The following is a 124810-nucleotide window of genomic DNA, read 5'->3' as shown; positions in this document are numbered from 1 at the left end:
GCCTGGAAGGGACCTAATGATTGTACAGACATGCTATAAGTTTTCTTCTATTCTCATATGCTTGAATTGGGTCTAGGAACAGTAGTACTGGCTCCCACCTATCCTTCCTCTCAACCCATCACTTGGGATCTACTTTATATTCAAATAAAACCACTCAGTTCCAAGGGCACTTAAAACATCACTTCTTACCACCAGCCTAGTCATTTTCTTTTGTTTCTAAACATAATTTGTTTTTTTTTTGTTTTTTGGGTCCAGTTGCGGGGCCTGAACTCTGGGCCTGGGCGCTGTCCCTCAGCTCTTCAGCTCAAGGCTAGCACCCTACCACTTGAGCCACAGTGCCACTTCTGGCTTTTTTCTTTTTGCTTATGTGGTGCTGAGGAATTGAACCCAGGGCCTCATGCATACAAGGCAAGCGCTCTACCACTGAGCCACCTTCCCAGCCCCCATAATTTGTTCTTTAAAAATAACTCCAGCTGGAAGTGGTCTCTGCTATTCATAGTAGGCAGGATTGGAACTGAACTTGCACTGCAGCCCTGTACATCTACCTCTGCCTACCAACTCTGCCACAGATCCCTGCCTGCCTGAGATTTAGCACTTACACAGCTCACATAGCCTTAGATATCCTTGGAGAATTCCAGGGGTGTGTTTGGGAATTCCTGGAGAGAAAAGAAATCCTATTTGTTCCCAAATAGTACTAGTTACCTCAGTTATGTGCCTAATCCCACAACTTTGGTATTGGAGTAACAGAGCTCACACAGCTTTTGAGGAACTGCGCCCATTTTTTTCTCATTTTATTATTATTTTTGTTGTTGTTGGCCATGGGGCCAGAACTTTGGACCTGACCACTGTCCCTGAGCTCTTCAGCTCAAGGCTAGTGCTCTACCACTTGAGCCACAGCACCACTTCTAGCTTTTTCTGCTTATGTTGTGCTGAGGAATCGAACTCATGGCATCATGCATGCAAGGCAAGCACTCTACTACTGAGTCACCACCCTGCCCCTCTCATTTAAATAAGGATTGGTGCTTTTTAGATGCCAGTATGTTTTGCAATTAAGAAAGGATATTATGGTGAAATAAATCTGGAAAGTGACTAAAATAAACATTCAACCCATTTCTTTACGTCTTAGAGATGTAAGTTTTTCCAGATTATTTGGCTAAGACTTTTTAGAGATCAGAATTAAAATCCCACACATGGAGCCATTTCAGAAAGGCTGTTCTAAGTCATTACAAGGAACTAATCTTTTTCTTTTTTTAGGGTAAGAAAGTTCTCTGTACACATTTTAAAAATATATTTATCGAGGGCTGGGAAGGTGGCTCAGTGGTAGAGCGTTTGCCTTACATGCCTGAGGCCCTGGGTTCAATTCCTCAGCACCACATAAACAGAAAAAAGCCAGAAGTGGCGCTGTGGCTCAAGTGGTAGAGTGCTAGCCTTGAGCTGAAGGACAGCGCCCAGGCCCAGAGTTCAGGCCCCATGACCAGACCCAAAAAGAAAATACGTATATTTATCGAGTGATGCCAGTAAAATGGTATAAGAATCAGTCCAAACACCCTCCCTCCAAAGAAACCTGGAAACTATTAGAAAATTAAGTTTTGTAGCATCCAAGCAGATAAGAAAGAAGCTGCACCTGTAATACATCACCGGAGTGTAGAAAAATTGCTGAGTAGGAGTTCAAGACCTGACTGCACTATAAGATATGCTATCTCAAGAAAAAATCATTTTTTTGGGTTGGTTTTAGGGCTTGAATGCAGCCTGGGCACTGTCCCTCAGCTCTTCAGCTCAAGGCCAGCACTCTGCCACTTGAGCCACAGCACCACTTCCGGCTGTTTTCTTTTTGCTTATGTGGTGCTGAGGAATCAAACCCAGGGCCTCAGGCACGCAAGGCAAGCACTCTACCACTGAGCCATCTTCCCAGCCCTGAAGAAAGAATTAATTTTAAGTGGTAGGAAAGCTGTGTGACATTTTTACTTGCCTATTACTTCTTCCCAGCTTGACAGCTCGAAGATAGTTCAGATTCTCAGTGTGGGACCCTGGCCTCCAGTGAAATCTGAAAGAATAAAATAGACCTCACAAATTACTGTTTGTTTGTCCTAACTACTATCTGGGGAATTAACACAAGGTGCTCATCTGTGTTTGCCTAACTTGGTAGAAAAGTAGTACACATTGCTTAAAAATATTGTAAAGCTATTAAAAAAAAATGTTCCTCCCCTGGTACCAGTGAGATTTGAGGATTGCAGTTCAAAGTCAACCCAAACAGAAAAGTCCCTGTGAGACTTATCTCCAATTAACCACTCAAAAACTGGAAGTGGTGCTGTGGCTCAAAGTGGCAAGAGTGCTAGCCTTGAGCACAGAGAGGCTCAGGGACAGCACCCAGGCCCTGAGTTCAAGCCTCACAACCGAGAAAAAAAAAAGTGTCTCTGCCTGAGGGGAAAGTATAGTTGAAACATATTGTTTAAAAACTGAAAGAAAAGCTGGGGCAATAAGCCATGGACAATAAAATACAAGAAACCAGAGAAACACTATGAACAAAGTATGAAATATTGAAAGTTATAAAATGGACCCACATAGAAACTCTAGAGCTGAAAATTACAGTGATATCAACAAAAAGATACATGAGGATTCAGGAACAGCTTTGTGAAGGCAGAAGAAAAAAAGAGAACTGAAGCTGTCAGAGAAACAATTCAGAAAATTGACAGACTAAAAGGTGTAGGAAACTATGAAACTCACCAATATGGCAGTCCCAGAAAGAGAAGATAGAAAGGAATATATTATTTGAAAACATGCTTGAAATCCTCTGAAGCAACTCAGTAAATTCATGGCCTGAACTCAAAGGGATCCATAGAGACAAGTGACCATCAAGCCATTGGAAAAGAAAATACAAAGAGATCTCTAAAGCACCAGACAAGAAGTAACTCCTGTATAAGTGTCTTCAATGAAATTAACAATACTTTCTAATCAGAGGCCATAGTAGTTAGAAAGCAGTAACATATTTAAGGTACTAAAAGGAGGGGAGGGAACAAACATGGATGACAAATTCTATACCCACCAAAACTATCCAAGATGAAGGAAAAACAAAAAGTAAAGGTATCTGGTACCAACAGATCTGCTCTACAATGAACAATAGGAGTCCTTCAGGCTGAAGTGAAAGGACCCTAGATGGTAACTTAGAACCATAGCAGACCAGGAGTTAGAGGAGGGAAACATATTTCAGACTGGAAAGGGAAAGGGAGGTCATAAGTATGGAGTTTCTGTTTGGGGTGATGAAAAATTTTGAAATACATACTGGTGATGTGTGCTCAAAGTTGTAAATATATAATGTGACACTTCTATATATTTTAGTACAAAATATATAAGCCTATTTAATTTCACTATGCTTTTTTTGTACATTTAAGTGATAGGAGCTGTTTTCAATGTGACATGAAAATACTCAATACTAGTCAAGGTCATTAGCTTAAGTATTTGTTACTAGTTTTATACATTGTTGCTTTTGAACTTTTACAAATGTGTTTATAAATAGTTAACCTGTCATTTCTTTCTTTGGTACTTGCCAGATTTGGGCATCAGGTTTACAGTGTACCCTTGGTATGCACAGGTATGTAGATCTAAGCAGACCTATAGTGAGGTGAGGAAAACTGATAAATGCTCAAATTATGCAAACTTATCTATACCATATGGAATCAGTAAGTTTGAGCATTGATAACTTCGAACCATAAAGCTTCTGTTGTACACATGAATACTGCTCACCAAACAGTAAATTTTATTTCATGCTCCTTATCTTGAATACTATGGAGGCTTGATTTATTTTCCTTGTGACACCACCCAACTTTTGCCAAGGAACTGCCTTTCAACAAATTTTCTGTGTTTGGCTTGAGAAGTTTATCCTAACGTTTACCTTGCTCTTTGGGAGGAATATTTCACAAAATTAAGGGCCAGGAGACAGCAGATCACAGAAAGATTAAACCACAACTGATGTAGGTGAGACTGAAACTGCTCCACATCCACTGACCTGTGTAACCATACATGGGAATTTAAAGGTTTTGTTTTTGAAATTTTAAAAATTATTTTAATCCTATTTGGTCAAAACTACATGTAATTTGCAAATAAGGCAGGCTTACTGCACTGGTATTATGCAATGGTTGTGTTATTTCCCATATTACAACAGCTAGATGATTTGCAGAAGGTAAAGATTGTTTTTAAAATATTCTACAAATGTGAATTGTGAAACTGCCTTTGGGCTTGGGGTGTAGCTCTACAAGTATATGAGGCCTTGGGTTCGATCCCCAGCACTGCCAAAATACCAACTCCACCTGTTCCTAGAACTCTTGGGGATTCTGGATGGTGACACTGTTTGCTATTTAATTAGCACAAATTAGTTATGTAAGGGAATTTTACTGTGATGATTCCATAGATGTGTACTTTGTACTGTGAACAAGTTTACACCCTCTGTGATGTTCCCTTCACTCCCCTTTGTCATTCCCCCCTTTTTAGTATTTGATTAGTTTCATTATACTATTATCATATATATAATGTAACACCCTTCCTTCCACCCCCTTCCCAGTACCCTTTCCTATACCCCTCCCTCCTGCTGATGCCTCCTACTTTGCCCTTTATACTTCTGTTCCCTTATCATTTTAGGCTTAGATTCCTCATATGAAGAGTGAAAAGATGCAATATTTTGCCTTTTGAATTTTGTTTTCCTTGCTCAATGTGATGGTTTCTATTTTCATTCATGATTAAATAACTTTAGTATGTGGTATGTGTGTATATGTACACAAATCACTTTTTTTTTCATCCATCAGTTGTTGGGCACCTAAGCCAATTTAGCTGCTTGGTTGCTGTGAGCTGGGCTACAGTAAACACAAGTGCACAGGTATCTCTTGTATGTTGATTTACACTCTCTGATCTATGACCAAGACTGCTATGGCATAGTCCTAAGGTGTGGAACCTCCATACTGATTTCCATATTGGTTGTACTAGTTTACATCCCCACCAAGCACATGACAAGTGTTTTTTCCTCCTATTCTTGCCAGCGATTTTGTGTTCTTGTTGGGTGTCTTGGGGTGAGATGGAATCTCAGTGTTTTGGCATTTCCTTTGTGAGTAAGGGTGCTGAACATGTCTTCATGTATTCATTAGTTCTTTTGAGAACTGTCAATTCATTTGCCCTTTATTAATTAAATTTAAATTTTGTGCTCGTTTGTATATTCTGGATACTAATCCTGGAATAGCTAGCTGGTAAGGAGTTTTTTCCCATTCTGTGACTTGACTCTTGGCTCTGGTTATTGTTTCCTCTGATGTGTAGCTTTTTAATGTGAGGAAATCCCATTTATCAATTATTCCCTGAGCAATTGGAATTCCAGTTTAAAAAATAATCGCCTGTTCTGTTTTTTTTTAAAAAATCATTATTATAAAGGTGATGTACAGAGGGGTTATAGTTACATACATCAAGTAAATTTCTTTTTGGGTGTCACCCCTTCCCTCATTTTTTTCCTTTCCTTCACCCACCAATTATGTAGCTCATTTTCAACATGTCTAATGAGTACCACTACTGCATTTGTTCCCCCAAAAGTTTTTATTTCCTGGAGTTCACTTTGATTTTTTTTTGGGGGGGCGTGGGTCGTGGGGCCTGAACTCAGGCCCTGGGCCCTTGTCCCTGAGCTCTTTTGCTCAAGGCTAGTGCTCTAGTGCTCTACCACTTGAGCCACGGTGCCACTTCCTGTTCTGGCATTTGAGATCTAGCTTCTACACATGGGAGAAAACATGTACCATTTCTCTTCTTGAGCTTGGCTTACCTCACTCAACATGATTTGTCCTAGTTCCATCCTTTTCCCTGCAAATGACTATTATTCTTTCTAATGGCTGTGTAAAATTCCATTGTGAATAGGCACCACATTTTTCAGGTCTACTCATCTATTAGGATATCCGGGCTTGTTACCACAACTTGGCTATTGTGAATAGTTCAGCAATGAACATGGATGGTATCCTGGCTTCCCTGTTTTTGTGTAGTAGTTTCAAAGATTCAGATCTTCCATTAAGATCTTTGGTCCATTCAGGGACCAGTGGCTTATGCTTGTAATCCTAGCTATTCATAGGAGGCTGAGATCATGGTTTGAAGCCAGCCCAGGCAGGAAAGTCTGTGAATCCTCTATCTACAATTAACCATCAAAAAGCTGGAGATGGAGGTATGTGGCTCAAGTAGTAGAGCATCAGCCTTCAGCAAAAAGAGCTTAAGGACAGTGTTCAGCCTGAGTTCAATTCCCAGGATCATCACAAGAAAAAAAGATTAACACTACTGGATTTCATTCATGGGTTGAAGTCTCTGTATTTGCATTTTCATTAATGTTTATTGACTATTAATATTTATATATGCCTTTTCTTTACAAGTCTTATGTTTTTCTTTTTTTTTTGGGTCCGGTTGTGGGGCCTGAACTCTGGGCCTGGGCGCTGTCCCTCAGCTCTTCAGCTCAAGGCTAGCGCTCTACCACTTGAGCCACAGCACCACTTCCGGCTTTTTTTCTTTTTTTTGCTTATGTGGTGCTGAGGAATCAAACCCAGGGCCTCATGCATGCAATGCAAGTGCTCTACCACTGAGCCACCTTCCCAGCCCCTCTTTACAAATCTTGTCCAAAAAAAATTTTTTTTTTTTGGTGGAGGGGTAAGGTCACTACTATGGTTTGTGGTTTGTCCTTCAGAGGTTCGTGTGGGAAGCTTGGGCTCCAGTACAGTGGGAGATTGAGAGTGGGGGTCCAGTGCCACATAATTAGGTCACGTGGGCAGTGCCGTTGGAAAGCATTAATGGTGCTCTAGCAGAGTGAGTTTTCTTGAGAGCTAGTCATTAAATAAACAAGCATGCCTAACCCCTGAACCTCTGCTTTCCCATCTCACTGTCTGATCTTGACCTCATGCACACGTCATACACTGATACCTTCTGCCGTGAAGACTTCACCAAAGGCCAAGTGGGGCTGCCCACTCTTGGGCTTTCAACCTCTAAACCTGTGAGCTAAATCTCTCTTCATAGAGTAGCCACCCCAGGTGTTTAACTTATAGATAACACCCATGATTTTTTGTTGTTGTTGGTTGTGGGGCCTGAACTCAGCCTGGGTGCTGTCCTTCAGCTCTTCAGCTCAAGGCCACTGCTCTACCACTTGAGCCACAGTGCCACTTCTGGCCTTTTGTTTATGTGGTGCTGAGGAATCAAACCCAGGGCCTCATGCATGCAAGGCAAGCGCTCTACCACTGAGCCACCTTCCCAGCCCCTTCCATCAGCTTTTGATTTCTATTTTGCCTTAGTTTTTCCATGTATAGTGGGACCACTTTTCTCAGCTTATTGTTTAAAAAGTTTAGCGCATTTCCTCCTCAGGCAGTTGTTTCTTAAATGCTTGTAATGGTTTATGTATAATTCTTGAATTGTATTCTATGAACATTGTACCCTACTTGCAAGTAACAAGTTAGCTTGCTACAGTTTTCTAAGATTCTGGTAGTCAAAGATGAATTTTTTTACTCATCACACTTTGCTGTATGAGTTTGGTACCAGTTCAAGTCCTAATTAGTCCTAAGTGATGGAAATGAAACTGAAAGATAGCCTCCACTACAGAGCTTATTACAAAAGGGATCCTGAGCTGAGTGATTTTAAAAAGGCATTTTGGTCATAGGGAAACCTTTTTTAGGATGTTCACCATCACACATCTTTGAAGTGATAGTTCAAAACAAGAACAAAAGCAAGGCTGGTGACATCACAGCTCAGGTGGTGAGACTATCTGGCCACAAGGTCCTTGTGTTCAAACCCAAGTACCACCTAAATAAGATTAAAAAAAAAAAATAGCTGAGCACCAGTGGCTCATACCTGTGATTTCTAGCTACTTAGGATTGTGATTTGAGGCCAGCAGAGGCAGAAAAGCTCAACTAACTCATAGTTTGGTGCAGTGGCACACTTGTCAAGCTATGTAGGAGGCTAACATTAGGAGGATCACAACTCCAGATTAGCCCAACCAGAAAAGTCCACAAGACTCTATGGTGATAGTAGTACATGATAGAAAGAAAAAAAAAAGCGGGGGGGAGGGGAGGACTGGAGGAAAGTCTTAATGCACCCAGAGTTCAATTCCCAATGCTGGCAATGAAGTGCCTCAAAAAAATTGTCTTCTAATCATCTGTAGATCCATGTTGGGGAGAACTGATCTCTGAAAAGTTTTGCAACCCAGGAATGAAGTATGTATCTTCATTTCAGCAGCCATATTTCTAGTTTTCATTGTAGAAGTCCTTCCTGCATTTTTCAGTTCCTATTGTTTTATTCAGGTATTCTTAAACATTTTATTGCTAACTTTGTATGCTGTTTTTTTCACATGCGTATTAGCTGCTTTACTAATGACATACTATGAAATGCCTAAATTTTATCAAAAGCCCTTTCTGCTCTTACTGCAATAAAAGTTTCTCCTGAATTCTATTAATGTAGTGAAGTATCTGAATTTGGTTTTCAAGTGAGAATTGGGGCGTGTATTCTCAGGATAAGTCTCACACAAATCATGTACAAGTATCACTTTTGTGTGTATGTGCATAAAATGAAAGCTTTTGATGTTATTTTGTCACGTTAATCATATTACATATTAACATACAACCGAAAAAAGTTGGGACTTATCCGTAGAAACTGCAGCAGTCTGAGAATGTTTTTGTCTAAAAAATATAAATGGGGCCAGTGATGGTGGCTCACACCTGTAATCCTAGCTATTCAGGAGGCTGAGATCTAAGGATTACAGTTCAAAACCAGCCTGGGCAGGAATATCTGTGAGATTCATCTCCAATAAACCAGCAGAAAACCAGAAGTGGCGCTGTGGCTCAAGTGGTAGAGTGCTTGCCTCGAGCTGAAGAACTGAGGGACCCAGGCCCAGAGTTCAAGCCCTATGACTGGGAAAAAGTTTTTTAAAAAATTTATATATATATATATGGGAAAGTAGTTTTGTTTTGCTCCAGACATTTTCAGTTGTGTTTTCCAGCATGTATTAAGAATAGCACCTGGGGCTGGGAAGGTGGCTCAGTGGTAGAGCGCTAGCCTTGAGCTTAAGAGCTGAGGGACAGTGCCCAAGCCCAGAGTTCAGGCCCCGCGACCGGACCCCCCCCCCAAAAAAAAAAAAAAAAAAAAAAAGAATAGCACCTGTTCCCTGACTCCCACAGTTGCTGCTGAGAAGTTGGGTGTGCATTCACTCCTTTGAAGACCATATGCCCCCCTCTTCAGTACACCCTAGCTGATTCTAAAAACCTACAGATGCTCAACATCGAGGATAACAACTTGTCACAATTGTAACTACTTAAGTATAAAATGTATTTATTAAGTACTACTACTACTAGATAGCCTTGTTGCTGCTCAGTACTGCAGACTGCCCTGTCTCTGCCACTCCTTTGAAGATGGCTTCCTCCCCGAGAGGATCTGGGCACTCCTATTCTTTTGTGTTAGTTTCTAAGCAAGAGTGCAAATTTAGATCCAAATCTGAATAAAGGAATTTCAGAGAAACTTCAGGGAATTAAAAAAAATTCATCTATTGAAAGTTCTGGCTTTCCAACCTGGGTTTAATTCCTCAGTACCACATAAACAAAGCTGGAAGTGGCACTGTGGCTCAAGTGGTAGAGTGCTAGCCTGGAGCAAAAGAGTAAGCCCCAAGACTGGTGAAAAAAGTAAATTCTGGCTTCAAAGTGGCTGGCAGTAAATGACTTCCCCTGGCCACCTAACTCAGCAGCCCAGGCTAAAGCTTCGGGCCTTACCTGCTACTTTCCTCAAAATTCCTGTCATTACCTCCGAAGTAGACTAGGAGAACCACAGCACTGGGTCTTTATAAATGTTTCTCCTTCACAGGAAGGGGTATTTTAAGTAAAAAAAAAAAAAAAAAGCAAAAAACAACAAAAAAAAACCCCTAAAATAATGTCTCACAATAAACTGAGCCAACATATTATATGAATATTTTAATGCAAAATGCTTAACACTTAAAATTAGCAAAGCTCCATTTAAATTAAAATTCCATTTAACTAAAGATGGTTAACCCCAAGAATCGTACAGTAGTTGACTTCTGTATAATGCCAGTCCTATGCAATACAATAAGAACTGCATCATTAGCTGTCACTTCCTCCTTGGCTGTTCTGGACCCTAACAGGTGGGGCAGGGTGCTCAGACAGACATGAAATAAAGTAAAACTCAAATTAACTGTGCAGTAATTCCTAAGTTAGAAACCCATTTGACTAAGCTGTCCACACAGCTGGGGAATAACTGCAGGTATTTGTTCAGAGCTGGTAAGAGGTTTTGTTTTACAACGTGGTAAAATCTGCACTAGGTGAGAAGTCACAGTATAAGGATGCATGGTCTGTAAATAGTTCCTACATATACACACTTAGTGTCTGTAAACACTAGAAATATACATTAGACAGAGGACCCTCACAAGTCGGGTACAGTTTAAAAAAGAAGATGAGGTAACATGAAATCTCAACGTCCACAGGAATCCTGCCTGAAGAGTTTGAACAGCTGCCAGTGATTCATTTCCAATGTGCAGGGACGGGTTACGGTTTGCTAAAACCAGATTCACTGGCTTTCAGCATAGCAACTGCATCTTTCACTGCATGGTAGATAACATTTTTCACCTAAAAATGGGAGAAAAGGTGATTGTTTACCATTAAATAAAAAACTCTTGTCACAAAAATATCCCTACCACCAATTATCCACACATCTCCACTTTTTGTCAAGAGCTATTATAAAGTAGTTGTACAAAGGTTGGAGGATAATGCATCTTGAGCAAAGTCTTTCTGCATTCCGTCCCTACCCTCAAGTAATATAGTTCAACTTTTACATAATGTACATTGAATATAATGACCATCTGTCAGAATTGAAAAGTCAATATTCATCAAGAAATGCCCGTATTGCTCAGGCTTCTTCAGATCAGTATTTCACTTAGTTTAATGCCATATGGCCTGACAAGTTCAGTGGGATGTTTACTATCACTTGAGCTATGCCTCTGGTCCTTTATACTAAACTTAGACTTGGCCGATTCTGCCTGGGATTTCCATGTAGCTGGGACTACAACGTACACTACCATGTCTGACCTCTTGAAAGTCTTTGTTCCCAGAGGTACCAGTTTTGCTCCATTTATAGTCCATGAGACCCTGCAGCACTAAAGTACAAGCATCCTGGTTCACAGCTCCTGATTGCTGGCTGAACTGGAGGTCAGAGGTGAGAACTAGGTAGGCTCGATGTTTAGTAGTAAAGCCTTTCTCTTTGTGCACAGGCCAGAAAGTAAATTTCAAGCCAGCGTGAATTTCTTCCTCTAGGTTTGCTCCTCTTTCACCTAAGTAGATAGCAGAACTAGGTATTTTGGGAGTAGGGCCTGGGGAGGGTAACATTAGGTCTCATTATGGAAACCAAACTGGTTTGGAACTTGGGATCCTCCTGCTTTGGCCTCCATATCCAGCTCTTGGGCCCTGATGTGCATGGGACTTACTGTTCCAAGTCCACTGGCCCTCTCTATAAGGTCCTAATAAATCGTTTCACTGTGAGTTCATCAGAATCTAAGGTTGGTTCAAAGGACTTTTATGGGCCATCAAGCCAGAGATGACAATGCTATTTTTACCTGCAATTTGTCTTCATGGTTGGTGTGAGTCTGTGACAGATAACGGAATTCCTGAGTAAGCCAGAAGCAGTGTTTAACATGCTCTGGAGACACAAAGTCTTCAGCCACTTTGATACAGCTATATAAGTTATGAACCTGAAAAACACCAACCCACATCTGTTCACAAACTCAAAAGATCACAGTAGAAAGATAATAAACAAAAATGAATGTGTGGAATAGTTTTTACCTGATGTGGAGCTCCTGCTGGGATAAAAACCACATCCCCGAGAAACTGTACAATAGCCCAGCCTTGAACTCCATATTCTTGATGAAGACGCTTTCTTAGCGACCGGTCTAAATACCAGCTCTGATCATGAATAGGATCATGGTCTGCTGGGTTTTCTTGACCTTGTTCTTCTGATACCTAAAAACACATTCAAAATAACAAGCAACTGAGCAATGTTCTAAGACTCAAGATAAGCATTTCCCCCACTGAATAGTGTTGGTATTCAGTAAATGTTGGGGTTTTGTCAACTGAAGTGTCCCTGTTAGCAGAGAAAAGTAGTACTGAAGAGATACTGACAAGGACCAGGAAGGTGGCTCCGTGGTAGAGTGTTTGCCTTGTATATTTGAGGCCCTGGGTTCGATTCCTCAGCACCACATAAGCAGAAAAAGCTGGAAGTGGTGCTGTGGCTCAAGTGGTAGAGCGCTAGCCTTGAGCTGAAGAGCTGAGGAACAGCGCCCAGGCCCAGAGTTCAGGCCCCATGACCGGACCCAAAAAAGAAAAAAAAAAAAAGAGATAATGACAAATGATAAACTCAGGCTCCTTAGGTAAATTAACTGCTTTACAGCTTTCATTGAATAATGGAGTTCTGAAAATTCCCAGGGTCTATACATAGTTAGCAGCAGATTTTCTGGAGTCAAGTGATCTTGATTCCATGTTAAAGACCTACTTCATTGTCATGCAGTGGGGGAGGAGTGTTCACAGCCATGCCTCAAGGAAGGAAAATGTTTGTCAGCTGATTGTAACCAGCAGCCTCAGTGCACAATGATGCAGAACTACTATATAATGCCCTTCCTGGACAGCCTGCCAACCAGACTGTTCCAAACTCTTTTACATTGGGGCCAAAGACTGATACTTCTGAAGTGTTCAGATTTCAAGGGAGTAAAAAACACATTAGGAGACACCACATGAACTAACTTGACAACAATAATCTCCCAATGCACTGTAATACAGAACAATCATAAAAGATAAAGCCTCTTTCTTTAGAATCACAGCCCTCATCTTCTTAAATCCTTATTTCTTAGCAACCACTGTCAGCCTACCCAATCTGACATTCCAGTTGGTTTACAGTATGTAAGTAGTAATTCTTAACAATGCTATTCTTTTCAAATGTCAAGAGTGAAGGATCACACCTTTTTAAGAAATTCTCTTATCTTCTCCGTGTCCTTAGCAGCATATATGTGCCAGAGGGCTCCTGGCTTCTCTTTTCCTTCTATAAATCGTTTTATTGTAAGTTCATCAGAATCTCCGTCTTGGATGGTTCTAAGGACTTCTAGAGCAAGAGAAAGCAAATATCAGAGCTCAGGCACCTAGCCTACTTTTTAGGGAGTGAGAGTAGGGGGTAAACTGGGTTTTGAGTTCAGGGCCTTCATGCCTGTTACGAAAGCACTTGACAACCTACCTTCTTCCTGCTCACACTGTCCTTTGGGAATTCCCACATAAACCATGACATTAGCTGCATCAGATACATCCAAGTGAAGATTGGTTGTTCCATATTTCCGATCTTCTGGAGTGATTAATCCTGCAAAAACAAAAATGTCTTAAAGTTACTGAAGACAACACTGCCTTAGGTCTTTCTACGTTAGATACTGGTCACAAAATTTCTATGATTATGCAAAAGTCAAAAAAACATTATTTTACCTTTTCAATTTTGAAACATACTTATCAAATATCTAACTACAAAAATAAAGAATTAAAACTTGCTTCTGGGGGCTAAGAAGGTGGCTCAGTGGTAGAGCACTTGCCTTGCATGCCTGAGGCCCTGGGTTCAATTCCTCAGCACCACATAAGCAAAAAAGAAAAAAGCCAGAAGTGGCGCTGTGGCTCAAGTGGTAGAGCACTAGCCTTGAGCTGAAGAGCTGAGGGACAGCGCCCAGGCTCAGAGTTCAGGCCCCACGACTGGACCCAAAAAAAAAAAAAAACAAAAAACTTGCTTCTGGCAGCAAAGTAGGTCTCTAACAGATTATTCTGCTGACAACAGCTAAAAATTCTGGGTAAAATTGTATTTTCTAAGTTTTTTGTCAGTATGCTGGCAAAAAAGAAAAAAAAAAAAAAAAACGGTATGTATGTACTTGGAACCAAAAACTCTATTAGTAAAAGCTGGCTCCTGAAGCTAGTATTTTCTGAAAGGACATTTGCTTACTTAATCAGGTGAGCTCAGGCTTTGGCCATGGTAGCTACAGAATGTTCCAGGGCAAGAGGCATCAGCCAAGGTCTGCTCAAGGGAGGAGTCCATTAGAATCCTCCTACTTCCATACAAGAAAAGCTGACACTGCAAATGGTGGAGAAGGAAGGAGGGATTGCTATCTAGCTCACTGAGCCATAGTGAGGTCCCTTTTTTTGTTTCTAATTCCTTACCTTTGGAAGACTCAGTTGTTAGCTCAGTTGTTACCCTGGTTGGCTCATTTCTAACCTAAGTAAGACTCTTCTCTTTACACTGGATGGCAGAAGAAGCATGTCTTAGAAGGGCAAGCAATGACAGTTTCTGGAAAGGGCCAATACAATCTGGGTGCTGGTGGCTCACCCTTTAATCCTACTCAGGAGGGTGATATCTGAGGATCGGTTCAAAGCCAGCCTGGGCAGGAAAGTCCGTGAGACTCTTATCGCCAATAAACTACTCAGAAAACCGGAAGTGGCGCTGTGGCTCAAGTGGTAGAGCACTAGCCTTGAGTTGAAGGGCTGAGGGACAGAGCCCAGGCCCAGAGTTCAAGACCCATGACCGACAAAAAAAAAAAAGGGCCAATACTGTTTGGAGGAGGGCTTGCATAGGGATGCCATTTGAGAGGCTATGCTTAGAAGAGGATGCTTTAGAAGCCTTAGAGCCTTATTACAAGTTCTTTCCAACTTGCAAAAATATCAGTCCCAAGAGAAGGAAAAGCATTGGGTAGGTATTAGGGTGAAATCACAGGATATATAATCTTTAAAATGGTGAAGATTAGGGGCTGGGAAGTTGGCTCAGTGGTAGAGCACTTGCCTTGCATGCTCCAGGCCCTGGGTTCGATTCCTCAGCACCACATAAGCAAAAAGAAAAAAGCCGGAAGTGGCGCTGTGGCTCAAGTGGTAGAGCGCTAGCCTTGAGCTGAAGAGCTGAGGGACAGCGCCCAGGCCCAAAGTTCAGGCCCCACGACCGACCAAAAAAAAAAAAAAAAAAAAAAAAAAGGCGAAGCTTAAGGGATAAAATAAAGTTGGTAATTATACTGGGTGATGAGTGTATGAGAGTCAATTTACTAAACTTTATTGAGAAAGTCTTCAGTGTATCTGGAAAATATTTCCATATAAAAACTTTAAAGTTCAGGGAAAGCAATTAACATACTAAAAATAAAATCAAAGTTGTATAAAACATCTGATCCTACTTATTAAGCTCAAAACAGAAGAGAAACAAAGTACTGGCCTAGTGCCATGGCTCAAGTAATATGCCTATCTGTTAAGGCCTGAGGTCTAAATCCCATTACCGCCAATAAACTCTCAAGTCTGAAAATGTTGTATAGGGAAACAAATATAAATGGTAAAATTGTAAATATTAGAGAAATGAACACAAATTTACGACAAGTGGTAAAGACTAAGACCAAGAGATACAGAATACAGCTGGGTTGCTTAGTCAATGCTCCCAAGAGAGTAAGAGTTGCGCATGAGAAGGAAGGAAAACAATGGCCCCAAGTCTATTTGATTATAGTCATAGGTTATTTGCATATGGATACATCAGACATTGAACTGAGGAAACAGTAATAGGAAAGAATTCCCAGGACAGTTTTGTCAGAGATTTTACAGAGTAACACTGCCATCTATCTGAGAGTATTCAGGAGAAAAAGACCTACTCTACTGCCAAGCTATTTAAATCATGCAGGTAATTTATCCTGAAAAATTTCTCAGATAATCTATTTCTATTCCAATTACCTTCTAAGTACAGATACTCATGATATGCTACTAATGGAAGAAATGTTTTGATGTGCCAAGAATTACTATAAAACCCTACTGTCAATAGCTGCTTTGGTTAGGACCTGAAGGGCCTGAGGGAAGGGAACACAAAGCCCTTGCAGAGAAAGAATGTGCAGGAGGATTTCCACCTTTCCTGCTCTGCTGTGCACATTATTTCTACTTTATCCTGAAAATCTCTCTTGAGAACCACTCATGCACTGGGAGTGTTCTAGAACTCCCAGTGGTGCCTAGGTAGACTCAAGTATAACTGTGTTTGTAAAGGGGGAAAAAGGAGTGTGGTATGTCAGTCTGTCTTTCCCCAACCATCCCAAGAGAATGAAGGTATCAAGATTCTCTCCTCTGAGCAAGGCTGTGGTCTAAGAGACCAGCTGTGGAAATTGACAGGGAAGTAATTATGGAAGGAACCAAGTTTCCATTAAGTAAGTAAATCATTATGTCGAAAAATGAACTTTACAACTTTGGTGGGGGGGGGTAGTGGGGAGGATTGGGTGGGAGGGGTGGGGGGAGGATGGGAAGGGGAAACAAAGGAGGAGGCTATAATGCTTGGTAAGTAATGTACTCATTATCTTGCCCATGTAATTGTAACCCCTCTGTACAGTATTTTCACAATAAAAAAAATTAAAATTTAAATTAAAAAAAAAAAGACTGGAAAAGTGACAGGCAAGCAGTAAGTGAACTTCACTGAAGAAATCAAACTAGAACTTCAACGAGAAGGAAATCCTCCAAACAGCCAACTTTAACCCAGTCCTACTTTAACGATTATCTTATATTGAAACTGGACAGGAGGCTATGACAGATGATCAAAAGTACAAGACCACCCTAAGGCTCCATTTAAGCAACATGAAGATTCTGCAATATAAAATCAGATGTAGAAAAGAGAAAAAAATTGCATACACTTTATACCTCCAGCTATGAAAAATACACATGGCCAAGGAACCAAAGGAGTTATACAAGCACAAAAATAGTCAATGTGTTAGCTATTAGCTATTTTCCATCTCTCCCTCCCTGAATATCAATTTTCCAAACATCTTGTTTTATTTCCATTATAATTTTTTTAAACCAGCTGTTTCTTCTTACCATAAGCATTGTACATCTTGGGACCCAGGTCTGGCCGAACAAAGTAGTTTGGCAGCCTAGAGGCCAAGTTCAGTTTGCCATCTCTCCTTGTGTACTCAGGCAGTGGAATGTTAGCCATCAGATCATCAAATCTAGGAGAAAGACAGAAATTTGCCAAATAAGCTTGCTTTTCTCAGTTATTGTATGATTTATTTTGCTCCATCTTCTATACCAAAAGAAACAAATATATCTGTGATCATTAAGTTGGATATAGCTATTGGTAATATTTAAGACTAGAATTACAGCAGCCATGAACAAAGACATTTTTCTCTCTCTTCTACATGTCACAAATGTGCCCAAATGTTTGGGAATATCTTAGACAAAATCTCTGAATAGCCAGGCACCAAAGATTCATACCTATAAAACCTAGCTAATTGGAGGCTTTGAGCTGAGGACTGCAGTTTGAAGTCAGGCCAGGCAGTAAGTCTCTGAGAGTTCTACCTCCAATTAACCACACAAAAGACAAAAGTGGTTGGGCTGGGAAGGTGGCTCAGTGGTAGAGCGCTTGCCTTGCATGCATGAGGCCCTGGGTTCGATTCCACAGCACCACATAAGCAAAAAGGAAAAAAAGACAAAAGTGGCGTTGTGGCTCAAGTGGTAGAGCGCTAGCCTTGAGCTGAAGAGCTGAGGGACAGTGCCCAGGCCCATGACTGGAACCCCCCCCCAAAAGAAAAACCAAAAAAAAAAAAAAAAAAAGACAAAAGTGGTATAGGTGCAGTGGTATAGGTAGAGGCTACTCTTGAGCAAAAAAAACCCTCAGGGACAGTACCCAGACACTGAGGTCAAGCCTGAGGACTGGCACAAGATCTGGGCAGCAACTTCCTGATTAAGAACACTCAAGGATAATGTATTATTAGTTAGTTGTGACGTTCCTTTTCATGATTTCATGCTCAACTCAGGAAAATGGAGCTACCAATTTAGAATACTGAGAAGTGACTGGCGTTTCCCCCATCTGACTGTAAACTGGCTGCAGGTCTACACCAACCTCTTCTGTGGTGGAGCACTTCCTCCATTAGTCAAGCCACATCTACAATTCATTAGCTTTACCTCATTTAAAAACACATCTCCTGAGCCGGGCGCTGGTGGCTCACGCCTGTAATCCTAGCTACTCAGGAGGCTGAGATCTGAGGATCGCGGTTCAAAGCCAGCCCGGGCAGGAGAGACCTTGAGACTCCTATCTCCAATAAACCACCAGAAAACCGGAAGTGGCGCTGTAGCTCAAGTGGTAGAGCGCTCACCTTGAGCTGAAGAGCTGAGGGACAGCGCCCAGGCCCAGAGTTCAAGCCCCACGACCGAAAAAAAAAAAAAAAAACAAAAAACAAAAAACAAAAAACAAAAAAAAAAACACATCTCCTGCACCAGTGGCTCATCACCTCTATAACTGTGGCTATTCAGGAGGTTGAGATCTAAGATTTCAGGGTGGACAAATCCTTCAGACTCTTTCATCTCTAGCAAACTAACTAGCAAAAACCTGGAACTAGACGTGTAGCTCAAGTGCTAAGAGTGCTGCCATAAGTGAAAAGCCAAGATCAAGTACCAGTACAGACATTAAAAAAGGAAAGCAAAAAAAAAAACCCAAACCTGTCTCCAAAAGTTATAGGTAAGAAATAAAAGTATCAGTAAAACCTTGGAAGTTCAATATCCCAAATGACTTTTTTTTTTACGGCCTCAAAGAAGAATTTAGCCTACCAAATCAAAACCTCTCTCTACCTTTAGAATCATACCTGGAAGGCATCATATCTCTAAAATCTTCTCCTGGTGGCCAGTCCTTAAGTTTCAACACCATTGGTTCTTTATCATTTTTCAAACGATCTGAAAGGTAACATCCAGATTACATTAACAATTTGTAACTCAGAAACACACACAACAAATTAGCATTATTTTTGTTTCAACAATGGAGACAACTTCTATATAAAAATTTCACAACCCATTTAGTATAGAAATTCTATTTTTAAAAATCCCCCACTTACCAATTGTAAACCCTTTTATTCCTATAGCATCAAATTACTGTGTACCCTTGAAGACAGAAAATTAAAGACCCCAAATTAAGGTGTATTAGGGTCATATCTTTATAGATGGTTCTTTAAATTGTTACTTGTTCCTTGAGGTCCAGCCATTCCTTTAAGGCCCATCTGCTTCTCTTGCTCAGTGTTCCAGAGGCACCATGCAGCTCCCAGCTAGCCAAAGCATCACACTTTAATAATCAAAACCCACAGGGGTTTAAATATAATTTTCTGAGGCAGCATGAAATAAAAATGACGTGGTTTTGCTCAGAGATGGAGACCACCTCATCTTCTTTGAGGGTTTTCTGGGCGATATCTCTCAGGTTTAAGTCAGAATTTTTTTTTTTTGGGGGGGGAGGGGTGTTGTCCTTGTAGGGCTTGAACTCTGGGCCTGGGCGCTGTTCCTGAGCTCTTCGGCTCAAGGTAAGTGCTCTACCATTTGAGCCACAGCACCACTTCAGGTTTTCTGGTGGTTAATTGGAGATGAGTCTCACAGACTTTCCTGCCCAGACTGGCTTTGAACCACGATCCTCAGATCTCAGCATCCTTAGTAGCTAGGATTACAGGCATGAGCCAACAGCAGCTAGGATTACAGGTGTGAGCCACTAGCACTCAGCTTAGTCAGAACTTTTTTTGCACTATGAACTTTATAACTTCGAAGACTTGTAAGATTAAAAGAGGAAAAGTAGACACTTTTTTACATCTCAACCCCCTTGAAACATCTTTCATACATACTGGGAACATCTTCAAATCCATCCCAGAAGTCTCCCACTGTGGCTCCGGTGATGATTTCATTGGTCCTACAATTAACTAGGTCCACTTCCTGCTCACCAAACTCTTTCCGAAAGGATTCAGGTTTCCAAAGTTCAGTGTTCAGTTTATGATGTACTCCTGACACCATCACTGGCTACAAGGGAAGAAAGAAAACTTTAGTTTGAATACCTCCAGCTCTGTGTAGGCCACAGACAGCTCACCTTCAAGCAGTTATGGTTTGTTTCCATGTGGCTGTTCTTCAGTCTCAGCTGACAACACAATGGCTTTTAAAGCAGCTCTAAATCTCACCATTCATCTATTACACATTCTGGTCTCAAACTACATTACTAAGCTTCTGCTAGGAAGGATCACCCTACTGACCTGGATCCTGTTCAGAATAAAAAGGCCCAGGGCCAAGCAGGGATGCCCTTCAAAAATGCACTGCTATGGGTCTACAGCCCACCACTGACAAGCAGCAATATGGATCTGAAGGTGCCAATACTTTGTTGTCCACCACTGACAAGCAGCAATATGGATCTGAAGGTGCCAATACTTTGTTGTCCAGGATACCTGGGATTTATGTTAAACAGCCTGCTTTTAACATACTAGCAAAGGACTATGGTGTGGCTAACTGGTATGAAGCATGAGGTCCTGAGCTTAAATCCTAGCACTGACAACAAAAACAATGCTGAAAATAACTTCAGTAATTTTTATGCAAGCAAGATTGTGTATTATATAGTGAAAAAAAACCCTGCTGGTTTGGTTAACTGTTCCTACAACCTCTGAATGTTAGCAAATCCTAGTAGTATACACAGAACTCAGAAAAACACCAAGTTGCTGTGCAACCCTTTTCTGACACTTCCCCCAAATTCTTGTCCAAGAACAATGTGTTCTTTTAGTGAGGATACTACTTGGCTAAAAAGAAAACCCAAAAATCCAGAAAGCAAAACAAACCAAAGAAGCACAGAAATGGGCCAATAAAGCTATGCTCTCCTAAACAAACCAACCACAACTCAAGACTTAACAATTCTGTTTTTAAAGAAGGTTCCTTGGGAGGGGGGGAGAGAGGACACTCTGACTGATATCACATGGCTCCAACCCTCCACCTGCAGTCAGCACAGGCTTTTATGAAGGGAAGTAGAAAGCATAATTTTTTTTTTGGGGGGGGGGGGGTCCGGTCGTGGGGCCTGAACTCGGGCCTGGGTGCTGTCCCTCAGCTCTTAAGCTCAAGGTGGGTTCTCTACCACTTGAGCCACAGCGCCACTTCCGACATTTTTTTTCTGCTTATGTGGTGCTGAGGAATTGAACCCAGGGCATCATGCATGCAAGGCAAGCACCCTAGCACTGAGCCACCTTCCCAGCCCGAAAGCATAATTTTTTTAAAAACTATTTTGTCTAATCCTCCAAGACCCACCTGCCTGCCTCTTAGTCACACTTCTATTTCCCCTGTTCATGTCCACTAAACATGATTCACTAAGCCTGTGCCTCATTGAGAAAACAAAAAACAAGAAAACAAGGCATGGTGGCCTGGAATCTGAGCTAGTTGTGGGGGCAGAAACAGGATTGTATTCTGGGACTAGCCCAGGGTCATGACTCAAGTGGTAAAAGCTTGCCTATGACAAATGAGGCCTGAGGTCAATCCCCAGCAGGGAAAATGGGAGGGGAAAACAAAATAACCACAAAACAAGGTTGGCCAACGGGAAGCACTCAAGACTCTTAACTGGGAAAGGCAAGTTAAGCATAAAGTGAGACACATAGCCACCCCCATCCTCCATTAGATCCACCCTCAACATAAAAGCAATACCACTTAAGGGGGTGAGGGTTAGCAGAACTATGTCAAAGGAACAAAGAAGATGGATTTGAATAGGGCCAGGGAAGCAGAGGCTGGAATTACCTGCCCTTGTTTCCAGCACTCTCTAAATACATTCCAGTTGCTCTTGTTATTGGGATCTTGTAAACACAGCAAGCGATTATCACACAGCCAGTAGTGAGGAGTGTCAAAGCCCAGAATGCTAGGCTTGATGGTCAGTCCTTGAGGCCTCTTTGGTAAATCTGAAGAAGTCTTGTTTTGCACCAAAGAAGCAAAGATGTCATCGAGGATTTTTGGTGTATTCTTGAGCCCATTCTCTGTCTGAATTTGGGAAAGAACACAACTATTACACTATTCCTTGGCACCAAAAAAAAAAAAAAAAAAACCCAAAAAACAAAAACCCAAAACAACCAAACCAAAAGAACCCCACGCTGATAGTGGTCGGATAGGGAGTCCAAGCCAGGGCCAATGAGGCGTTTCCCACCCTCCTTCTGGGTACAGAGAAGTGAGAGTAAGAAACAGTATAAAGGATATTGGGTCCCGGCCCATTGCTGTAAGCCAGGGAGACTTGTCCCCACAGAGGTTAACAGGTCCTTCCTCCTACACTTTTAACTTATTAAATCTTCTTTTCCTGCTTATCAACATCACAAGTACCTACCTTTCCTGTAGAGGAATTCAAGAGATTGCGGAGGAATCCAGAATTATTGTTGCTAACAGGTGTCAAAATTGTGTTGTTAAAGGTATGTAGGACAGTGCTGGATTTATTCAGAGGCGGAAGGGATGGAAGGCATTTGATTTCATTCTTTAAAATTGGCATTGTTGGTTGTTTTTCTAAAACAAAACCAAAAGCATCCACATTTAATAGCATGCTAGAATATATTCCTTAGTAACCTATTAGGCTCAGTGGTAGAGTACTTGCTTTGCATGCATGAGGCCCTGGGTTCGATTCCTCAGCACCACATAAGCAGAAGCTGTAGCTCAAGTGTTAGAATGCTAGCCTTGAGCTGAAGAGCTGAGGGACAGCGCCCAGACCCAGAGTTCAGACCCCATGACCAACCAAAAAAAAAAAAAAAAAAGCTCTCCTCCAACTTTTAGACATCCAACTACATTTACATTTCCAGAACAACACTGATTGGTCATGCATGTAATTTCTTTACAGTCAAATTTGACTCATTACAATTGAGTGTTTGCATGAAGGAAAATGACCTGTAGTTCTTCTCACTTGAAAGTAGAATTACCCAAGTTCTAATCTAAGTCTACCCAACACCAAAGTCCATGCCTGAGACAGCAGCAGCGGTAACAAAAGAGAAAGTGCTGGCAGCATATTCCAATTTAGACCAACAGAATGATGTACAAGGTAAGCAGACAGCAAGGTTGGCCAATAAGTAACTGTTAAGCACAGCACCCTCTTCCCAAACATCTAAAGTTCTATCAGCAGTGTAACTTCTCTTTGGTCTGTACGTCACACACACTTTCACTGATGGCAGATCGCAGAACAACTTCTGGGACGCTAACCACTGCTCCATAGCGGAGGCCACTAGGTCCCCTCCATGAGTGAACTCATGTTCTCAGGAACTAACAACAAGACAGCAACTGACCCTTGTTTTCCTTGTTAACATTGCCGCTGGTCAGGTCGGCCAGCCAGCTTAAAGGCGAGGTGCTGGCAGGACAGGTGGGTTTTATGCTGGTGGCCGGCTTGGAGGCTGCTTCTTCACCCACAGTTGCTGGCTCCAAAACCAAGGGATTCTGCTGGATCACAGTCCCAAGAGCAGGTTTCTCCCCAGCTAATGACGTCTGTGGTACATGTAAAAGGAGAATTACACAAAAGCTAAAGCCTGCTATCTTCTCTTTCTTATTTTCTCCTCTAAAAGCCATCTAGTAAGAGGTAAGTAACCAAAACAAAGCTACCAAATAAAGAGCCCTAGATACCACAATTGTAAATATCACAGAGAATAAGGAACTTCCTCAATCTGTTACTTCCAAGCATTATAGTGAAAACACAGGACATATAACACATACAATTCACAAGGTATTAATTCCTTCATTCCTCTACCACCCAGCCCAAGTCTGTACAAATCCTTTATTATTCCATATACCATGTGGCTTTAAAATGGCAAGTGTTCCCTGAAAAATAGGCCAGAAGAAGCGCTCAAAATACAACTGAATGAATAGATGAGGCATGCAGAAAAGAAAAGCTAGGGTTTCAGGAGAAATGGGAAAAAGGGAAAATGCACTTTTGGTTAAACTTCAAAATATGATGAGGTCTCCTGAAAGCTTTTAAAAGATAAACTGAGACAAATTGGAAAAGGCACACCACTTCTTCTGGTATTCAGTTGGTGAGTTGAAAAAACAGGAGGAGTAAAAGGAATATTCAAACTTGTGTGCTAAATGTGACATGCTTCTGTGTTGCCCAGGCATTAGTTCTGGTTACCATTCCTGTATCACTGGTGAGAAACTCATAGAGAAAGAATTTGAGTTCAGTTTTGGTCCCAAAGACTTCAAAAACTCTTCTATGACCTCATGCTACCTTCAACACCATAGCTTTAAGCAAACGTAAAAGAATTTTTGAGATTAAACACAACTGTAGGACAATGATGAGTGGGGTGGGGGCAGAGAGGGGAAAAGAGGGGCAGGTGTGATGGTAAGGATCAGAGATGCCATTAGGAAAGAGTAATGGACACAGAAGGGCTTATTTCACCCTTACTTCCTTCAACTCTTCATGTAGATTGTAGGTAAGAAAATATATTCATTAAAAAATCTTTCAAGCTTATCTGAAAAATTCTGCAGGACACATGAAAAACATTTAAATACATGTACAAATTAGCAACACACTAGGTAGATAAAATGCAGAGAGGTTTGGCTTTCTCAAGAGACAAAAATGTAAAGCCTGAAAGGGGTCACAGATGAGGTGCACAAAAGCAATGAAGTGTAAGAACAGGGCCGTGAGCTGTCTACCCCACTGACAGCTGTTTTATGTTCCTTTCAAACACTCTGCTAGAAATCCCTGGGTTACTTGAAAAAACAGGTAATAATCACAAGGACGGTGAACAGCACAAGCAACAATACCTGTTTGAGGTCTTCCTTTGAGACTGGCTTTGAAAAGAATTTGAACTGTCTGTTTGAACAGGGACAGTTTGCCTTTATTCCCCATTTTGCTCTGATAGAATGAACAATGTCTCCAACATCATAGAGGGCTAGGAAAAAAAAAAAGGTTCAGAGGCAAACATTTGAACAAGGGTGTTAAGATACTTTCAACCTCAAGCCAACAGAACAGCTGACATTTCCCACAGGATTGCTTTTCTCAGCAGCATGGTGTTCCATCCCTCTTTTTCATCCTGCCTTTCCTAAGTGTGCCATTTTCTTAACTTCTACAAAACTACCCACAAGATTTTAAAAAATGCTGGGGCATTATTTTATGTTCTTCTGGGCAATTCACAGAATACAGGAAAATAAGGTAAGTAATCACAACACTATACCAAGTCAAACCAAATTTGTCAGCCCCTGTGAGTTAACCTAGACACAAAAGGAAGGAAATCCCTGCCCCACATGAAATACCTTTGCCAGGAATGATCTGTGTGGGCATCAGATTCTCAGGTTCATGGATCTGACTCTTCACACATCTTAGCCAAGAGAAAGTCTTGTAGGTGGCACCTGTAAACAACAGACTTGTGGTGACTTTTCCATGGACCCTGCTGCCCCAGAGCATCAACCAGGGATGGTGACATGGCTCAAACTAATACATGCCTAATAAATGCCAGGCTGTAAAGTTCAAACTCCCAACACAAAGAAAACCCAGGAATTGATGTCAGGCTTCCATTTTCAATGTGACATGGGGTTAAGAGCAGAATTAAGAAGGCTCTCACCTTGTTGGCAATTCTTTCTTTTCATCCGGTAGCAATCCACACACACCCCAAACCCACACCGAGGACACACCCAATGCAGGTTGAAGATGGTGGTGTCACAGACATCACACATTTCTCGAACACCTTTGACAGCTCGCTTCCAGGCAACCTGTCCTGCAAGAATTAATAAATTGTTTAGTATTGGGAGAAGGCTTAAAAAATGAAGCATGGTATGTGTTGCGGGGGAGGGGATAGTATTCCTACCTATGACTACAGTTCCCTTCAACTGTTCAGCTGTCTCTCTGCAATGCTTACTTGGATTTCCTTAGCACCCCTACCAACTTCCACTGGTACTTCACACTCATGCCTGCCTGTGCTCCATATACTCAGAGCTATGCCTCCCCAAGAGACTAAGTTGTACTCAAGAAGAAACCCTACTCCAGCTATGAAGCACCACTATCCCATAGAACACTTCCTAACCTTTAACTCGAGTCCCTTAGAAGAACTAGAGGCAGCACACGCCAAGAGAGGGAAAAAAGGTCACTCAGATTAAAAAAAAAAACAAAACAACCATCAGCACAGGAGCTCTGAGCTCATCACAAATGCCCCAATCCACTCAGATAATCATTATAAGCCCCAAAGTGGCAGAGACTGCTGTTCACAGCAAGCTGAGACAAAAATATTCACAAACTCTATCTCAAGCCATAGCTGGGTATGGTGGGGCACACTTGTCATTCTTACTATGGTAAGAAGCATCAAACAGAAAGATTGTGATCTAGGAGGTACACCTGGGCAAAAACAGACAAAAAATAACCAGAGCAAAAGAGGGCTGGAGGCATGGCTTAGCATTAGAAACATCTGTGAAGTTTGAGGCCTTGAGTTCTAAGTCCAACACTGTCAAACAACAAAAAAAACTAGGATGCTCAGTTTTTGTTTTTTATTTCTTTTTATTGTGTCCAGCACAGTAACTTAATAACATGGGCACACAGTAACAAAGGTGAGTTCCTTCACCAACCAGGGAGAAACTTGATTTTACCAGATTCACACTAACCAAACATCCAGGAGACTGACACACAACCATCCAGGGCAGCTCTGCAAAAGTAGTCTTTGCCATTCTAGTAGCCAACACTTGACAAGTGGAAGAATGGGCCTTCCAGGACTGGACACACCACTGGATATCTCACTTCAACATGGACAGGCATCCAGTCAGCTGACCGCACCAGTTATCAAGGAGTAGGAGCAGAGTAACTGTGGGTACATGTCTACTTGCTTTTTCTATGGACACATCTTTTCTAATCCAGTGAGTGGTTCTTTCTTTCTTTCTTTACACTGAGCATGATCCAAATGACCCAACTTGTGCATTAACCTACCCCACCTGATGAATGAACTCATTTCACTACATTTCATGCAGTCTATGCACAATACACAAGAGCTTTTGGGCATTTTACAAATAAGGTATTGTGAATTTCATCTTGGTTGTTTGGCTTAGACTGTTTTATCAGAAAGTGTGCCTCAGATCTCTTAGCCACATACTTAAGGGTCATTTGCTACAGAGAATCCTACAAGTCTAAAGAAGGTCTCTGCTTCTTAATACCAGGATCAGAGGAGCAGCTCTCTAGGTATCATTGCATCTTTCTACATCATTCTTCAATATTCAAAATCAGTACAGTTTGTAATATAAAAAAGGATGGGCTGAGAAGGAGGCCCTGGGTTCGATTCCTCAGCATCACATAAGCAAAAAGAAAAAAGCCAGAAGTGGTGCTGTGGCTCAAGTGGTAGAGCGCTAGCCTTGAGCTGAAGAGCTGAGGGACAGCGCCCAGGCCCAGAGTTCAGGCCCCACAACCGGACCCAAAAATTAAAAAAAAAAAGAAAAGAAAAGGATAATCACAAAGGAAAGGAGGAAAGGTTAATGACATCTCAGAAACTAAGGAGGGGAGAATTCCTTAATTATGCCCCTCAAAAAGAACCACCTGTGGGCTGGGAAGTTGGCTCCGTGGTAGAGCACTTGCCTTGCATGCCTGAGGCCCTGGGTTCGATTCCTCAGCACCACATAAGCAAAAAGAAAAAAGCCAGAAGTGGCGCTGTGGCTCAAGTGGTAGAGCGCTAGCTTTGAGCTGAAGAGCTGAGGGACAGCGCTCAGACCCAGAGTTCAGGCCCCACAACCAGACTCCCCCCCCCAAAAAACAAAAAACAAAAAAAAAGAATCTCAAAAAAAAAAAACCCAACCACGTGTGCTTTTTTTCCTGTATGTAAAAATATAGTCTTTACAAAGAAAAAAGTATCACATGAAACATCTCTTTGAGTTTTAGGAAGGAAACAACTAATACATCCCAAAGAAGAATCTACATTGAAGTCCTGTATTAATGAACACTAGAGCAGTTACTGAAAAAATTTCTGTCAATCTACTACTTTTACCCAAATATTTTTAATAAGGAAGGCTTGCATCACTACTAAAAATGGAAAACCTGTATCACTTGTCCTGCAAAGATTAGGGATGGGGCCAGGTGCCAGTGGCTCATGCCTGTAATCCTAGCTACTCAGTAGGCTGAGATCTGAGGATCACAGTTCAAAGCCAGCCCAGGCAGGAAAGTCCGTGAGACTCTTATCTCCAATAAACCACCAGAAAACCAGAAGTGGTGCTGTGGTAGAGCGCTCACCTTGTGCTCAAGAGCTGAGGGACAGTGCCCAGGCACAGAGTTCAAGCCCCATCACTTAAAAAAAAAAAAAAAAAGATTAGGGATGGGAGATGTTTTAAAAGATCTTTAAATCGCCGGGCGCTGGTGGCTCACACCTGTAATCCTAGCTACTCAGGAGGCTGAGATCTGAGGATCGCGGTTCAAAGCCAGCCCGGGCAGGAGAGACCGTGAGACTCCTATCTCCAATAAACCACCAGAAAACCGGAAGTGGCGCTGTAGCTCAAGTGGTAGAGCGCTCGCCTTGAGCTGAAGAGCTGAGGGACAGCGCCCAGGCCCAGAGTTCAAGCCCCACGACTGACAAAAAAAAAAAAAAAAAGATCTTTAAGTCTTTGGCTTTTGTTTGGTATTAGGGTACTAGGGATAGAACGCAGGGCCATGCATATGCTAGGCATGTGCTCTATCATGGAGCTACAACTTCAATCCCCAGGATTCCTGAGTGGAGAAATAAAAGATCTCTATATTTAATATTTCTTGTGCTGAAACTCTTAAGAGTGGTGTAGATGCTTGTACTCAAACATACCTGAATTATGAAGTATATGTAAAAAGATACTACAGGAATGCAAAGGCTCACTATTAACTGTCAATTATGTACTTGGACAAAATAAATAATGAGACCTGTAAGACACAGGCCCTGTGGTGTGTCTGGCTCAGCATCTGGTTTCTAAGAACTCAGGAATAGACATCCTACCTTAACACGTCATCCTGGAGGTCTCATGCGCCCCACTGATACCTGTGTCTTACTGGGCTCAAGAGTGCTATTAAAGAATGGAGGACAAAAACACACACCCAGATAGTCCCCTCAAACTCTGCCTTGAATAGAATCATTTGCATCTGTGCCAGTTATCATTCTCATGTCGACTGGGACCAGGAAGGTCTAGGACATGGCCTGTCTAGTCTTATTTTCCTTGAAATGATTGGTTAAAGACCTTTCTCTTAAGCCAGTCTGAGGTTTCATCCTTTTGGTGAGCCTTACACTGCTGATATGGCTGTGCAAATATCACTGCTTCACTTTGGCCTTTCCCAATCAGAGAGAGCTCTATTCCTTCGATAATATTCCCAAATACATCCTTACAGATGAGTGGCCAACTCTGAGGAAAACTGTTGCAAAAGGAAAATTGCTATCTCCCCTCCTTCTATCAAAGTCATCTACATTTCTGGTGAAATTGAAACCCATGCAACTTTGGGACCCAGGGGTGTCAAAAAAAAAAAAAAATCAGGTTGGAGTCAAATATCCTGCCCCTTAAGAGATGCTCTTACTGTGTGGCTCAATAGTTGACATAGCTTCCTTTTCAGAAATCACCATTTGACAGAAGTGGTCTCCAATGTTGGCCAGGATATACTTTGCTGTGTCCAAGTCAGTTCCCACAACATTTTTGGTCAAAGGCAGCCACAAGCCAATTGCTTCACTATCATATTTGTTTGGTGTTAAGAAGCCTTCTACCCGCAACACACCATGCTTGTTGAATTGCAATCTATGGAGAAAACAAAAAAATGGATTTATATCTTGCAATTCCATGCAAATATGATTTCAATCAATAAAGTCATTCCCAGTTGTCTCTACTCTTCATGGATGCTGTAGCCAATTACTTCATAATATCTCTAGAGTGACTGTTTAAAAAAGCAGGCCCTCTTCCCAAAAGACAAGCTAGAGACTATCTCCAAAGACAATTATTCAATAAAGTGGATGTAGGCTTCAACAGCAAGAACAGTCCCTAAGTCACTACAAGAAAGCTGACAAATGAGGTGATGAATAATCTAATCAGATCTAAACACAACAACGGCTTCAAAAATAATGTTCCACAAGAAGAGACCTCTGGACAGTCACCAAAGCAATGATATTGATCCAGGAGGTATTCAGTGCCCACAGGGATCCTAGTGTAATGTAAGCTCCTAGGATGAGAAGCAGCATTGATATAGGATGCATTTCCTAAGTGAAACAAAATGCAATTCTCAGTATTTGCTTGCTTGCTTTTTCTCTTTTTTTGTGTGCGCTGGTACTGGGGCTTAAACTGTTGTTTAGTTTCTTGTTCAAGGCTGCTGCTCTACCACGTAAGCCACGGCTCCACTTCCAGCTTTTTGGTGGATAATTCGAGGTAAGACTCTTAGGGATTTTTCTGCCTCAGCTGGCTCTGAACCATGATTTTCCTATCTCAGCCTCCTTGACTTGCTAGGATTCCAGACATGAACTACCTGGTGCCTGGCTTCTCAGTATTTGCTTTCAATAGACAAATTCAACAGAAGATATTTTTATTCATGTAGGTAAGACCAGCAAGAAGTTGGAGAACTTGTAAGTTAGGTCAGCAATGGCTTAACTATGAAAACTCCATGAGTTTATGAGATACACAAAACAAGTTTTTGACAATTATTTGTCCAAAAGTTTAGGATGCACTGATAGGAAAAAACACGAAGCATTATTAAAACAACAACAAATTTATTTCAAGCAGTCCAAAAGGGAAGCAAGCTTTTAATTCAGAGTCCAAGATGAGACATAGTCATAATATTGAAAAACAAGTTTTAAAGCCATTTCAATGGGGGAGCTAATGGTAACACATGCCTATTTTATCTTAACCATGTTTAGAGGGCAAGGAATTTGATGAAGAAGCTAATGACAACCATACTACACCCTCTAAACATCAGGGGGAAAAGTTAAACTATGCTATTCTTTTTACTAAAGAAACAAATTCTTAGGATGAACACTAAGTAACAGCACTTTTTCCTTTAAAGTTATCAAAACTTTGAAGAACAGAAAGCCATAAAATGAATGATTTCTAAACAGCACAAAATAAAGCAAACCCTCATATTACAAAGAAAAAACCCCAATCTCTCTCTATCCCAGTTTCATATTTCACAGCACAGGAGCCACAATACCGTATGGTTAAGTCTGTAATGGGATCACACAGACTTGTATAAGCATATACCATTTTGTTCAAATTCCTATTCATCTTCACACACATTTGGGTAAAAAAAAAAATTCTCCTGAGAGGAAGTAGAATAGAGCTAACCTTTATATGAAACTATTCTGGGCCAGGCGTTATTCAGAATATATTTTAACATGTGAATATGTGAACAGATGTTGAAAGTATCACAGCTCTAAATGCTACCCACACTTTAAACAGTGTGCGTTAGCAATTCACTCAGGAATGAATGGGCCAAACTAGTATCTAAAGAATCTCTACCTCACCAAATAAGCCTGAATAAAAAAATTACTAACAGACTTGTCCAGTGAGTGTACTATACAAACGATTTCAAATCTCATTCTCCTAATACCCAAGAGGAATCTTTAATCTAAATTACCTGTGCAGTGATACCATTTTTTCATTTAAGATTTTAAGTTAGATTCTAAAGAACATGAAAAAAAAAGGAAGACACTTGTTTATAACCATTTGGGCCTGAAAATACCTCCAATTCTGAGAAAGCCCATTCTATCTAAAATTAACTACACCCAAAGAGGACTATTATGTTTCAACAAAAATGAAAGAATACACTTTTCTTCACTTAAGATAGAGGAATTTAAAGAAAGTGAATTTGCCAATTAAAAGAATATAATATGGAGCCGGGAGCCACTGGCTCACGCCTGTAATCCTACCCAGGAGGCTGAGATCTGAAGGTCATGGTTCAAAGCCAGCCTGGGCAGGAAAGTCCATGAGACTCTTATCTCCAATAAACCATTAGAAAACCAGAAGTGGCGCTGTGGCTCAAGTGGTAGAGCACTCGCCTTGAGCTGAAGAACACAGAGACAGCGCCCAAGCCCAGAGTTCAAGCCCCACGACTTGTCAAACATAATATGAACGTGAATGTTTATTTAAAAATGTAAGCAAATCTTTTAAGTTATCTCTCAGCTAGCAGAGACATGTGCTTGACCCAGCCAGCAGGCATGAAATTCTGGTGTAATACTCCTAGAGGACAATTTGGTCTTGACACACATACTTTCTAACCTACTAATACCACTTCTAGGAATCCTTCCAAAGTAAAAGTAAAACAGAGATGTGGACTGGAAGATAATACATTTTGTACTATTTTCTAGTAGCAAAAACGAACAACAAAAAAAAAAAGTAGGATGATCTATATACCTGTGAGGGAGCTAGCTGGTCAAAGTAATTTGTAATGGGTTCTTTATACATAATCAAAAGATTCTTAGTAAGGGTAAGATTTAGTGTCTGTAATAGCAACTAGGTATGACTGAACACACTTTAGGACCATGCAAACACTAAAAATGCTCTGAGAAGTTAACAGTAGTTATTTGTGGTGGTTTTTTTCAGATTCTTCAGCATTTTCCTATGATGTTACTTTTAGAAATACAAGTTTAGATATTTAATCTTCATTTAAAAAGAAGTCAAAAGAAAATATCCAGTAATATCTAACTTTTAAATACATTTAAAAATAACAATTTCTACATTCTACACTTGTTGTTGATATATGAAATACAGCCAAGACCGATTAAATGCATTTTTCCCAAATGCCTCACCTCCTGAAATGAAAGAAGCGACAGAATACAGGCGAGTCCTTCTGCTGCTCCTTATCCTTGCGCAGACTGTCCAAGCGACACTCCCGGCACTTAGGCAGCTGGGCCACAATGTTCACGCAGGAGTCATCCTGAACAAAGGCCTCCCCGCTCTGCTGCAGCTTCTTGAGTTTATCAGGGTCTGTCAAAACTGACTTCCTGGCTGGGGCTAAGACAAACGTTAAAAATCAGAGTTCCGCAGTTTCTGAATATCACATCAATAGTTGACTGAATTCTATCCAAAAAGCATATGTTCTCAAAGGGGGAAAAAAGAATCCCTTTCCATTCCTAGCTCAGTTGTAATTTCTAAAAACTAGCTTAAAACAATTATCAGAGAAACTGGGAATATCTGCTTCCCTTAAAAATTCTCCTTTGGTGAATCCATTTGGCAAGCTACAACCCTAAATTCAACAGCCTCTCACAATTCCAGGTTAGTGTATATATTGCTATTCCCAACTCTTGATGTAAGTAAGACATGTTAAGAAGACTTTTCCAAACTCCCCTCTACAGAGATCTGACTTTGTGAATATTGGTTTTTCCCATATTCATACTCAAAAAGACAGTTTAGATGTGTTCTATATAAATTACTCTAAATAAAAGCTTACCATTCTAAATGTAAAACCCTAAAAGGCTTCCTGTATAACCTCTTGGTCTATGAACTAAGAGTTATTATCTACATGCCTCCTGAAGATATAGACATGCTTCCATTTCCTCTACAGAAAGTTCCATTCAGGACTGGCTAAAGACAAGACTCTGAGTAAACTTGGGTTTTAAATTTTAACTTGCAATTTTGGTATGGGAACTAGAAAGGAAATGTTACCAGGGCTTCTAAAGAAAAAGAGTAAAAGGGCTGAGAAGGTGGCTCAGTGGTAGAGTGCTTGCCTTGCATGGCTGAGGCCCTGGGTTCGATTCCTCAGCACCACATAAGCAAAAAGAAAAAAGCCAGAAATGGCCCTGTGGTAGAGTGGTAGAGTGCTAGCCTTGAGCTGAAGAGATGAGGGACAGTGCCCAGGCCCAGAATTCAGGCCCCACAACCGGACCCCCCCCCCCAAAAAAAAAAGAAAAGAAAAAGAGTAAAGGTAGAGATATCACAGGAAAAAGTAATTGCTGTGTTAACTCAATACAGAATGGAATCCAGCCATAGCCAAGACCCTAAAAGAAATAGTTCACAGAAAATAGAAGACACCTTTCCTCTGAGTTCTAATGCAGCTGAGAGAAGTAGATTAGGCAAAAAGACAAGACAAGACAAGACAAGACTAGAACGAACAACAACAAAAAACCCAGGCAGGTGCCAATCTTACACCTGTAATCCTAGCTACTCAGGAGGCTGAAATCTGAGGTTCCAGGTTCCAAGCCTACTTGGGAAGAAAAGTCTGTGAAACTCTTATCTCCAATTATCCACCAGAAAACCTCAAGTGGCTCAAGATGGTAGAGAACTAGCTTTGAGCAGAAATGCTCAGGGCAACACCCAGGCCCTTGGCCTCCCTCCCTCCCCCCCCCGCCAAAAATAACCCCAAACTACTTCTGGGGAAACCAGCTGAGACATATGAGAAAGTCCAGTTTTAGAGAAAATTTGAAGCAAGATTCCACATGGAAGTAAGTTTTATATGAAATGAGTATTAGTAATTACCTTAGAGATGGCCTAATCTTTCCTTTCCTTTTTTTTTCTCAGTCATAGGACTTCAACCCTGGGTTTGGGCGCTGTCCCTGTGCTCTTCAGCTCAAGGGGAGCGCTCTACCACTTGAGCCACAGTGCCACTTCTGGTTTTCTAGTGGTTTATTGGAGATAGTCTCACCACCTTTCTTGCCCGGGCTGGCTTTGAACTGTGATCCTCAGATCTCAGCCTCCTGAGTAGCTAGGATTATAGGCTTTCCTCTTTGTCTTAAAGCAGGACTTCATCTCGTGGTAAAATGCTAAACTATGCTGTCAGTCCTTGATTTCTTATTAAATCATTTTTATTCAGTTAAGAGTGAAAGAAAGGATAAAGAAATCAGAACAAATATATTAGTTCAGAGAGGAATTTTAACTACTAATATTAAAAGACACCATTTTCTGGGTTGTAGGCATGACTTAGGTGGTAGAACAATAGCCAATGAGTAAAAGTCTCAGATACCAAGTTCAAGTCCTGATCATGTACAAAAAAAAAACCCAGACATCATTTTCAATAGGTAGGCCAGATTTCCACAGATTACAGTTAGAGTCTAAACTGTATGTTTTCCAATCCCCTTTAAAGAGGCAGTATCTAGTGATACACGTTGAACTGCCTAAATGTAGTGTTTTTAGTGATACATCAGGTTGAACTGCCTAAATGTACTAATTTTGGTGAGGAGAAAAACATTGATTCTATCAGTAAGTCTCTCGATTCAGAGTAGAGCCCACTTTGAGAAGCTACTCATATAATATGGAACAGAAAAAAGAAGACAGCTGTTTGACACTAACTGGCTTTTGCTTCCTAGCTCCAGGTAGAGCAAGAGAACAGAACCCTCTTGAATCAAGTCTTTCTGTACCAGCACAGACTCTGATGGGTCTCCAATTGTACTTTCATTCCTTAGCCAGTCATCACAGATGGCAGGATATGCTAGTCCCACATGTATGACTATGTTTTTCCTTTAAAATGATGGAAATCATGTAAAGCTAGGGAATGACTGCACATACTAAGACAAAGTTGGACTCTCGAACTCATTTGTATACCAGTCAAGTTTTTATCTTTTTGACTATTATTTCATATAAACTGATTTATGAGAAAATTAAAATGATTGAGAAATCTCATTTGTGAAAACAATCACTAGCTAATTTGAAGGCTGATGACTTAAAAAAATATAAAGAAATAGAAGTAATACTCGGTTATGAATACTCATTTTCTTTGGGAGAAACTCCTAAGGAACAATATGATTAATCATCTGATTCAGTTTATTTTATGCAAACTGAATAGCTATGTAAGGTAACAAGCCTCAAGAATGAAGATTCTGGGCTACAAGAACCTCTAGGCAAAGAAAGCTCGGCTTTCTATTCTTCCAACTAGTATGTAGTATAGCACAGACTAAAAAACACTCTAGTCAAATCCAATTTGTCCTTAAGTTTCAGCTAGTTTGGATATGCTCCTTTAGTAATCCAACAGAATGAGGTTTTGATTTTTGGTGGAGATTCCATTCCATTGTTTTTCACTTTAAAAAATTTCAAGCCCTGTGTCGGTGGCTCACACCTGTAATCCTAGCTACTCAGGAGACAGAGATCTGAGGATCATGGTTCAAAGTCAGCCCAGGCAGGAAAGTCTGTGAGACTCTTATCTCCAATAAACCACTAGAAAACTGGAAGTGGCGCTGTGGCTCAAGCAGTAAAGCGCTCGCCTTGAGCTGAAGAGCACAGGGACAGCGCCCAAGCCCAGAGTTCAAGCCCCACAATCAACAAAAATAAAAATAAAATAAAATAAAAAACTTCAAATCCAACCTGATTTTGCCACACAGCTGACACAATTCAGTTAACAAACAGTATCTTTCAACTGTAGCAGTTCTAAACCTGTATGACAAGCCAGGGCCATTCATCCTTCTTATTCTAGTAAGAGCTTCTAACAACTACAATCAGTATAATGCATCCTTTAAATAAAATGTATAGGTTGATTAACCCTTAGCCAAAATGCTTAGCATAAGAAACGTTGCAAATTTCTGACTTTGTATTAGATTGGGGTTATTATATATAAGGCATTATTTATTACATATACTGAGACCCAAATCTAAATACAAAATTCAACTATTATCATATGCATTTTAAAGACACAGCCTTTAAGGTTATTTCACACAATTTTTTTAGCATTACAACATTCTGACTACAAGCTACCAGGTAAGGTCAGGTGCAGAAGTTCATACTAGTTGTGAATGTGTGGGGCCCTGGAAAGAAACTATAGAGGATTTTACACTTTTGAATTAAGGTTGCTCAACAGGCAGTATGAAATATAATGTAGCAACTTCTTTAGAAGAAAATGGTTAGGAGGTTTAAATAGTTGAGTATAGCAAGATATCCCCTTAAGGAAGACTTGGCTTGGTTCTGCAGCTATTTCCTCAACATCACTAACCAAAGGTCCCCTTTTTCAGTGTTAAAGATGCAGATTCTTTTTACTGAGATATGAACTCCAGTTCAAAGTTCTCCTTGCCAGGCAAGGAGGCATTCAGTTGACCACCTTGCTCAGCTGGTACTCTACCATTTGAGCCACACCCCTTGCCCCCCTCTTCTCGTTTTTCTTAGAAGATTTACAATCTGAGCTGGGCGCCAGTGGCTCACACCTATAACCCTAGCTACTCAAGAGGCTGAGATCTGAGGATCACAATTCAAAGCCATCCCCCGGCAGGAAAGTCCATGAGACTCATCTCCAATTAATCATGGAAAAAGCAGAAGTAGCACCTTGGTTCAAGTGGTGGAGCACTAGCCTTGAGCAAAAAGGATTTCAGGGATAGCGCCCACACCCAGAGTTTGAGCCTGAGGACCATCAAACAAACAAACCCCTTTACCAGATCTGAGCTACTTGTGTAAACATGAGGTGCCATCTCCTCCAACATGGATGTTACAAAGAGACAGTGACAACTATAATGCAATCACCAGATCACTTCTGATTGTTTCAAAACATTTTCTTATAATGAACAATTAGAAACCTGGTTACCCACCTCACAAGAACCAAATCAAAAAGCAAATGCATATGCTGGAATCCTGTCAAACTTTAAAAAGTTAGTAGGCACTGTACAAATTCATAAGACATTATTTGTATAATACAACTTCTTTGAATTTCCTTCTACAGTCGTTTTCATATGTTCAATCACAAGATAAGAAATGTTAGCCAGGCATTACTGGCTCATGCTTATAATCCTAACGACTCAGGAGGCTGCAGTTGTGAAGGATCATGGCTCAAAGCAAGCCCAGGCAGAAAGCATAGCTCAAGTGGTAAAGCAGCAGCAGCAAGAAGGGCAAGCTGATGCAAAGTCCTGAGTTCCAATTCCAATGTCACACACACAATAAAACCTGTTGCGTGTATATCTTACCAATAAAGGTATTTAGAAACACTTACCATTCTGAAATTTATTGTTACTTCTTGTACAACAGCTTTCATTATCTACTTTTACTGATGTTTCCTTTAAGTTTTGTGACCGGCAACCTAAAGTTGAAGGTGCTATCTTTTTTTCTGCACAGCAATTAGGGCCATCACTCTTAACACCTGCTTTCAATTCTGGCTTATTTGAAAGGCCATCTGATGTGGAAGGTGCATGTTGTAGGTGCTTCTGAAGTTCCGGAGTACTGGCAATTTCCAACTCAGCTTTAGAAGAAGCCTTTGGAGGTAAGCATTCCTTAGGAAGGCCAGTCAATGGACGTGGAAGAGATTCCAATCTGTTCTCCCAATCAGAGTTTGTCTTAGGCTGAATAAAGCTACCTTTGGGCTCACTCAGAATTTTCGGCTCTGCAGTTTCAACCTGAGAAGACTTTGAAGAGAGCAATCCTGATTTGCAGATGACATCTGGTTTTGTTCTCAGTATCTCGGGCTTCGTATTGAGACACGAAGAAAGTTCTCCTGGTAAACTCTGCTTATGACATCTGAAAAACGTAAGGGAAAAACAGTATCTAAGTCTCATTTCTCTCTTATCGTCCAAAAGTAATTTGTTTCACTCTCCTTAAAGATAAAGCTTTAAGCCAGGCGCTGGGCTAATGCCTGTACTCCTAGCTACTCAGGGGCCAAGATCTGAGGATCGTGGTTCAAAGCCAGCCCAGGCAGGAAAAGTCCATGACACTCTTTCTCCCCAATTAACCACCAGACAACCAGAAGTGGAGCCATGACTCCAAGTGGTAGAGTGCTAACCTTGAGCAAGAGCTCAGGGACAGTACCTAGGCCCCTAGTACAAGCCCCACGACCAACCAAAAAAAAAAAAGAAGCCAGGTGCCCGAGGCTTATGCCTGTAATCCTAGCTACTCAGGAGGCTGAGATGTGAGGATCGCAGTTCAAAGCCAGCCTGGGCAAGAAAGTCCGTGAAACTCTTATCTCCAATAAACCAGAAAACCGGAAGTGGCACTGTAGCTCAAGAGGTAAAGTGCTAGCCTTGAGCTGAAGAGCTGAGGGACAGTGCTCAGGCCCAGAGTTCAAGCCCCACGACCGACAAAAAAAAAAGAAAAGAAAAGAAAAGAAAAAAGTTTTGGCAAGAACTTCTTTTAATGAGGAAGAGAGGGAAGGGGAAACAGAGACAGACAGACGAAGAGGAAGAGAGCCAGAGACAGAGAGAGAAAAGTACTTCCTTCTCATGTAGTAATAGCAGTTAGACTCCTTAGACTCAACCAGCATGAAAGAGAAAACTGCTTATGATAAAAAATGTAGGGTAAGCTGGGCGTTGGTGGCTCATGCCTGCAATCCTAGCTACACAGGAGGCTGAAATCTGAGGATCACCGTTCAAAGCCAGCCTGAGCAGGAAAGTCCGTGAGACTCTTATCTCCAATAAACCACTAGAAAAGCACAAGTGGCGCTATGGCTCAAGTGGTAGAGCGCTTGAGTTGAGCTGAAGAACAGAGATAGTGCCCAAGCCCAGAGTTCAAGCCCCACTATCAACAAAAAAAAAAGTAGGATAATCTCTGCAAACTGGAGTCAACACTCAGTTTAGCCAATGGCTCTGCACAAGTATGTGAACACTCAAAAAAGGGCATCTTTAACTCTAATTCAGGTTTTCATAAAGCCTCAACTGCTTTGCCTGTTCTTACAGCATAAGGAACCTTGGCTTTCCCACAAAAATAAACAATGTTATATGAAACAAAAAAATATACACTCAGCAATCAAGAAGCACATTGGTTTCAAAATGTCAAAATTAAAAGTCTAGGCTAATCATCCTAAGTTTCTTTTTTTTTTTTTTTTGCTGAATTTACTTTTCTTATATACCAAAAATTAGATTTTAAAAAACATAACTAGCATTCTTGCTCTTACCAAGCCTTGTTCAATCTCATGTTAGGAAAACATGTCAAGATGTATGTGTATTAAAATTTTGAGCTGATTACTGATGGCTCATGCCTGTAATCCTAGCTACTCACAAGGCTGGTATCAAAGGATTAAGGGTTGAAGCCAGTCCAGATAGGAAATACAGTGAGACTCTTATCTTCAATAAACTACTCAGAAAAAGCCAGAAGTGACTCTGTGGCTCAAGTGGTAGAGGGCTAGCCTTGAGCTAAAAGGAGCTCAGTGACAGTGCCCCAACCCAGAGTTCAAGCTCCATGACTGGCAGAAAAAAAAAACAAATCAAAACAAACTCTACAAATCAGCAGCAGCAAAAACCTTGTCCTTGGGGCTGGGAAGGTGACTCAGTGTTAGAGTGCTTGCCTTGCATGCCTGAGGTCCTGGGTTCGATTCCTCAGCACCACATAAGCAAAAAGAAAAAAGCCGAAAGTGGTGCTGTGGCTCAAGTGGTAGAGCGCTAGCCTTGAGCTGAAGAGCTGAGAGACAGCGCCCAGGCCCAGAGTTCAGGCCCCATGACTGGACCAAAAAAAAACCTTGTCCTTTTATGAATAACATACAACAAGGAGTGCAGGGCTCAAAGCAAGTAGAAGAACTTGTACACAGAGTATTTCTTCTCACATCTTATTAGGGATATATACAGAAAAACTTTTTTTTCTCTATAATTCATCCTAAAGCTTTTAATTCTATTACATTTCTTTTTACCTATTCTAACCCAGAATTTCATCCACAGAATTTCTTAAACATTCAGATTAACAATCTCTGCTTGGATATTAATAAACAGTCCTACTGTTCTCTCTTCTCTCGTCCACATCTGGACACTGTGTCCACTGTCACTATCCTCCACACTCCCTCACAGACTGCCCACGTTTTTCCTAGGGAACCACCGTGCTCAGCTCTCCAAACCCACATCTGATTCACCCCTCCATTAAGAGGTTCTTCCCTTTCTCAAACTTCAAAACTTCGTTAAACTTCCCATTTCTTGTTTTCACACCACCTGCAATAAGAGTACTTATTGCTTCTTTTATTCCTACAATCTCCTCTACTGCCACACTTCCTACCTGTACTTGGAGAGCCATCTCATCTATCAACCCTCTCTGTTGCCACTCTCCCTCTTCCCCCAATCGCACACCTATCTCAGTCTCCCTTTTCCTGAAACACTGACAACTAGGCTCCAAATTTTAAGAGTACTCAACAGTTCAGTCACTCCTCAGAGCAACAGCCAGTCAAAAAAGCATGTGCCCTTCACTTCTATCCTGTTTTCTACGTTGCTCTTTCCATGTCTTCCATGATTTTATCTCTAAAGGTACCTGATCTGTCTCTCCTCTTAGGAACGCCTACAAAAACAACCACTACCACCACCTCCCTGGCCATTCTGAAATAGAGACAATGAGCCAAGAGTAAAATGCATTTCATTATGATGATTTACTACGCTGATTGTGATGATTATGGATTAAGAAGCAAGACTCACCCTTGAGGAATTTTTGCTCCTAGGTTAGGAGGTGAGTTGGCAGCCTGGGGAGTGCTGTGCTGCCTTGGGTCCTTACTAGGTGGAGTTGCTGCAGTGCAGCCAAGCAGGATCTCCTTAAACACTGGTGTAGGCACAGACTGTACAGGACACACATTAGGAGAGGCCTAAAAGATAGCAAACCAACAGACATTAAAAGCAAAGTCCCTTGTTGGGAAATTATACAGTGCTAATGAAATTCAAGATCATGTCCTTGATTTACTACTACACAAGCATCATATAAAGACTAGCATCATTAAGCAAGCGATAAATCTTATAAAATTAAGGACTCATATATTGAAGTTTAGAAATAATTCACTCTACTTTTTCACAAAATGTAAAATGTTTCTAATCAAAGATCACAAGTTGATCTTTTTATAGACCCATCATTATGCTGGGAAGAACATAAGACATGGGACAATTACTCTAATAATGCAATGCACAGACGTGAACTTGTTAGGGACAGTTTCAATGGTGGCAGCTTCACATGCATTCATTCTGACATAGCTTGATTACCCAGCACGCACTTACTGCGTAGACTGGCAGGCGACCAGACCAGATAGGACTCTTGTAGGCAGTGATACCTACTGTGTACCACAGTAAGCGTTTGCAATGCAATAAAGATTAAGGACACGGCTCCTGCTCTTGCATGCCTCACCAAGTCATAAGGGTCATCCCACACTGTAAAAATATTAAGTCATGACAGGACTATGGGACAAAGATGAACATCTTTCTCTTCCCTTTTCAAAAAAATTAAGTATCAGATCCACTTCTTTACCAGTTCATACTCTCCACAAAAGTAAAACTTTCCACCATGAAGAAAGAGTTGATCTCTTCTACATAGCTGAGCATGTGGAATCAATCTACCTATCTTTATCGGACTCTTCACAAATGCTTAAGATAATATACCTTGCTTAGGCATTTCACCTCACAACTGACCTTTGCAAATCTAAACTGAAAAGAATCATCAGTTTTCCCATCTTTAAGTAATTAACTTCAAAAATGTTACATAGAAATTTTCATAGAAAATTTACATAGAAAGTTACATAGGAAGTTTTTAAAACCTGACAATTTGGAATATAGTTTTACATGTTGGTCCTTTTTTAAAATTTTTTTTTTTTTTGTCCATTGTGGGGCTTGAACTCTGGGCCCGAGGGCTGTCCCTCAGCTCTTCAGCTCTTCTACCACATGAGCTACAGCGCCACTTCTGGTTTTCTGGTGGCTTATTGCAGATAGGAGTTTCACACTTTCCTGCCCGGGCTGACTTTGAACCACAATCCTCAGATCTCAGCCTCCAAAGTATCTAGGATTACAGGCGTGAGCCACCGGTGTCCAGCTCCTTTTTGCTTTTCAATTAGAATCTCATACTCTGTCAAGGCTGGCCTTCCACTGTGGTCCTCTTGTCTCTTCCACCTCCTGGGTAGTTCAGACCATAGGTATGCTCAACTTTTGAGATAGGGGCTTGATATCCAGGCTGGCAAGTCCTCCTGTCTCCATCTCTTAACTGGGAATACAGTTAGGTTCTACAATGTCCAGTAATAAAACTATTTTTTATACTGATCTGATCAAACATTGTACTTTTTTTGTTAATCTAATTTTGGTTAAATAATACTTTAGTGTTTTCTTTAGAAGGCCTATTTTTTTATATACTTTTGTTTAGTTGTTTACACAGGAGGTGGGGGGGGGGTTGCTATACCCTGGATTCATCAACTTTACCTGAGTTGGCTTCCTAATCCTTTAAAAGAAACTAAAAAATCCCTTTAATAATACTAGTTTACATTCCTCAGGTGACAATTGCCTGAGGTTAGTGTACCCACGTTTAACTGCCAAATCATTACAAAAATGCTTAAAAAATTAAGGTTTCCTTTTAACAAGCAACTTTCTTCCCACCCCTTCTCAACTTTGAATGTTTAGAGTTGATGCACAAATATTTTTCCTTACATTATTCTCTGGAGAGAAACATATCTACACAATTTAGATCACAGCTGGGCCCTTTTCAGGCAGCTGAGATCTGAGGATCACGGTTCAAAGATAGCCCGGGCAGGAAAGTCCATGAGACTCTTATCTCCAATAAAACCACTAGAGAATCAAAGTGGTGCCGGGCACTGGTGGTTCACGCCTGTAATCCTAGCTCCTCAGGAGGCTGAGATCTGAGGGTCTCGGTTCAAAGCCAGCCCAGGCAGGAAAGACCATGAGACTCCTATCTCCAATAAACCACCAGAAAACCTGAAGTGGCACTGTAGCTCAAGTGGTAGAGCACTAGCCTTGATCTGAAGAGCTGAGGGATAGTGCCAAGGCCCAGAGTTCAAGCCCCATGACCGACCAAAAAAAAAAAGAAAGAAAGAAAGAAAATCAAAGTGGTGCTGTGGCTCAAGCTGAAGAGCGCAGGGACAGCGCCCAAGCCCAGAGTTCAAGCACCATGACCAACAAAAAAAAATTAGATCACAACCTATGTATAAATGTTTACTCTCTACAATGTCCATGAAGCTGCTCAAACAAATCTCTGCATCTCATATTTCACATACAAAATACATCAATAAATTCTGCTTCCATTTTCAAAGTATACATTCTTTGAAGTGTTCATGTCTCTCCATACCACCCAATCACCATCTTTCTCCTAGATGACAGATCTAGTCCTCTGCTTCATATCCAAAATATATTCTACGACAGAGCAACCTTTATAAAACATTAATCAATTTAGACCACGGCATTCCACTGACTACTAGAATCCTATTTGGCCCCCATTCTGCCACATCTCTCCTCTAATCCTCCTCCTCTCCCCTGGACTTATAGTATACCAACTACATTGGCTTCAAATCACAGTACACACCAACTACACTGATTGGCCGCCTCTCCTGAAACAAGGTTGAACTTTCTAGAATGGCCTTTGTACCTTGCTGTTCCCTCTTCCTGAACAGTTTTCACAGCTGGTTCAACCCACTTACTCTCAAGTTTGCTAACTTGGTTCCAAAGCAAGCCACTTCCTTACCCTCATTTTCCTATATTTACATGTTTCACAGCATTTGCCACACTATGAAAGTATCTTTTTATACTTTCAGTCTCCTTACAATGCAATGCAGACATCCTGATCCTGAGTCCACTACCTGAATTCATCATTCAGATATATGGCAGATGTTCAATAAACAAAACTAGTGAAGCCAGGATTGGTAGCTTACAGCTGTAATTCTAGCTACTCAAGAGGCTGAGATCTGAGGTTCATGATTTGAAGCCATCCCAGGCAGAAAAGTCCCTGAGACTCTTACCTTCAACTAACCACCAAAAAGCCAGAAGTAGAGCTATGGCTCAAGTGGTAGAACACTAGCCTTGAGCAAAAAAGCTCAAGGATAGCACCCAAGCCTTAAGTTCAAGCCCCAAGACTCGTGCACGTGCACACAGGCACACAGGCGCGCGCGCACACACGCGCGCACACACACACACACACACACACACACACGCATGCACGCACGCACGCACAGATCTAATGAAAGAGTGCATGGATGCAGTTTGTACTTCATATTGTTGGGTAGCTATAAATAAGTCATTTATTAATCCAGTCACCTGAAGACACAAGCAGTAGTAAATCAACACTGTAGATCACTGTCACCCACATACAAAACATTCAGTAAATATTCATTAGAAGGAGAAATGGAGGAAGGAAAGTTTTGGGGGAATAGTGACACCACAGTGGGCAAGAACAACGAATCCTTATGTTCCCTTGTTTGAGTTCAGTCTCTTGACACTTGGTAACCTATTACTGACTTCTCTAAAGAATAATTAAGCATACGTCACAGGGCTGTGTTCTGTAACAGTGCTTGATGCATATTAAAATTTTAAGGAACTAGCTATTCTCTCATTCTCATGTTTTTCTTTTTTCATGGTATGGGGTTTAAACTAGGGCTCTGCAGTTGCTAGGCAGCGCTCTACCACTTGAGCCACATCTTCAGCCCTAAAAACCAGCTATTTTTAAAAGAAAAATAGCACAAAAGCTGTTATGTCACCACGTGATACCTAGTCTAACTTAAGAGTGCTTTTGTTTAAGTGTCCTACAACATTCCTAAGATTTAGTTCAACAGGAACAGGACTCCTGATTCCCAAACCCATCTTGAAGGGTGTATACTTCTGTACTGTCCTGTGACCAGACAAGGGCAAAATTTCTTCTTACCTGTAGAGTTTCCCTGAAGGTCTTCTATACCAGTCATGGCAATAGTTCCTCCCTGCCAGCAGATGGAGATAATATAATTGAGTGTATGACAGTTTTCTAAAAAGGTCACTGCTGGCTCACACTCCTCAGCAGACTCTTCCCAATTAAGCAAGCAATGTCATAACTCTGAGAAATAGTCTGCTAGGCAGAGAAGACCTTCAAGGAGCCAGATTCACTGGCAAACAAGATTGGCTGTTAACCTCAAGAGTCTTGCCTCCCTATTCCCAAACTCCTACAAGTCCACTTTAAAGCTAAACCTTGTGCCAGCCCAACATGTCTGGGTCCACACACACAGAGAATGGTGCCAAATGTGTTACTATACTCACCTTTCACTTATATATACACTAACTGTTTTTCTTCCCCCACACCACATATCCCTGGTACCTTCCTTTACCTCTTCAGTCCTCTTGAAATCTACGCCAGGCCAGTGTTGCCACAACTTGCCTGACTACAAGAATCACCCAGACTGAAAAAGAATGCTAATAGGGAAAATATTCACAAGGGATCGAGGCTAAAACAAAAAAAGAACCAGGCCTCCATAATATAAAAGAGAGGAGAAAAATATTGCAAGATCTGAACAGAGTCTCTGAGATGTACAATTTCTTTTCTTTTTGCATTTTCCCAGAGTAACCAAAAATTAGGAAATAATACAAAGTGAGACTTGTAAAACTTTTAATAGCCAGATAAAAATCCATCACTTCCAATTTCTTTTAAAATAGAACATGAAATCCCAGTTCTCAATTTCAATGCAGAGTTATGGAATTAATATCCAGGCCCAAGTTTAGGCTTATTTTTCTAATGGCAAACAATCTGTCAATTCAATAGCACACAAACTTATTAACATGCTGAGATAGATTTGAAAAAAAACATGCTCCCTCAACTCAAGAGTCAGACAGAGATCACTTATGTATGTATCAGAGTTCACAAGCACCTCCTTAAAGGGTATAGAAATGTACCTGGCTCCATAACGTTTCCCATCATTGATCACTTCAACACTGAAGAAAGAATTGGCACCTTCCCCCAAGACCTTAGTTCTGTCAGTATCTCAGGTTGGTTCCTCTGCTACACAAACAAGTATGCCATTCCTATTTCCTGACCCCTTCAATGTCATACAATCTCCTTTTCATCACACCAAGTATATACATTGATGCATCTTCCACAACAGGAAAACACTTGACCAAACTGGCCTTTCCTGGCCTCTACCCTCTAGATTGGTAACAGTTTATCTACTATCAAAATTTACCTACTTTCTCAGTTTCTAACAACAATGGATTACCCAGAAGCCTCTTCTGTGGGCCTGAGTATGAAATCACTTGTTCAACATTCTTTTACAGTCTTTAATGCTACTTCCCTGGAGCTTCATTCTCAGTTTCCTTCTAAACAGCTATCCCTATTCCTACAAACTCAGTACTTTTCTAACTAGAAGACTACTCAACACAGTAAATGATCGCCTGACCATATGACTCTGAGCTTTCAAAACAAATTATTGTGTTCTATGAGCAGACGTTGCATTTGGTCTATTCTTCTATCAAGCCAAATTAAAAGTGTTTCCTTCTGTAAATAGCTCTCCATCCTTTTAGCTCACTGCCTCGCTTCAGACTCTTATGATGGGTAATCCCACTAACCTGTGTTCTTGCTTAACACCTCCTTCCATCATCCATTATCTGTAAAGCTAAAATCTCCTGAATTAAGTCTATAAACACTCCTCAATACCTGTCTCCAACAGCAACTCAGACTCCGTGTGTCTCTTTTCATATATCTCCTATACACACTGACAATTATACTCAATAAATGGGACATGTTCCCAAGGTGCTTGCTGCACGGTTCCTGCTCAGAGCATACCCTCACCAGGGTGTCTTCCTCTCTAGACTATAGGTTCTTTGAAACAAATTCTAGATAACTTCTTAGTCCTCAGGATCAAATATACAGCATATAGTAAGTGCCAATTTTTTCTGGTTTCTTGGATGGATATGTTTGAAATTATCATGCACATTAAGGCAAAAATAGGAGAAAATAATGCTAATTTCCATAATAACCTCTTCATTCTTTCCTGAACAACCTGAGCCTTCACCTAAGAAAGAGGTCAACCCTATGGCCCTGAAAGGGAAGACAGAGGCTCTAAACACTATGGTTAATTCCTCCTCAGTGAAGAGTCAAAGTTCCTGTTGCCTATACAAACAAAAGGCTCAGCCAGCCTAGCTACACAGACCTTTGTGTAGCACAGTGCTTGCTTTGGTTCTAGTCAATGCTGTGGTCTTTCCTGGCCTTGATCTAGAACCTACATCTTGTTTCTTGCCCTGCACTCCCAGACCTTTGGGTTCCACCTCAAATGCTATCATATCAATATCATGGCCAACTTTAAAATTCTAAACTCCAATCATGAGCAGAGCTTTGTAAAGAGTATTGCAGTACTCTTCCTAGCAATTTTGGATTCCTACATTTAAAAATTGCTTGTAATATATTATGCCTTATGACAGAAGGACAAACTGAAGTTTCCTGATCCAAATATAGTTAACTATTTCAGAAGAAAATTAAACCCAGCAACAGAATCCATATGGTGTCCAGAGAAGCCTACATTTTTCTTAGCCAAAGGTATACCTAATCATAAATGATCAAGAGGATAAGGGTCCTATTTCACAATTCTAAGATTCTTCCCCTCTTCTCATGCCAGGCATTCTTAACACACACAACTTAATTTACATTCAAAACCCCCCACATGGTGAAACTGTCACATCTGGGAATTTCCATTAAATGCCACAAAATGCACTTTTACCAAAAAAAAAAAGAAAAAAAAAGGAAACTAGACTTATATTATCTCCATCTGCTTGAGTGTAGAAATTATGGCCAAGATCTGGAACTTACAATAAAAAACTGACAGGACAGCACAGAAGCGTAGAACAAACAGCTATGCAACTACTCCAAAGACTGGCCATGCAATTTTAAAGAAAGCTTCAACAAGTTCAAAAATAGATCACGGTTACCTCAGAGCAAGACTTTACTTGTTTGGAAACCAAGGTTCCATTATTCTCAGAAGACTTGCGTTTGACACCTCCAATTCTTGTAGAATTACCTATAATATATATAAAGAGTTAAGCTGGCTTCCCTGTTCCACTAAATGTGAGGGGAAAGGAGAAGATATAGAAACATTTTATTCAAAAACGCATCTTACCACATGACACAAAGTTATCATGAACAACTTCAACATGAATCAGTGCTGGATCAACAATTTTCAGTGCTGGAATCTTAAAAATGAAAGCGACATTGGAAAATTAAATAGGAATATGTTAAAAATTAGTTCTAGTATCCTAACAATAGGGTACTTTACAATATCCTTTAAAACAGTTTTATTAACTTGAGGATTAAGCTAGGAACTCCTGACTGCCACCCCTGCCTCCTACCTCCCAGTTCATAATCATTTCTACTTTTTTGCGTTAACATTTTATAAAGTAAGGGTTTAATACCCAGAAGGTCACATATCTCTTAGATAGTTATGCTGCCCAGTAAATGATCTTAATTCAAGTTACTGTCTTTACCTCCTCACAGTTGACTTGAAGAGTTTTAGATGCTGGGTTGCCATTTACAACAGTTGCTGAAAACCACTGAGTAGATGGATCCAAGCTATAGATTTTTACTTCTGAACCAACCAAGTTCTTATCACCTAAAAAAGAAAAAAGTTCTTAGAGCCATTTATTTGCATTATTTCCCACAAGCATCGTAATGGAAGACAATCTATTTCCAAATCTTTTTTAATGCAGTAGACAAAAGTGAACATTAAAATCTTTTTTTATATAAAAAGTTTAATATAAGACAGACATTTCTGGGGCTGGGAAGGTGGCTCAGTGGTAGAGTGCTTGCCTTGTATACATGAGGCCGAGTTCGATACCTCAGCATCACATAAGCAGAAAAAGCCAGAAGAAGCACTGTGGCTCAAGTGGTAGAGAACTAGCCTTTACCTGAAGAGCTGAGGGACAGCGCCCAGGCCCAGAGTACAGGCCCCGGGACCGACAGGAAAAAAAAAAAAAAAAAGACAGATATTTCCCAGCCAGGCACTGGTGGCTCATGCCTTTTGTCTTAGCTACTCAGGAGGCTGAGATCTGAGGACTGGAGTTCAAAGCCTGCTAGACTCTTAACTCCAATTAGCCACCAGACAACGTAAGTGGCACTCTGGCTAAAAGTGATAGAGCACTAATTTTGAGCAAAGCAGCTCAGGGATAGTTCAAACCCCACAGCTGACAAAAAAAAAACAACAACAAAAAAAAACATGGGCTGGGAAGGTGGCTCAGTGGTAGAGCGCGTGCCTTGCATGCCTGAGGCCCTGGGTAGGATTCCTCAGCACCACATAAGCAAAAAGAAAAAAGCCGGAAGTGGCACTGTGGCTCAAGTGGTAGAGTGCTAGCCTTGAGCTGAAGAGCTGAGGGACAGCGCCCAGGCCCAGAGTTCAGGCCGCAGGACCGGACCCAAAAAAAAAACAAAAACAAAAAAAAAAAAAAACCAAAAAACAGACATTTCTGCCAAGTTAGTAGAAACTGTAAACTTTTTTTAAATCTCCATTTCCTACAGATTTAACTTATAATAGCAATACATTTATTCTAGCATGTTGTATCAGACCAAGAAATGTTCAAGTATTCAAAGCAATTAATCAGAAATAGCAAATTTAAGAATCCCAAGAAAAATGCTAAGTTTGACTAAAAAAAAAAAAAAAAAAAGACTATGAAGCTGGGTACTGGTGGCTCACACCTATAATCCTAGCTACTAAGGAGGCTGAGATCTGAGGACCATGGTTCAAAGCCTGTGGGAAAATCTTATTTCCAATTAAACCTCAGAAAACTGGAACTGGAGCTGTGGCTCAAAGTGGTAGAGCATTAGCCTTGAACAGAAAAGCTCAGGTACAGCACTCAGGCCCTGAGTTCAAGACCCACAACCAAAAAAAAAAAAAAAAGACTATGAAACTAAGAAATTCAGTAACAGTAAATAGGATACAGGTTACAAATAAATGCCTTACCACCTTTTTTTCTTTCTTTTGGTGAATGTCCAAGGGCTTAAACTCAGGACTGGGTGCTGTCCCTAAGCTTTTTTGCTCAGGACTAGGGCTCTACCACTAGAGCCACAGATCTGCTTGTTGGTTAAATGGAAATAATCTCACAGACCTCCTGACCAGACTGGCTTTAAAATGTGACCATCAGATCTCAGCTACCAGAGTAGCTGGGATTACAGGCATGAACAATTGGCCCCTGGCTATCTTACCAATTTTATAAGACTGAAATTCCAAACATATCAAATTTTATGTCAAAATGGAAATAAGCTTTTAAAATATCTACTTTTAAGCAGGCCCGGTGGCTCACACCTGTAATCCTAGCTACTCAGAGGCTGAGATCTGAGGATCACGGTTCAAAGCCAGACCAGGAAAGTATCTCCAATAAGCCACTAGAAAACCGGAAGTGGTGCTGTGGCTCAAGCGTGTTCGCCTTGAGCTGAAGAGCTGAGGGATAGCGCCCAAGCTCAGAGTTTAAACCCCAAGACTAATCAAAAAAAAAAAATCTACTTTTACTTTTACTTCTCAACTTTTCAAATTTCAGAGGGTTTAGATTAACTAAATTCTCCAAGTCATCTGGAGAAAGCACCTAATAGTTATTTTACATTTTTGATTTTTAACACAAGAAATTTCCAATTTCAGCCAGTTGCCGGTGGCTCACACCTGTAATCCTAGCTACCGAGGAGAGGCTGAGATCTGAGGAAAGGCTGAGATCTGAGGATTGAGGTTCAAAGCCAGCCCTAGCAGGAAAGTCCATGAAACTCTTATGTCCAACAAACCACCAGAAAACCAGAAGTACTTTGGCTCAAGTGGTAGAGCGCTTGCCTTGAACTGAAGAGCTCAGGGACAGCGCCCAAGCCCAGAGTTCAAGCCCCACCGGACAAAAAACAAACAAACAAAAAAACGATGAAAGGGGCTAAATCTTGTCCTCTAATAAACTAATCAGTGGCCACCTCATAAACTATAACCAACAGGAGATCACACACATACCTTGTAGAAGGTGGCTTTCATCTAAATGTTTTACAATCAAAGCCTGGAATTCTTTACTGATGATCTGATTATCAGTAAGGGAAAGCCGAAGACTATTTACATCCTGTAAAAATCAAAGATCATTATACAGTAAGAAGCTGTTTAAAATTCCAGTAGACATGTTTTGATGTTTGGAAATCGGTAAAAAGAGGATCAGCCATTTGATGCATCTAGCTATACAACTCCAGTGAACTCAATAGGTTGAAAAGTCAAAAACTTTAAAACATACAGGCAGACTGAAGAAATAAGTCAATCTGAATTAGGAACATGGAAATATTAGGAGTAGCTCAAAGCATAATTTTAGGCATGATATAATTTTTGTTATGGAAAATAATAGGAACTTTAACTACTAAACTGACCAATCTAAATCCACACACACACACACACACACACACACACACACACACACTGTCCGAACACACACACACTGTCCGAACACACACACACACACACACACACACACTGTCCGAACACACACACACACACACACACACACACACACACACACACACACACACACACACACACACACACACACACACACACACACACACACACACACACACACACACACACTGTCCGAAACACAAAGGATGTAAAAGCCACAAATTCATTCAAGTCCAAGAGACGAAAGACACAGTAGTAGACATAGGAAAGGAAAGTGTATACTGTCAATTTGTGGAAATTACTTTTAACAATTTACTTCATACAACTTTCACTTAACCAAACTACTATTCCAAAAGCCTCCTTCTTTAAAAAGTTAAGGAAGATGGCCCAAACTGAAAATGTGAATGAATAGCTAGGGCTTCAGAGTAAGCAAGTTTTGAAACACTCAGTTCTTGGCAGTAGCTCCATGCCTGGCAGTATTCCACAGTCTTCTGGTTTTGTGTGCACACCCAGTTATGATAAATGTATACAGAAACTGTCAATAGAAATAACCTGCCAAACCCAAATTCTATGAGGGCAAAGAAAAAAAAAAAGAGCTTAAACAGTCATGTTCCAATAGGAGGACTCCACGCTTTCCTGCCACTGTGAAATGGTTACACAGTGGCCAAGAATGGTTCACCGATTAGGAATGAAAAAAACCTAGTCTCTTGGAGAGAGGGGATCATGTCTGAAAAATGCATTTCTTTAGCCAAGTTAGAGCAGATAGACCCAGAGTTTCCATAAAAAGCTCCAAATTCTCAGAATGGGTCATGCATGAATTTGTGGAGGGTTTTCTCATTCACTTAAACTGCAACAGTTTAAAAAACTTCCATTGGATTCTCCTACCACAAGATAAAACAATACGTTAATGCAAAGTACCCTACAGGATTCATTAATAAAGGACAATTAATTCTAGCTTGCCTGAGTTTTAGAGTTCATTATATATGGCCAGGTACTAGACACCTTGTCTTTTTCCTTATCCATATACTTGAATCAAATGTAATCTAAAGGCAGACCGTAAGTTTCAACTCCAACTTTTGCATAAGCCAAATAATTTTTTCAGAGGTTATCTGCATTACTCAGAGCCAGCATCCTACAAGACAATCATATCCTCCAACATGGCATTTCATACAGAAGAAGCCTAAAGAGAACTTTGACCAAATCTTATGAGTAAAGCATCCAATCATATATTTCTATTACACAAAATTCAAGCTGATAGCTCATACTGTTCCTTCCTGAGAAAAAAAATTATACTAACCTAGATTGTTCTTTTTCAACCATAGAAAACAAAACTAAGAGCTCTAGCTTAACTGCAAAGCTTGGACACATGAAAAATGTAAATACTGAAATAATGCTAAGAAATATTATTCAGTAAAAACTTCCACAATATTGCTACATGTTCTTGGTCCATAAGAGCAAATTTTCCTACCAGTTAAGGCAGAAAAACCATTAAGATGCCTAGTGAACATACGAAGGTAACTTTTATCTGAATCTAACTTAGGTAAAAAGCATCCTTCTTTGTTCCAACTATACAAACATTACAAAATAAAGTTCACATGAAATTATATTAGAGGCCTTGTTTCTACTCACTCCCAGGATGAGGAAGTAAAGTGAATGCAAGTAGAGACAAAACAAGTGAATTGGGCTTTCCAACAAAGATTCAGTAATCCAGAAGCTACTTCACGAAGGTTATCTTTCAGAAATAGGGAAGCTTAATAATTCTACATTACAGGTGTAAGACAGACCTGAAATCACAAGTCACAAGTTGGTAAGGAGGATTAATAAGTATCATGAGTATTACTACAAAACCAACACTATTTTGGAGGTAGTGATTCTCTCCCAATAGCTTCCTAAGTCATATATATAAATCAAGAGACCCAACAGCCTAAATGTTAAGAAAAAGATGTTTATGAGCCAACTGGAAAGAATATATGTATACTGTCAAATGTCATTCTTAGTTGTTTTATAAAGCTGTAAAAGAAATACTGAACTAGCCGGGTGCCAGTGGCTCACACCTGTAATCCTAACTACTCAGAAGGCTGAGACCTGAGAATCATGGTTCAAAAAGCCAGCCCCAGCAGGAAAGTCTGTGAGACTCTTTATCTCCAATAAACCACCAGAAAACCAGAAGTGGCACTGTGGCTCAAGCAGTAAAGCGCTCACCTTGAGCTGAAGAACTGGGGACAGCACCCAGGCTGACCCCATGACTGCCGCCCTCCCCCACCAAAAAAAAGCTAAACTAGCAAATACTGAAAAATGATACTTAGGCCTGTGAATCTCTGACCACATTTTCATCAACTATCAATATATAACCACCTTGTTTTCTGTTTAAGGATGCCTTGTGCTGATTCATCACCCTTGAAATTATGGCCCAAAGCACTAAAAACTCACTTATCTAACAGCCTGCTTGCACTTATGAACACCAAACAGCCCATTTCAATCCTACTGTGGAAGTCATTTTAAATAATAAAATCATAATCACACACACAACACAAATATCAGTAAAATCACACACACAAAATACAAAACTATGGCAATAAATAAGCTGAAAAATGACATGTGTGTTTATAGTGTGAGAACTAAGCCGAAGGTAGAAGTATATTTACTTTGAGTTCTGCTGGAAATCTGCATTAGGCAACTCAAATTGTGTGTGGGCCAAGACTACAAAAGTGGGTGAGCTACCACATACATCAGTCTTGGTTACAATTAAATTTGGCTGGATGTGACAGGAAAGCCTGTAATCCTAGTTACTTTAGAGGTGGAGATCAAGAGAATCAGGGTTTAAGACCAGACTGAACACACAAGTTTGTAAAAGTACCCAGGTACTCCGTGGTTCATGTCTGTAATCCTAGCTATTTATACAGAAGGCTGAGACTAGAGGACTGAGATTCAAAGCCAGCCCAGGCAGAACAGTCACTTTTTTTTGTTTTGTTTGGTTTTTTCCTTATATTGGTATTGCAGCTTGAACTCAGGGTTTAGGTACTGTCCTTAGCTTCCTAAATCCAAGGCTGGTATTATACCGTTTAGGCCATACCTCCAGTTCTGGCTCTGCTGCTTAACTGGCGTTAAGAGAGACTGCCCTCAATCTACAATCCTCAGACCTTAACCTCCTGAATAGCTAGGATTATGAGCCACCATTGCCCAGCCAAAAAAGTTCTTAGGAGTCCATCCCAATTACTAGCAAAATGTTGGTACTAGAGTTGAGGAGGGCTGGGAAGGTGGCTCAGTGGTAGAGCGCTTGCCTTGCATGCCTGAGGCCCTGGGTTCGATTCCTCAGCACCACATAAGCAAAAAGAAAAAAGCCGGAAGTGGCGCTGTGGCTCAAGTGGTAGAGCACTAGCTTTGAGCTGAAGAGCTGAGGGACAGCACCCAGGCCCAGAGTACAAGCCCCACAACTGGACCCCCCAAAAAAATTGTGGATAGTGTTGAGGAGGCTCAAGTGGTATAGAATTAGTTGTAAACAAAACAAGAAAGAATGAGGCCCTAGTAACTAGCTGTTAACACACTACAGGGGAAGGACAATGGCTGTCATTCCCAGTGATGTGGGGAAGCATTTCACACCCTAATCTGGATATAAATCCAGATTCCACTCTGAAAATAACCAGTGGCTGGAGGCCTACCTAAAGTAGAGTGCCTATCTAGCAAATACAAGACCTTGAGTATAATCCCTTATATCAATCAAAAATGTATTTTAGCAAGTAGGTAAATTCATAAACATAAACCCATGAATCCTAAGCGTTAACTATATGTATGTATGTCTATGTGCTCATTTATACATATAAATGTAAACTCTGAAAAATTACTTTCCTATTGCCTACATGTTTCCATACACACACCATCAACTTTAGTATTTCTTGTCTTGTCAACTCCAAACAGCACAAATTTATTCTCATGTTAAAAAACTATTTCTATTTTTATGGTTTAATACTATTCATGTTTGTTTTTTACCTGTATAGGCTTTAAAAGGTCTTTGGAAAGAAATACACTTTGCTGATCTCCTAGGAAGCGAACAGAAGTTATGGATCCCAAACCAGCTTTGTCCAACAGAGATTTATACATCTAGAACAAACCAAAACAAAACACTTTGGCAATTTTACACACAGACATGAAATAACAAAAGTCATTAAGATTTTACTGCAAGGATCCCATAACAATTACGCAGTCTGAAGATCACATTTTTATTTATACCCAGTAATTTTAGTCAGATACATACTTGGGCACCATTAACATACATTTCTACACATCCATGTTTACTTTAAAAAACAAAACATGTATGTTTTGCTGGGATGAGGCTGTCTTTAGAAAATTCTTTAAAACTGGGGAAAAAAGAAATTACAATGAACAAACTACAACTTTAACCACAAACCTCTATCATTCAAAAATCTCCAGCTTTTCCAACTCTGTATTACCCGAATCTTCCTTGTTCACACCTTCACTTACGTTCCATAAATCCTGCTTTGTCCTTTCCAGACAGTGATCATTCTTTGATGCAAACTGAGCAGACTTGAAATGCCTTACAGGCACAATCATACACTGATTTAAGTGTGTCTCGAGTCCCAATTTTTCTTTGCCAATAGGAACTTTTGGCATCATGAGATCAAAACTAAGAACTCTTCAAGGGCAATGATGGCTTCTATGCAGCTTACAGCCCACTGCTGCCACACAGAGTGGCACACACAGTGGGAAGCTATCCTGTGGTTTACAACAGACACTGGAAATGTATATTAGGTCACACACTCAAATCTTAGAACACTACTAGGGCTAAACCAAGTAGATCTTAAATTTGTGTAACTAGTGGTTTCTGACATCTAACCTAGACATACCCCAAATTACCTCCATCCTATTTTTCGAATGAAGAAAAGGCTGTAGGAAAGCCATGAGACCTGCCCCAGTCATAGAGCTCCCAACAGAGTCTAAGCATGCCCTTTTTGTCAATCATGTGGACTACTGTCTCCCTGTGGTCTAGATACAGGCATGTCACATAGATTTTCCTTGTTCCCCCCAAAATGGATGAAATGCTCTCTCTATCAGTTTAATAAAGCCCAATCTTTACTCACTATTGCAGGCCACTGAGTAATTCGTTCAGAAATTTCAGGCGACTTTCGCTCAGCCAAGACCAAATTATGTTCTACTAAAAATGCTCTCCTTAAATGGCTATAGACTTCTATCCATCTTCTCTTCCTCCAAGATTCCCCATCAAACTCCACACACACCTACACAAACAATAAGATAAACAGATTCAGTTAAGAAAAATGGATAAATTAAAATGAAATTGAATTGTACCATTATTATTTTACTGGAAGCCTAAATCTGCTGTGTTTCCCCCTTCCTGTTCCCTAACTTTTCTACATAAGGAACTAGCACCCAGCTTTGGCTCCCAGGGTTTTTAAACAAACATAACACCAGCGTGAAAAGTGTTTTGCATATGTTAGATGTGTCAGTGAGGAAATCAATTTAAAACTCAAAGAGTACTTTCCACATCACATTGTAATTCTGTTGACACAGCAAGTACAAACTTTTTATCCTCCTACCCCCTTATATAACTCTAAACTCCTCTCATATCAGGATTTAGCACAACGCCTAATATATCGCCAATTTTCAACACTCATTTTGAGAGCCTAAAGCTACTTATTTTCTAAAACAGAAAATCTAGTTAATGACCCAAACTATTCCAGAACTACCTCTAGTTTCTCCATCCATGGGATGAACTCTCAGGGCTCTAGCATGCTAGACTAATACTCTAACCACTGAGCTACCTCCAATGAAGTAGTACTTTACTAATTAATTGTGATGCTTGCTGCTTCTGATTTGCAAAATACCTTTGGTTATAACAATTACAACTTGTATAACTCTATTTTAAAGACAAAAAAGGAAAAACCCCACAAAACCCTCCATCAGTAAACTGTTCAGGGCAAAAACATCCTCTCTTGCTAACTCTTTATCAATATGCTACCTCTTATTCTAGTTCTTCAGTACTTTTTTGTATTGACAGATTTTAATAAACTCAAATTCAATGTGAAAAATCACTATTTTTATTTAAAATTCTTTTTATGAAAAGGCTTCTCATTTTTGGTTTTAAGGGTTAATAAACCTATTACATATCAAATCTGTTTACAAATTCACAGACATATATCATTCCTATCTCTTTTCAACATTCAGTTTACTAAAAAAACTTTCACTAATCTGTCAGAACTTCACGAATCCTTTGCTCAAGAAGCCTTCTCTTATGAATTTCTCTCCATCAGTCCCCTTGAAAATTATTCTAGTTTTGTGACATTTTCTTTCTAGTACACATTTATGGTTAACTGACATACATGTTTTAATAGTATGTTGGACAGTTCAAACTAGATATTTTGATACATGAATTATTTATTGTTTAATCAAACTAATCTCAAAACCTTTCAACCACCTTTCACTTTTGAGATGAAATTGGATTATGAAGCCATCAGAAATGTCAAGGGAAATGTTTCAAAGTTCAAAAGTAGGAAACAGAGCAGTTTGAAGTTCTTATATATATCACACCTCAGCCTAAAATTTAATTCTTGTTTTCTTATTCCAAAAGAAAATGCTTGTCTAAAATCTCAAAGTATGGCATTCAATTATAAGAAGTAAACAGTTTTTACTATCTTACATTGTGCTAGAAGCTTCTAATTTTGCATAGCTTGATTGCAATAGAAATCACCAGTATTTGTTTTGATTGTATCGAATGAAAGGCAAGAATTGAAGAAAGCACCTAAATGCTGCCAATAGCAAAAAATGGTATATTATAGAGAATAAAGGCTATTTCTTGCCAAAGATACCTCGAAGAACTAAAGTGACGAAACACTCAAGGAAAAGGCACATAGGAAGATAAAGACTTATAGGCAAGTTGGTGAAAGAGGGCATCCCAACTCAAGTGAACAAAGCAGCTTGCTTTACGCTCAAGTAGAAAGAGTAGGTCCTTACAATCCTACTTAATTAAGACCTGTTACTCTAATGTATAAAATGCCATTGCCCCATCCATACATTACTTCTGAACTACTTCTTCATAGTAGTCTTCTACTTCATAGTAGAAGATACTGTAAGGTATTTTCTTATTTGTGGCCACACTATATGCCAAGCAGTACTCTTAGGTACTAGAGAGAGAAGCTAGTAAAATTAAATGCTCTACTCAATCTGAATATTAAAACCCAGCCTTTTAAGGCCTGGAGACAAACTTGGGTAAGTTATTTAATTCTTTGAGTCTCAATTTCCTACACTAAAAAGTACATCTTACTAAATATGACACTTGTAAGAATTAAGTAAGGAATCTTGATACATATTACTCATTTAATCCTTATTCCTACTGGTACTGTATTCACTTTTACCTCTGTAACCATCTATCATTTTTGATTTTTTTTTTTTGGGAGGGGGAGTTATTGCTTTGTCTTCTAAGTAACTGTTACAAAGTCTTTCTCTTAACATTATCAACTAAACAAACCAGTCTAGACAGACTTGTATTTGGACTAATAAAAGAACATTTGGACTACCAAAAGAACAGTTGTATACTACCTGAGTTTTAGTTATTCATATTTATCACAGCCCCATTCACCAAAAAATTTTATTTCTCTAAGCCTAGATATAAAAATGATCTCAGTTCCCTGGTTCCTACCTGCATTTCACTGAGTACAAGTGAAATGAATTTTATTATTTATTTATTTATTTTTGTCGATCATGGGGCTTGAACTCTGGGCCTAGGCACTGTCCCTCAGCTCTTCAGCTCAAGGCAAGCACTCTACCAAATGAGCCACAGCGCCACTTCCTGTTTTCTGGTAGTTTATTGTAGATAAGATTCTCACGGACTTTCCTGCCCAGGCTGGCTTTGAACTGTGATCCTCAGATCTCAGCCTCCTAAGTATCTAAGATTACAGGCGTGAGCCATGGGGTGCCAGGCCGTGAAATGAATTTTAAAATCCTTTTTTTGTTATTGTTAAACACAACATGGTACCTAAGATTAAGCCAACTACTTTTGCTACTCAACTAAGGGATGCAATGACAAACCATGTTTAGAAGAGAAGATGTAGTCATAAATCATAATTAGAAAAATAGAGCTGAGTTGTGAATGAAGTTTGTGGGTAATGCAGAATTCCAACAAAACCAAAACTGTTCTTGAAATGTCAGTTGTCTCCAGGTGCCTCACCTGGATTCAAATCATCCTTCCATCATTAAGTAGCTAATTATGCAAGTCTGCATCAGTCTTTTTCCTGAAAGCAGTTCCTCTGAAATGAATGAGGAACCTGCCCAAAGGTTAGAAATAGGAACATGGAGCTGAAAAAGACTGCATGTTAAGGACCTCTTTTCCTTAAACAAGCTTTAACCAACCATTCTCAACACAGTAAAGGATGGCAACATCTAATCTTTTGTCATCTTCCAAAGAACTGAGGACTTATAAAAGTTTAAACATCATTTCCATTCAAATCCGATAAAACAAACAATTCTTATTTGGCAAGAGAAATAACCCACAAGCATGACTGAAATTACAACAAAGCCCAAGTAGGTTGGCTATCCTTGCACACTGGCTGTATAAAGATGAAAACCTGACTTGGTAGAATAAATGGAATGAAGGATATGGCAGAACGCTAGGTCACACTATGTGACAGGGCAGCCTCTGGAATAAATCATTCTGGGTAGAAAACAGGTTGTACTAATTCCCAGGTGGCCCTGCTAGCCCAAAGTATCTTCATCTGTAATTACAATAAATGTACTTAGTACCCCAAACTCTGCTGTAAGGATTAGGTAAGATTATATCCGTTAAGTGATCACAATGATGCTTGGCATGCAGATAAGCAGTGGTCATTCTTTCAACATGAAGAAAGGGCACAGAACAGGAACTTAAAAATCCATAATTACATATGGTTTTCCCAAATCTCCTGCAGATTCATACTGGTGTTGGCATGCACGGTCACTCTGAAAGTGTTCAAATGAACAATGTTCCAGAGTAAGCAACATCTATTTCACTCCCAATGCTATAACTTGTTTCCTCTGAGTAGCTTTCAAGAAAAAGCAAAGAACACGAGCATGAAACACATTACTCAGGGTGGAAATCTAAGCTCTAGTGACGAGCTTCCTTCAAGTTATCATCACTTTGGGGCCTTTGTTAGAGATCTTTTTTCAGATGTTTTTGCACAAAGAAGTCTTTGTTGGCACAATGGCTTCCCCACTGGTTGTTTCCAGACAATCTTTTCACACCAATATTTCTATTGGAAAGTACAATCAGAATTCATTCCTCTTTCAAAAGATCTAACTGAAAAAGGTTGTGGAGTGCACTTAGGATTTTAAAAATCACTGGTGGCACTTGTTCCCTTCTCTCCTGCACGCACTAAGTACAATATTTCAAAGCTATTCCTCCAATACAACAAATACAGGACAGCTCCACCCTGGCCCTCCATATATGGTCATACCCCTCCATCCATCTACAGCCAACCAACTGTCCACTCCAGATCTAACCCACCCTCAAAGGCCGAACCAAACTTACCTCCTCCCTCTCCACTCACTTTGTTTTTAATAAGTCAAAAAGTTGGAGGGGGGAGAGAAGTTTGGTAATAAAGGTAAGGAGAAACCAATCCAAAAAAAAAAAAAATCATCTCTGAAAACAACCTCCAGTCCCTAGCCTTCGATACTTCATGATTCCAAATGTCACCCACCTGCCCTACCTACTACTAGTAACAATAGCCCTCCCTTAGGGGAAATAATCAGAGTCCCAGTGGGGCCCAGCGCTGGCATTAATGAAGCGTGTCTGAACAACCCTGAGCCCATTATTAAATGCAGGCAGCCAAGAGCTCTAGGCCAAACACACCTCGGCTCTATCACAACCATTTCAAAGACTTTCAAGGTCTAGTTTTCTGCACCTTCAGATCAGATGCCAACTTTCTGATCGCCGTTCAAATAAAGGAGAGGGGATGAGAAAGAGGAAGGGGGCCGATCGTCGCGTTACCAAGGTAACCGCGAAATGTCCGGCTGCCAAAGCCCCGGGGACGGTTTTTACCTTCAGATCCTTCTTGGTAACGTCGGTGTGTGAAACAGCCCGAATGGTCCCGGACAACCAGGGCCATTCCGCGACGCGCTCCACGTCCCAGCTGTCGTGGCCGCCGTCGCTGCCGTCGGCCGCGGACAGACTGAGGAATCGCTTCCCCACCAATACCGGCCAACTTTCTCCGAGCGTGAGCACCATGGTTTCCACGCCGGCAGGAAGGGCTCCTCCCTGAAAAGACACAAAAACAAAATGCGATGGGGGCGGCCGCTGGGAGGGGAGTCGAGAAGAGAGGCTGAGTCCAGGAGGTGGTTCAACTGGACCGGACCGGACCGATAGCCTGATCCCCACCCACCTAGCACCGAGGACCCCACCCCAGGCGGACTCTGCACCCCAATAGCCCCCCGGATCCCTCCCCCACCGTCAACACGGGCCCAAGCGCCGCGTGACCCTCGCTCCACCAAGTTTCCCTTTTCCAAAACCTTCGAGCTGAACGTAAGAAGGGAGTGAGAGGAGAATTATCTACAGCTCAAGTGGCATCACAAAGTATTCCTCCCTCACCCCAGAAAAGAAAAGCCCCCCCCAATGGCGAGAGCCCGTCCCAGGCGGCCCGGTCCCCGCCCGGGCGGCCCCACGGGGAGAGAACGCGCTCACGATTCCGCACTTGCCCCGCAGCTCTGCCCCCCGCCCCCAGCTTCCGGGCCGCCGAAACCCCGGAGCCCCTCGCCCAGGCCTGGGAGAAACCAGCGGGGCAGAGGGGCCCGGGCTTAGCACCTTCACCATTCTTCCTTCTCTCTCCGCAGCCGAGGCCGCGGCGTTCTTACCCCGCCTCCCGCCTCCCTGAGTCACCCACGGTAGCAGCCACCGTTCCCAGCCGCCCAGCCGACTCCAGCTCTGACTTGGTTCGAGAGCTCTCACAAGACACGCACAGCCTCATAGATCCGCCCCCCTGGAGCCGCTTCCGCTGATCATTGGCTGAGTCGCCGGAGCTGGGCGAGGCTTGTGGGATAACGGCCCGTCACTATTGGCCAGCCGGGTGAGGGCGGGGCGAGAGAAAAAAACAATTCCTTGGCTGCCTCCTCCCTCCCCCACCCTCCCGACTCCCCGCCGACCCCCATTAGGTTAAAGTACTCGGAACGTAAGCGAGAGATCCCTCCGCCACAGGCCCATTCTTTCCGTTTGTTGCCTCACAGTATGCAAAAGAAGTCCCGCGAAATCGGCTATCAACTTTGGGGCCAGAGAGAAATTGCTATGGCGCACAGATGAGGGTATAAACAGAGATCAGGGGCTGCAAGTGCCTATTGGATTGCTCCTCACGTGCGTAGGCTGTCGAGCGAAGACGAGCCTTCCACTTGGCGGAGGAATCTCACAGGAAAGGGGTGAGGGCGGTACGAAGTCTGCGGGGGAGGGGAGCCGAGGGGACGTGCGGTTTCAGGCGTACTCAGCTAGGGGGAGGAGCGACCGTGCATTGGAAGCTCCTGCGCATGCGCCTGGACGAGCAGAGTCGGGAGCTGGGGCTGCTGGGTGAAATGGCCGCGAGAGGCGCAGGCGCACGTGGTGCTGATCAAGAGCGTTTAAGTCCGCCATTTTGAAGGGTAAATGAAGAAAGACATCGAGTCCGTGGGAAATGATGTGCGTTAAGTCCAAAGCAGAAAAGACCCCTCACTGCAATGTGACTTTTTGTGTAGGGAAGAGTAAGAAGTTGTTTGGACACTTACAAAGAAATTGGAAAAATAGACGAAGACCAATTATGATGCAAGTGTTATGAAAGAGAAGGTGACTTTGAAGGACAAAAGAGCACAAAGATGATTGTGTACTTCGGACTAGAAGTTTCTTGGCTGAATGAAGAAAGGGTGCAAGTAATTGAAGACTTACTGATAAAGACTGGTGCTCCACTTAGCATCACATTTACTCCTTAAGATAACGAGTGAAGAATTCGTGTTCTTAAGTTTACAAGTGTGAAAATGAGAAATCAGAAAAAGTTCAGAAATAAAGGATTATTTGATGCAAGTTAATGGCTGGTGTTCATTTTGAATATTTAGGTCTTGGATACATGATCTTAAATTTTTAAAGTTAATAAGAATTAAATCGTGTTTATAGTTTGCAGACCACTAAGATGGCAGGAAGCTGGACAAAGAAAACTTTCCCAGTTTAAGAAAAGGCAAAAATGAGAACGAGAAAAGCACAAGCTAGAGGGAGGTATGGTAAAAATGAAGTAAGAAAAGTTGTCCAAACAACACTGCTTATAATAAATATAAATGGGTTAATTTTAAATCATAAGCATTAAAAAATCAGTATTATAAAAATAAAATTGAACATACAAAAAAAGTCATACAATAGAAGAACCTTGAAAATGTTAGGCTAACAATTTTAATCTGATGGTAATCAAGGGGAAGCAATATAGCAATATTAATATAGAGTAATGCATCATTTAGTGATAGTAAATTCTGAATAATAAATATAGCTGGATGATTTTGTCTTCAGGATTGGTAAGGGCCTTATGGAGGTTCTCAAGAAGAAAGAAGAGGGAATCTTGATGTGTTACTTAGATTCTCTGGTTTTAGAGAAAAAGAATGTCCAGGTACAGGATAAGAAGCTGGCAGATTGATTCAGCAAGTAGGAGAAAGTAAAGATGAACTTCAAAGGGAAGCAGGGGCCTATGGAAAGGACAAAAATAGGCTGGTTTAGCAGAAATATGAATACTGAAAGAGTTGGGTATTCCTTTGAAAAAGATCCCTTTTGTTATGGGCACCTGGCATATCCATTCATATCTGATGCTATAGTGATTTGTCATTATCAGTTCAGCCTAGAGATATTAAGCCTAATAAGTTGGTTAGTTCCAGTTCTTGCATCATAGACTTTTAATTGTACACTTTTATTGACTATCCTTTAGACCAGAGAAGGAAGTATACCAGGCATATTTCTGGAAAGTATGCATGCTTGGTTCCTAGGCATAATATCATTTGAAGTAAGGATGAGTGTGGGGTTGGGAAGGTGTTTTGTTTTGTTTTTAACTGCTAGTTGTTGCTCAGTGAAGCTTAAAGAAAGAATAATGTTTATGCATTTCTAATCGAGTTGCATATTAACACAATGTTTATTTCTGAATTCCTGGGTTTTGACTCACATGTCCCATATCAGTCTATCCTGCCTCAACATGATCATTGTATTAATATTACAGAGTACATTTACAAGAGCTAAGATGACTAAAATGTCACCAAATAATAAAATCTATAGAATGAATTTTATATGAATAAAGGATAGAGTCTATAAAGGCAGTATGTACTTGTGAACTATTAGGACTGAAAACATGGACTAGCCTAAGCTAACATGACACATCTATCACAGAAATAAGAACCCTAGAAATACTTTACAAAAGCAGGTGAGCCAGGTGCCAGTGGCTCACACTTGTAATCCTAGCTACTGAGGCTGAGGTCTAAGGATTGCGGTTCAAAGCCAGCCTGGGTATGTCAGTCTGTGAAACTCTTATCTCCAATAAACCACCAGAAAACCAGAAGTTGTGCTGTAGTTCAAGTGGTAGAGCACTAGCCTTGAGCTGAAGAGCTGAGGGACAGCGCTCAGTCCCAGAGTTCAGGCCCCACAACCGACAAAAAAAATGGTGAAAGAGGACTTAGATTGCATAATTAATCTGAAAAGTAATTGCTAAGAGATAAACAAGCTCTACTAAAACTCAAGGAATACAATGTGTATATTTTCTTCATGGGAACACAACTTAGAAAAGATGGAAAGATATCTAATACTTTCTAGCATCTGAAAGCTCTTATTACCAAATCTGAATCAGGAGAATATAAGAAAGGATGATCATGGCTCAATCATACTTGTGAACATAAAAAATTCTTCTATAAAATGTCAATGAGTTAAATCCAGTACTGTATTTTAAAATAATCACTAGATTAATTAGGATTATTAGAAAAATCAAGTCACTTCAATATTAAAAAGGATGAAATTAGAAGGGAAATGATGAAAAGTCATGTTTATTTTAGTAAATATTATAGAGCAGACACTCACACTGAATATCTGTTCATGGTTTGAATTATTTTTCCCAAACTAGAAACCTAGACATTTTGAGAACACGCACTTTAAAGTGAATATTCATTCATGAGGTTTTGTTGTTTTTGTTGTTGTTGGTCGTGGGGCTTGAACTCTGGGCCTGAGTGCTATACCTGGGCTCTTCAGCTCAAGGCCAGCACTCTACCACTTGATCCACATCATCACTTATAGTTTTCTGGTGGTTAATTGAAGATAAGTATCTCTTGGTCTTTCCTGCCCAGATGGCTTTGAACCAAGATCGTCAGATCTTAGCCTCCTGAGTAGCTCATTCATGAGTTTTAAAAATGATAAAATTCCAGAAAACTAAGAAGTCTTCTGTTTATTAGAAAACACCTACAAAATTGCTCATTTCAACATTGTTTATGGATACAACAAGTGAAGATAATCTAAATGTACTTCAACTAAGAAATAAGTAAATAAAACTAATAAATGAATATTATGATACATATATTAAGAACTATAGAGCATTTTAAACAAATGAAAAATATCTAGACTACAAAAATACCCTTTGGATGAAAAAATTGCATATGGAAATATTTAAAACACTATATGTTCCATTAAAATATGCTAAAATATGGGTACTGGAGTATACACAGTAGAATTGGAGACACTAATCACAAGTAATTAGCATCGTTTTCAATCTCTCATCTTTTCTATTTAGATTTTTTTTTGTGTGTCAATCATGGAGCTTGAAATGTGTACCTGAGCACTGTCTCTGAGATTTTTTGCTCAAGGCTAGTGCTCTATCACTTTGAGCCACAACACCACTTCTGTTTTTCTGGTGGCTAATTGGAGATAGGAGTCTCTTGGACTTCCTTGTCTGGGTTTCTTTTGAAACACAATTCTCAGTAATGATGTGTCCCAGTTGACAATTAATAAGGCATTAATTAATTATTACTCAATATCCTATTCTTGTTTATCATATATGTACATATATTCATACATATAATTACATATTTCATAGAATGAGACCAATATGTATATATTATTAAATTATGCATTATGTGTTACTATCAATTATTAGGTATTTAATTATGTCTCCATGTAATTTTTATTTTGTTACTGCTTAATAAAATATTAATTAAACTTTAAAAAAAATCTCAGATCTCAACCTCCTGAGTATCTAGGATTATAGGCAGGAGCCATGGGTTTCTGGCTGTACAGTAAATTTTTTTTTTGCTTTAACTTTAATGGGCAAGTATAATTTTTATATATTTATGAAATAAAACATGATGTTTTGATATTTGTATTTATTGTGAAATAGCTAGATCAAACTATTAAACAGTATGCATTAGCTCCATACAAATTATCTTTTTGTGGTGAGAAAACTTAAAATATATTCTTGGCAATTTTCAAAATATACAATATGTTATTGTTTTCATCATGATGTACAATAGATCTCTTGCTGTTTCATCCTGTCAAACCGAAATTTTATCTCCTTTGACCACATCTCACCCATCTCTCCACATCCTATAAATTCTCTTATTTTTATAAGGTGAATGTAATATTTTACTTTTGACATCTAAAGTTAACTTTAAATCTTATGAATGGAGTCTACTATACTAACGGGTTAAAGAAAAAATAGACATTATCATACATGAAACCATTTGATCAATCCTCACTTCCATTCACTATAAAAACTCAACAAAATCTGCGTAGAAGAAAACTTCCATAATTTGGTAAAAGATATGCGTCAGAAATAGAAAATATCATACTCAATTATAAATGTTTAAAAGGATTTCCACTAAAGTCAGGAGCAATATAAACATCCTTAATATTATTACTATAAAACAATAGCTATGATTTGACTTAGTATATGGCTTATTTAATCATTCTACACATTATAATAAAGGTCAATTGCTAATGTAATAAGACAAGAAAAATAAATACAATATAGCATTATATACAATATAAACATTTGGATGGAAGAAAAACCCACACAATTTGTAGATAAGAAAATGCATGACAATTTTTTAGAATTAATACAAGACCCCAGTGTAGGTGGCTCACACCTGTAATCATCTCTACTCAAGAGGTTGAGATCTGAGCATTGAGGACTGAAGCCAGCTCAGGCAGAAAAATCCATGAGGCTTTTTTTTGGCCAGTCCTGGGGCTTGAACTTAAGGCTTGGACTCTGTCCCTGAGCTTCTTTGGCTCAAGGCTAGCATTCCACCACTTGAGCCACAGCGCCACTTCCAGCCTTTTCTATTTATATGGTACTGAGAAATCAAACCCAGGACTTCATGCATGCTAGGCAAGCATTTTACCACTAAGCCACATTTTCAACCCCCATAAGACTTTTATCTCCAATTAACCACCACAAAGATAAAAGTGGACTAGTGTAGAATGCTAGAGGTGGGCAAAAAAGCTCAAGGGCATCCAGGCCCTTAGTTCAAGCCCACGGACTAGCTCCCCACACTCCCAATACACACACACACACACCCCACAAGAGTCAAGAGGGGGTACAATAAAAAAAGCAAACATTTTTAAGGTGGACTAGTGTAGAATGCTAGAGGTGGGCAAAAAAGCTCAAGGGCACCTAGGCCCTTAGTTCAAGCCCACGGACTAGCTCCCCACACTCCCAATACACACACACACACACACACCCCACAAGAGTCAAGAGGGGGTACAATAAAAAAAGCAAACATTTTTATTCTCTAACAAGCATCAATTAGAACATGTGATAGAAGAAGAAAAGAAACCTTTAATGACTATCAAAACTACAGAATGCATAGAAATAAACATAAAATAAAATGAACAAAATCCATGTGAAGAAAACTAAGATTTTACTAATGTGCAAAAGAAAATTTAAGAACTGGAGGCATGAGGAAAATGATAAAATACCTGTTTAACAAGCACAAAACTCTATGTTTAAACCTCAGTTCAGAAGAAGAGAGGGAGAGATGAAGGAGAGGAGGAAGGGAGGGAGGGAGGAAAAGGGAGGAGGAAGAAGAGGAGGAGGAGGAGAAAGAAAGAAAAGTGGAGGAGGAGGAAGGTTTATCTCTCAGTGAGTGAGAGAAAAATCAAGACAAATGAAAGAAAAATCTATGAATGAGAGAAAAATCAAGACAAATGTATAGATAAAAACAGCCTCATAAGTGTAATAAATTCATTTATGATTAACATAGTATTTCTATTGAGTAGAAGTCATAAGTTATTCAATACATGCTTTGGAGTCTGTTGGTTTCCCATCAAGATAAAACAGTAAAGATAGATTATTAATGAACATTCACCAAAAGAAGTCCCACATAGATCAGTAAAATATTTTAAAATTCTCTGCTTTTCTTTCTTTTTCTTTTCTTCTTTCTGAATGTTTTAGTCCTAAGCCATTCAGAAGGACAGAGAAAATTAGGTTTTCCAAAGGACAAGGTTGCTTGCATGCAATATGGGGCCTCAAAAGGGCAAATGGTAGTAGCTCAGCCTGGGACATCAAATGGTATGAGAAGGGCGAATATACAGAAAGTCAACTAGCATGGAGTATCTAGAGGAGGGGTGACAAAGACACTCATGAAATTATTCACTTGGGACATGGGGTGGGGGAAGGAGAGGCATAAGAACAATGTCCATGTTGGAAAAAGAACCCTGGAAAGGAGCCAGAGCCTAACAAGGATAAGGAGAACCTTAAGGGACTACTAGTTCATGAAAAGAATGATTGAAAAAAAAACAATACATATAAATAGTTAAAGAATACAAAAATAAGGCTGGGAAGTTGGCTCAGTGGTAGAGTGCTCGCCTTGCATGCATGAGGCCCTGGGTTTGATTCTTCCACATAAGCAGAAAGAACTGGAAGTGGCACTGTGTGGCTCAAGTGGTAGAGTGCTAGCCTTGAGCTGAAGAGCTGAGGGACAGCGCCCACCCAGAGTTCAGGCACCATGACCTACCAAAAAAAAAATACAAAAATAGACCCACATATTATATATATATATATATATATATATGTAATACAATATATATATTAGTATTCACAAAAGGAATCTCCTAGTCTAGAAACAGGCCAGAGAGAAACCAACTGGAAATTTTGAATCTACTTGGACATTGATTCTTCATCTGCAAAGCAGTGTACATATGTGAAACCTAAGCTGGGAAACTTGAGGAATAAGTGGGGATGGAATAGATGGAGTGGGAGAATATTCTGATTAGAGTCCAACATTATTTTTTGTCGTAGTATGCTTGTGTTAAGTAAGACAAAAATAAATATCTGGTGTAAAAATGTAAATGTTTTATGCTATTTCTGTGAATGCAATGCACCTGTGACAACAAAGCCAGGACAGAGCATCAGCACTAAACTCTTTGCTGATTTTTAAAGACTTTTTCTGTTGAGAAACAAATTACATCTACAGTATGCATAGGTCTTATGTGAACAGCTTTTAAAAAAATCAATGTTACAAATGTATCCACCCAACCTGGAAAAACTCATATTGAATGAAATAAACCAGGAGAAGAGAAACAGAGGCCCCATGTTTTCTCTCATATATGGAAATTAAACCTAAACATATATCAAAACATATAGGGGACTATATGCATATATACATGAACAAACTAAGTATAGGTCAAGATCCAATAGGACTACCCCTTTGAATAATGGCCAAAGTTTTGACAAAATGAATACCAGGAAGCTGAAGCATGTCTTAACTGATGGAGGAGGAGGGAAGATGAATGAAGAGAGGAATAGCGTGTGCATGCAGTCATATTTCTCAATGTATGTGTGTGAAAACTGAATTAAGAAACTTGAGAAGATATAGGGGGCTAGAATAGATGGAGGAGAATGATGGAAAGGAATGGCACCGACCAAGATGCATTGTTCACATAAATGGACATGTTGAATTAAAACTCCTTACACAACTATTTTAAGATAGCATTAAAAAATAAGAAAAATTCATTCATCTAAATTACCCACACTTCTTTTAGGGAAGAGAGCAGAACCATAGCCAAATATGGCCCACTACCTGGTTTTCTGCAGCCTATCAAGAAGAGTTTTTACATTTTTAAAGTCTTTCTAAAAGCCTGAAAAATCTTTGTGACCCATGAGAATTGTAAAATAAATAAATAAATAGATAAGTTCAATTTTATTGTCTATCCAGGTTATAAGGCTATAGCCATGGGTTTATGTTTAATACAATTTAAAGGTTAAGTAAGCATGACTATAAGACTATAAGGCCCTCAAAAACTTAAAATATTTTAAGTTGTCAACGCCCAACTCATCATGTCTATCATCCCTCAATGTTCATTTGTGCTTATTTCTCGTTAACATTTTCCCAGACAGACCTTTTAAAAAATTCTATCATTGGGGCTGGGAAGGTGGCTCAGTGGTAGAGTGCTTGCCTTGCATGTATGAGGCCCTGGGTTCAATTCCTCAGCACCACATAAGCAGAAAAAGCCAGAAGTGGCGCTGTGGCTCAAGTGGTAGAGTGCTAGCCTTGAGCTGAAGAGCTGAGGGACAGTGCCCAGGCCCATGACCAAAAAAAAAAAAAAAAAAAAAAAAAATTCTATCATCACAAATTAATCGTGTGTATTCTTAAGTTTAATTTACTGGGTTTCATTTTGCTTTTCTTTTTTAATTTATTTTTTATTGAGATTAGGTGATTACATAAATTTCACATATTCACAGAATTGTAGAATAGTGATACTTAGTTAAAGTAACAAACACATTTTAACATTCACAAAGCAAATTGTCATTATCATGGTCTATAAAGTTTGTGAATTCTATGAGCTTTGACAATACAACTATTTCTTCTACATCGGGTTATATGTACATTTCTTTCCTTTTGTTTAGTATAAGCTATTCCCTCTTTCCCTCTCATTCCTTCCCTTCCATCACTGCCTTTGAGTTGCTAAGTTCATTTTCATCTATGTCCAGTGATGCTCTGTTTCATTTTGCTTTTCTAATACTAGGGATTAAACCCAAACTCTTGCACATGCTAGACATATACTCTGCCTCTGAGCTACACGGCCAGCACTGAATTTAATTTAGATGAAGTAATACTATATGTATTCTTTTGGAGCATCCTTTACTCAGCCTGCTTTTGAGATTCATCCATGTGAATCAAACCTATATGAAGTTAATTCTCCCTCATTACTGGGGAATATCCCATTGTCTGACTGTGCCATATTTTGTTTGTTCACAATGATGGATACCCAGACTTTCAATGTTTGCTATTATGAACATGCTTCAGTTCATGGCCATTATCTCAGGATGTGATTTGTTTGCTTGATCTGCTCTGGCTTTATATTCCCAACATTTTTATTCTTTCTGTATCTCTTTCTATAAAACCAAATTTCTTTTTTTTTTCTTTTTTTGTTTTTGCCGGTTGTGGGGCCTGAACTCTTGGCCTGGGCGTCCCTCAGCTCTTCAGCTCAAGGCTAGCAGTCTACCACTTGAGCCACAATGCCTCTTCCGGCCTTTTCTGCTTGTGGTGCTGAGGAATCGAACCCAGGGCCTCCTGCATGCAAGGCTAGCACTCTAACACTGAGCCACCTTCCCGGCCCTTATAAAGTCAAATTTCTATCAAATACGTTTCCCCTCCAGCTTACTGAAATTTTAAAATGGATTATTAATTATAGTAATTTATGTGCCTTAGGTACTAAGGCATATAAGGAAAATATATTTGTTCCCTGTGCATTTCTGTCCATTCCTAATAGTTAAGTCAAGAATTTTGGCTGGGCACCAGTGGCTCATACTTCATAGCTACTCAAGGATTGAAGCCAACTAAGGCAGACAAATTTCTCTCTTGTCTCCAATTAATGAGCAAAACCCCAGAAGTGGAGATATGATAGAGTGCCAGCCTTGAATGAAAAAGTTAAGGAAAGATTGTAAGGCCCTGAGCTAAAGCCCCAGTACTTATACACGCACAAAAATTACATATAGGGGCTGGGAAGGTGGCTCAGTGGTAGAGTGCTTGCCTTGCAATGCATGAGGCCCTGGGTTTGATTCCTCAGCACCACATAAGCAAAAAAAAAACAAAAAAAAAAAAAAGCCAGAAGTGGCGCTGTGGCTCAAGTGGTAGAGCGCTAGCCTTGAGCTGAAGAACTGAGGGACAGCGCCCAGGCCCAGAGTTCAGGCCCCACAACCGGACCCAAAAAAAAAAAAGAAAAAAAGAAAAATTACATATATTCCCCTGTACAACATGTTTCTATGTAGCTTCATTAACAATAACAAAAGATGTACACAATTGTACATTTTTTTCTTCTTCTTTTAATAAAAGTAGATGGAAAGGAGTGATTCTGATCAAGAAGCACTGGACATATTAAATTGCACTCCCCTTGTATAACTATTTGATGTTTTTAAAATAGGATAACATAAATAAAAACAAATCAAGCTGAGTGTGGTGAATGCACCTATAATCCCAGCACTCAAGAAGCAGAGGTAGGAGTAACTCAAGTTTCAAACTAGTAGGGCTACATAACAAGACCTTGTGGGGCTAGGAAGGTGGCTCAGTGGTAGAGTACTTGCCTTGCATGCATGAGGCCCTGGGTTCGATTCCCCAGCACCACATAAGCAGAAAAAGCTGGAAGTGGTGCTGTGGCTCAAAGTGGTAGAGCGCTAGCCTTGAGCTGAAGAGCTGAGGGACAGCGCCCAGGCCCAGAGTTCAGGTTCCATGACCGGCAAAAAAAAAAAACAAAAAAAAAAAACAAGACCTTGTATTAAACAAATGAAAGACCAGCTCAATAGTGTCATATGTCACAACACAAAGAGCATAGGGAAAAAGGCCAACATAGCCCTTAGTACTAACAACAGTACTTTTCTCATAATGGTAGTAACTAGGGATATTATTGATTTAGTGTGTGTGTGTGTTCTCTTGACCTTGAAGTACATACACAATTCATTTGTATTTGTATAAGAAATACCTTGAGCCGGGCACCAGTGGCTCATGCCTGTAATCCTAGCTACCCAGGAGGCTGAGATCTGAGGATCATGGTTCAAAGCCAGCCCGGGCAGGAAAATCCATGAGACTCTCATCTCCAATTAACCACCAGAGTGTGGCTCAGAGGTAGAGTGCTAGCCTTGAGCTGAAGAGCTGAGGGACAGGTGCCCAGGCCCAGACTTCAAGCACTAGGACCGACAACAACAACAAAAATTGCATAAGTTACAGTCAACTTTGGAATGTTGGGAACAGAATACTGGGGCTGATTTTTATTTTATGTATTTTTTTGGTTGGTTGTGTGGCCTGAACTCTGGGCTTGGGCACTGGCCCTGCGCTCTTCAGCTCAAGGCCAGCGTTCCACCACTTGAGCCACAGCGCTACTTCTGGTTTTCTAGTGGTTTATTGGAGATAAGAGTTTCATAAATTTTCCTGCTCAGGCTGGCTTTGAACCGCAATCCTCAGATCTCAGTCTCCTGAGTAGCTAGGATTACAGGTGTGAGTCACTGGCAGCTGGCTACGATTGTTAGATTTTTAAAAATCTTTTTCCAATAACCTTTTGTCAAAGTTGCTGAGGATGGAATCCAGGGCCATGTGCATGGCAAGCAAACACTCTACCACTGTACTACAACAGAGCCCTACTTTAAGTGGTCATAATTTTTCTTTTTATAGAAAAAGTTTAAATTAAGTTATTATAAAAACTAAAAACAGGACTAACATATAATACCACTATATCATGCCTGATCGTGTATCCAAAAAAATGTAAGACTGCATATGATGAAAGACTTACATAGACAACCATGTCTACTGTAGCATTGCACACAATAGCCAAGCTATGGAATCACCTTACATGTCCTTCAATAGATGAATGACGAAAATGCAGTATATGCACACAATGGGGTATTATTCAACCATAAAAGAACAAAATTACCATTTGCAGAAAAAAATGGATGAAACCAGAAATCATACTGTCAAATGAAATAAGCCCATATCAAATAGCCAAACGTTACTATTTTTGCTTGAATGCAGAATCTAGTCCTTAAAAAAAAAATGACATGAATGCAGTAGGGGGATTATTGGCAGGGTGAGTGACCCAGCAGGAGCATGGAGGGAAAAGAGGGGGATGAGAAAGGGTAATAGAGAAGGTGAATTTGATCAAAGTACACTATATGCCTGCAGTATGAACACAGCACAATGAAACATACACATACACATAGATATATAGGTATATTAGCTGTGAATCATGATCCCCGCCATCTCTGTCTCCTCCTGAACAGCTAAGATTACAGCATAAACAACCACTCTTGTTTTGTTTTATTAGTTTTGTTTTTATATATAGTCTCTTGTCAGATAAATAGCTGAAAAATATTTTCTCCCATTCAATAGAGTGGTTCTTTCCTCTGGTGATTGTTTTCTTTGTCACATGGAAGCTTTGGCATTTGATGTAATCTTACTTGTTAATTTTTTGCTATTTATTTTTTGTTGAGCTATTAAATTTCTATGCAGAAAGCCACTGATGATGCCTATGTCTTCAAGTGTTTATTTTTTGGTAGAAGTTTCAAATTTTCATGTTTTACAATTAATGTGTTTGATCCATATTTAACTGATTTTTGTATGGGGTGAGAAATAGTGATCTAGTTTCAGGCTTCTACATGTGAAGGAACAAAATTTTCAGCATCTGTTGTATCTTCAACATATGTTTTTGGTACCTTTGCTGAGAATTGGGTGACTGGCCCTGCATGGACTAACTTCTGAGTCCTCTATCCTATTCAACTGGTCTATGTATCTGCTTTTGTGCCAGTACAGTAATGGCACAGAACTACTAGCTCTGTAGTATAATTTAAAGTCGAGTATTGTGATAGCTCCGGCATTGTTCTTTTTGCTTGGGATTACTTTTGCTATCCAATGTTTTTTGTGCTTTTGTATGAGTTTTAGGAATGGTTTTTCTATTCTGTGAAAAATCATATTGGTTTTTATGGGGATTATATTGAATATATAGATTGCTTTTGTAAAGATAGCTATTTTCACAGCATTAACTCTGCCAATCCATGAACCTCTAGAGGTCTTTCCATTTTCTACTATTTTTTTCAGTATCTTTCTTCTATAGACTATTCTATAAATGTTTTATAATAGATATCATAATATAATATATAAATTTCTTCTATAAACTTTTATAGTTTTTATTGAAAAGATCATTCATCGCTGTGGTTAGGTTTGTTCCTTGGTTTTTTGAAGTTATTTTAGATGGGATTGTTTTCTTAAGTTCTTTCTCAGCATGTTCATTATTAGTATAGAGAAAAGTTACTGATTTTTGTGTTGATTTTATATCCTCTTACTTTGTTAATAATATTTATCAAATCTAAGAGTCTTCTACTGGAATCTTTAGGACATTTTTAAGTATAACATGGTATCTGCAATAGAGGTGATTTGACATCTTCTTTGCCTATATATATCCCTTTTATTTCTTTCGCTTGTTGTTCTGGCTAATAATTCAAGCACAATATTCTATAGAAATGGAGGAAAATAACATCCTTGTCTTATTCCTGATTTTAAACAAACTGCTTTCAGTTTATCCCCACTTTGTATGATTTTGGCTATAAGTTTCTTGATTATAATCTTCATTGTATCATGGCATGATTCTTCTAATCCTATTTGGTTCAAACCTTTTATCAAGAAGGGATGTTGAATTCTGTCAGATAAATTTTCTGCATCTATTGAGATGATTGTGTAAATTCTACTTATGTGCCATATTATATGCCTATTCCATCTATGCAGCCTTTAAATGAAAGCAACTTGATCATAATGTATGACCTTTTTATATGTTGTTGAATTTGGCTTAAAAGTCACCCATATTTACCAAATGAATGAGTTTTCCATCTTTATTCAAGGAAATTTAGTAGATAGTCTTGTTTTCTTGTCCGCTTTGGGTTATAAATAAAATACTGGCTTCACAAGATGCAATTGGAAGCATTCCTTTTATTCTCTGGAGTCCTTTGAGAATCACTGTTAATAGTTCTTTAAAGGCTGGTAGAGAGCAGCAGTGAATCTGTCTAGTTTTAAGCCTTTTCTTGATTAGTAGACTCTCTGTAGGGAGGTAATCAGGGTTTGAACTCAGGACCTCACAGTCTTGGCTTACTTGCTTACAGCAATCATTCCACCACTTGAACTATTCCTACAGCCCCGCTTTTTGCTGATGATTTTGGAGGTGAGACTCAAGGAATTTTCAAACTTTCAAATTTTCAGTCTCAAAAAATGTGATTGTTTCAAACAATGATCCTCTATTTCTTTTTTTTTTGGGGGGGGGGTCCGGTTGTGGGACCTGAACTCTGGGCTAGGGAGTTGTCCCTCAGCTCTTCAGCTCAAGGCTAGCGCTCTACCACTTGAGCCACAGCACCACTTCTGGCTTTTTTCTTTTTTTTTTTTTTGCTTATGTGGTGCTGAGGAATCGAACCCAGGGCCTCATGCATGCAAGGCAAGCACTCTACCACTGAGCCACCTTCCCAGCCCCTGATCCTCTATTTCTTAACCTCCAGACTAGCTAGTATTACAGGCATGAGCCACCAGCGCCCAGCTCTCTCTTTTTTAATGTAGGTATTCATAGCTATAAACTTTGTTTATAGCACTTTTTTTCTTATCTCCAAGAGAATCTGAATTTTTTTCACTTTCATTTGACTCGACATATTTTAAAGTATTTGCTTTGATTTCTTCAATGATAGATTGAGTATTCAAAACCGTATTGTTCGAAGAGGGGGGACCAAGATGGCGACGGGGCAGTAGGGAAACGCCACAGCGCTCTCCAACCAAAAAGAGAGTTCGAGTTCCAACGCTTAATCTCCCCAAGAGACCGACAACAACAAAAAGACGAACACTCAGAGAAAAACCAGAGGCGGAGAATAACAAAAAAGAAAGAGGAAAAGAATTTCAAAACAGAGAAAAGCGAAGACCCCTCCCCCAACCTTTACTGGCCGCGCGGCAGCGCGCCAAGCCGCCGGCCAGCCGGCCCGGCGGGGGCTGTGGGAGCCCCAGAGAAACAGCAGAGACACAGGGGGCCACTTTCAGAACATCAGGTACTGGTTTGCAGAACAGCAGATCGCCAGGAACAGAGAAACCTACCAGCCGGGAGTCTCCACGAGGATCCCACCCCCACCCCTCACTCTCCACCCGAGCAGAGAGGCTCCATCCCGCCAAAGCCGCTCGGCATCAGCAGAGTGACAAAAGGACCTGCGGCAGACCACCCGGCCCGCCTGATCGCGATCGCAACGATCCAGCACTCTCCACCCGAGCAGAGAGGTTCCATCCCGCCAAAGCGGCTCTGCGCGACAAAGGGTCCTGTCTGCAGACCACCCGCCCGCCCGATCACGATCGCAACAACCCGGCGGGGTCACTTGGGCCCCAGAGGTACCGAGAAGAAGCTGCCTGAGCGTGGACACTCTTGACCCAACAGCTTCGACAGAGGCAGAGACAGAAAAGAATCACACAGAGCCACCACCGCCCAACCCAGCCCGGATTGCAACAACAACTGACGACCTACACCACACAGAAACAACCAGCTCCAGGGTGAGTACCCCACAGGGGAAGTGTATCCCTCAAGGGAGACCAGAGCTGGAGGGAATCCCCAGACCCTGACCTAGACTCCCTACCCCAGCACCCGGACCACAGGACCCACTAAAACTGGGAACTGTTTGAGAGCTCCACCAGCCCGTGGAGCACACTCAGCTGGCCAGGCTAGAGCAAGAGCACCCCTGGAAGGGAGCTTAAATGCCCAAGCCAGGAACAGCGCCCCTGGGTCAAGACTACCAACAGTAGAAGAAATTTGAACTGTGTCCCCCAGGCTGTATAACCTAGGGGGTATACACATCAGCACAGGCCTAACAAGCGCGCTCCAGGCTGGGGCCGGAACCAAGCCCGGGGATCCGGCGCCTGAACAACACAACCAACTCCTCCCAATTGAAGTAAAAAGCTGAGCATACGCCTCAACAGAGGGGAGAAAACCAGGAAACAACACTCCCCCGGGAAGCACGCCTGTGACAACAAAAGACCTGGAGGCCCAGGACAAGAGAAGCCCAAACCCCACCAAAACTCCACCCATATACCCTAGACTGGGAATTGGGCAACACAGGCTGCCAGCACCTGATAGTAAGCAGGAGCTCAGACTGTTAAGGCGGCTCAGCAATAGAGTGATAGTCTTGGATGTATGAGGCCCTGCATCTGATTCCTCAGCATCACAAAAGCAAAAAGGGTCAGAAGTGGTGCTGTGGCTCAAACGGTAGGGTGCCAGCCTTGAGCTGAAAAAGCTGAGGGACAGCACCCAAACCTAGAGTTCAAGCCCACAACCAGCCCAAAACAAATAAACAAAAACACATCAGGAGCCCATAGCAGACTCCAGCATTTGGGAGAGTGCATCCAGAGCATCTGTTCTTCACAAGAGCACCCGTAGGAGCAAACACAAGCAGTCTAGGCTGCTCAACCCTTCCAAAGGCAGGAACTGTCAGCAATCTACAGCAGAGAGCTGAGAATCCTAAGTAAGTCAGAATAGCAGCTGGAAATAGGCTCCCAACAGAACCCAGATCAGGCACAGACTCTCTCTACCAATACAGAATCAGCAACCAAGCAAAGACAGACACACCAAAACAAAATTGAAGAGCAGTCTCCTGAACCTCCATGCGAAAATCACAGAGAAAAATCACAAGGTTTACTACCACCCAGGACAGCAAGCTCACCCCAAAAGCCAGCAGCCACACAGGGGAGAGCCCCAGTGGGAGCAAAGCAGGAATGGAAGACAAAGGCTACTTCCAAGGGTTGCTGGAGGCAATGACTCAAGAAATAAAGCGAGAAATTTATCAGAAATTGAAAGAGCACAAGGATGAACTATCCAAAGAGATACAGGGTATCAAACAAGAGATGCATGCAAAAATAGAAGCTGCACAAACCTCAATAAGAAGTGAGATAAACGCCAAATTAGAGGTAATGCATACCTCATTGAGAGGTGAGATCAGTACTCTGAGAACCAACATTGAATCCATAAAGGGATCCATTTCCTCCATGCAAACCACAATAGAAGCCACTGTCAACAGAGTGAATGAAATGGAAGGTCGAGTGTCAGATACAGAAGACAGAATACACCAACTGGACCAAAAAGTGACAGATATGGAAAAATTACTCAAATTAAACCAAAGGGATATTCAAGAGCAAGCAGATAATGCTAAAAAATTTAACCTTCGCATAATTGGAGTGGACGAAGGTGAGGAATTCCAGAGCAAGGGAATGCAACACCTATTTAACAAGATAATCAATGAAAATTTTCCCCACCTCAAAAACGACCATCTTAACTACATCACAAAAGCTTATCGAACACCCAACAAGCAAGACCCCAGGAGAAACACTTCTAGACACATTATAGTAAAAATGATAGATCTGAATAATAAGGAAACAATCCTGCATGCAGCAAAAATGAAGAAGGAGCTATACTACAATGGGAAAAAAATAAGAATTACTGCAGATCTCTCCACACAAACAATGAATGCAAGAAAAGCCTGGGAAAGCACCATACGAGCCCTGAGAGCCAATAACTGCCAACCCAGACTGATCTACCCGGCAAAGCTAGCATTCACATTTGATGGAGAACTGAAAACTTTTAATAGCAAAGAAAAACTAAATGAATACATAAACATTAAGCCAGCATTACAAAGAATTCTAAGAGGGGGGACACAACCTGAAGAAAGCAGCCAGGAACTGGGGCCTGCCCCAAACAGGCATTACTCAAAGTCTAACTGAGCAAGCACAGGAGGAAAGGAAAAAAGAAAAACTTAGGAAAACGGAATGGCAGGGACAACAATGCATCTCTCTATACTTTCTCTTAATATAAATGGGCTGAATTCGCCAATTAAAAGAAAACGAACTGAGGACTGGATAAGAAAACAAGACCCATCCATCTGTTGCCTTCAGGAGACCCACCTCTCAGCCAAACATACAAACAAACTCAGAGTGAAGGGGTGGAAAAGGATCTACCAATCAAACGCCCCCAGTAAGAAAGCAGGTGTAGCTATCCTGATATCTGACAAAATAAACTTTTCATTAAAATCAGTACAGAAAGACAAGGACGGACACTACATATTAATAAAGGGAACAATCCAAGAGGAGGATATAACCATCATCAACTTATATGCCCCAAATATTGGTGCACCTAGATATGTCAAACAAATGCTCTCAAACTTACAGAATAAAATAGATCCCAATACGATAATACTAGGAGACTTTAACACACCACTCTCACCAAAGGACAGGTCTACCAACCAGAGGATTGGCAAAGAAGCTACCGAATTAAGAGAGGCCATACTGCAAGCGGAATTAACTGACATCTACCGAGTATTTCACCCTAAAACAACACAGTACACATTCTTCTCAGCAGCTCATGGAACTTTCTCCAAAATAGACCATATCATAGTTCATGCAAGGAACTTAAGCAAATACAAAGGGATCGACATAATCCCCTGTATCCTATCTGACCACAGTGGAATCAAGCTAGCTCTCAATAACAAAGCATACAGCAGAAATTTCTCCAATACATGGAAATTGAACAGCACACTCCTTAACAATGCCTGGATAACAGAAGAGATCAGAGAAGAAATAAAGCATTTCCTACAACTCAATGAAAATGAAAACACCTCACAAAGAAACTTGTGGGACACAGCAAAAGCAGTCCTGAGGGGCAAATTTATTGCCCTCAGTGCCCACATCAAGAGAATGGAGACAGACCAAGTAAATAATCTCATGTTGCAATTAAAACAGCTAGAAAAACAGGAAAAAATGGAACCTAAAGCTACTAGAAGAAGCCAGATAACCAAATTAAAAGCAGAGATTAACCAATTAGAAAATCAGAAAACCATAACCAAAATAAACCAAACAAAAAGCTGGTTCTTTGAAAAAATAAACAAAATTGATGGCCCATTGGCTAGATTAATTAAAAAAAGAAGAGAGGAAACCCATATTAATAGGATTAGGGATGCCACGGGAAACATCACCACACGTACCCAAGATATCCAAACAATTCTAACAGACTACTTTCAAAAGCTATACTCTCTAAAGGAAGAAAATCGGGCAGAAATGGATGCATTTTTAGAGAAATACAAGTTGCCCAAACTGAGCAAAGAAGAAGTTAACCAATTAAATAAGCCAATATCCTATAATGAGATACAGGAAGCTATCAAAAGTCTTCCAACAAAAAAAAGCCCAGGACCAGATGGATTCACAGCAGAATTCTATAAGACCTTTAAACAAGAACTAATACCCATACTCCTCAAGCTCTTCAGAGAAACAGAGAAGGAAGGAGCTATCCCAAACTCATTCTACGAAGCCAATATCACACTCATCCCCAAACCAGGCAAAGACCCAACCAAAAAGGAGAATTACAGGCCAATCTCCTTGATGAACACAGATGCAAAGATCCTTAACAAGATTCTAGCTAACAGAATCCAGAAACACATAAAAAAAATAATTCACTATGACCAGGTAGGCTTCATCCCAGAGACACAGGGATGGTTTAACATACGTAAGTCAATAAATGTAATCCAACATATCAACAGAGCCAAGGTCAAGAATCACATGATTATCGCTACAGATGCAGAAAAGGCCTTTGACAAAATTCAACATTCATTCATGCTAAAAGCTCTGGAGAAAATAGGAATAGAAGGAACATTTCTAAAAACAATAAAAGCCATTTATGACAGACCAATAGCCAATATTATACTAAATGGGGAAAAGCTACAACCAATTCTCCTAAAATCAGGAACAAGGCAAGGATGCCCACTGTCTCCACTCCTCTTCAATATAGTCCTAGAACCCTTAGCCAGGGCAATAAGGCAAGAAAAAGACATTAAAGGGATCCTCATAGGAAAAGAAGAAGTTAAACTATCCCTTTTTGCAGACGACATGATACTATACCTCCACGATCCCAAAAACTCCATCCCCAAACTCTTAGAAATCATAAATCACTTCGGCAAAATAGCAGGATACAAAATAAACCCACAAAAATCAGTTGCCTTCCTATACACTGATAATGTACAGGAAGAGAGGGAAATAAAGGGAGCAACCCCATTCACAATAACCTCCCGAAAAATAAAATATTTAGGAATTAACCTAACCAAAGATGTAAAAGAACTATTTAATGAGAACTATAAAAAGTTAAAGAAAGAAATTGCAGAAGACACTAGGAAATGGAAAGACCTCCCATGCTCCTGGATAGGCCGACTTAATATAGTAAAGATGGTAATACTTCCAAAACTAATATACAAATTCAACGCAATTCCTATTAAAATCCCAATGACGTACATCACTGAAATACAGAAAACAGTCCAAAAATTCATATGGAACAACAAAAGACCTAGAATAGCCAAAACAATTCTAGGGGATAAAGACAATATGGGAGGGCTATCCATACCGAACTTCAAACTCTACTACAGAGCTATAATAACAAAGACAGCATGGTACTGGCACAAAAACAGACCCGAAGACCAATGGAACAGAATAGAAGATCCAGAAATAAATCCACAGGCCTACAGCCAGCTGATATTCGACAAAGGAGCCAAAGACATACAATGGAAGAAACACAGCCTCTTCAACCGTTGGTGCTGGGAAAACTGGGCAGCCACATGCAGAAAACTAAAAGTGGACCCCAGCCTATCACCATGCACCAACATCAACTCAAAATGGATTAAAGACCTTAACATTAAACCTGAATCTCTGAAACTACTGCAGGACAGAGTAGGAGAGACACTTGAACTAATAGGCACAGGAAGGAACTTCCTGAACAGAGTCCCAGGGTCACAACAAATTGGAGAGAGACTCGACAAATGGGACTACCTTAAAATAAAAAGCTTCTGCACAGATAAAGCTATCGCAACCAAGCTAGAAAGACAACCAACTAATTGGGAAAAAATATTTACCAGCAATATATCAGACAAGGGGTTAACATCCTGTATATACAGGGAACTCAAGAAACTAATCCCTCCCAAACCCAACACACCAATTACTAAATGGGCAAGGGAACTAAAGAGGGACTTCTCAAATGAAGAAATAAAAATGGCAAAGAAACACATGAGGAAATGTTCATCATCCCTGGTGGTGAAGGAAATGCAAATAAAGACAACCCTGAGATACCACCTTACCCCAGTCAGAATGTCCCACATCCACAAATCAGCCAACGACAAATGCTGGAGGGGATGTGGAGAACGAGGAACGCTATTACACTGCTGGTGGGAATGTACACTCATACAACCACTTTGGAAAGCAGTCTGGAGGGTCCTTAGAAAGCTAAAGATTGACCTCCCTTACGACCCAGTCATACCACTTCTAGGCATCTACCCTGAACAACAGGAACCAATATACAAGGACACGTGCACCTCCATGTTTATTGCAGCACTGTTCGCAATAGCTAGGATATGGAAACAACCTAGATGCCCCACCACAGATGAATGGATCCAAAAATTGTGGTATCTATACACAATGGAATATTATGCAGCCATTAGAAATGACAAAATAATGGCATTTGCAGGGAAATGGATGGAGCTAGAAGGAATCATGTTGAGCGAGGTAAGCCAAGAACGAAGAGACAAACAGTACATGGTCTCCCTGATAAGTGGATGATGAATCCAAAATGTTAGGTGATATGACAAAACTAACAGGACTTAAGAAACAAAGAACTCCCACTCATCTGGTTGAACCACTACTAAATATCCCCATGCTGCTGATCACATATATGGTATATAACATATGAGCACCGTTATATATTACAGACTGTGATAGACAATTTGCTCCAGGAAAGTTAGAATGAACTTGTGACTTTAAATGAGCATCATTATTCCACAATACTGTGAATTTCCGGAAATTAAGTAATCACTTAATCACGATCAAAAAAAAAAAAAAAAAAAGAACCTTGGGGAAGGGAGGGAGGGAGGGGATGGTAGGGGGAAAACAATGGAGGGGGTAACAATGTTCAAGAGGAAGTGGAAGTGTACTCATTACCTCACTCATGTAGCTGTAACCCTCTGTATAGTATCTCTACAATAAAAAAAATTAAAAAAAAAAAAAAAAAAAAAAACCGTATTGTTCAATATCCATGTGTTTGTATAACTTCTCTTGCTATGAGAGTCTAATTTTTCAAATATGACCTCCTGGGACACAGGAAAATATTTTGATTGACTTATATTTGCTATGACTTATTGACTGGTCTAAATATATGATTTATTTTGGAGCAAGTTCCCTGAGTTTCCAAGAAGAATGTATGTTCTATAACTACTGGATATCTCTGTAGTTGTATAAGTCCATTTGATCAATAGTGCAATTTAATCCTGAGGGTTTTTGCTTTTTTGTCTAGATAATCTAACTTCTGATAAGAATGTTGGGTTGAAGTCATCTGCTATTATTGGATTTGGACCTATCTTTTCTTCGTCTAATAGTGTTTGATTTATAAAATTAGATAAACTAAAGTTTGGTGCATATATATTTATAATCATTCTATCTTCTTTATTAACATATAGTGACCATTTTATCTATTCTAAATTTGGCTTGAAGTCTACTTTGTCAGACATGGACATAGCTTTTTTTGACTTCCTCTTGCTTGACAGATTGTTTCTATTTTTTTATTTTCAGCCTGTGTGAGTCTTTGCCTGTGAGAAGTCTTTCCTTAGACCATAAACAGTTGGATCTTGGTCTTTGGGGACTTTTAAAATATCTTCAAGACATATTTATTAAAGAAAATTTCAAGCATACACATAAAAAGGCTAATATAAGGATCCCCCATTCATTCATTCATTACCTTGTTTCAAGTGTCAACTCTTGGTATATCTGGCTCATCTGTGCCCCATTTTTATCCTCTCCTGGATCTTGTTTTTAACGTATTAGCTACTGTGTGTCTTTTGATTAGAGAGGTAAGACAATTTATATTTACAGGTATATTGGGGGTGGAGGGAAGAGACAGTTATCAGGGATTGAACCCAGGACCTAGCACTTTCTTGGCAGGCAAGTACTGTACCAGTTAAGCCATGCCTCCAGCCCCTTAGAGTTGTTATTATTAAGAAGTTTTTGATAATTTATATAATTCTGCTTCTTGAGTTTCTTTTTCCTCGTTGACTTGAATGATGTTTGTTCTGTTGTTTCACCCTTATTTATTGTAGGAGTTTACTGATCTATTAAATTGAAAGTGTTTGTTTTTTTCCCTATCTCTCAAGTGTTTATTCTTTTGTGAAATGTACTCTTTCCTGAGCTTTTGTGTTCATGACTCTCTTCTTCCTCTCTGTGTAGGATTTCTTTAAGTATCTTCTACAATGTTGGTTTAGCAACCATGAATTACTTGTGTTTATGCTGGAAAGTCTTTATTTCTCTAACCCTAAAAGATGTCTTTTCTGGATAGAGTAATCCTAATTGGTTTTAAATATACCATGCCAGACTTTAAGGGCTTCTATTGAAAGGTTTGAGGTGATTTTGATGGGTTTGTCTTTGTAATTATGTCAGCATTTTCTCTTGCAGCTTTCAATGTTTTATCCTTGTTCTCTAGTCTTGGCAGTTTAATGATAATGTTATTGGAAGAGGGTCTTTTCTGGTTATGTCTACTTGGGGTTCTAATTGCCTCCTACACTTGGATATTCACATCTTTCCCACAATTCAGATTTTCTGCTGTAATTTCATTGAAAATAGATTTTTCTACACATATTGTGTGAATCTCTTTCTGCCCTGATAATTCTTAGTTATCTATATTATTTTTTATTGTGAAAATACTGTACAGAGGGGTTACAATTACATGGGCAAGATAATGAGTACATTTCTTACCAAGCATTGTAGCCTCCTCCTTGCCCTGCTAATTCTTAAATTTAATCTTTTGTGTCCCAAAATTCTTGAAAGTTGAGGTCAAGCTTCTGTTGTATTGTTTTCTTTCTCTTTTTCTGTCCTTTCTGTTAGGCAAATTAAATTGGCAGCAGAGGAAAGAGAGAGGAGCACATATTCAGGCAAGGGAAAGGTTTATTTTTGAGATGCAACCTGCCACTAGTCAAGTTGGAAGCCTATGCAGCTGGAAAAGGGCCAAACCACAGCTGTGCCAGGACTTATCAAGGCTAAGTGCAGAAGAAGGTGTGGCCACACTGGATGTAGATATGACCTCAGGGAGCTGACTGCCTCCAAGTGTGCCAATTATTTAGTAACTCAGGTCCTGGGCAGAGACTTAGCCAAGAGGAGGGAGGAGTCTGCTCTGCCTTCCCAGGGCGGACCTTACACTTTCTTTCTTTCTTTCCTTCCCTTCTTTATTTCTTTCTCTCTTTTTCTTTCTTTTTTTTTACTGGCACTGGAGCTTAAATTCAGGCCTTCATGCTTTCACTTGGCTCTTTTGCTCACAGCTGATATTCTACTACTTGAACCACATCTCCACTTCTGGGGTTAATTAGAGACAAGCCGGGTGCCGGTGGCTCATGCCTGTAATCCTAGCTACTCAGGAGGTTGAGATCTGAGGATTGGGGTTCAAAGCCAGCCAGGGAAGGAAAGTCCGTGAGACTCTTATCTCCAATAAACCATTAGAAAACTGGAAGTGGCATTGTGGCTCAAGTGGTAGAGCACTCACCTTGAACTGAAGAGCTGAGGGATAGTGCCCAAGCCCAGAGTTCAAGCCCCACAACCAACCAAAAAATAAAATAAAAAAAAAATTAAGAGACAAGAGTCTCATGGACTTTCTGCCTAAGCTGGGTTCAAACTGGCTCAAATAACTAAGATTACAGGTGTGAGCCATCAGTGCTCAGCTTGTTTTGTTTTCTATATGACTGTTTATTTCCCCAATCTTCTGTTTAGTACTTGATAGTCTTTCACTTAATTGGTCTAGTCTACTAATGAGGCTTTCCACTGTATTTAAATCTTAATGTACTGAGTCTTTCCAACATTTCATTTGTTTTGCTTTTATCAGAAGTTCAGTTCTTTAATTTCTCATTTATGTTGCTCACTTTCTCATTCAGATTTGTATTGATTTCTTTTCTTCATTTATCTATTTTGAATCATCTTTGAAACTTTTGTTGTTTGGGTTGAGAATATAGCTCAGTGGCAAAGTGTCCACCCAGCATGTGCAAGATCCTGAGGTTGGGCCCAGCACCATAAGAAGGTAGAAAATTATATTTATACATTGGGTGCCATTCTCTTCCTGGCTCCTGGAAACTCACAGTGACCTATTCTGCCAGCTCTTTTCATGCTTAGTCTATTCATACTAGCTCTCAGTTTGCTTCCCACTTGACTCAATCCAGGTTGTACTCTGGCTTCTGATTTGCAATATTCATCCACACAGTTACATATCTATGAATCTGAGCCTCAGCCTTAACTAGTTTCCTGGAGCCACATGGAGTCTCAGAATGGTCATGTACACTGCATTAGAGGGAAGAAAGTTTTGAGGATTTGGAAATATAAAACAAAAGGTTGGCTGGTACTGTGGTTTAGTGGTAGAGTGCTTGCCTAGCACTCATGAAGCCTGGGTTCAATTCCTTAATGCCACAGAAAAAGCCAGAACTGGTGCTGTGGCTCAAATGGTAGAGTGCTAGCCTTGAGCAAAAGCAGTTCAGGGACAGTACTCAGGCCCTAAGTTCAAGCCCCAGTACTGGCAATCAATCAATAAATCAAACTCAAGGTTTTCTGTTCTCTCTAGCTGAGAGGTTTGTCTCTTGAGTTGAGAAGTCCAGGAGGTGCCTTCTCCAACATCTGCTTGCTTCATGGGATACAGAGTAAAAACAGCTGGCATTGTAAAAAATAGAAAGTGTACTCAGCTTGTATACCTGTGGGCCGCTGGAGAAGGCTTGCCTTTTCTCTTTTGCCTTTTGTTAGCCCCATAGGATAACACTGTGTTCATGTCCTTTGTTTTGTAAAAATCTAGAGTTTAGTATTTCTGGATTTTCCCTGGGAAATCACTGAAAAGTTTTCAGACAAAAGAGAGATGTGATCTGCCATGTTTGTTCAGGATTCTCCTTAGGGGAAGAACAGAAGTGATTGGGGCCTAATTAGGGAGGTTGTTGGTCAGGTAGAAGATGGTGGTAGCAAGAAGGCGGAATGCTTTTATTCGGATTTCAGACTTTTTTTTTCAAGATCTGGTCTCACTATATTGATGAGGCTGGTCCTAAACTCAAGCTATCTTCCTAGCATTAGCATGCACTATGCCACAACAGTGTAGATGTGTTTCAAAGGTTTTGTTGATACATTAGTGGTAAGGCATGAAAAACCAAGGATTACAGTAAAACCTTGGACACCATATTACTCTGCTTTCCCATAGCAGCCTTTTCTCACAGGTGCTCTTCATGAATCACTCTCCCTAAGTGGCTTGCTTACTTTTGTGGTTCACCACAAAGTCTGTTTCCATGAGCATCTGAGCTTGATGGTGCCCACTGTGGTATTTATAACATCACCACAAAGTAATGTATTCAAGTTCTTTATCCCTTAATACAACTCTTAGAAATAAGCCTGCTGGGCATGGTGGCACATGTCTGTAATCCTAACATTCAGGAGGTAGGAGGTAGGAGGACTCTGAGTTCCACACCATCCTGAACTGCATAGAGAGATACTGACTGTGAGACTAAAGGAGGATACTCTTAGGGACACCAAGGCACAATGCCTCTGTGCCTATAATTATATAAAATAATATTTATTTAAATGAATTCCAGGAAATAGAAAGAGATTTTTTCCTTTGTTGCTGTTTTTTTTTGTTATCTATTTTGGTCTTGTTTATTTGTCTTTGGGAGAATAATAGGGGGCACAGAAAATGGAGAGACAAAGGATAAACAAAGGTAGCAATAGTATTCAGTAGACACTATGTTGAAAATGAACTATATAACTTGTGGGTAAGGATGGAATGGAAAAACTGGGAGAGAGTAAGGGAAGGGGTGCCATTGTCCAAAAAGAAATGTCCTCTTTACCTCATTTATGTATCGGTAACCCCTCTGTACATCACCTTTATAATAACAATTTGAAATGTGAAAAAATAAAAACTAAAACAAGCCAACACACAAGTAGTACATACTTTCTGTTCTTATGTGCCACGTAATATTTGCTAAAGTTCTATAATTCCCCATATTTGCTTTTGAAGTCTTTTCTTCTCTTGTTGCACTGAGTTTTATATGTATTTGTTTCTGTGTCAGTACTTGGACTTGTCCTCCGGACTCGGCTCTGTTCCTTAGCTTTTGTGTTTGAGGCTGATACTTAAATCACAGATCCAATTCCAGCTTTTTGCTAGTTAGTTGGAACCAGAATATCTTGGATTTGTCTGTCCAGGCTGGCTTTGAACTCAAGCCTGAGATCTCATTCTCCTAAAAAGAATTACAAGTGTGAGCCACTGGCACCTAACAGTACTAGAGTTTTGAATTCAGATTTTCATGATTTGAGTCACATCCCAAGTCTTTATTTTTTTCAGATGATACTACATGATTTTTGTTTTTGTTTGGTGAGCCTCAGGCAAGATTATTCTACATATGTTCTTACAAGTAGCTGGGATGATTGTTATGTCTCACCATACCTGGCCTAATTATTGTTTTTTTAATAAGTTTTTTATTGTGAAAATACTGTACAAAGAGGTTTCAATCACATGAGCAAGGTAATGAGTACACCTGGCCTAATTATTAAGATAAGGTGTTGCTAACTTTTTTCCTAGACTAACCTCAAACCTCAATCCCCAATAATTGCCTCCAAATAGCTAGGATTATAGGGTTGAACCATAACTCTAGCCTAAAGTCTTTTTTTTTTGTCAGTTATGGGGCTTGAACTCTGGGCCTGGGTGCTGTCCCTCAGCTCTTTAGCTCAAGGCTAGTGTTCTACCACTTGAGCCACAGTGCCACTTCTGGCCTTTTCTGTTTATGTGCTACTGAGGAATTGAACCCAAGGCCCCATGCATGCAAGGCAAGCACTCTACCACTGAGCCACCTTCCCAGCCCCCTAAAGTCTATTAATTATCACTCTTATTAAATGAAAAAAGTTTAAGCAGGATAGCCAATGTTGGTCTCAAATTCGCAATCATTCTACGTTAGCCTCCCAACTTCTGGAATTACAGGAATGAGCCACTATATCCAGTTTAAGTGAATACTGTTATTGTTATTATTAGTAGTATTATTTTGTCAGTCATGGGAACTGAACTCTGGGCCTGGGCACTGTCCCTCAGCACTTTAGCTCAAGGCTAGCACTCTATCACTTGAGCCACAGAGCCACTTCTGGCTTTTTTCTGCTTATGTGGTGCTGAGGAATCAAACCCAGGGCCTCATGCATGTAAGGCAAGCACTCTATCACTGAGCCACTTTCCCAGCCATAAGTATTATTTTACATTCACCTGTAACTTTTTTTTAAGAGATGACATCTTTTTTTGTTGTTGTTGTTCGTGAATCTTGAACTCTGAGCCTGAATGCTGTCCCTCAGCTCTTCAGCTCAAGGCTAGCACTCTACCACTTGAGCTACAACGCCACTTTCAATTTTTTGGTGGTTTACTGGAGATAAGAGTTTCACAGACTTTCCTGCCCGGGCTGGCTTTGAACCATGATCCTCAGATCTCAGCCTCCAGAATAGCTAGGATTACAGGTGTGAGCCACTGGTGCTGACAAGAGATGACATCTTAATATATTGTTGGCCCCAAACTCCTGGATTCATGCCATCTTCTGCCTCAGCCTATCAAGTAGCTGTACCTATAGGTGTGTACCACTGTGTCCTACTTACTACATGACATTTAAAAATAAAAACAGCACTTTTATGTTTTCTGAATTTTCCTCTCCCCCCCCCCGCCCCATTATAGTATTACTCCTCTTTTCCCTTGCCTACATACTTCACAGTAACTCTTTCTATAGGAAGATTTTGAATTTGTATTTTTGTGTGCCAGTTCTGGGACTTGAACTCAGGGCCTTCGTGCTCTGCCTGAGCTCTTTTATTGCTCAAGGCTAACACTCTACCACTTGAGCCACAGCTCCACTTTTGGAAAATCTCACAGACTTTCCTGACCAGGCTGGCTTCGAACCAACCATGATTCTCAGATCTTAGCCTCCTAAGTAGCTAGGATTATAGTCTTGAGTCACTGGCACTCAACTTGAATTTGCACTTTTGAACCTAGAAGTACCAAGATATGCTGGCCATCACTTTGAGGTAGTTTTAAGAACTAGGCACAATTCTGTGTTCCTTCTACCACAATGACTGACAAGAACTGTCCCACACAGCCTACTCCTCAGAAAATATGGAATGTAGGAAGAGTGAATCATTGTTGCTGTGAGCTACCTTCGAGAGCCACGTTAGCACCACGTTATCTAGTTTATCCTGACTAATGCGTACCGTAAGGACACATCACAAATCATCAGAGTTTCTGGGAGGGGGGTGATGGAGCTCCATCCAGATTCCACAGTGAACTTGCTAATTTACCTCTGTCTCTAGATAATTAAGGAAGAAGCTTAAGATAAATAGTCCCTGGGGCCCTTGAAACCTATTTTAAACTTTCTCACTGAAAGTCACTGATAAATGAGTGCTCAAAATCATGGTTTGATTTGTTTGGTTTTATTGAAAGTGGGAGTTAATTGCTTATTAATTTCCAGCTAAGAAACCATGTCAAAGAGATAATTAGAGGTGGCAGTAAACAAAACACTTTTCATGACATACTAAATAAAATACCTTGCCTAGAACAGTTGCTGATGGCTCACCCATGTAATCCTAGTTACTCTGGAGGCTGAGATCTAAGGATCATGACCAGCCCAGACAGGAAAATCCCTTGGGCTCTTAACTCCAATTAGCCAAAAACCAGAAGTGGAGCTTGTCTCAGGTGTAGTGTACCAGCCTTGAGTAAAAAAACCAAGGGACAGTGCCCAGACCCTGAGTTCAAGTCCCAGAACTGACACAATTATTAATTAATGGAATCTAAATGCTCTGCTGAAAACAGAGACAGACATCTACAACATGAGAATGGTCTGTAAACTCAAATAGTAGGTCAGGTTTGAAAAAAGAGATTTCAGGCCCAACAGAAATTGCCAATCCATGTGAGACCGTATTCCACAAAGTTACAACTGCAAGAAAAGCCTGTAGTTTGCTTCCTTTTTGTGAGAATTGTTTTTCTGAAAGTTCCTGCTTTAGCCAGGTGGCTTGGCCTTTGTTAATTACATTTTAGTTACATACATCCTGTTCCTGAGAACTTTAATTAAGACATCCTAGTGAAGCTCCTTGAATTTTAATTACATACTGGTAAGTAAGCCATATCCTTTTGCATATTGTGAACTCAGCTAATGTGAGCAGAGACAGGGCTGGTTGGGTTAGGAATAAAAAGGGAGCAGCCTGCCTGCTCTGTGTACTTTGTTTGCCAGATGTTTGGCTGATAGTGCATACTTTTGAAGAAATAAACTTCCTGAGTTCCTTTCAAGTTAGTGTCTTTATTCTTCCAGGACACTTAAACAGCCAAAAATTCTAAGACTATTTTAAGCTATGTACAGTACTTGTCCTTATTAATTCATGTACGTCATGTTTATTTTCAGTTCAGTTAAACTGTTTCCGTGCAAAGTCAATTTACCCAAGTATCTGCCTTTCCAGATTTACCCTTCTCCTTGCTCTGCACACTAAGAGGCTGACTTCTTATTGAAAGGAGGAATGGAAAGACAGAAGAGAGATTGAGGAGTCTATTCCTCTGGTTTGCTCTTGCTCATCCTGCTGGGCCTTGGGTTAATGCACTCCTCTGTTGCTCATAAGTATGGCCACTTTGGAGTCTCTTGTAATCACAGCTGTTCCATTAGCTCCTCCCTTCCTCTTTTCCTTTCAGGTCATTATTGCTAGACCTCTGGATTTCCTTACCCAGCCCTCCTTGTGATCGGGCTCTTCATTCTACTATTCTCCATTACCTTTCCTGAATGTACTGTTAAGTGTCAGGATCTTTATTAAACAGAAAGAAGGAAAAGAAGATGGAGAGGAAGGGGAGGGGGGAGAAAGAGAGAAAGGGGGAGAAAAAAGGGAAAATGGGAGGAAAGAAGAAAGGACAGGACAATATTTCTTTCTTCCCTCCATTCCCTATTACTTGTTATCCTGATATCTCTCTTTGTCCTGTATGTTGACAGTGACAACTACTGGTCTCCTTTCTTTTAGTAATGAACACCCAAGATTTAGGTGGGCCCAAGAGCTCCAGATCTATAATCTCTGAAAATTTGAATATCTCAATATCGCTGAAGCTTCCCTGTAACTTCTAGTGCCCAGTGATTAAACTGTGGCCAAGGTGCAGTGAATAAAACCAGCATGTTACCTCCAGGCCTTGCCTTGGAAGACAAAGCATGTCTCCATTCACCTTCTGTGTTAGGTGGTGACCTACTGTTTGAATTTAAGCTGTCTACTGACACTGGATTTGCAAGTATCTCAGACAATATAGTGAGTTGCTCATTTTAAGTATGGATGTGATGGTAAGATGAAAGGAGCCATTTAAAAGAAGTATGCCCTTGCTAAAAAAATGAACTATTATCTGGTTCAAGCTTTTGTTATTTTTCTTTCTTAGCAACAGAGTCTGTAGCCTAACAAATGCATAGGGTTTTTTCTTCTAATTTTTTTCCTGTCTCCTTTTCTTTTTGTGGCTGGTGAATTTTCTTAACAACACTGTCATGATAAAGGTATTTTTAAAATTTATTTATAGCTGGGCACTGGTGGCTCATACCTGTAATCCTACCTACTCAGGAGGCTGAGATCTGAGGATCACAGTTCAAAGCCAGCCTAGGCAGGAAAGTCTGTGAGACTCTTATCTCCAATTAGAAAACCGGAAATGGCACTGTGGCTCAAGTAGTAGAGTGCTTGCCTTGAGCTGAAGAGCTCAGGGACAGCTCCCAGGCCAGAGTTCAAGACCCTCGCCTGGCCAAAAAAAAAGTTTACTTATTTATACATTTCAATAGATGGACTACTAAACACAGGTTTACCATCTTGCCTACCAATTCCTCTTCCAGTTATATACTCAAAGTCTTGAAAACCAATATTCAAATAAAACTGTATACATGGATATTCTGAACAGCCCAATCCACAATACAAAAAAGTAGAAACAACTTATGTTAATCAACTAATAAATGGATAAACCAAAGGAGGTATAGCCACACAATTGATATGGATGTGTAAAAAAGTAGCCAATTAGGGAACTTCAGCCTAGAGTAATTACAGATAGCAGGGTAAAGCTAAGAAACCAAAACTGCTTGACAACAGAAAGGGGCTACAAAAGAATGAGGGAAGTATGACAAAAGAATTAGGAAATAAAGGGGCTGGGAAGGTGGCTCAGCGGTAGAGCACTTGCCTTGCATGCCTGAGGCCCTGGGTTCGATTCCTCAGCACCACATAAGCAAAGAGAAAAAAATGCAAAATAAAGATGACATTATAAAAAAAGAATTAGGAAATAAGGACTGGGCTCTAAACCTTGAAACAGGAGACATATCAATTAGAAATCCAATTGTCGCCGGCGCCGGTGGCTCATGCCTGTAATCATAGCTACTCCGGTGGCTCATGCCTGTAATCATAGCTACTCAGGAGGCCGAGATCTGAGGATCTTGGTTCAAAGCCAGCCCCAGTAAGGAAAGTCCGCGAGACTCTTATCTCCAATAAACCACTAGAAAACCGGAAGTGGAGCTGTGGTTCAAGTGGAAGAGCGCAGGGATAGCGCCCAGGCCAAGTTCAAGCCCCACGACTGACCAAAAAAAAAAAAAGAAAGAAAGAAATCCAATTGTCAGCTGCATGCTGGTGGCTCATACATGTAATTCTAGCTGCTTAGGGGGGTGAGATCTGAGGATCATGGTTCAAAGCCAACCTTGGCTAGAAAGTCCCTGAGACTCCTATCTCCAATTAACCACCAGAAAACTGGAAGCCATATTGTGGCTCACAGTGGTAGGGTGCTAGCCTGGAGCAAAAAAAAACCTAAGGAACAGTGCCTAGGCCCTGAGTTCAAGCACTAGAACTGACAAAAGAAAATAAAAAACTAATTCATTTATCAGTATTTAATTTAAGGCCAACCTCAGCAACGAAGATGCCCAATATGGCAAGGAAAGTCTGAACTGCTGTCTTCCTTGTGGTATATCTATGCCATGTTCTCTCTTCTCTTCATATTTCTCTTCTAATAAACTTTTTTCTACCATCTTTATTTTCATTTGTGTCTTGTCTGAATTTATCTCTTAACAGACACAAGGACTAATATTGTTTAATTGTCCTAAACTTCGTAGTAATATTTGGTGAATTGGCCAAGAAGGGTTTAAGTATATCTTTATTTTCACTTAAACTCATCCATAGACTACACAATGGAATATTATCATGGCCATAAAAATAATGATGTAGAAATAAATGCCCCGACATGAAAATATGTTAAGTGAGGAAGCAAGATACAAAAGTCTATGTATTAAGTGGTCCTATTTACATGAGATATCCAAGATATGATATTATATTGAGATGGAAAGCAAATTAATGGTAGCTAGAGTTTGGTAGGAATGGAGAATGACTGTTAATGGGTACAGAGTTACCTTTGTGGGTACAGAAATGTTATGAATCTAGATAGTGGTGGGTTGCAAAAATAATACTAAAGTCACTGAGTTGTACACTTTAAAATAACTGAGATGGTGGATTTCAATGTATGTGAGTACACATATAGAGTCTGTTCAAGTAAAACTAAAGTCTAGGAAGCTATGAAATTTCTTCTTCCAAATGAATCAAAGCTCAAGACCAGCAAAAAAATAATAATAATTTTTAATTTTAATTTTAAAAAGCAACACACAATTCCAGACTTTAACAGAGCTATAACAACAACAAAATCCACAAAATAAGTCTGAAGACCAATGAATTAAACTATAAGACCCAGAAATAAACATATATTCATAGTCATCTGATATTTATCAAGGGAGCCAAAGATATATGTTGGGGAAAAAACAGCCTCTTCAGCAAATGATGTTGGGAAAACTGGACATCCATATGCAGAAGACTGAAATTAGATCCCTGTCTGTCACTTTGCACCAATATCAACTCAAAACGTGTCAAAGACCTCAATGTCAGACCTAAAACCTTGAAACTACTATAAGAAGGAGTAGGAGAAGAATTCATTAGCATAGGCAGGAACTTTCTCAGGAGAATTCCAGGGGCTAAGCAAATAGGAGAGACTACAAATGGGATTGTACCAACCAAATAGCTCCTGCACAGCAAAGGCCATCATTACTAAACTAAAAACGCAGTCTACAAAATGGGAGAAGATCTTTACTGGCTATACATCCAACAAGGACCTAAAATATGTAAGGAATATACAAAATATACAAGGAATTCAAGAAACTAATCCCCTTGAATTAATAACCTAATTAATAAACAAGCAGAGGAGCCAAACAGACTTCTCAGAAGAGGTAAGAATGGCCAATAAACATGAAATACTTATTATCCTTAACCATAAAGGAAATATAAAAACAAGCTAGCATTGAGAATTAGAACAATAAGAAATGCTAGCAGAGATGTGGGGAAAAGGAACCCTATCACACTGTTGGTGAGAATGTAAACTTGTACAGTTCATATGGATGGCAGTTTAAAGATTCTTCAAAAAACTAAACACAGGAACTATTCTGTGGGGCTGGGAAGGTGGCTCAGTGGTAGAGCGCTTGCCTTGCATACATGAGGCCCTGGGCTCGATTCCTCAGCACCACATAAGCAGAAAAAAAAGCCGGAAGTGGTGCTATGGCTCAAGTGGTAGAGCGCTAGCCTTGAGCTGAAGAGCTGAGGGACAGCGCCCAGGCCCAGAGTTCAGGCCCCACGACTGGACCCTCCCCCCCCCCGCCCCCCAAAAAAACTATTCTGTGATCCAATGATACCACTATTGAGCATCTATCTACCAGGGCATTACAAATCAGGATACAGTAAAGACACTTGCACACCCATGTTCATTGCTGCACTATTTACAATAGCCAAGTTATGGAAATAGCCCAGATGCCCTACAACAGATAAGTGAACCAAGAAAACATGGTACATATATACAATGACAGTTACTCAACTATAACAATAATATTATGTCATTTTCAGGGAAAGGAATGGACCTAGAACAAATTGTGTTAAATGAAGTAATTCAAGCTCAGAGAGACAAATGGTAAATGTTCTCTCTCAATGTGGAGCTCGATCTAAAATACAAACATACATAATAACATATACAGGGTTTATGCATGTATATATGTATATATATACATATATACATATATACATATATGTATATATATGTGTATATATATATATATATATATATATATATATACACACACACACACACACAAACTGACTAAGCATGGCTTGCTTAGGAGTCCAAAGGTTTAACTCTTCTGAACAACTAATGAACTTTTTAACAAAATAAATGCAGGGAATAGAAACATGATTGGGGGGGAGGACAGGTGATGAGGGGAACTCACAAATGGAGGGAGGAAAAAGTGAGCAAATATAGTCATTAGATTGAAGGTACATTATGTAAAAATTGAACCATGTGACTTGCGAGTAGTGGTGGGGAAAAAAGAGGAAGAACAATTGAAGGGGTGACATTGATCAAGATGTATTATACTCACAACCTGACTTCTGGAATTGAAACCTTTTTGTTCAAGTACTTAATAAACTTAAGAAGTACCAGTTCAAAAATATGTTGAGAAAGGAACACAGCTCTATTGACACTGTTTTTGTTTTGTTTTGTTTTGTTTTTTGGTGGTACTGAGGTTTGAACTTAAGAGCCTTGCACTTGTTAGGCAAATGCTCTACTATTGTGCTTGCCTTCAGCCCCCTTTTGCACTGGTGATATTTTGAGATAGGGTCTTGCTTCCTTCCCAGGCTCACACTTGGATTGTGATCCACCTATTTTAGGCTTCCCACTGTAGCTGGGATGATGACCTCATGCCACTGTGCTCAGTTGTCCATTGAGATGGAATCTCACATACTTTTCTGCCCTAGCTGGCCTGGAATAACAATTTTTACAATCTGAGCTTCCCAGATACTGGTGTAATAGGTGCACACCACTGTGCTTAACTATTGATTGTGAAGGGGATCCTGCATGTATGGCTTTGAACATTGCTTCTCCCAATCTCAGCCTTTCAAATAGCTAGGATTACAAGCATGAGCCACTGGCATTTGTTTCTTCTGATATTTTGACTTTCGAATTTCTAAGCTCCAGAGCTGTAAGATAACAATTTGTGTTATTTTAAGCCACAAGAAAGGAAAAAGATCTAATCAAAAACCTCTTCTAGCTCTCCCTCAAGAAAATGTTAATACCTAAACACCTTGTGTTACAATTGTAAGGAAATGGACTTTTCCTTCTAACAAGTAAATAGGAAATGCTATCTGTTGGTTGATTGCAATGTAACTTGTAACTTTTGTCTTGCTTTGTCTTGTGGGATCTTTAAAACAACCTTCTATGGTAAGGCATAGTTCATTCCTGCTTTTCTTGTGAGAAATCTAAGGCTTAAAAAGGTTAGGAAAGTTCTCTAAGAAAGTTAGAAAGGGATAGCTAGCCTAACTTCAAAGCCAGTACATGAATTTACCCTGCCAGGTGTTGTTGGTGACCTTCAATATAAACAGTTGCCTGTCCCTGCATAGAGGATTACTGACAGCTGCAGCTGTAGCTAGGCACATGCAAGGGAATGAGAGGGGCTTCCTGGCAGGCCCCATTAGTTTGACAGATTTGAGCTGCCAGCTGCTGATAATCGCAGTGTGGTTTCTCCCTCGGGTCTGGGGGCTGGAGCTTGGGGTCTTGTTTCCTGTCTGCTTTTCTGTCCCCACCTGGAGCCTCCTTTCACCGCTTCGTGGGGCTGCTTCAAGCTGAAATTCCCTTTTAAACACTCATCCTTGGCTAGTTTTTCATGTATATGTTTGTTGTTCCTTATGAAGGACTTAGTCTGAAATATTTTTATCTCTGGACTTGATGTTCTCCTAGCATGTCTCTTCTGATTTATGTTGCTTTGAATCATTTTTAAACTGTGTTATCTTATTTGTTCACCTTTCAAGTTCTCTAATTTCCTTTTATGTTTTCCTTGCTTTTTGAACTTCCATTTTATGTGCAACTTAAAATGTATCTCTGTAATATATTATTTGATTTTTAATCTCTTTATTTTGCTATTTTTTCTTCCTTTCATCTTTTCTTTTCACCTTGCTGTACCTTATTAGAGACTATTTTTCTTCAGTATTTTGGATCTTCTAGTTTAACTTGTTCTACTCTGCTATTACTGAATTCTTTAAATGTTAAATTATTTTGTCTTTTCATTTGAGCTTGTTCTATAATTTCTACTTTCAGTATTTTAATATGTTCAATTATCTGTACGTGTCATAGTTGCTTTGGGATTTATTAAGTGTTATTTTTGGTAACTTATTAGTGGCATTCACTCACATTGTGTGTGTGTATGTGTGTGTGAATGCAAAGCACACCAGTCCTGGGGCTTGAGCTCAGTAACTGGGTGCTATCCCTAAGATTTTGTGTTCAAGGAATCACAGCTCCACTTTTGGCTTTTTTGGTAGTTCATTGGAGATAAAAAGGTTTCATGAACTTTCCTATCCAACTGGCTCCTAACTGCCATTCTCAGCCTCCTGAGTAGCTAGAATATTGACATGAGCCCCCAGCACCTGGCACACTTTCTTATTTTACATGATTTGACATTTCTTTAGCAATTTGATACTTGAACTGTGCCACTGATGTACTACACAAATGATTACGTCTCTGGTTTTTCTGTTTTAAACTCTATCTGTTCATTTGAAACATGAATCTTTCCCTTCTCTCTTCATCTGAGACAGGTTCTCCCTATGTTGTTCAAGCTGGCCTTGAACAACCAGGCTTAGGCCATCCTCCTGCCTCAGCCTCCCTGGTCACTGGGACTACAGGCATGTGAAACTGGGCTCAGCTATTTCTCCCTGTTCTTAACTTTGAGTTTTTACTGTTTTCAGCCCTGACTTTAGAAAATTGGTAGGAAGTTTTACTTTGGTGAGTTTTGTGTTTGTCTGGTATCTTTTAATAGGTTTCACATGCTCTTCTGTTCACCTAAAAAGAAATCCTAGAAATAAATCACCCTTCCTGAAATGAGCATCTCTGGCTACAAAAAGCCTCTCTCTCATTTGCTACCTATCCCTCTACCCTCTTCCCCCATCCTGCCTCTGTACCCCTCTCTTTCACACCTGTAGCAGAAGTGTTATGGGCCAAGGAATCATGTTCTCTGTAACTATGACTTTCTAGTCAGTCATTCTGACTGTCCACTCTGATTCTCTTTTGCTGCAGTACCCTGAGTATTAAGTTCTTTCTTCATCTTCCCATGCCCAGTACCTATCTACACCCATGGGAAGAGTATTGCTTGTTTGTGTTTGTGGTATTGGTGATGGGGATTGAACCCAGGGCACACTGCACTCTATGACTGAGCTATGTCCTCAATCTAACTCATGATCTTTTCAACCCACCTCCTTCTCTGTATAAGCTTCCTCCTTTGAGGCTAGATCCACCATTTCACACAACCTTCCCTCTGCACACTTAATGAAGAATTTAGTTCTCATCAGACAGTTCTGCTGTTCTCAGTGTCACTGAGTCTCACTCAATGCCTACTCAATACTAAACCTCTCAGAGTCTCTGACCAATTCCCAGACTGGCCAGTTAACCAGTCGCTAAAGGTTGCTCACTTAAATCTTGTCTCCCATTGCCTCAATTTACACACATCATTGAGCTGAATCTTTGCAACACTACTCTGAGGTGAGACTTTTATTAAAATCTATATTGTAGATGAGAAACTGAGACTTAGAACCCTAGAAAGAGCACTTTGGAAAAATCTTTCAAATTTAGTAAGCACTCACCTTGACTTTGTAGCTTCATTTCTACATTATCATCCCACAGATCTATTCAGGTTCAAGGGCACTTACCAAGTGACCAATGTTTACCACAAGACCAAGGGGGCTGTTAAATAAGGGATGATATAAGTTCTGTGATACTATGCAACAGGGAAAAGAAAGGAAGTAGCTGGGTGTTATAGTCAAGACTTTTTTTTTTTTTTGCTTTTTTTTGTTGGTCATGGGGCTTGACCTCTGGGCCTGGGCACTGTCCCTCAGCTCTTCAGCTCAAGACTAGCGCTCTACTGCTTGAGCCACAGCTCCACTTCTGGTTTTCTGATGGTTTATTGCACATAAGAGTCTCACGGACTTTCCTACACAAGCTGGCTTTGAACCACGATCCTCAGATCTCAGCCTCCTGAGTAGTTAGGATTACAGGCATGAGTCACCAGCACCCAGCTCATGAGACTCTATCTCCAATTAACAACTGGAAGTGGTGCTGTGGCTCAAGCCGTAGAGCACTTGCCTTGAGCTGAAGTGCTGAGAGAGACAGTGCCCAGGCTGAGAGTTCAAGCCACACAACTGACCAAAAAAAAAAAAAAACATTAACACAAAGTTGTATGTGTAAGCAAAATCTCTAATCCAGGGCTGGGAAGTTGGCTCAGTGGTAGAGTGCTTGCCTTGCATGCATGAGGCCCTGGGTTTGATTCCTCAGTACCACATAAGCAGAAAAAAAAAAAAAGCCGGAAGTGGCTCTGTAGTTCAAGTGGTAGAGCGCTAGCCTTGAGCTGAAGAGTTGAGGGACAGCGCCTAGGCCCAGAGTTCAGGCCCCACGACCAGACCAAAAAAAAAATCTCTAATCTACTTTCCATTACCATTTGAGCCAAATCCAGGCTCTCCCCCTCTCCTCATTGAACCTCTCAGAGACACTATTAGTAGTGGGATAAAGTTGTAGACATGAGCAGAAAAATCCAGGAGACTTGATCTCCAAAATAACCAGCAGAAAGCTGGACTGGCAGCATGGTTCAAGTGGTTGAGCGTCAGTTGAACAATCTGGGTTCAAGCTCCATGACTGACCAAAAAAAGAGAGAGAGAGTCTCATGGACTTTCCTGCCTGGGCTGGCTTTGAACCTCAGATCTCAGTTTCCTGAGTAGCTAGGATTACAGACATGAGCCACCAGCACCCAGATAATTTTTTTTAAATCCTTGCACATTTTACCAGTTTGGGTGCAGCATGGGAGAAGGAAGCAGTTGAGGCCAGCCAGCACATGAGCAAGCAGGGGTTATTTGTGTGCTGATATTCGTGTTTGTCGCCCTTCTGCTCCTGAGGGAAAAAACCATCTCTGCAAGTGAGGAAGTCTGAATCTCAGGCTATAAATGAAAAGACACAAGAATGTAGCCTGATTTATTCCTATAACCCACCTTAAGGTCAGCCTTTGATCTAGCAGAAGAGTCTGACTTGAGTCCTGGCCAGGGTCCATATCCTTCAAATTGTGTTATAGTTTAGGGACCTCCCAGGAGCCTATGAGGCGAGCATGTGAGATCCTCATCTAGCCATTCATCACCATAGAGGGGCTCTGCTGTTACCTGCTCCAAGCTAGCTACAGACATGGACATCTTGGTTTACTGTTGTTGTTTGTTTGTTTGGCATGGTACTCAGGATTGAACCCAGGGTAATTGTGCATCCTGGGCAAATGCTATACAACTAGTACTTTTTGTATTTTGTTTCATTTTTCCTTTAAAAAAATCAAGTAGGATTTTTGACTATTGATATGGTATATTATACCAATTGGATTTTGTATATTAAACCAACCTTTCATTTTTATGATAACTCTCAGTGTTAATCATTATTTTTATATGCTACTAGATTCTAGTTGGTAATATTTCACTGAGTATTCTGTCTCGATTCATAAAAAATACCAATCTGTAGGTTTCATCCTTTTGATATCTCTAATTACCCTGGTTTTGACATAAGGGTAACATTGGCTTCATGAAATGAGTTGAGAAGTGTTCTGTCTTTATCTATTTAAAAAAGGTTGAGGAACTGATACTGATGATGATGATGATGATGATGATGATGATGATGATGATGATGATGATGATTTTGGTACTAAAAATGAAACCCAGGCCTTTATGCATACTAGACAAGTGCTCTGCCACTGAGCTATACTTCTGGTACTAATTTTACTTTTAAATTCTAAAAGAATTTGATGGAGAACTATCTAGATCTGGATTTCCTTTGTTTGTAGTTTTTAATTACTATTTCAGTTTCCTTACACCAGTAAACTCATTCAGCTTGTCTATTTCTTCTTAAATCTATTTGTCTTTGTCTTTTGTTTGTTTACAACCCTCTTTCATAATCCTTTTAGATTCACTCTGATGTCCTGTCATTTCTGATTCTAATCCTTTTAATTCTTCTTTCCTTTTTTTCTTGATTACTATAACTAAAAGATTTATTTTTCAAATAACCAAAAACTGGTTCCTTGATTGTTTTACATTACTTTCTACTTCATTACCCTTCCAATCATTTCTTGCTTTGTCTTTCTCTACATTTAGTTTGATCTCCTTTTCTCACTATCTTCTGATAGGTTGTGTTATGATTTGGATTCACCCTCTCCCCCTCATGCTGGGACTTGAACTCAGGGTCTCTCACTGTCACATGGCTTTATCCGTCAAGGCTGGTGCTCTACTAGTTGAGCTACATCTCTATTTCTGGCTTTTTGTTGGTTAATTAGAGATAAGAGTCACATGGACTTTTGTGCCAGGGCTGTCTTTGAACCTCGATCCTCAGCTTCTCAGCTTCCTAAGTAGCTAGGATTACAGGCTTGAACCATCAGCCCTAGTTAGGATCTTGAACGTACTTCAAAAGCTCATGTGTTGAGGGGTTTAGTACTCAGGGCAACAGTGTTCAAAGGCCTTTCAGTGGTAACTAGATCATGAGAACTCTGACCTCATAGATGGATTTTCTTTTATTTATGGATTTATAACTCAACAGATAATTGAGAAATGGTAGGCACTTTAGAAGGCAGAGCTGAGTTGAAAGAAGTAGGTAATCAGAGGCATGCCTTTAAAGGGTGTCCCCATCCCCCACTCCCCTGAACATCATGACCTAACCATCTTTTCTCCACTACACTCCCCACCATGATATTTCGGCTCATCAAAGGCCCAGAAACAAACAGTCCAAGTGATAACAGACTAGAGCCTCTGAAACAATAAGCCAGAATAAAACTTTCCACCTTTAAGTAGATTTTTCTCAGGTATTTTGCCACAGCAGTGGGAAACTGACTAACACAAATCATGAAGCTACAGTATGAGATCTTACTTAATATAGATACTTAAAACCATACACTTCTTTTTTTTGGGGGGGGGGGAGGTCCGGTCGTGAGACCTGAACTCTGAGGGGCGCTGTCCCTCAGCTCTTCAGCTCAAGGCTAGTGCTCTACCACTTGAGCCACAGTACCACTTCAGGCTTTTTTCTTTTTACTTATGTGGTGCTGAGGAATCAAACCCAGGGCCTCATGCATGCAAGGCAAGTACTCTACCACTGAGCCACCTTCCCAGCCCAAAACTATACACTTCTAAGTAGTATTTTAGCTTATGACTCATGAGTTTGGGTGTGTTATTCCTCCCTGTGGAACAGCCTCAGCTATACTCAGACACCTTGGGATAAAAGTTTGGACAGAGCCCTTTTTGACTCATTCCTTGACTGGGCACTACTATGCTGTGCCATTAATTGTAAACTGATGCATCCTAGGATATAACTTGCCCTGCAGACTAAACCAGTAAAATTCAGCTCCTTTGAAGGGATAGCTCCCAAGGTCTTTGAAGCTTTTCCTGATCCTAGAAACTTTCAGAAACACATCTAGTCTCTAGTTTCGTCCAATTGGTCCATTCATCATCTCCAATTGCCTTTCAACGTGACTTCTAGCTTGAACTTCTCCATAAGCCATTGCCAATAAAATCACTTCCTTGAGATTAGGAGCTGTTGTTTTATGATCTGTTTTCCCTCACAGAATAAAGTCTCTGAATCACGCCTTTAGAGATGAGGGTGGTTGACAATGCCACTTTTCTCTCTGACAGCCTATTTAGGAGCTGTGCATTTGGAGATGAGAGGCAGTAGATTTGGGTATCCTTGGCTTACCTACCCTGGCATGACATAACTGCCTTACAAGTTTGGTCAAGGGAAATCAGGTGCCAGTATGCTCAGGGCTGTCACATCCAAGGTAGAACCTCTATGCCTGAGTGGAATATGGGTGAAACACGGGAGGCCCCACTGGTCATTCATATTTATCTGGATCAGGTGAGAAAGCCGGTATCTTTCCCTCCTTGGGAAGATAGTTGTACACCTGGGAGGTGAGGAGAATCTATTGTCTTTTTGTTTTTTTTTTTGTTGTTGTTGTTTGTTTTTTTATTTTGTTGTTTTTTGGGTCATGGGGCTTGAACTCTGGACCTGGGCGCTGTCCCTCAGCTCTTCAGCTTAAGCTCTACCACTTGAGCCACAGCGCTACTTCTGGATTTCTGGTGGTTGTTTGGAGATAAGAGTCTCGTGGACTTTCCTGCCTGGGCTGGCTTTGAACCACAATCCTCAGATCTCCTAAGTAGCTAGGATTACAGGCAAGAGCCACTGGCGCCTGGCTAGACTTACTGTCTTTGACTAAACCAGACTGGAGTAGAGTTTCCATTTTGCTGTGTTGGGAAGTAGAAGGAGGGAGGGAGCATGACTAGGTTTAAATATGACATACTCCTACTCTTTGGACTAAATTTAAGTAGATTACTTTGAATAAGTATTTCTTCATATTTGCTGTATGACTTTGGAATCATTTCCAGAGGATATAAATGGTTGGTGTGTTTTTGTGTTTTTTTTAAAATTAGCATTATTGGGACTTGAACTTGGGACCTCATGCTGGCTAGGCTGGTGCTCTACCACTTGAGTCACACCTCTAGTTTTATTTTTTTGTGGTGATCCTTGAGCTTAGACTCAGGACCTAGGTACTGTCCCTGAGCTAGTGTTCTACCACTGAGTCACAGCTCCACTTCTGGCCTTTTTTTGAGTTGTTTAATGGAGATAAGAGTCTCATGGACTTTCCTGCCTGGATTGGCTTCGAACCACTATCTTCAGATCTCAGCCTTCTCAGTAGCTAGGATAATAGGTGTGAGCCATCAGTGCCTTGCTTAGCTCTGTTTTTTGTTGGTTATTTTCAAGATAGGTACTCATGATCTTTTCTGCCCAGGTTAGCCTTGAACTTTGATCCTTCTGCACTCAGCCTCCCAAGTAGCTAGTGGCTTGAGCCACTACCCGCTCAAGCTGCTTTTGTTTAAATATATTTCACCAGTTTCAGTAGTGAGTGAGCTCACAGAGCTTCTCACCTTGTCCTTCCAGGGAGGTCTGCCTCTGTTTTCCTAAGTCAGTAATCCTTTGGCTGTGAGCTGCTCTTGGGTGAAAAATAGGAAAGATAATATTCCCAGTGAAACAGCTCCTATGTGACTGAGGGGAAGTCTCCAGAGAAAGAGTCAGCTGTGAGCTCTTAACACCAGCTCTGCAACAGCTGGAGGTGGCTGTCTTACCCATATGACAAGGCTTTAGCAGGCAAAACCAGAACTCCAGGGCTGAGGGCATAGCTCAATTGGCAAAACGTGCCTAACAAGCACAAGTCCCTGAGTTCAAACCCTAATACCAACAAGAAAAAAAAATATGGTACAATTTTTAAAAAAATTCTAGCCAGGAACCGGTGGCCACACCTGTAATCCTAATTACTCAGGAGGTTGAGATCTGAGCATCATGGTTCAAAGCCAGCCTGGGCAGGAAAGTCCATGAAACTCTCATCTCCAATAAACCACCAGAAAACCAGAAGTGGCTCTGTAGCTCAAGTGGTACAGTGCTAGCCTTGAGCTGAAGAGTTGAGGGATAGCGCTCAGGCCCAGAGTTCAAACCTTATGACCGACAAAAAAAAAAAAAAAAGATATATTGATGTATCTATTTCTACAGACAGATTAATCTATCTATAGATAGATACCGACAGATAAGATGGATATATCAATATATCTATATATCTATAGATAGATAGATTTATCTGTCTGTAGAAATAGATTTATCTATAGAAATAGATATAAGCTGGGTGCTGGTGGCTCATGCCTATAATCCTAGCTACTCAGGAGGCTGAGATCTGAGAATCGTGGATCAAAGCCAGCCTGGGCAGGAAAGTCCATAAAACTCTTATCTCCAATAAACCACTAGAAAACCAGAAGTGGTGCTATGGCTCAAGTGGTAGAGCACTCACCTTGAGCTGAAGAGCGTAAGGAGAGCGCCCAAGCCCAGAGTTCAAGCCCCACCACCGACCAAAAAAAAAATAGAGAGAGAGAGAGAGAGAGAGAGAGAGAGAGAGAGAGAGAGAGAGAGAGAGAGAGAGAGAGAGATTCATATTCCAGGGTATGTCAAACTTAAATAATACCTACTACTATTTTAATTTTGTACATGTTTTATTGTTAATGTTAAAGTGATTAAGGAGGGCTTACCGTTTTTTACTATTTTTTTTTTTTGGGTCCGGTCATGAGGCTTAAACTCTGGGCCTGGGCGCTGTCCCTCAGCTCTTCAGCTCAGGGCTAGCGCTCTACCACTTGAGCCACTGCGCCACTTCCAGCTTTTTTCTTTTTTTTTGCTTATGTGGTGCTGAGGAATTGAACCCAGGACCTCAGGCTTGCAAGGCAAGCGCTCTACCACTGAGCCACCTTCCCAGCCCTTTACTACTATTTTAAACAGAAAAGAAAGCTTACAAAATCACTGAGACTTTTGTTTCCCAGTCTGAGAAACACTTACATAAGGAAATCTGATTTTCCGAACATTTTATTTTGTTTCGTTTTGTTTTGACAGTCCTGGGGCTTGTACTCAGGGCCTGAGCACTGTCTCTGAGCTTCTTTTGCTCAAGGCTAGCACTGTACCACTTGAACCACTGTGCCATTTCCAGCTTTTTCTGTGTATGTGGTACTGAGGAACTGAATCCAGGGCTTCATTCAGGCGAAGCAGGCACTCTATCTCTAAGCCACATTCCCAGCCCTCTGAACATTGTTCTGATTTTGCACTACAAATAAGATTTTTTTTTTTTGTCAGTTGTGGGGCTTGAACTCAGGGCCTGGGCACTGTCCCTGAGCTCTCTTTTTGCTCAAGTCTAGCACTCCATCATTTGAGCTATGGCTCCACTTCTAGTTTTCTGGTGGTTACTTGGGAGATAAGAGTCTCATGGACTTTGCTGCCTGGGCTGAGATCCTCAGATTTCAGCCTCCTGAGTAACCAAGATTACAGATGTCAGCCAATGGTGCCTGGCTCCAATAAGAAAATTTGTCTTTAGAACCAGTTAAAGAAAAATAATTTGAGGGCTGGGAAGGTGGCTCAGTGGTAGAGTGCTTGCATTGCATGTATGAGTCCCTGGGATCGATTCTTCAGTACCATATAAGAAGAAAAAGCCAGAAGTGGCGCTGTGGCTCACGTGGTAGAGTGCTAGCCTTGAGCTGAAGAGCTGAGAGACAGCGCCTAGGCAGAGTTCAGGCGCTACGACTGGCACAAAAAAAAAAAAAATAGAAAAGGAAAAATAATTTGAGATTATCATCGAAATGAAATCAAGAAACTGGCAATTGCGCTTGGAACTGTAAACAGTTGTAGTAGTCCTGCTCATTTTAATTAAGCTTTTAGGGCAGAGGACCTAGAGACTGTTGTGGTTCTGCCAGCTTTTAACTTTGGAATTGAGCAAGTCATAGCCTTCATTTACTCATCCACAGAAATGTAAAAATACCATTGACAACACATGTATGGACATGAGATCAGAAAATCTAAGAAAGTGCTTGGGAAACTACACTGACTAGCCACACCATAGTTGGTTATCACTCATAGGTGAAACAGCCCAGGAAACAATCAGTCTTTTCACTAGCACTTTGTGAAGCGTCATAGAGGGGTGGGTATGAACTAATGCATATGGATGGAGGACCCAGTGTCCTTGTCTCACATTGCTGGTGGTCCTGCTTGCTCAAACAGGAAGGATGCAGTCATCTCCAGCATGATGCTCTCCCTCTCTTGCATTCACTGCCTCTGACTCCAGTGGGGCAGCTTCTCTGTCATATTCAGAGGACTGAACTTCCTCACAAGGCTACTATCCAAGCCTGGCACAACATAGTTTTCTTCGTATAGTGGTCCCAACTCTCATCTGTCCCATGGATCAGCAAACTCTGCTCCAGGACAGTTGGACACTTAGGAGTGGAAAAGGAAGAGCAAAATGGTACCCTGTGGTCTTGGTCATGCCATCTGTAACTGTCTAAGGCTCTGATATCTGTTTTAGCAGCAAACTTGTTTGCTATCATTATGTCGTGTTCCCAGAACCCCAGGCTCTGGGCTGCAATGATAGCTGCTGTAATGTTATGAGTCTGAACTCCAAACTCACTGCTAGCTTGTTATCCTATCACTTCTACCACTTGCTTGCTAAAGTTAAACAAACACTGGCTGCTGATAACCACATACTCCCAGCTACTGACCATCAATTTCTCACATTGCTAACCACTGAGTGGGTGCTCCAGACTCACTTGATCTGGTCTGGATTATAATAACACTCCAGATGTCCTTGAACTCACTATAGGAATAACACTTAAAACACATCTAGCAGTTCCATGGTAGGCCCAACCCTGACCACATCTGGGAAGAAAAGAGGTCCCATTCTGACACCATGAAAAGCTGTGATGAGTTCATGTACACCACACACTCTATAGCCCAGTCCTAGAAAAACCTAGACTCGCAGCCCCAGACCTGCTTATAGGAGAAGGCTCCTTAGAATGTACACTCCCTTTCTTTTTTTAATTGGCTGCTGAATAAAATTTTGCCTGCTCCCAGGATAGTGTGGTTGTTTGGAAATGGTACCGAGTAGGAAAAAGAATCTGAAAATTGGATAATAGGACTTTAAATAAGGATCCTGAAACCAACTCAGCCTTTAAACTCTTGGAAGAGAAACACTGTATTAAGGCTTGTCTGCCACTTTGTTCTCAGGCTCTCCAGGGAGCAGAGTCTAGGGAGCCTCCTGTCTACTTTCAGTTCTGGAGGCTGAGAAGTTGGCGAGTGAGTAACAATATGAGAACGCTCAGTTCTCAGGCCTTTGGACTTGTACTGGGGGTGACAACATGATCACCCCTGATTGAGTTACACCACACATTCTCTTGATTCTTTAGCTGGCAGAAAGCAGATCATGAGACTTTTTGGCTTACCTAATATGAGCCAACCCCTACATACATATTCATATTTATATGAGGTATATATATATATATGTATATTGTATATGATATACATTATATACATGTGTATATAACATACACATATATTTAATATATAGATAAATGCAAACACACTATTGATTCTATTTCTCTGGAAAACCCTAATACAATCCCAGAGTACCCACTACAAAATCCATGTGAAGCTCCCCTTCCTGGGATTCTTTGCTTCCCTGCTGCCCCTCTGTCCATTGTGAGGGTTTAGGTGGTCTTAGTTAACAAGTGACTTCTCCCCTTCAGTCCATTTGCATCCAAGGTGAGTTAGGTGCCATCTATGCCTAAGCAGTTTGCTCTGGCATTGCTCTACAAGGCAGATAACAGGAGCAGCCTGGAAGCATGGGCTGGACACAGTCAGGGGTCAGATGAGGGATCTTCGGAGATCATTCTCAGAGTTTAGGGCCCTTCCCCTCATCTCTTATACCTATATCAGTGCAGGTCATTAGCAGTGTTTCTTTCATGAAGGGAGTTTAAGCCATTCTTGTAAGGGTGACTTTTGTTTTAACGTTTGCTATAGTTGCCTCTGAACTAAAATAGCCTTGGGCTCCTGAAAATCTGACCTGTGTGTTATCAGCCCTGTGAGATGCTTGCCAGAACTAATGGCTGTCATTAATCCTGGACTCACAAATCTCTTCTGGAGGAATTCGCCTTTCCCTGCCCTGATGTTCCCTCCCTTGGGAGGTCTCTTCCTTGACAGTTTCCTGCACCAAATTTCTTCCTGTCAGGGTCTACTTCTGAGCAATTCTAATTGGAGGCCATTCAGGTTGGATAATGAAGTAACATAGAATGAGTGGCTTAGATAGACACATTTCTCACAGTTCCGGAGGCTCAAAGTCCAAATCAAAGGCTAAACATGGTCTAGTTGTAGTGAGAATTCTTTTTCAGCTAACACCATATATTCTCATGTGGCAAAGAGTAAGCTAGTACTCTGGCCCCTTGTTATAAGGGCACTAATCCTATTTCTGAGGGCACCACCTGCATGACCCAGTCATCTCTCATAAGCTCTGTTTCCCTGAAGTTGGATGAGAGTTTCAGTGTAGGAATTTGCAGAGGCAAGAGAGGCACACATTTATTCAGTTGCATGGATGTAGCCAAGATTTTCCTGTTTGATCTCAGATAATCCCCCTATCCACACCAGACTCGAGGCCACTCTCCTTCCATAGATCTTCTTTACTTCTTAGGGAAGGCTTGTGCACTTTTTACTTCCTCTCAGAGGCTCCTTCTCTGTTCTCTGGTTCCAGTTACTTCCTGAATCCACAAGTGTTGTGACTCCAGACTTCTTTTTCTGCTTTTCTCTCTCTGCACTTTTTTTATTTTTTTTTATTTTTTGGTCAGTCATGGGGCTTGAATTCAGAGCCCAGGCACTGTCCCTGAAATTCTTTTTGCTTAAGGCTAGTACTCTACCATTTTGAGCCACAGCACAACTTCTGGTTTTCTGGTGATTAATTGGAGATAAGTAATTTTTTTATTCTCTTGTATGCTCTTCCCCCACAATATAACCCCTGTTTTCACTGTATTTGATGTCAGTGCCCTGCATCTTGTATATGCATTTTTCTTTTTTTTTTTTTTTTTTTTTTTTGGTCGGTCATGGGGCCTGAACTCTGGGCCTGGGCGCTGTCCCTCAGCTCTTCAGCTCAAGGCGAGCGCTCTACCACTTGAGCTACAGCGCCACTTCCGGTTTTCTGGTGGTTTATTGGAGATAGGAGTCTCCCGGTCTCTGCTGCCTGGGCTGGCTTTGAACCGCGATCCTCAGATCTCAGCCTCCTGAGTAGCTAGGATTACAAGCGTGAGCCACCAGCGCCTGGCGCATTTTTCTAATTTTGGGAGGGGAAGGGAAATAACAAAATGCTTCAATAAGGATACAGGTTGACCCATAGTAACAATGAGTTGTATAAGACACTATGTTAAAAACAAACTTTATGGGGCTGGGAAGGTGGCTCAGTGGTAGAGCGCTTGCCTTGCATGCCTGAGGCTCTGAGTTCGATTCCTCAGCACCACATAAGCAAAAAAAGAAAAAGCCAGAAGTGGCGCTGTGGCTCAAGTGGTAGAGTGCTAGCCTTGAGCTGAAGAGCTGAGGGACAGCGCCCAGGCCCAGAGTTCAGGCTCCATGACCGAACCCAAAAACAAACAAACTTTACAACTAGAGTCACGGCCTTTTCTGCCTGGGCTGGCTTGGAACCGTGATCCTCTGGCCTCAGTTTCCTGAGAAGCTAGGATTACCGGTGTGAGCCACTTTACAAATGGATAATCTCCTTCACCACTCATTCCTTCACTGTCAGGGTTCACCCATTATCTCCTGAGTTTCAGCCTCTTAGTACCAATAAAGAGCAGCATCTCATCTTTAGCAGGTCTCCATTGGAACTCTTTCCTCCAACCAGCTTCACCTCCTTGCCTGCAATTCTATGACCAGCTTCCCACCCTGCTTCTGTTATTTCCGGCCCTTCACTTTATTTTCTTCACCTTTACAAAACACTTCCCAAGGCCTATTGATCGTGCCTCCACAGAATTTGCTCATTAACCCTTCTCATCCCCATTTCACTACCCCTTCAGTGAACCGAACCTCCAATTCCCTCATCTGTTTGTTCTAAGGGCATTTCTGATCCTATTCCAAGAGATCACAAAAGTCAAGACAGATTCTGGCTGGGCACCGGTGCCTCACACCTATAATCCTGTCTGCTCAGGAGGTTGAGATCTGAGAATCACGGTTCAAAGCCAGCCCAGGCAGGAAAATCTGTGAGACTCTTATCTCCAATAAATCACTAGAAAACCAGAAGTGGCTCTGTAGCTCAAGTGGTAGAGCGCTAGCCTTGAGCTGAAGAGCTGAGGGACAGCGCCCAAGCCCAGAGTTCAAGCCCCACGACCGACCAAAAAAAAAAAGTCAAAACAGATTCTGAACTCCAAATTCTCCCACTGGATTGAATTTCATGGCTATTACATCAGTTTATATCTAGTAGATTCAAATTATGATGTTAATGTTAGTAGATATTAATATGGGAGCTTATGGGTGTTGTAGGTCAAAGAATGAAATTCTATGTATTATGGAGCAGATAAGAGAGGTCATTTAAACTGAGATTACCCCTAACCATGATTTAATAAAACCCCTCTAAAAGTCTACTATCAAGTAGTTGAGAACATTAATCATATCATGAATATGCAATAAACTGAACAGCCACAATAATTTGAGGAAAACAACTGGGCCAAAATACTTTCTCTCTGAAACTTTTAATTAACTGGTATATTTATATTACCAAAAGGCAAACAGATTTCTCTAATTGGCAAAAGATAACATATTACTGAGACCATCAAAATAGACTTTAATAACGTATCTTTTTGCTCACTATTTCTTCTGCAGCAAAATCTAGCATGCCTTCATGTAGTAAGTAGTTATTTGTATCATTAGCCTATAAAGGCCAGCTCCTTTCCTATCCACATGAGTCTGTAACTCATGACACCTACACTCTGGCACCAGTGAGTTTAGGTAGCACAAGTGGGGTATTAATTCCCACAGGCATGATGATTGGAATAGGAATGGACACATGACCTGAGACTGGCCAATCAGAGCTTTTCTGTGGTATGTTTTTCATTAGAATTTAGAAAAGAGTCTCTCTGGTTGCAGACTTTAGGGATATAAAGCTGAGCTACCCATGGCACATTCCCTACCCCATAAAGGAGCCAGTCCTAGGAAACAAAGTTTGGCTGGGGTTATGGCTCAAGTAGTAAAATGTCTGCCTAACAAACATCAGGCACTAAGTTTAAACTCTACTGTCAGAAAAAAAAAAAAAAAGAAAGATAAAGACAAAAAAAAAAAAGACCAGAATAGAGACTCAAGCATATGAACTGTCCCTGGATTCAATTACATCTGAGGCTAGATCTATTTCTCCCCTTTCTGCACTCTTTTTCCCTGAGTCAATACATATTCTAATGTGCCTAAGCTAGTTTGAAGGTGGCTGAGATCTGAGGATTGCCATTCAAAGTCAGCCTTGGTGGAAAGTCTGTGAGAATCTTATCTCCAATTAACCACCAGAAAACCAGACGTGGAGCTGTGGCTCTCAAGTGGCTTAAGTGGTAGAGCCCTTGCCTTGAGCCAAGAGCTGAGGGACGGTATCCAGGCCCAGAGTTCAAACTCCGACTTAAAAAAGAAAAAAAGAGTCTCAAGTAAATTCCTATAGGCAGTAGCCATATCTTATAATTTTTGCTTGTGACATCTAGAATGAAAGTTTAGTAAAGATCTGCTAATGAATTAAATCAAATTTAACGGATTAATTTCCAAAAGAGACATGCCGATACATACAAGCATACTTGCATTACATATTTACAGACACATCTTTTGTCATTGTCCTGTCAGCAGCCTGGGGAGTTGTGCATGTGTGCATGCCTTCCTCCACCCCACCCCCTCACACGTAAGCAAAAACTACTTTCTGAGAAAATAGAACATCTTCAAAGGGAAGGGAGAGAAATACAAGAGGTGAGATTCATTGGAACATACTATAAACACACATGCAAATGTAACAATGAACTCCCCCTGTGCATGACGAATGTAAGGCTAAATTTAAAAATTGCTTATTTGATCAAGAAAGATCTTCAAAGGTCAAGTTGTCCGAAAGTTCTTTAGGGAACATATCTAGCATTATGTACAAAATGGATCAGAAAAATTTATATTTTCCAGCTCTTCTTTTGTTCCAGGTACTGTGCTTTATAATTTATTTGCTTCAAAATCCTATTAGGTGGATACTGTTGTTCTACACAACGGTTAAACAGATCTGGAATTCAGAACCCAGCCTGTCCCAGGCTCCTTGTACTATGCTGCCTCCTTGTGGACATGACACTACTCCTATTGTCCAGAATCAAGGTAAGTGCCAAGCTCAGTAATTAGGCAAGGGTAACTTCAGAGAGGCTAACCTGTGTGGAGGCCGGTGATTACCCTGCTGGCAAGTAGAAGACTGCATTGCTGGTCTTGGGGAGGGATAAGGAAATCCACTGCTGAGGAGCTTTAAATGGACAGTACTGGGGACAAGAAGCAAGGGTGTAGGCAAAGGAGGCATAGAAGAACAGTAGGTTTGCTGAAACTTTAATTGAGTCATAGGGCAGTTGTTGTCTCTCAACCATATGCTCCTTTATTCATGGTGATCATGGAGCCTGCTCCTCTTAGCTCAATGCTGAACATAGTATAACTTCTCAGTGTTTCTGACTGAACTACTAAATTTACTTTATCAAAAAGTGTTGGAACTAGCATCTGCAAAACGTAATGGTCCACACAATGGTCACAAAAATGCCTAATAGTATGATGAAAATAATCAGATTGTGCAGTAGCACTGAAAACAAAGGTCAACAGGCTATAGCAGTGGATAGAGGAAGTGAGATCTGATTAGGAGGCAGGTTTAGCCTTTTGGCTACAGTGGCATTTACCCTGTGTCTCGTGAGTACTGACGTAGGAAAGCAAGTTTGATTCTTTCATGGAGCTTCTGTACTCTAGCTCAGGCACTCAAAACAAGGAAAACCAAATCTGGCATGCAATGCACCCCTCTAAATGACTTGCTATTTTTATTCCCAGTAGTACTAGGGATTGAATTCAGAACCTCCCACTTGCTAGGCAGACACTCTACAACTTGAGCTGTTCTTGTGGCCCTTTTTTGCATTGGCTATTCTCGAGTAGGGTCTCATTTTATGCCTTTTATGCCCAGAATCCTGGGGGCTATAATCCTCCTACTTGTGCTTCCCAGTGTTACTGGGCATGAAGACATGTGCCACTGCACTCAACCATTGGTTGAGATGGAATCTCAACAACTCCAGTTTTCCCAGGCTGGAATCAAACCTTAATCCTCTGATCTCTGTCTTGCAAATACACAAATAGCTAAAGATTAAAGCTTGAGCCTCCTTTACCTCGTTCCTGAATATTTCTTTTTTGTTCCCCCCTGACCCCTGAATATTTCTTTTATAGCTTTTTTCCCCAGAGCTGAGGACCAAACTCAGGGACAATGCTCACCAAGCAGGTGCTCTTCCCCTGAGCTAAACCCTCAGCCCCAACCTGTATATTTCTTGATGCACTTTCATGCATCCTTATTTCTGTGCCCACCTTCCAGGAAACATGGCAATAAGTGAATGGGATATATCAAATGTTTAATAAACTCACCTTTAATGGGATAGCTGGAACTACTTCTCTTTGGAGAGGCATGTAACATAAGCTGGTATTGATAGTGCTGCTATTTGCAACTGCTTGTCCATGTTTGCTTCATCAGTTTGGAGCATAGTACATTTGATCACTGGTACATTTTAAAAACCATTCCTTTCAACAATAATTTGTTCTAGCCAGGCTCTGGTGATTCACACCTGTAATCCTAGCTACTCAAGGTGGCCAAGATGTGAGGATCACCATTTGAAGCCAGTCCAAGCAGCCAATTTTTTCTGCAATTAATTAGCAAAATGTCAGAAGTAGAGCCGTAGCTTAAGTGGCAGAGTGCTACTTAGTTCGACCTTAGTAGTGGCATGTATGTGTACCAGCGCGCGCGCGCACGCACACACACACACACACACACACACACACACACACACACACACACACACACACATCAAAAACAAAAAACACCCAGTAAGTTGTTCTGAACATAGATTCATACTCCAATGCACATGTCCTCAAAATGGGAAATTCATCATTGCTTATGCAACATTCATAGGACTCAAGCAGTAGGAGGTTCAGCTCATTATCACTGCAGCTAAATGATTTCATGACATAGGTTAGCAGGCATAGCCACTATTCCACTTTGAGTGCTATAGTAAAGATGCTCAATTCTGTTCGTCAACATTTTTAGTCAATGCCTCAGTTCATTTCACAGTCATGACCATGTTTAAGTGTCCTAGAAGGTGTTTGTCCTTTCAGAGTAGGGAATAGCACTGTTCCTGTTGCATTGTGCCCAGCTTTAATTTAGCATCAAATGACTTCATGTTTGAAATCAGGGAACTGGGAAACTGACTGGGGCCCTGCAGCTTGACATTTTAGCCATGAGAGGTACTTGGTAATGTACACCATGAACATACAGCCTCTTACTATCATTGGGATCTCTGACAGATTTTTTTCCTTCATCTCCATGAACTGCAGTTGTGAAACTTCATGAGTATGTTCTGAGACTCAGCCATTGCACTTCTCAGAGATAAACAAGATCACCATGCTCAAGAATCAAGGGCATTCAGTCACTCCTTAAACTGTGAATCCCTGTGCTTTTGATCAAATTTATGCATGACATATACTGTTGACATCACATTGTTGACCTGCAATGACTGTACAAAGAGACATTCTTCGTATATGATGCAGTAGCATAAAATTAAATCACTTAGATCAAGACTGAGACAATTCAGTTCTTTCTTGACAAATGCAAATAAGCCCTTTTTGTGAACCAACGATGGCTGGAGTTCCATCTGTAGTAAGGTCATTTGACTTTTCAGATGTTAGCTCAAGTTTTTCATTGGTAAAGCGAGTCTCTCAAGTCCTCATTTTTGTAGTGCCATGCATGGCTTCTAGTCATAGCAGTTCCTCTCCTGTGTCAAACTCTGTAGTTATGAACAAAAATGGCCAGTGGGGCAGTTTTTGTTAGATCCAGAGGGAAAAAATTGTTAACCAGAGGGAAACAAATGGGAAATGTCCTGTGGAATCCTCCAACGTATTTTCAATACCTTGTGCTAAGTCAATAATCCAATCTGAAGTTGTTCTCCAAGACAAAGTAACACTGAAACAACTTTGCTTTGGTGCTAACAGCTTTGCAGCAGCCCCTATGCACCCTGCAAACTCTCCCCACTCTAGGAGGCCTTAGCTTCTTTGCTGTTAGCTCACTAGGTACATAACTCCACTCAATAACCTTGGCTCTGTCACACTGAAGTCAGGCAAAAGCAGCTTGTCATGTGAGTCCAAGCTTAGTTGAAGAGTGTTGATTTATCCAGATGCATTGGGCCTCTCAATTCATTGGATGTAGCTTATTTTGAGGTGTAATGATGCTCCAGATTGGCTTGTTTTAATTTTCCTAAAGCTAACAAATTAAGTATTCGCGTTTGCCTTTAATTTCAATAACAATAAAATCATTTGTCTACTTTTGCTGGAAAGATTGTTATTCTGCATCTATTTTTATTTTCTTTGCAGTTGCCATTTGTAGGATGTCACACCACTTGTTTTAATAACGTGTTCCCAGCAATGCAATTATTTTGCTTTGATTGATGTTCTAAATTTGCATCTTAAATTTGGAATATAACAATATTTCATCTAAACTCTTGAAGTATTTTCTGTATACTGTAATTTCCTTAATCTTAACCTGATATTCTGTTTTTAGGAGGATTATTGATCATAGACATATAAAGATTGGATTGAAGTCACCTGTAAAGAAATCATTGTCATTTAATCATTGGAGGCAATGATATCTCAAGACAATATCTCAGGGTTATCAACATCTGGAAAAACCATCACATCACATCATCAAGAGATCATCATAGTTTTACTAGAGGGTGTTAACACTGTTACAATGTGTGCACTTCCAGCCTGCCTGGATAGTCAGTGGACTCTTCTCTGAATCATTCCAGTACAAGTTTAGGGGCCTTAGCAACTGATGAAAAGCATACATGTCTATTCTGTCATGTATTTGTACATGGCATTCTTGTTGATTATATAAGAAGCTATCGAATTGGAAATAGATTAATATGTTTTATTATTTTATACAAATGTTACAGATTTGATTGCAGTGTAGTATGCATATTTTTTGACCAAAACTAAGCTCTGTTTTAAAAGAAAAAAAAATTCTAAAATGTCAATCTGGCAAGTGAAAATTTGAGAAAAAGAAATTTCATCTTATCTCAGTGACTGTTTCAGAGGGAAGAACAGATACAAATGAACTGGCAGCTAGCTAGCAGAGCAGGAGGGAAGTTTGGAAGGGAAAAGAGGCTGGCTCTGCAGTCTGTAAATCAACTGTGAAATGCCGCCCAGTCTGCTGTCAGGAACATGTTTTATGAAGCCTGTGTTATCACCCTGCTGCACGTTTTTGTTTTCCTGCATAGAGGAAGGAAAGATTCCCAGATACAGGAAGAGGAAATGAAATGGACAGAAAAGATTTCTACCCAGCCCCATCCTCATGGAACTGCCTATTGAGAGGCAGCTAAAGGCCTGAGCTCCTAGATAGGAATCAAATCTTGAATTTTAAGTTTTCCAGAAGGAATTGTGAAGCCAGGCTTCTCTCCTCCTTCTGTGAGCCAGAGATGTACAGATTCTTCAAGATGTGTCCTACATTTTCTGTGTGTGTGTGTGTGTGTGCGTGCGTGTGTGTGTGTGTGTGTGTGTGTGTGTGTGTGTGTGTGTGTGTGTGTGTGTGTGTGTGTGTGTGTGTGTGCCAGTCAGTTCTGGGGCTTAAGCTCAGGCCCTGGGAACTGTCCCTGAGCTTTTTTTCCCCCTTAAGGTTAGCACTCTGCCACTTGAGCCATGGCTCCTCTTCTGGCTTTTGGTGGTTAACTGGAGATAAGAGTCTTATGGATTTTCCTGCTCAGTCTGGCTTTGAACCAAGATGCTTAGATCTCAGCCTCCTGAATAGCTAGGATTACTGTCATGAGCCACTGATCCTCTGCATACATTTGCTTTCTTTGCTTTCTTCTTTCTTTCTTTTCCTTCCTTCTTTCTCTCTTTCTTCCTTCCTTCCTTTCCTTTCTCTCTTCCTCTCTGTCTCTGTCTCTTTCTTTTCCTTTCTTTTTTTTTTTTTGCCAATCCTGGGGGTTGAACTCTGGGCCTAGGCCCCATCCCTGGCCTCCTTTTTGCTCAAGTCTAGTGCTCTAACACTTTGAGTAACAGCTCCTCTTCTGGTTTTCTGGTAGTTAATTGGAGATAAGAGTTTCATGGACTTTCCTGCCTGGGCTGGCTTTGAACAGCGATCCTCAGATCTCAGCCTCCTGAGTAGCTAGGATTACAGGTGTGAGCCACCAGTGCCCAGCTGCATACATTTTCTTTTAATTTTAAAAGTAACATATGCTCAACCTAGGAAACAGAAAATATAGACAGGTATGAAGAAGGAAAGAAAAGTTAATCACTACCCAGAGATAAACATTATTATTATCTCCAAGTTATTATGTACATACACTCTTTAATTTTCACTTAATTGGGAATATACAATAAACTCATGTTTTCTTGTTATGTCATATCTTAACTAAATTCCCATCCCTTCTTTTTGTTGTTGTTGTTGTTGTTGTTGTTGGCCATGGGACTTGAACTTAGCCTAGGCACTGACCCTGAGCTCTTTTGCTGAAGGCTAACACTCCATCACTTGGAGCCACAGCTCTACTTCTGGTTTTCTGGTGGTTAGAGATATGAGTCTCTTGGACTTTCCTGCCTGAGCTGGCTTTGAACTGTGATCTTCAGATATCAGCCTCCTGAGTAGCTAAGATTACAAGTACCACCAGAGTCCAGCTTAAAAATTAGTTTTAAATGTCACTTAAATGACCACATAATATTCCATCTTATAAACATGCTGTATTATTTAACCCTCTGACGTTACTTTTAAGCACATCCCCCCTTAAAAATAACACAGTAATGAATATTTATTTTCATCTACTTATCCTAGGCTCCTAACAGTAGAAATTCTAAGTCAAAGAATATGAATTTTTTTTGGTTGGTCATGGGGCTTGAACTCTGGGCCTGGGTGCTATCCCTTAACTCTTCAGCTCAAGGCTAGCGCTCTACCACTTGAGCCACAGTGCCACTTCTAGCTTTTTCTGCTTATGTGGTGCTGAGGAATCGAACCCAGGGCCTCATGCATGTGAGGCAAGCACTCTACCACTGAGCCACCTTCCCAGCCCCTGAACATGAATTTCTTTGATTCATATAGTCTTTGATTCATATGACACTGAGTGCCCATTAGACAAGCCTCTATTGTCTAAATTCTTTTTTCTTCTTTCCTTTTTTTTGTCAATCATGGGGCTTGATTTCTGGATCTGAGCGCTGTCCCTCAGCTCTTCAGCTCAAGGCAAGTACACTACCACTTCAGCCACAGCACCACTTCTGGTGGTTTATTGGAGATAAGAGTCTCAGACTTGGGCCTGGGAAGGTGGCTTAGTAGAGCGCTTGCCTTGAATGCATGAGGCCCTGGGTTTGATTCCTCAGCACCACATAAGCAAAAAAGAAAAAAGCTGGAAGTGGTGCTGTGGCTCAAGTGGTAGAGCACTAGCCTTGAGCTGAAGAACTGAGGGACAGCTCCCAGGCCCAGAGTTCAGGCCCCACGACCGGACCTCCCCCCCCCCCCCCCCCCCCCGCCAAAAAAAATAAGAGTCTCCTGCTGGCTTTGAACCATGATCCTCAGATCTCAGCCTCCTGAGTAACTAAGATTACAAGCATGAGTCTAACTTCTTAATTGTAGATAATTTGAAGCTGTTTCCTACAGATAATGTGGATCCCATGTAAATCAGAGGAAGCTGTGCTTTAGTGGCCTAAACATTTCTAAAGTAGTTTGGGGGCTTGCCAGTTACCAATTTATCACCTTTGTCTCCAAATTCACTGTTCTTATCTGCTCTATGGAAATAGAGCTGAGATCTTGAAATATGTTTTCCTTTCCCGGTGGCACTAAAGCTTTGTCAGAAGAGGGCGCAGGTGAGGCATTGCAGAAAGTTTTGCCCCTCGGTTCTAGTGTTCTTTGTTCAACAAGTTCCTGTGACAAGTCTAAGTTCTCCACTTCCGGGCTCGTGTGCCAGCCAGAGGCAGACAGTATCTCCTGGCACCTCAATGTAACAGATTGATAGTTAAGTGCCTCCGGTGCCACCTCTTCATGAACAGTTCAGTTCCAGTACTGCTGGAGGGTTGATTTCCAACAAGTTTCGCTGGCACAGATCACAACAACTCTTCTATACTACGGGTCATGGATTCTTGAAGAGTTACTTCTCATATCTGTCATTCCTACATCCTTTAGCATTCATTTGCTTCTTGCTAGCTCATCCCTGTTATTCTAATCTACTATTATAGTTAATTCGTGTGTGTGTGTGTGTGTGTGTGTGTGTGTGTGTGTGTGTGTGTATTGGAGTTTGAACCCAGGATCTCACTGTCTTGCTTAGTTTTTGCACTCAGGTTGGTGCTCTACCACTTGAGCCAAACCTCCACACCTGGCTTTTTGCTAGTTAATTGGAGATACGAGTCTCTACAAGTTATCTACCCAGGTGGGCCTTGAATTGAGATCCTCAAATCTCAGCCTTCTCATAGATAGGATTATATGTGTTTTGTTTTGTTTTGTTTTGTTTTTTGTTTGTTTGTTTTTTTGTCAGTCATGGGGCTTGGACTCTGGGCTTGGGTGCTGTCCCTCAACTTGAGCCACAGCACCACTTCTGGTTTTCTAGTGGTTTATTGGAGATAAGAGTCTCACAGTGGACTTTCCTTGCCCGGGCTGGCTTTGAACCATGATCCTCAGATCTCAGCCTCCTGAGTAGCTAGGATTACAGGCGTGAACCACCGGCGCCCGGCTAGGCATCTGTTTTATAGTTCATGTTTTACATTAAACTTTCCCTGTTCAAAGTGATTCTGTAATTTCTCTCTTCTGACTAATCTAGAGGCTTGTGCTCAGTGCTTTAGCTGGTGGGTAATGTAACCAGACTCTTCACAGCAACCTGGATCTCAGTTCTGATCTAGCCCAAATATACTAGATTGGGTTTAAAATAACTAAAAGTCTGGCTTTTATTTCCTCTTAAGTTTTCAGGTTGCAAAGCCTTCTAGGCAGTTACTTAGGAGGCATAGACATTTCTAAACTACTGCTTTCTGTAGATGCTTCTAAACTATCCCTTTCTTAGCAATCAAGTTCAGTCAAGTCCTTTTTCTTTTGCCAGTGCTGAAATTTGAACTCAGGACCTTGGACTTGCTCACCTTGCTTGACCATGGCTAATATTCTATCACATGAGCCACACCTCCAGCTCTATCTTTTGCTGGTTAGTTGGAGACAGTCTTGCTGGCTTTTTTGTGTGGACTGGCTTTAAACCTCAATCCTTGGGATCTACTCTCCTGAGTAGCTAGGATTACAGGCCTGAGCCACAGACACCTGCTTAAGCCCTCCTCTATTTCTTCTCTCTTCCCTCTTAATATCTCTCCATCCTCTCTCCCTGTTTCAGGGCCCTCCTCACACAGCAAAATATTTTTTGTTCTCACCAGCTATACTTCTTTTCTGCTTTGTGTTCCTCTATTCAATTATGGTGGCATCTGACTGAATAGGCCCCAGCCCTGTCCTTGGATGGTTAGCAACCTTGTGAACTAATGGGGATCGTTTATTTTCTGTTTCCTGTTATCATTGAGAGCCACCAGCCAAGGAGGGCTGCTTGGTTTATCTGGAAAATAATGGTTATCAAGAATAACAGGGGCTTGCTTCTCTGCTGAGTTAAAGAAAAAGCCCTCCATTTAAAAAGAGTTGAATTGATATTAAGTAAATTTCCCCTTCTCCACTTGCTGGACATCTCATACATCTTTCAAGATCCCAATCACATGTCACTGCTTCAGTGGCCTTTCTGCCAGCTTATCAGTGGGAATGAAGCCTTCCTCCTGGCTCGGCTCCTTTATTGTGTCTATTCCTCAGCTGCGGTGCCGATCACAGTTGGCTGGAATAACATGTCATTTCCCATCATTGTGTAAAACCCCTGGGGAAAAGGTGTCTTTGTTATTTTTGTATTGTTCCCTAATAAATGCTTAATTGGTCTATGTTAGACTGTGTGTTCACAGTAATAAAATCAGTGTTGTATGATAAACATAAAAAAATAACAGCCAGATCAAAACAAATTCTGGATAAGTGGTTCTCAATCTTCCATTTTATGAGTGGAGTTAAAATATAAAATCTTAGGTGGACATGGGTAGCGCATGCCTGCAATCCTAGCTATTCAGGAGGCTGAGATCTGAGGATAGAAGTTTGAAGCTAGCCTGGTAGGAAAGACTGTGAAATTCTGAACTCCAGTTAACCACCAAAAAGCTGGAAGTGGAGCTGTGGCTCAGGTGGTAAGGTGCTAGTTTTGAGCAAAAACAACCTTAGGGACAGTGCCCAGGCTCTGAGTTCAAGCCCCATTCTGGCACAAACAACAAAACCACCCACAATGTTGAAGCAAAATAGGATGAAATAGGAGGTAAGTACCAATGAGAGGAGAGAAAGCTAACAAGGTGAGCAGTGTTGAATATGTCCATGAAGTTTATTTA

At 40.6% G+C, this 124810-nt stretch overlaps 1 protein-coding gene across 3 annotated transcripts; it reads right to left on the bottom strand.

Moving 5' to 3' along the window:
* Positions 1 to 9910: 9910 nt before the first annotated feature.
* Positions 9911 to 63002, bottom strand: LOC138804711 (lysine-specific demethylase 3A). 3 transcript variants are annotated; one of them, XM_069989170.1, is made up of 26 exons: positions 62984 to 63002; positions 61682 to 61897; positions 56736 to 56891; positions 55627 to 55737; positions 51214 to 51316; positions 48725 to 48849; positions 48361 to 48433; positions 48173 to 48261; positions 40955 to 41118; positions 37570 to 38090; positions 32480 to 32684; positions 29272 to 29486; positions 25340 to 25492; positions 25032 to 25127; positions 24543 to 24670; positions 23075 to 23270; positions 22135 to 22307; positions 21561 to 21797; positions 19649 to 19820; positions 18635 to 18722; positions 16872 to 17002; positions 13261 to 13380; positions 12992 to 13131; positions 11823 to 11999; positions 11597 to 11731; positions 9911 to 10613 (listed from the first exon to the last, which is right to left on the bottom strand). In XM_069989170.1, exons 2-26 carry the CDS (start codon positions 61865 to 61867, stop codon positions 10533 to 10535), a joined length of 3975 nt encoding a protein of 1324 aa, XP_069845271.1. In that variant the 5' UTR covers positions 61868 to 61897; positions 62984 to 63002; the 3' UTR covers positions 9911 to 10532. The 3 variants fall into 3 exon arrangements, with proteins under 3 accessions (XP_069845271.1, XP_069845269.1, XP_069845268.1); XM_069989168.1 differs by lacking the exon at positions 62984 to 63002 and adding an exon at positions 62596 to 62720; XM_069989167.1 differs by lacking the exon at positions 62984 to 63002 and adding an exon at positions 62491 to 62569.
* Between the last annotated feature and the right edge of the window lie 61808 nt (positions 63003 to 124810).

The sequence above is a fragment of the Dipodomys merriami genome, unplaced genomic scaffold, assembly GCF_024711535.1.
Source record: "Dipodomys merriami isolate MVZ:Mamm:240054 unplaced genomic scaffold, mDipMer1.0.p SCAF_37, whole genome shotgun sequence".
Classification (NCBI taxonomy): Eukaryota; Metazoa; Chordata; class Mammalia; order Rodentia; family Heteromyidae; genus Dipodomys; species Dipodomys merriami.
Note: the sequence above shows the minus strand (reverse complement) of the source record. Positions and strands in the feature narration are given on the sequence as shown.

Bases quoted from the DNA above. Each gene is read 5' to 3' on its own strand.
- LOC138804711 (XM_069989170.1), bottom strand. From the start codon at position 61,867: ATGGTGCTCACGCTCGGAGAAAGTTGGCCGGTATTGGTGGGGAAGCGA. The intron at 18,723-19,648 runs GTATGTATGAAA...GTTACCTTTCAG, and splicing joins TGGATTTGAAGATGTTCCCA to ATCGTTTGAAAAATGATAAA. The intron at 17,003-18,634 runs GTATGATTCTAA...TCTTTCTCCTAG, and splicing joins AGAGATATGATGCCTTCCAG to ATTTGATGATCTGATGGCTA.